Raw genomic sequence first — 129,809 nt, forward strand, 5'->3', positions numbered from 1 at the left:
CCTTGTTCTTGTGTTCACTTTCCTATTAAAAACACTTCCCTCCTGGACCTTATTTAACCCTTTAATATATTTAAATGTTTCTATAATGTCCCCCCTTTTCCTTCTGTCCTACAGACTATACAGATTGAGTTCATGAAGTCTTTCCTGATACGTTTTATGCTTAAGACCTTCCACCATTCTTGTAGCCCGTCTTTGGACCCGTTCAATTTTGTCAATATCTTTTTGTAGGTGAGGTCTCCAGAACTGAACACAGTATTCCAAATGTGGTCTCACCAGCAGTCTATATAGCGGGATCATAATCTCCCTCTTCCTGCTTGTTATACCTCTAGCTATGCAGCCAAGCATCCTACTTGCTTTCCCTACCACCTGACTGCACTGTTCACCCATTTTGAGACTGTCAGAAATCACGACCCCTAAATCCTTTTCTTCTGAAGTATTTGCTAACACAGAACTGCCAATACAATACTCAGATTGAGGATTCCTTTTCCCCAAGTGCATTATTTTACATTTGGAAACATTAAACTGCAGTTTCCATTGCTTTGACCATTTATCTAGTAAAGCTAAATCATTTACCATATTACAGACCCCTCCAGGAATATCAACCCTATTGCACACTTTAGAGTCATTGGCAAATAGGCAAACCTTCCCTACCAAACTTTCCCCTATGTCACTCACAAACATATTAAAAAGAATAGGACCCAGAACAGACCCTTGTGGCACACCGCTTGTAACCTGACTCTGCTCAGAATGCTCGCCATTAACAATAACTCTCTGATGTCTACGCTTCAGCCAGCTGCAAATCCATTGAACTATCCAGGGATTAAGTCCAATCTTCACTAATTTATCTATCAGCTCTTTATGTGGAACCGTATCAAAGGCTTTGCTGAAGTCCAGGTAGGCAATATCCACGGCACCACCTTCATCCAACACCTTTGTGACATAGTCAAAGAACTCAATGAGATTAGTCTGACATGATTTGCCTTCAGTAAAGCCATGCTGATTTGGGTCCAATAAGTTATTGTTTTTTAGGTGCTGATTTATCCTCTTTTTGAGTAGAGTCTCCATCATTTTAACTACCACTGATGTCAAGCTAACTGGCCTGTAGTTACCAGCTTCTTCTCTACTGCCCTTCTTGTGGATAGGCACAACACTGGCCATTCTCCAATCCTCAGGAACATCTCCTGTTAACAGGGATTGGTTAAACAAATCAGTCAGGTGGGTAGCAATGACAGATCTGAGTTCTTTAAGAACTCTGGGGTGGATGCCATCTGGACCCATTGCCTTAGACCATATTCTTCCCCCTTTACAGTGGGGGAAACTGGGGAGGGTCCCTTCTGAGTCGCTTTGCCCCTCCCAAACACCTGCTGCCTTTTCTCTGAGGCCTTTCCCAGCCCGGACCGTTCCAGGAGGTCCCTCTGGGAGGGCTGGGTCCATCAGAATGCGCCACCACCAAGAAGCCCCCTCTGGCCGGTGGTCTCAGGGCTGGAATGGCCAGTCCAGTCTGCAGGAGGACTGGACAGAGCAGCAAACTCCACCCCCCATGGTGGAGGGGCCTTTCAAGGTAGGCCTGGCTAGGAGGAGGCTCCGACTGGCCTTCGTTGGAAGCCCCCCCCCCCCAGCCAGAGGGGTCCAGTTCCGGGTGTGACAAAGACCATCTCGTTCGTCCAGAACAGAGTCTGCCTGGAGGGAGTTCCCAGGAGGAAATTTTAAGTGGGCAATTCCTCAACTTGTAAAAATTATTTTTATTTTTCAAATTTATAAGCCGCCCGGCTTCTGATGGGCTCGGGGCAGCGTACAACAAGAAGATAATACAGAATTTTTTAAAACCCCAAAATCGCGCACAATAAAAACAAGGAGAAAGTTTAAGACCCAAAGTGAAGCTAACGTACAGCCTTCTGTTGTTCAGGCTACTGTTGTCGCTCAACGGCCCCCAGGTGTGTTTTCAAAGCCTTTCAAGAGGCCAGGTGGGAAGGGGCGGTATGAACCTCTGGGGGAAGGTTGGTTCCAGAGGAGCGGGGCCGCCACAGAGAAGGCCCTTCCCAGGCATTGCTCGGCCGACGGGAGCCAGACAGAGGGGGCTTCTTGCGATGTGACTGGCGAGGCAGAGGATGGTGCTGTAGATCGTCTGGTCCTCGGCCATGCAGGCCACCTGGGATTGAGGAAAAAAGGTCCCGAGAGTCAGGACAATGAAGGAGCCGGACGGAAGCTCCCTCCTGGAGCGGTGGGGGCCCTCCTGCTGGGAGAGGGGGCTGGACTAGAGGACCTTTGAGCTCCCTTCCTGCTTCCTTCCACCCAACGTCAGAGGGGCTCCTGTTATCACCTTCCCCAGTACGGGTGGGGGGAGCCGGCCGGCTGCTTCGGCTGGGCCCGAGAGATAGGCCAGGCCAAGCGCAGCAGGGCACGCCCACGGCCCGAGGGCTGGCCAGAGAGATAGGCCTGCCTGCCCCACCTCCCAAGCCCAGGAGGGGCTGAGGGCCAGCAGGGCCAGTGGAGGGGCCAGGCTCCGGGGGAGCAGAGGGAGAATTGGGGCTGGGGGCTACCTTGGGGTCAGCCAGGGAGGGAAGCTCTGGAACCCTTGCTGGAATCCACCCCGCAGAATCCCCCTTCTGAGGCCGACCAGGGAAGGCCGCTCGGAGTGCAGACTGGGGGCCACCTAATTGGGGGGAGACCCTCAGGGCCCTCTGGCATCCGAGCCTGGACCCCTTCTGGCCTCTCCCACTGCCTGGGTCACCCCAACCTGCTCCCCATTTCCTCTCCCTCCCACAGGATCCACAGTTTGATTGATTGATTGATTGATTGATTGATTGATTGGTTGGTTGATTGATTGATTGGTTTCCGTGCCGCCCTTCTCCGCAGACTCAGGGCAGCTCAAACAAACTAAATATAAGAATACTGTACAATATATAAGAAATCTAAATTAAAATTAGATCTAAAACCCCAACGCATTAAAAACCATCATCCACGTTCATCCCGTATACAGCAATGCAGATGCTACCCACCACAACAACCCTGCGGAGTCGTCTGAGCTCAGCCGAAGGGCTAGACCTTTGCCCTCCCTCTTGTAGGGGGGAGTCCCAGGGGCTTGGCTGCCCTCCGACCTGGACCTCTCTGTCTGGGGAGGGGCACAGCTTCAAGACACACCATCACATTCCTCACCAATATGGACAGGCACAATTGGGCACAGCTGACCAAGGCAACTCTTTAGTCAGTTGTTGTTAAGTGGATCACTGCAGGTAGTGTAGTCGTTCAGCAAACATGGCTCCCCCCCTCCCCCCCATGGACTTTGCAGGTGAGAAGGTGGCAGACCCTGCGACCCTCACCAACAGGACTCACTTGCCCAAGGGGCCTCAGGCCTGGGGAGGGGGCAACAGTCGCAAGAATGAGAAACGACCGTGTCACTTTTCTCAGGGATGGAACAGGTCACTAAGCAAAGTGTTGTAAGTCGAGGATGACCTGCCTGTCCGTCAGGTGCCTTCTCCAGCTGTGCCCCCTCCCATGCCTCAACAGGAGAATTGGGGAGGGGTCTCTCTGCCGCTGAGGGGGCTGCTGGCTGATGCCCATGTGCCCTCCACTCTGAGGGTTATGGTGGGCTCCCCGCGGGTCAAAAGGGGGCAGTGGCCCCCCCACCTGTGGGCCCCCCGGAACTCCTGAGGAGCTGAGGGGGAGGGAGGAGGGAGGGGTCTCCATTTGGGCAGGGGGGGTTACAAAAAGCAGCCCTCTGTAGCCCCCCTGCCCTGGTTGAGGGAAGAACGCTGCCCTGCCGACCTCTCTCTGCTTTTGCCCCCCCACCCCCGTAAGGCCAGCCGCCTGCCCCGACGGTCTCCGAGGAGCGGTGCTGGACCCCCGGCGGGCTGAGAAGCCAAGTGACCCGGTTGAGGGAGGGCAACCTGCAACGGGGCTTTGACCCAGCCTTGGTGGTGGTGGGCCTGCTGACCGAGCCGGCCCGGAAGAGGCGCCACAGCCCCCAGGGCCTCTCCAGACCCCCGCCTAACCACTGAAGGCTATGCGAGCAGAGGCAGTGGCTGGGCTCCAAGTTGGTGGGGGGCAGGACGGCCCCCTCCTCTTTGGGGTTGTCTGCCCCCCCCCCCGACGGCTCTGAAGGTGGCCCAGAAACCCCTCCACCTCCTCCCACCTCCACCTGCCCAGGTGCCTCTCCAACAGAGCGGGGCTGCTGACGGGACGCGTGATTGCGCGCAGCTCCGCGGCTCTGGAAAGCGAGTGCGGGATGGAGCGCAATTATGCCTCCTCCATCGGTGCAGGTAGCAAAATCGCGCACAGCGCAAAGGTGCAGGAAGAAAAAATGCGCTCGATCCCGCACTCGCCTTCCAGACCCTGAGAGCTGCGCGCAATTACGCACCCCTGCAGCAGCGCTGCTCTGCGTCTCCGGGCAATGGGAGCGCCCCGGCAGCCGTCGGGGCAGGTGCCCCCCCCCCATCCGAGCGAGCGCCGGGGGCGGGTGACGGGCGGCGGGGGCGGGCGAGTCCCGGGCGGGTAGGCGGGGCGGGCGGGGCGGGCAGGGGATAAAAGCGGCGTCGGCGGTGCGGGCTCAGCTCCCTCAGTCCTCCTCGCCAGCCGTCTCTCTCCTGCGCGCCCGCCTCCGCCTCAAGCAGCCAGCATGGTGCACTGGACAGCCGAAGAGAAGCAGCTCATCACCTCCCTCTGGGCCAAGGTGGACGTGGCCGAAGTCGGCGGGGCCACCTTGGGCAAGTAAGCGGAGGCTCTGGGGCGGGCGGAGGGGGAGCGGGCAGCGTCTCCGGGGTCCCCCCGTGCGCATCTCCCGCGTGGCTCCCTCTCCCTCTCTCTCTCCCCCCCGTGCAGGCTGCTGGTGGTCTACCCCTGGACCCAGCGCTTCTTCGCCCACTTCGGGAACCTCTCGGGCGCCAGCGCCATCTGCGCCAATCCGCAGGTCAAGGCCCACGGCAAGAAGGTGCTGACCTCCTTCGCAGAGGCCATCAAGCACCTGGACAGCGTCAAGGAGACCTTCGCCAAGCTCAGCGAGCTCCACTGCGACAAGCTCCACGTGGACCCCGAGAACTTCAAGGTGAGCCCCGCCGCCCCTTCCCCCTTGCCCCCCTGTCCCTCCCTCTCTCCCTCCGGGGCCGGTAGCCTTCTAATTAAATTGAATTAATTGAATGCATTGCATTGCATTTACATTACATTTACATTACATTACATTATATTGTGTTACATGAGACACCCAGACAAACTCCTTGTGTGTCCAGTCACACTTGGCCCATAAAGAATTCTACCTTCTATTGCATTGCATTGCATTGCATTGCATTGCCTGTCTCCATGCTTCCCAGGAGAGGGACAGGTGTCCAGACCCAGGACTGTCCTGGCTCAGATGGACGCTTGACCCTCCTCCGGGGCCTTTTGGAGCAGCCCCCCCCCTTTTTCTCCTTCTGTGCTTGGTGGAGGAAGTCCTTTCTAGTGGGCTGCACTTGGGGGGGGTTGTCATGGGGGGGTGGAGGGATGCCAGCCAAAGCTCCCCTCGGAGCAGCCTTCAGTACCCCCCTCTCCCCTCCCCCCTTCTCTTCCAGCTCCTGGGCAACATCCTGATCATCGTGCTGGCCGGCCACCATGGGAAAGAGTTCACCCCCGCCACCCACGCCGCCTTCCAGAAGCTGACTGGTGTGGTGGCCCACTCTTTGTCCCGCCAGTACCACTAGGCCTCCCGGTGGGCGTAGCCACCGCCTGCCCCCCATCGCCACGCCTGGAGCCCCTCTGAGCCCACCGGTGACGCAATAAAAGTCCTATCCAGAAACAAGCAGCGTGGGCTGTTTTTGTGTCTTCCCAGAAGGGAGGGAGGGGGGCTTGTGGGGGGGTGTCACCCCAGAACCCCCACCCGACACCCTGATGAAGCGCAGCAGAGGGGCCGAGGGAATGGGGACAGCAAAAGGGCATTGAGACTTCTATACCACTTCCATAGTGCTTGACAGAGGGTCACCATATATTGCTCCCAACACTCTTGGACCTCATTCTTGCTCATGAATGGGACCATAATTTGTTTGGGGCTGCAGAAAAAGAGGCCCTGCCGCCATCCTTCCTTTGCTGGGGGTGGGGAGGCCGTCTGTAGAGCCCCTCTTCCATCTCCTCCAAGGGACCGGGACTTCTCTTCAGCCCAGAAATGGGTGGGGGGTTGTGGGGGGGGGCATTGGGGAAACCCACTTTCACACAGAAACCTCTCTGGGCCCCTCAAACAACTTTCGCAAAGAGGGGGAGTTGGGAGAGAGCACAGGATATTGACATCTATGACAGTTACAGGGTCCTGGGGCCAGACGGTCACTTCTTGCAACCTTCTGGCCAGAAAACTCAATGTGGACTATCAGCTAACTTAACTCCTGTACTGCTTCACTGTGACACACAGAATTATTCAATGGAGCGAAACTCACTTAGGGTCAGAATAAAGGGGGAAGGGACCTCGGAGGCCTTCTGGTCAAGCAGGAGAATCTATACAATTTCAGACAAGTTCATAATGAAGAACCCACGACTTCTGGTGGCAAGCTGTTCCCCTGGTTAACTGTCCTCCCAATACTCACCCAATGGTGACTTTCAGGAAAAGCTCTGGAGATGCTGGCAGGAGAGAGAAGGGAGAGGTTGGGGGGAGGGACGGGGGGGGAGGTCAGGCTCTTTAGGGCCCCCCCCACCTTGCCCCATGTCCAGTGGGGAACTGAGCAGGCGGGGGGCACTGCTCAAAGCCCACCAGCTCCCTCCTCAGTCCCTCATTGGGGGGGGCTCCCCACGGCTGAACCCAGGCAGAGCAGTCCTGCATTCCATTGTGTGTGTGTGTGTGTGTGTGCGTGAAACAACAGCAACAATAACCACCCTGTACAGACCTTCCTAACAACCGCATAAACACCACACAGAAAATGCCCCCAACCTCCGGGGGGGGGGCAGAGAAGATCCTTCCAGGGCTCCCCCCTCATTGGGCCCCAAGGCCTCTGGGAAGAGCCAGGTCTTTATTTTGGGGAGGGGGCCTGAGAGTTCCAAAGAAGCCCCCCCCCATCTGTCTGCCAGGGTCCAGCAGGGGGCCGCGTTGGAGGGAAGGTCCTCGAGAGGGGCTGGAAGGTGATGCCAGGCAGCAGGAGGGGCCTCCAGAGAGAGGTTTGTTTATTAGAGTTGGAAGGGGCCTTGTGGGTCATCTAGTCCAACCCCTTGCTGGTGACACTAGTGCAATAGCAGCCCAGTCTCTTCTGTTAGGTCCCAAGTGTCGGAATGTTCACCACCTCCGCGGGCTTCCACCGATCGATCGCTCTGACCGTCCGAAAAGTCCCTCCCCGTTTCCAGGTTGAACCTCTCCTGGGTCACCTTCCACACAGCTGGGAGGCAGGTACATGAGAAACAAGCCCACCTGAACCCCTAAGTCCAACTTCATCAAGAGAGACTCGCAACCCGCAATCTCTGGAGCAATGAGTCCACGTAGGCAAAGGCTCTCCCTGGCTATAATAGCCACTCCTCCCCCCCTTCCCTGGGGTCGAGGTTGATGCCATATCTGAAACCCGGCTGGGCAAATTTCAAAGAGAGGAACTCCTCCCTCTGGGCCCAGCCAGGTTTCAGTAATACATGCCAGGTCGGCCTCCTCATCCAGGATCAAATCCCGGATGAGGAGAGCTTTATTTACCACTGACCTGGAATTGAGCAGCAGCAACCTGAGCCCAGGGCCAGAGTTACACTCATCACCAGTACCCAAGATTGAGCTCAGGGGCTGCCCCAAAGAAGAGGGAGTCAAGCTATTCTCAAAAGCACCTGAGGGTAGAACAAGAAGCAATGGGTGGAAACTAAACAAGGAGAGAAGCAACTTAGAACTAAGGAGAAATTTCTTGACAGTTAGAACAATTAACCCGTGGGACAGAAGTTGCCTCCAGAAGTTGTGAATGCTCCAACACTGGAAGTTTTTAAGCAGGTGTTGGATCACCACCTGTCTGGAGTAGTGTAGGGTTTCCTGCCTAAGCAGGGGGTTGGACTAGAAGACCTCCAAGGTCCCTCCCAATTCTTCTTGGGCCAGAGCCCTGTCTTTCCCTCCACCATTTATTTATTTGGATTATTTATTTCGTTGGGTTTCTATGCCGCCTTCTCCGCAGACTCAGGGCGGCTTCCAACATTGCTCCAGACCAGGGGGCACCAGCCGAGCTCCTCCCTTGTTGATGGGCAGGGGGAGGCCCGCCCCCTGGGATGCCCCCCCCCCATTTGGGGGTCTGTTCGAGGCCTGTGGTTGAGAGGGGCTGCCTGGCTCGTCCTGCCCCCCCTGTGCAGAGGGGCCCGCTGGGACTGCGTGCACAGCCATCCCCCAGGGAGGCCCTGCTGCCAAGGCCGAGGCGAGGGCCCCCAGAATGCAGGCGGGGGGGACGCTTGAGGGGGTCCCTGCCGCCTCCGCAGAACCCCCCTTCCCAGCCGGCTCCTCCTTCTCCATTGATTGATTTATTCCCTTATCGGAATCATTGATGAACGATGGCCATGAATGATGAATGATAGGGAGAGTGGGTGCATTTTAGGAGGGGTTTTAATTCATGTTTTTTATGACATTTTAAAGAATTGTTGCTGTTTCTTGGAAGCCCCCCCCCCCCCGACTCCTTCTGAAGTTGGGCAGCATATAAGCACAACAGATGATAGATAGATAGATAGAAAGATAAGATAGATAGATAGATAGATAGATAGATAGATAGATAGATAGATAGATAGATAGATAGATAGATAGATAGATAGATAGATAGATAGATAGAAAGATAAGATAGATAGATAGATAGATAGATAGATAGATAGATAGATAGATAGATAGATAGATAGATAGATAGATAGATAGATAGATAGATAGATAGATAGATAGATAGATAGATAGATAGAAAGATAAGATAGATAGATAGATAGATAGATAGATAGATAGATAGATAGATAGATAGATAGATAGATAGATAGATAGATAGATAGATAGATAGATAGATAGATAGATAGATAGATAGATAGATATAGATAGATAGATAGATAAGTACTGTAAGTAAGTCAATATGTTGAAGAGTACTAGGCTTGAGCTTTGGGGGTGCCCCACTGCATTCTTCCCTCCATGGAGGCAGAGGACCGTCAAGGGCTACTCAGTGAATATGTTTTGTCAGCCAATTACAAATCCATCTAGTGGTGATGCTGCCTAGTTCACACATTTTTCTACCTTATCAAGAAGTGAGATGCAGTCTACTCTGTCAAGGCCTTACTGAAATCCAAGTATACGATGCCCACTGCATTTCGCTGGTCCACAAAGAATGTTCTTTATTGTCCCGTCTTGAAAGAGGGAGGCAATGACCCCGTTGGCTGGAAGGCTTCTGTCTGTACCAGAGACCCCCGAACTGAGCAGCAATCTCCGAGGGAGAGAGAGTGGAACTAAGGGGGACTGGAACCAGGGGGCATCTCCGTGGATGTTTCAAGATTGTCTTCTGTCCCCCCCAGCTCTTGAGGACTCAGGCCTTCCTTTAGGGTTGCATCAGGCTGGCCAGGCAGCTCCTGCAGGCCCTGAGACTGACCTAATGGAGCCTGTGAGGGTGGAGACTCTGCGGCCGGGGGTTCTGCACCCTGCAAGGGAGCGCCCTCAGCCTGGCTGCTCTCTAGGTTGAAATCCACTTGGGTCTCCTTCGAGACCTTCTCCGGAGGGAGGCTTCCCTCTTCCGCGGCCCCTCTCTGGGGCCTGGCCTGCAGCTGCCGAGGAACCCAGGGGTCCGGCAGAGGCGTTCTGTTCTCCATTCTGGGGGGGAGGGCAGCCTGGTTTGGAGCTGGACACTGTGCAGCAAAAGGGTTTGTGTGCTGTTGTTCCATCGCACTCCAGATGGGCTCCTCGATCTCCTTGTACATGCGCTGCAAGACGTTGTAGCCTCCAGGGAAACTCTCAATGTTTCTCAGGATCTGGTCACAATGTCTGTCCATTTCCTGCTTGACTTCCGGCTTTCGGATGTACCGGATTATTTCCCGCACGGTCTTCGGATCGCTCAGCAGGTGGCCAATGCTCGCGTTTTCCTTGGCAAGTTGGAGCAAGGAGGAGCTACTTTCGATAGTCTTTCTCAGCATCCTTTCCTCCAGTTCATCCTGAACCTCCGAACTGGACAGGACCGCCCGGATGTCCACAAACAACTGGCGGAAGGACTGCAGGTCATCCAACAGGTCCGCGTCAAGGCTCGTGACGGGCGTGATGGTGCCCGCCAGTGGTGGGATCTTCTTGTAGGTGACCATCATCTTAGTTAAGCCACTGAGGCTCAACAGCCGGCCAAACTGCGGTGTCTCTTGAGCAAATGCCCTCAGCTCCGGGTTCTCCGACAGGAACTGGGCCATCTCCTTGGTGTTGGTGAGGATGCCCTGCACAAAGGGATCTTCCAGGACCTCAGTGACCGCCGTGTCGTTGAACTCCTCCTCTTCCTCATCCCTCGACTGCATCGCCCTCAGGATGACCATGCTGGAGACTCCCAGGACGAAGGCGGCCGTGAGAGGGTTGCACTCCTGGGCCAGCAGCCTCTGGATGGTGGAGCTCTGCACCACCTGGAACATGAGCTCCGGGTGATGCTGGAAGTGCAGAGGCAGCTCGCTGAAAATGTCCAGCAGGGTCAGCAGGTCCCTCCGGAGGTTCTTCAGCAACGGTTGCCAGTTAATCCCCGCAGGAGAAACCGAGGCACCAGCAGCAGTGGCAGCAGCTGCAACGGGGGCACTGCAGCCTGGGGCCGCGGACTCTGTTTGCAGGGCAAGGCTGTGCTTCCTCATCACCACGTGCACCGTGTCCCCACTTTGGATGCCGTGCTGGAGAAACGTGTCCTGGTCTTTCAGTATCTTCCCCGCAAACACCAGGAGCACCTGGTCCTGGCTGACCGAGAGGCAGCGCCCGGCCTCGTTCTTCAGCTCCGCCACGGTGCCCTTCTCGCCTACCAGGCAGTCCTGTGTTTTCCCAGAGCTTCTCAAAGTCACCCGGATGAGTCCGGCTTCACTGGCGCTCTCCACAGGGCTGGCACTGGGGTCATTGCTCATGGCTGGGGTGCCACCGCCGGTCCATTCCTAGCCGCAGGGCCGGCAAGGCCAGGGGGTCCTGCGGAGGCTCCCAGGTGCTCTGCTCGGCCTTCCGAGAGCCCCCAGCCCCTTCAGCAGGCATGCCTTCCCCTGGCCTCGCTCCCAGCCCAGGCGCCAGCACTTTCCTTTCCCCCAGGAATGCCCCCCTGGCTCCCCCAAATCCTCTGTGGCATCATGGCCGTGACATCACAGTCCTGAAATGACTTGCCCCGCCCACAGGCCCTGTCAGAGCCCCTGCCTCTGCCCCAAAGGACAGCCACCCCTGCAGGCTCATTTGGGGAAGCGATGGAGGAGATGACCCCAGAGGACAACAAAGAAAGTGCCCCCTTGTTCAATGAAAAGAAGGACCAGGGGAGATGTGATAGCAGTCTTCCAGCTCCCCAAAGAAGAGGGAGTCAAGCTATTCTCCAAAGCCCCTGAGGGCAGAACAAGAAGCAATGGGTGGAAACTAAACAAGGAGAGAAGCAACTTTGAACTAAGGAGAAAATTCCTGACACTTAGAACAATTAATCTGTGGAATGACTTGACTCCAGAAGTTGTGAATGCCCCAGCACTAGAAGTTTTTAGGAAGATGTTGGATAACCATTTGCCTGAAGTGGTGTAAGGTTCCTGCCCTCCTGCCTTGAATGACTCAGGGGAAGAGGAGGGGCCTTTTCTGGATGCTAGAGTGCAAAGAGCATCTGAAAGACTCGAATGGTTGGCTAAGAGAAGAGTCACTCATGAGTAGTAATGCTGAGCAATGGGTCACACCTAGTTGCAGAGAACAACAGATTATTCTGGCTTTTAGTTTCGTGATCACTGTCTCTTGCGTTTGAAAGGACAGTTTTGGCTTTAAGAAAAATTCTGCTTTTCAAGATTTATCCTGTGCAGTTTTGCTTTTGATTAATTCCAGCTGGATAATTATTGTCTGTGTTATTTCTTTTCTGGGACTCTCGCTCCTTTTCAGCAAGGACATTTATAGACTTTTGCTTTCTCCGAAAGACTGTTATTGGTCAATATGCTCTCTGGACATAGTAAATTCCTCTATTATTTAATCCCGGTGGTCTGCATTTGATTCCTGGGGGGTTTGGCGCTGGAACATAACAAGTTCTCCCCACTACCAGCGGACCAAGGAAGGAAAAGTTGATGACCATGGAGTCCAGAAGGCAAAGTGGACAAAGGCTAACAGGTGGGACAGACTCTGGCCAGGAGGCTTTCTTCAGACAGAACAAGGCGATGGCGGTAGGATCATGGCTGACTCCAGCTGGGGAAACCCAGGGAGATTCCAACTCCCGCAGCCTCCCACACATGAAGAGGGGGAGGAAGTGGACTCCGTTACAGCCCCCGTCTTTACAACCAGAGGAAACGGCCATTCCAGGAGCCCAGACTGGAAGCAAACAAGGCAGGAAAAAGCCGCAGATCTGGAAGTGGCCCAAGATCTCCTGGCTAGTTGTAACATCTTCACGTCCCCAGAACCCAGGATGAAATACATGCCAGGATATTGATGGCCCCCGTGCTGGTGGGAGGGCTGTCCAGTCCTCTCTCAATCCTCTCTGAAGAGCCTTGAAGCCTCGGGGAGGTGCCAGAGGGCTGGAGGAGGGCTACTCTGCTCCCCCTTCTAAGGAAAGAGGGTCTTCTGTCTGAGCAGGGGGTCGGACTTGAAGACCTCCAAGGGACCTTGGAGTCTTAGTGGACAATATGAGCCAGCCGTGTGCAGCAGCAGCCGAAAAAGCCCATGCAATCCTAAGCTGCATTAAAAGGGGGATGCAATCAAGATCAAAGGGGTACTAATACCACTCTATAAAGCCTTAGTTACACTACACCTAGAATAAGGCACCTCGTTTTGGTCATCACACTATAAAAAGGATGTTGAGACTCTAGAAAAAGTGCAGAGAAGAGCCACAAAGATGATTAAGGGATAAATGGAGGTTAAAACATATGAAGAACAGTTGCAGGAACTGGGCCTGGCTAGTTTGATGGAAAGAAGGACCAGGGGAGACAGGAGAGCAGTCTTCCAGTATCTCAGGGGCTGCCACAAAGAAGAGGGAGTCCAGCTATTCTCCAAAGCCCCTGAGGGTAGAACAAAAAGCAATGGGTGGAAACTAAACAAAGAGAGAAGCAGCTTAGAACTAAGGAGAGATTTCCTGACAGGACAATCAACCCAGGGTAGAGAAGCTCTCTTCGGAGGTGGTGGGAGCTTCATCCCTGGAAGAGACGGGACTGCCCTCTGTCAGAAATTGAGCCGGGCTGCCCGCTTAAGCAGGGGGCTGGACTAGATGACCTACAAGGTCCCTTCCAACGCGGTTATTCTGAAAGGAAAAAGAGGGTTGTGGAAATTGCCAGCTTCTGTCATGACTCAGGATTCCGATTCTGAATTATTGGTTTATTGAGATAATACAACATGCAAGGAAAAATAAAGGATCAAATTAAGATGAAATCGCCATGAAAGCGTCACAACAGAGCCCCAGGGACTGAGCCTCAAGGGGGGTGGGGGGTTTAAGGAAGCTGAGCCCCTCGCTGCTGCTTCTGGTCCGGCTGCCATGAGGAGGGTCCCAGGGGGCTTGTTTCCCTGCAGGGAAGGTCATCAGGGACAGAGACGGTGACCTCGGCCCTGGGGACACCCCCCCAGTTGGGTCGTGAATGTGTCTGCAAGGGAAACACCAGGCTCCAAGAGCACTAAGGATCCCCCCTCCTCCTCTTCCTCTTCCTCCCCCTCCCCCCTTCTGGGACTGAGGATGAGGAAAAGTCTAGAAGGAAGCCACCAAGCTCGGGGGGGGGTGGGCTGAGTTGGACCCTGAGCTGCAGGTGTCCTCCTTTGCTGCCACTTTCATAGCTCTGGCCCCATGCGCAGTGCTCCCTCCCATGTGCTCTCGTGCCCGGCTTTTATCGACCCCTGGATCCCTGGCACTGTTTTCACATCTTAAAAGTCTCATTTATTTGTTGGCCTGTTTATTTGTTCAATTGCTACATCTGCCCATCTCAGTCAACGACTGTGAGTAGCTTACAATTCACACAAACACACAAATAGTATTTTACAACAATAAAAATGATAAAAACATCCAAAACTAAAGAAAACAAACACACAATTCCATACACTAGATACAAATAATATTAGGTCGCTTGATAGTGATAGTCAACAACATGGTTGACAAAATATGTCTTTTATATAACAAATAAGTATGTGTACGTAGTGAAAAAAATAATTGATGATAAGGAAATAACTTTCTATGTGCATATATCGAACGCCCCTGAAACTGAACGCTCGATATGTTCTTTAAGTTTATAAGCTGATTTGTCTGTCTGCTGTCTTTCATTTTTCTTCTTCTTCTCTGTATGTTTTCTTTGTTTAGATTGTTTTTTATATGTAGAAACTTAATAAAGATTAGGGTGTTTTTTTAAAAAAACAACCTAACAACATCCAGATGTGCATCTTGTACACGGCAGCATGATACCAGTTAGCAGGGCAGCCAAAATTTGTACCATCCATGTCTCATTTTATTAAGCATTTTATCAACATGTGGATAAATTCAACTACTTCTTTCATTTTTCCACTGTTCAAATACATCTTGTGATTGCTCAGTTTTCCTTATCCAATGCAACTATTTGGGGTTTAATATTAATATTCAGACGCACGTTCCTAACGATACTATTCAGTCTAATAGGAAAATTTCAGCCTCGCTTTTTCCCAAAACCTCCCGACACCACAGCAGCCTCCCTTTCAATTCCACCAGAACCATTTGTTTCCATTCCACTAATTGACAGGTCACAATCGTTCCCACCTAAACCCCAGCAACCGTTGCCCTCACTTTTATTCTCCATTCTCTTTGCTCGCTTTTCAGTTTCCCGCATTTGAGCCACGGTGGCGCAGTGGTTGGAGTGCAGCATTTATTTATTTTATTTATTTATTGGATTTGTATGCCGCCCCTCTCCGCAGACTCGGGGCGGCTAACAGCAATAATAAGACAGCGTATAACAATAATCCAATACTAAAAGCAATTAAAACCCATTATAATAAAAAAGCAATCATACATACAGACATACCATGCATAAAAGTTTTAAAGGCCCAGGGGAAAAGGTATATCAATTCCCCCATGCCTGGCAGCAGAGGTGGGTTTTAAGAAGCTTACGAAAGGCAAGGAGGGTGGGGGCAATTCTAATCTCTGGGGGGAGTTGGTTCCAGAGGGCTGGGGCCGCCACAGAGAAGGCTCTTCCCCTGGGTCTCGCCAAGCGACATTGTTTGGTTGGCGGGACCCGGAGAAGATCCACTCTGTGGGACCTAACTGGTCGCTGGGATTCGTGCAGCAGAAGGTGGTCCCTGAGATAATCTGGTCTGGTGCCATGAAGGGCTTTATAGGTCATAACCAGCACTTTGAACTGTGACCGGAAACTGATTGGCAACCAATGCAGACTGCGGAGTGTTGGTGTGACATGGGCATTTTTGGGGAAGCCCATGATCGCTCTCGCAGCTGTATTCTGCACGATCTGAAGTTTCTGAACACTTTTCAAAGGTAGCCCCATGTAGAGAGCATTACAGTAGTCGAACCTCGAGGTGATGAGGGCATGAGTGACTGTGAGCAGTGAGTCCCAGTCCAGATAGGGCCGCAACTGGTGCACCAGGTGAACCTGGGCAAACACCCCCCTCGTCACAGCTGAAAGATGGTTCTCTAATGTGAGCTGTGGATCGAGGAGGACACCCAAGTTGCAAACCCTCTCTGAGCATTGCAGGGTGACTATGCCCACTGCCAGGAGTTCGATGCTCACTGGCTCAAGGGGGACTCAGCCTCCCGTCCTTACCTGAGGTCAGCACGATGACCCAGATTGTTGGGGGCAAGGGGTTGAGCTTGTGAAGTGCTTAGAGAGAGAGCTGTAAAGTGCTATGGTGAAGGGGCTTCTATCAAACTCCTGGCAGTGGGCAGAGTCAGCCTGCAATGCCGCCTCCTAACCCCTGCACCACCGGAGCTCCTGGCTGCTGTGGAAGCCAAGCATTTCCTTGCAAGCCAATTGAAAAGGTTGAAGGGGAAGGGGCTGGCCAGAGACCAGAAGAGGGGGGGTCCATTCTTTGGAACCTGCAGTTTTCCCCTCCTCCCCCCTCCCCAATGGGCAACTGGTGAGGCTTAGAGACAAACGTGTTGGGCAGGAAACGGATAAAAGGTTGGAGCTGAGCCCACCTGTCGAAATGGTGTTCGCCCCCACAAAATACCAAAACCACACTGCTCCCAGGAGGACCCACTTCCTGTCTTTTTCTTTCGACCACCCCGAGATCCCTGGCATCGAGTGTTTCCTGACCGGATGCCCCTCCTGGTGCCCACTTGGGGTTCACAGCAGACGGTTTCTCACCATCTCTCCAGAGGCAGAAATATCTGCTGCTACTTAGGATCAAGCTCACAGTCTCCTGACCCATGAGGCAGAAGCTCCACCACTAAGCCATGCACAGCGCATTGCAACGCAAAGACATTAAACAAAATTTTGGTAGAACCTCAAGCAAAATATCAGCCATGGCAAACAAGCAAAACATAAACCACAGTCATCAGGATGCTATACCAGAAAGAGGAGAGAGAATAAAATGGAACGGAGTGGAGTGGAGAACGGAACAGAACGGAACAGAATGGAACAGAACGGAACAGAATGGAACAGAATGGAACAGAATGGAACAGAACCCCTTGAGATATTGGAAGACTGCTATCATGTCAAGAGCGAAATTCTCTGTGTGTTTTCTCTGCTCACTTTGTGCTGATTCATTGTGACTGTTGTACTAAGGATGGTGTGTTCGATGATAGTTTACGTATTTGTAAGCTGAACAAATAAGACTAGTAATATTGTTAATGTATGGGAGGATATTGTCTGATTTGACTATGTATGACTGGACTGTTTAAATTGGCTGCTATATTTTCTAAAGTAAATACTATTTTATACAATATAATGTATCTGTTTTTGATATGACTGAACCATTAACTCCTATCTCCTGGATATCTGCTAGAACTCCGTGTTTCCTTTGCACCTGTGCATCCTTGATAACTCAGGGGTCACTCTGCACACTCCTTGACAGAGAGAGAGAGAGAGAGACAGAGAGAAAGGGAGAGGAAGGGATGGATACAGAGAGAGAGAGAAAGAAAGACAGGAGGGAGGGAGGGAGAGACAGAGATTGAGATTTGTGGATGCACCCTGATTATTTCCTGCATTGTCTGTCTCTGTGGCTGCAGATGCTGCTGGACAGAGCTGGGGGGGGGCTGTGAGGGAGAGGAGAGGACCACCCTGCCTGGGGGGAGGGGGGCTGGAGGCCGTCCCTCCTTGGCTTTACAGCAAGCAGATTCCCAGTGGAATGCTGCTCTTCAAGCGCCCAAACCCTGGTGGGGGAAGGAGGCGGCAGTGCCTCTGGTGGCCCAGGGATCCACTTGGGGAGGCTGAAGGGAGCGGCTGTGGCCTAGAGGTGGAGCTCTTGCCTCACCATCAGGAGGTTGCAAGTTCGATCCTAGGTAGTGGCAGATGCAGGTTCTCCTGCTTGGGCAGGGGGTTGGACTGGACGACCTGCAAGGCCCCTTCCAACTCTGTCCACCTGGATCTGCCAGGAGAGCTCTGCCCAGGGTTTCCCCGGGAGGAAAGGAGCACCAAAGGCACAGTTTATATCCACCATGCTGACTTTAGTGTGTCAGATGACCCTACAAGAGGCAAAGGTAAATCTGTAGCTAGGATGCACGAGAGTTTGTTAGCTTTTCAATGGCCAAACTGATATCTCCTTCTGTGTCCATGAGAGCCTGCAGGTTCAGGTCCTGGTTGGGGAAGCCCATCGCCCTGAGCTGCTCCAGCTGGACCTGGTAAAGGGCCTCCGGAGCTTGCTGTTCCATGTCCTCCTCCTCCTCCTCCCCCTCCTCCTTCTCTTCATCGTCCGCTTTGGACGCGTTGCTCTCCAGCTCTAGGCTTTCCTCGATGGAGATGAAGCTCTCCGCTTCCGAAGACGGGCTCTCTCCTTCCTCGGAGTCCTCCATGCTCTCCAGGTCAACGTCGGGGTCGGTCAAGGCTTGCAGGAAGTCGGGGACTTCCCTGGTGAGGATCAGCAGGCTCATCTGCAACTGGAGGAGCGCCTGGACCGCCCGGGGGTTGGTCAGCAGCAGGGCAGAGGCTGATTTGGCCAATTTGGACGGGAGCTGCTGCGGCCACTCCTGAGACGGAGGAGGACCCCCGTTCCTCACCGGGGAACTGCAGTGACCAAGGAACACCTGAGTGGGGCCGTTGGGCTTTGTGAGGGCGTTGGAGATGTTCTGCATGAATTCCAGGTTGTCCGTGAGCTGATGAACCATGTTTTGGATACTTTCCGTCTTGCTAGGTCCTGGCCGGACTCCGGGGCCCAACGCTAGCAGGATGTAACCTTGCTCAGCGCCGTTACCAGGGTTGCTGATGTCGCCGTTACATATGTTGTCACCACCGCTGCTATTCGGTTGGGGGGCCCAGGGGTTCGGCAGGGGTTCCCTGTTCTCTGTCCGGGAGAGGGGGCTGATCCCCCCAGGGGACGGTTTGGCGTCCGAGAGGGGAAACGAACTGCCCTGGAACTGGGCCTGCACCGCGTTCAGCATCGGGACCTCAATGTCGTTGTAGAGCTGTTGCAAGGCGCTGTAACCCCCCGGGGTGCTCTCTAGGTTGCTCAGGGCTCGGTCGTGGTTCCTGATGATCTCATCCATGACAGCTGGGCTGGTGGCCACGTCAATCATCTCCCGCAGGAATTCGGAGTTGTTGAGGATGTGGTTGATCTCGGGGTTCTGTTCGGCCAGCTGCTGCATCTGAGGCACAGACATGATCATCTGCCGGAGCTGTTCAGTGTCCCCAAAGAGGTTCTGCACGAAAGGGTGCTGCATCACTTCGATGATGAGCTCCTGCCGCGTCGCGTCCTGCTCCTGGGCCTCGCTGACAAAGTCCGTGACGTCTTGGGCGTTCAGGTCTAACACGTTCATGCCGGTGACCCCAATGAGGAAGCCCAGGAGGAGCGGGTTGCTGTTCAAGGCGGAGGCGTCCAGGTTCAGAGTGACCATCTGCAGCAGAAGGTTCTCCATGGTCTGGGCCACAATTTCATGGCAGGAGGCCATCAGGTCTTCGGGCTGGCTGCTCCAATCCGAAAGGTCCAGGCTGTGTTCCAACAAGGAGCTCTCGCGAGCAGCTGGCATTGATGGGAAGGCGTTGGGCACGGCTGGAGTGTCCCCTGGGCTGCCTGAGGGCTTCCGCTGGGACTTGATGAAGAGGTGGACTTTGGAGCCATCACCAATCTTGCGCTGCACAAGCGTGTCCTGGTCATTGAGAATCTCACCCGCAAAGATGAGGGACAGCTGCTCGGGAGGGGTTTTGAAGCGGTCAGCTATCAGTTTCTTGAAGTCCTGGACACGGGTGCTGTCGGCCACCTCAAATTGCTCCTTGCGCTTGAGGGTCTTGACCGTGACTCTGACGACCCGGCCTCTGTGGTTTGCAGCGGCCCCGGGGGCTCTTTTGCTCTCGGACATGGCCGCTCAGAGGCTGCGGCCGCGGTCGGGGTGGTGACACGGGGCCTTTCGAGGAGGAGGAGAGCCGAGGCTGAGGGAGAAAGAGGAGGGAAGCGGGAACTCTGTTTCCAGGGAAGCAGCGGTGCTTGTGAGGAGGTGGGAAGGGGCCAGTGGTCTCCTGCCCCCTTGTGTCTCAGCACCAGCCAAGGCCAGAGCACACATACCAGCGAGATGTTGCCCTTCTCTTCCGTGGCTCACAACCTGGCAGGGCCCTTCATTTTCCTTTCTTCCCCTCTGCTGCTGCCCGGGACATTTCTTCTCCCTGGACTCGGCTGGACTGTGATCTCAGTGCTGACCTCACAGAGATCTGTGACACATGCGGGTGGACCACCACATCTCCAGGGGCCTTTCTGCCCTCCCCATGAAGTTTGGACCCCCTCACCCTCCACCTCCGCTAAGGGCGGAGTCCAGGCCCTGCTCCTTGGGCCCTTTGCCACTCTGGTCCTGCACCCGACCACACCACACACACACACACACGGATATCACAGGAGTCATGGGCGGCCTTGGCTGTCTCTCCAATCACCTCTAGCCAACCAAGGACAATACTTCTAGCAGGGTTGAAACCAGGGGGTCTTTCTGGTGGTCTTGGAGCTTGGCTGTCTTCTTGCAGAGGTTTCATGACCCAAACTAGGGAACAACATCAGTGCTCATGCTCTCCTGCAAACGTTTCACGACCCACTTAGGTAACAGAACCACAGCACTTAGACTTCTATCCCGCTTCCTGGTGCTTTCCAGGCCTCTCTAAGCGGTTTGCAGAGACTCAGCCTATTTGCCTCCCACAATCGGGGTCCTCATTTGACCCACCATGGAAGGACAGAAGGCTGAGACAACCTTGAGCCGGTGGTGAGATTTGAACTCTGAACTACAGCTGGCAGTCAGCAGAAGTAGCCTGCAGTACCACACTCCAACCACTGCGCCACCTTCAGCGCTAGAAGGGAGGGAGGAGGGTTTGCTCCCTGTTTCTGCTCTGCTCTCCAGCACTGGCGAAAATGTTCCCTCATTCGGTCCTGAACCATCTGCAAGAACCATCGGCAGCACCAAGGACCCGGCCATTCAACCCTGAGCTCCAAGCATTCCCTCCTGACGACACACTGATGGTGCCCAGCCTGAATGGCCGGCCTTGGCCTTTTCCCCCTGCCCTCTGGGCAAAAGAGAACGCAGTGCCCACTGCCTCACCCACGTGACCTTGTGTGTCTCCCCTCAATCTCCTCTACAGGCCAAACATCTGCAGGCCTCCTGGGTCTCTTCCAGATGTTTTACCTCCTGGAGTTGACTTGAGGAACCCAGAAGGCCCTGGACAAAGCAACCAGTCCTGCCCAGACTCTCCCAGAGCGCGTGGAGAATGTGCCCCCTTGAAGAGGGAGGGAGGGAGGGATTTGCTCGTCCCATTTCAATGCCAACGGGGGCCCACCACCATGCATTTCTTCCACAGTGTTTTTTTCTTCCAGGAGGGAACCATTTGGGGCCCCTAGGAGGTTATCCTTGCAAATTCCTCCCCACATTCTCCTCTTTGGGCTCAAGGGAGGGACCCGAGGAAGAGGAGGAAAGAGGGGGAGGAGGAGAAAGAGGAGGAGGAGGAGAAAGAGGAGGAGGAGGAGGAGAAGAAGAAGAAGAAAGGAGGAGGAGGAGGGAGGAGGAGGAAGAGGAGGAAAGAGGAGGAGGAGGAGGAGGAGAAGAAGAAGAAGAAGAAGAAAGAAGGAGGAGGGGGGAGGAGGAAAGAGGAGGAGGAAGAGGAGGAGGAGGAGGAGAAAGAAGGAGGAGGAGGAGGAGGAAGGAGGAGGAGGAGCTATCAGGAAGGTTCTGCCAATCAAGGCCTGGTCCTCCTCTCCCCAAAGCAGCCCTTAAGTCCTTCAGCCAGAGTTGCTACAGAGTAGCCTTTCAGGGTCAGACTTTGTCCTGATGGGAATGACCAGGCGAGAAAAGTCTGTTTGTCTTTTCAGTTCTGGTTTATAGCGTGGAGCGGATGTGGAAGAACAACGGACGGGAATGTTGCCCCCGGCGCAGAGGAGGAGTTCTCCTGGCTTCCCTCTGACTTCCTGCAACTGCCTCTCTTGGTGCCGTGTGGGAACGGCGGCTCTCCAACCGGAGCGCTGGGCCGCCAATCTGACCCTGGAGTTGGTGAAGTCCCTCCCTTCCTGGGAGAAGGCGAGAGAGGAGACATGGGGCCCCTACTCCAAAGTAGCCGGTTCTTCTTCCAGGGGAGATCCAGTGGTGGAGGCTCCGGTCGCAGCGGTGTGTCCCAGCCCCTTCAGGCGCAGCATGAACCAGGGTATGAGCACGGGGGCTTCGTCCATCAGCATCTGCAGGCCCTGCTCCATCTGCACCCAGGCCTGGATGGCCTTGGGGTTGGACAAGGCGGCCACCATCTCCGGCCGCTGCATCTGCCGATAGAAGTGTTGCAGCTGCTGCTGGACGCGGTCCTGGCGGGCGGCCTGCATCCCTTCGGAGGCCAGCAGCGCGTTCTGCATGAGGGAGAGCATCACGCGCTGGGTGTAAGCATGGCAGAGGTTTACAATCAGCGCCTGGATACCCCCCACGTTGCCCAGCCCTGCCCCAGGGTTGACCCCCAGGCTGGGCAGGGAAGGGCTGAGCGGATCGGGAAGGCTGCCAAAGAGGCTGCTTTCGTCGTTGCTTGAGTTGTTGGTGCAAAACCTCCCGTAGGTGTTGGAGAGCGGGAAAGAGTCGGACCCCTGGGAGGCTGCCCCCTCACCATGCTCGGTGCAAGGGCTCCTGGCCAGGGTGACATAAGGGCTGGAGGTGGCCAGGGGGTCCTGGCCCACATTCATCCCTGGCTCCTGAGCCTCCCCGTTGAGCTGCCGCAAGGGGTTGTCTCCACCGGGAGTGTTGCTCTGAATGCTAACCAGGAGCGGCTCTGGATTCTTCAGGTCCTGCTCCGCTTCGGGGCTCTTGGCGAGGTCCATAATTTCCCTCATCTTGTCCAAGATCACCCGCATGATGCCCATGTTGTTCAGAATGTGACAGATGGCAGGGAACTGTTGAGCCAGCTGCTGGACCTCCGGGTTGGCCAAGATCAGCTGCCGCACCTTCTGAAGAACCATCTCTGAGGTCGGCATCTGGTGCCACTCGGGGGCCCCCCAAGAATCCTGGGAGATCACGTTCAAGGCGGGCAGGGACAGACTGGAGCCGGTCGGTGCCAGGGCGCAGCTCGACATCAACTGAGTGGAGTCTTCCGGGTCTGTCCTCAGAGGCCGGATGACCAGGTGGACCGTCATCCCATCACCGATCCCGCACTGCCAGAGGGTGCGCTGGTCCTGCAAGATCCTCCCAAAGAACACCAGAACCAACTGGCGTGTCTCACACTTGAAGTGCCGCGAAAGTTCCTCCTTGAATTGCCGGATGGTCGTTTCCCGAGGCAGCGCGAACTGGACGCTGCCCTTGGGAGATTTCGTGGTGACACAGATGAAGCCGGGGTTGGAGGCCAGGCCGAGGCAGATGTGGGGGGCGCCTTCTTGGTGCATGTCCAGGGTCCCTGTAGTGCACGGAGGAGGAGGAAGAGGAGGAGGAGGGGCCTGCATAGAGGAGAAACACGGCCGGGGTCTCTGGCCTTGCTGAACCAAAGGATTGCGAGGGTCTCAAGTCTCCAAGGTGGATGGACTTTCTCTGACGGGAGGTGAACCGGCACCCTGAAAGCAACGCATGGGTGGGTGGGTGTCAGCGCCCCCTCCCAGACCTCCGTTTCTCCCCCTCCTCTTACCTTCCTTCCTTCTTGCTAAGCCAAGGAGCTGCTCCCTCCATTATCCCAGCCTGGGGGAGGGGGGTTCTCACTGTGACATCACCCGGTGTCACCCCATGGCCAGGCCGGTCCAAAGAGCCCCCAGGAGCCACTCGGGGGCCCTGAGCCCTCTTGTCCTCCCCAGGGTTGGAGGGCACGGAGAGGGCAGGGGGAGAGTCAATTCTAGAGGTTGAGGAGGAGGGGGTCCTTCATCTCTCCAGAAGCCATCTGCCATCCCATAATAGGCTGGGTGATAGAGGGAGGAGCCTTGGAAAGAGGCTTGGACTGCAGCATTGCAGGCTGACTCTGACCTGCCCACAGTCAGGAGTTCGATACTGACCGGCTTCAAGGATGACCCAGCCTCCCAGTCTTCTGAGGTCAGTAAAAGGACAAAAAATGATTGTTGGGGCCAAGAGGTCCACTCTGCACACACTCCCAGGAGGAAAAGAGACTCGGTGGTGCAATGGTTGGAGTGCAGGAGCACCAGGTTCCCTCCTCCCCTCCTTCCGAGGGGGCTCAAATGGGGACCCCGAGCGAGCGAGCGCTGGGGGAAAGAGGCTGACCCTCTGCAAACCCCTTAGAGGGGGCTGGGGAAGCACCAGCAGAAGCGAAGCCTTTTCAAGGAAAACCATCCAGAAAGTCCCTTGGGAAAAGACCCCCCCACCTCCGGGAGTCCCGGGACAATGACTCTTGGACTTAATGCAAGAGGCGGGAGCATGGAAGGGGGTCAGGGGCTCACACGCAACCCCCCTCTCCCCCCTCCCCCCCGTGGAAGGCGCAGCCCCAGATTTCTCCTCTCAGAAAAGAATTTATTTGGTTTGGTTTGGTTTGGTGTGTTTGGTGTGGTTGGGTTGGGTTGGGTTGGGTTGGGTTGGTTGGGTTGGGTTGGGTTGGTTGGGTTGGGTTGGGTTTAATTTAATAATTTAGTTGTTTGGCTTAGTTTAATTTAATTTTAATGTAATTAATTTAATTTTAATGTAATTAATTTAATTTTAATGTAATTAATTTGATTTTAATGCCATCCTTCTCCTTTTCTATTTTATCAATTTAACTTTATGTCTATTAGAATATGTAAACAAAGTTCTTCTTTTCAATTAGAATATTAGTTTGATTTAAAGATTTAAGATTTTATCCTTTTTTCTGTATTAAAAATTGACTTCAAGAAAAGGGGTAATTGTAACCCCTAATATGTGTTTAAATGTTTGTAAGTTTGTATGTCTTTTTTATTGAAAATTAATAAAGTTTATTTAAAAAAAGACTCAGGGCAACTTACAACATGCTAGCAATAGCACTTTTTCACAGAGCCAGCATATTTGCCCCCCACCATCCGGGTCCTCATTTGACCCCCCTCGGAAGAATGGAAGGCTGAGTCAACCTTGAGCTGGTGGTGAGATTTGAACTGCTGACCTACAGATCTACAGTCAGCTTCAGTGGCCTGCAGTACAGCACTCTACCAGCTGCGCCACCCCAGCTCATTAATTTAATATTTTATTTAATTTATTAATTTAATTTTAATAATTTTAATTTTAATAATTTTAAATTTAATTTAATTTAATTTAATTTAATTTAATTTAATTTAATTTAATTTAATTTAATTTAATTTAATTTAATTTAATTTAATTTAATTTAATTTAATTTAATTTAATTTAATTTAATTTAATTTAATTTAATTTAATTTAATTTAATTTAATTTAATTTAATTTAATTTAATTTAATTTAATTTAATTTAATTTAATGCCACCCAACTCTTTGCGGACCAGACGCCTTGAATGTTGTGAGAGGTTTTGACCATTTGGCGAAGAAGTGAATTCAGTCCGGGCCCAAGTTCCCCAGGCAACAGGAGACGTGGTGAAAGATTTAAAGCTTTTAATCAGAAACCATGAAGTCCATTCCTTTATGTCGCATGCGCCCAGACGCTGCCCCCAAAGGGACCCATCCACCCCGCCCAGGGCTCAGCCCCGGCACTTCAGAGCTTGTACGTCTGCTGCTTCGAAGGAGGCTGTTGTGCCGAGCAGCCCCGCAGATGGACCCCGATTGGGGGGCTGCAGAAGAAGTCGTCCACCGCCAGGCTCTGCCAGATCTCAGGGGCGGAGAAGTCCTCCTTGTCCTCCGGGCCGTGCGGGGCCACAATGTCGCAGAGAGACGTGATGGAATACGATCTGCGCAGGGGCCGCTCGGATCGGCCGTGTCTCTCGGTTGCCGTCGGTTCGTCCGTCACCAAGGCCTGAAGCCTCTGCTGGATGTCCATCAGCCCCCGCATCTCCTTAGGGCTCCAGCTTGCCAGGAGGACATCTGTGCTTTGGAGCTGCTGCAATAGGGCCAGAATCTGCTCCCGGGAGCTTCTGGAGGTGGCCACGTACCTCTGGGCAGCTTTGCCCACCACGTCTGAGCTGAGGCCCGGACCGGTGGGGTTCCTGGAGGGCCCGCCGGCCATGCTCTGCACGAGGTGCTTGATGATCTGGTGGAACAGGGTCTTCACCGCCGCCGAGGCCAGGTGGCCCGTCTCGCCTCGCAGGTTGCCACTTTCCCCTCTGCTGTGGTCATTGCCACCAGCCGTGCCAACGTTCTGGCCACTAGACCTCGGGGGCCACGGTTTGGGGGAAGGCAGCTGCTGCTGTCTGGCCCGTCCAGACTTCTCGCTCTGGTCAAAGGAAGGCTGGTGGCCTCCCAGGGCTCCCGACCAGACGGTGGGGGCCGATCTCTTAGGGAGGGCCTTCTGCACCAGGCCCTGCACCTTGGTCAGCACCTCCTGCAAGGCCGTGTTGCCGTCCCCGCTGGGGACGCTGCCCGGACAAGGCTGAGCGTGCGGTGGGGATTTGATGATCTCCCGCACAGCCGCTGGGTTCCTGGCCAACTCCAGCAGCAACCGCATGCCTTCCGGGGAGCTGAAGACGTGGCTGATCTCGGGGGCCTTCTGGATCACCTGCCGTATCTGGGGGCTTTTGGTGGCCAGCTTCTTCATCAGGTCAGGGCTAGAGAGTTTGCTCTGGATGAAGGGGTTCTCCAGAAGCTGCAGCATCAGATCGGGGTTGGACATCAACTGGTTCTGGAAGTCCGTGAAATTGGCCGTGTTCAGGCCCAGGCTGGCCGTCAGTTCCCGCAAACCGTCACTGGCGAATGAATCATTCCTGGGGGCTTTGGGGTCGGGGCCCAGGTCAGCCGGAAGGGTGGGCCCCTGCTGGGTCGGACCCCTTTGTTGGGACCGGACAACGACGTAGACAGCAGCGTTGTTGTCCAGGTGGATCCCGTGCTGGGCTAGGGACTTGTGGTCTTTCAGGATCCTCCCGGTGTAGACCAGCACGATTTGGGAAGGAGAAGAGGACAAGTGCCGGGCGACGTGCTCCTTGAATTCCCTGACCAGCATGTCCTTGTGGACCAGAAACTCTTCCTTCTGCCAGGGCGTCTTCACAATTATCCGGACCACCTGAGGCTCCTTGGTGGACCTGAAGTCGACGCCCGGGATGACCTGGCTTTCCACCATCATGCCCCCAAGTTTTTCTCCTCTTTCTTCTGGGAAAAGAATGAAGGCCAAGCAAGCGGGGACCAGCGATCTCCCTCGGCTGTGGCCGGTCCGAGTCAGAGGGCGCCGCTCATCCCAGCCCAAAGCGCCCCTGCCCGGCTTCCTCACTCTGCCCACACGCAAGCTATGGGTCTCCTCTTCTACCTGCGGCTCCCACCCACCCACAGGAGCACCACGCCAACCTTCTGAGGTGGAACCTGCCGTCTGTGATGTCATTGTGGAAGCCACTGGCTGGACCTCAGCCCGGCCTTCTCGGCCAGTGAGGGCGGACCTGGTGCCACAGGTGGCGTGTGCAGCCATATCTGCCATTGCCCTCGCTCGGCTCCAGCACCCACGTGCGCGGATTTTTCGCTAGCTCTTGGAAGGTATTTTTGGCTTCCAAGGCACTGGAGCCTGGAGAGGAGGAAAAAGGGGCCTTCCGGGCCCACCAGACGTTGGGAAACGGGCTGTTTCTGGCCTCCAGGGGGACAGGGGAGGCCAATTTTGCCCTTCCCAGGCACTGAATGATGGGTGTGGGCACTCCCGCAAGCGCAATAGTGTGTGCCATCACTGTCCCAGGCAGTCCAGGGGGGAGTTCTGGGGGCAGGGAGCCCTCCCCCGGGGCCAACCCATGCAAGCCACAGGTGGCAAAGCCCCTTCCCCTCACAAGACAAGACAACAGCTGCACGTCCTGCGATCTTCTTCCCACAAGTGGCGCTGGGCAGGAAATTGAGTGGAGTGGTCACAGGCTCAATGTGGTCCCCTCCACTGTCAGCAGCCCGCCCGCCCCCCCTTCAAAGTTCACACACACCCTCCCCCAATTAATCGTGTCCTCTTGCTGGCTTTGGAGTGACATCTGATGGTGCAGCAGCCAAGCATAAGAACCTAAGAACCTAAGAAGAGCCCTGCTGAATGGGGCCAAAGCCCCTCAAGTCCAGCATTCTGTGTCCCACAGTGGTCCCCCAAATGTCAAGGGGGATCTTGAGCAGAAAGAGAAGGCAAGACCCTCCCTTTCCTTTGACCCCCAACAAATGGGACTCAAGGGAACCCTGCCTGCCTCCACCAACACAGAGGTGGCACATGGACCTCCGTTTCAATCACAATCTATGATACACTTGGCCTCCATGAATCTGTCTCATCCTGCCTTGAAGCTATCAAGTCTGACAGCTGTCACGACCTCTTCTGGAAGGGAATTCCATCAACCAAGGACCCTCTGGGTGAAGAAATATTCCCCTTGATTTGTCCTCGCTTTCTCACCTGTGAGCTTTAGCCCCCTCGTCCTAGTGTTGTGTGATGGAGAAAAGGGTTTTTCTCCATCCACCTTTTCCATCCCATGCAGGATTTTATACCCTTCGATCAAGTCCCCCCTTCAACGCTTCCGCCTTTCAAGGCTGAAGAGACTGAGGCCTTGCAACCTGGTTTCCTAAGGGAGGGGCTCTAAGGCCCCCCCTGGAATGCTGCACCCCGTTTTATTCCCCACAAAAGACGTGGGAGGCTTTGGGGGAAAGTGCAGAGACCAACGAGGCCCTGGGGACGAAAGCATGGGAAGAACGGCGACAGGAATTGGGCATGGCCAGTCCAGGACTCGTGGGGGGGGCAGGATAGCAGCGTTCCAGTCGGGGGGGGGCATTCTAACTTACCTTGCTTCCTCCTATACCACGTGGCCAGGCAGTGGCAAAAAAAAAGTAAGCTGGAAACAAGTTGGCAACAGCCGGCACATTGCCCGAAACGGCAGGTGCAGATTCCACCTCAGAAGGGGGGGGAAAACCACATTTTTTTTAAAAAAAATCTTTTTTAAAAATGCAATTTTTTAAAAAAAGATGGTGGCGCCCACAAACCACCACCAAACAAACTGGTTCTGTGACGTCATTATGGCATCACCATTGAATTGCTACCAGTTTGAGCAAACTGGTTCGAGCAAAGTGATTTTAATAGGAAAGTGAACACCAGAAGAAGGGGCCACCATCTGAGGTCAGTTGGGAGAAAGATCAGAAGCCACGGGAGAAAATATGATTTGACTGAAAGAGGAGTAGATGCTTGGAACAAACTCCCAGCAGACGTGGTTGGTCAATCCACAGGAACTGAATTGAAACATGTCTGGGATAAACATAGATCCACCCTAAGATAAAATACAGGAAATGGTGTCAGGGCAGACGAGATGGACCCTGGGGTCTTTTTCTGCCTATGTCTCTCTCTATGCCCCCCAACTCCCAAAGGACTCTGGGCAATTTACAACAAGGACAAATATAAAACAGTTTGAAAGAACAATTTAAAACCTCTTATAAAAAAAACATTTGCACCAGGGCCCCAGGGCAGCCGGCAGAGCCAGGCCTTCAAGGCTTTCCGGAAGGTCACGGGAGTGGGGGCAGTATGGGGCCACACCACAGAGAAGGCCCTCCCCTGCAGTCCCGCCAACCGACATTGCTTAGCCGATGGGACCCGGAGGAGGCTGACCCTATGGGCCCTTATCGGTCACTGGGAGCTCTGGGGCAGAAGGCGGTCCCGAAGATGGTCCCCTTATCCGAGACTCTGCCCACGATTCAGCCATCCCAGCCTTGACCATCCAGCCCTCCCTCCACCCTGCTTCTTCCCACCCTCCAAGCACGGGCTGGGTCTGGGCTGGGTCTGCAGCCGGCCAAGTGTTCCTGAGCAGACAGACACCCACCCACCCATGCAGAGGGGACGGAGGGAGGGAAGGGGGGGCATATTCTTCGTTGGAAGGAATCTTTGAGCAAAGAGCTCCCACAGGAGCCACGAATCAGGCCACGGAAGGACATGGGGACACATGGGGGGAATGGGGGCCCAAGTTGGCTCTTCTGTGACATGTGGACTTCAATTCCCAGGATTCCTCAGCTAAGCAACATTAGCTCAGGAATTCTGGGAGTTGAAGTTCACAAACCACAGAAGAGGCGACTTTGCCCATCCTTGGCCTGGGGCAAAACAAGGAAGTCTCCGGCGTTCTCCGGGTGGGCCCCAATTCACCTAGCTCCCTCTTGTGGTTCTGGGGAGAAGTGTCCCCCCTCTCAGCCTTCGGGAGTGGGGTTTTGTGCTCACATCAGTCCAGCAGCCCCCCCCTCCATGCATGACATTGCAAGACGAAACCTCTGTTGGCTGAGCAACCCAGAGCAGGAGCCCTTCACCGAAGTGCACAGCCCCCTCCCCAAATGCTTTCAAGAGATTCACAGGGGGGTGGGAAGCCATGCAATGCTGGGAGGAGGCCAGAAAAAATGCCCCAAAGACACAATCCTTCTGTGTCCAATCCCACTTGGCCAATAAAGAAGTCTGTTCTGTTCTGTTCTGCTCTGTTCTATTGACCCAGCCCATCCAAAACTCTTTCAGGGGGGGGACACTTTCAAGGCAGCCGAAGGAGCCCCTGTGGTGGAAGAGTCAGCCAGAAGAGACCCGGAGAGCCCACAAGCGGCCCAAGGGAAGGGCAACTGACCGCTCTGCTGCCCATCCCAGCAGCTGCCTGTAACCTTCCTCCTGACTCAAGAGGCCCCACGCCAGGCAAGGAGGGGAGGGAGGGGGGCAGCTTTATTTTATTTTATTTTATTTATTTATTTTTCAAATTTATAGGCCACCCTTCTCCTGGTGGACTCAGGGTGGCGTGCAACAATAAAATGACTACAAAAAACTTAAAAATACATAAAATAAAAATGAATACAAAATGTAAAGCAGACATACAACCATCACTCATTCATTCTACTGGCCGGAGCAGAGTGGGGTCACCCAATGGCACAACTCTGTGTTCAAAGCCTTTCGGAAGGCCAGGAGGGGGGGCAGTGTGACTCTCTGGGGGGAGCTGGTTCCAGAGGGCCAGAGCCGCAACAGAGAAGGCCCTTCCCTGCGGTCCTGCCAATTGCCATAGTTTGGCTGACAGGATCTGGAGGAGGCCGACTCAGGGCGAGCTAATCGGTTGCTGGGGCATGTGGGGCAGGAGATGACCCCGTGAATAACCTGGTCCTGACCCCTGTAGGGCTTTAGAGGTGAGAGCCAGCGCCTTGAATTGCATCTCGGAGACGGATCGGAAGCAAATGCAGCTCGCTGGGCTAATATGGGTGTGTCTGGGTATCGCATGATCGCAGGCTGGACTAAACTTTAATAGATTGACCGAGGAACAAGGCACTCCCGCCACTCCACCCCAGGGGAGAAGAGACAGAAGAGTGACCCCATCTCAAGACGTCTTGCTTCCTCTGACCTGGGGGTCCCTCTTCTCCCCCCCCCCCGAAGGAGGCAGCTCTCGTCCTGCCGCCCCCCCCCCCCCACTCAAGAGTCCCCCACCGGAGTTTGTTCGGGGCTCAGGAGCAGGTCCTGCCCAACTGCGAGAGCACATGGACGACCCTCTCCCGGATGGGCTTCGTTCGGACTCCGTAGACAATTGGGTTGAGCATGGGCGGCACGATCACGTAGAGGTCGGCCAGCAGGATGTGGATCCAGCTGGGGATGTTGTGGCCGAAGCGGTGGGTGAGGAAGGAGAAGAAGGCCGGCACGTAGAAGAGCAGGATGACCGAGATGTGGGAGCCGCAGGTGCGCAGAGCTTTGCGCCGGGCCTCCTTGCAGGGCAGCTGGAAGACCGCCCGGAGGATCAGCGCATAGGAGGCCGCGATCAGCACCACGTCGACGCCGGAGGACAGGAGGGTGGTTGTGAAGCCGTACCAGATGTTGACGGTGATGTCCCCGCAAGCCAGGCGGGCGATGCCCATGTGCTCGCAATAGGTGTGCGGCATTGTGCTGTGGCCACAGTAGGGCAGCCTCTTCAGCAGGAAGATGGGGGGGAACATGATGGCCAGCCCCCTGACCACGGCGGCAACGGCCACCTTCCCTATGGCGGAAGGCGTGAGGATGGTCAGGTAGCGCAGGGGGTCGCAAACAGCCACGTAGCGGTCAAAGGCCATGGCCAGGAGAATGGTGGACTCCGCGATGAAGCTGAAGTGGGTGAAGAACATCTGGGCAATGCAGGCGTCGAAGGAAATCTTCCTGGACCCGAACCAAAAGATGGCCAGCATCTCTGGCACGGTGGAGGTGGACAGCATGAGGTCAGAGACGGCCAGCATGGCCAGGAAGAGGTACATGGGCTGGCGGAGGCTGCGCTCTGTGGCGATGAGGAAGAGGAGGAAGGCGTTTCCCGCCAGAGCCACCACATACATCAGGCAGAAGGGGACAGAGATCCAGATGTGAGAGGCCTCCATGCCCGGGATTCCAGTCAGGACGAAGGTGATGGGGTCAAAGCTGCTGTCGTTAAGGACGGCCATGCGGGGGGGGGCAGCTTTGTCCAGTGGGATCCTGGGTCCTGCACAGGGGAGACAAAGCGAGAATCTGAGCGTCCACCCTCTTGAGTGGCCCTTGGGGCTCCCTGGTCAGGCTTCTTTCTTTTCTTCTGGATCAGTGGTTCTCAACCTTTCTAAGGCCCTGACCCCTTAGTACAGTTCCTCATGTTGTGGTGACCCGAACCATAAGTCTAGTGCCAATTCTCCCAATACAGTTTGAAGCTGATTGGCAGGAAGGTCAGAGGGACACCCCCACTGTCAACGCCTGATTGGTCAGATTGTAAAAATATGTCCCAAGATGCCAGAATAGAATCTTTAGTTCCTAATACCAGGGGAAATTTGTCTTTTCCCAGGGTCTCAGGGGACCCCCATGAAATAGTCATTCGACCCTCAAAGGGGCCCCGACCCCCAGGTTGAGAACCACTGTGGTAGATGTTTCCTCAACCTAACGACAGCGAACAGCCCTCCTTGTTAGTACTATATACATAACTGGTTTGGCAACATATATATCAACAAACTAACAATGTATGCTTAAATGTATTGAAGCACTACGAGCTTTAAGAGTTATTGTTGGAGATGGCCACCAGAGGGAGCTAGAAGTGTGACTCTCTCTCTCTGACTCTCTCTGGTTCTCTTTGCTCTTTCTCTGTGACTGCTGTAGTCATAGCTGTGTCTTCAAATGATGGTTTATGCATTTGTAAGCTTGTATTGTATGTGTATTGACTGATTTAACTAGGACTAGGACTGGTCAACTAAGAGATTTGCCAAAGTAAATAATATTTCATACACTTAATGTATCTGGATTGTACGGCTGAAGCATTGCTCGTATCTCTGGGTTATCGCTGGATATCGGCTAAAAGGCCACGTTTCCTTTGTCTATGTGTCTCTTTGACAACTCTGCCCACTCGTCAACACTCCTGACCAGCACTGATGGTGAGAAAGCAAGTGAGCACCAAGGCCAACTCAGGTCAACCCTGAGCTACAAACATTCTCCTTGATTGGCATCTCAAGAAGTTCTGACCAAGAGGGCCACCAGGCAGGACTGGTGAGAAGGACAGGAGGGGGAGGGGGAGAGGGAGGGGAGGAAAGGCAGGGAGGGAGGGTGACTTCCTCATCTGGCCCTGAGCAGAATAATCTCCAAGTTCTCCACCTGCTGCCTTTCGAATTTTAGCCTGAGTTTCCCCTCCCGCTGGTTCCCTTTCTCAAAGTTGTGAAACAGAGCTCTCCTCCTGGACTCTGGGGGGCCCCACGTACTGAGCCTCGGTGGTGCAGTGGTTAGAGTACAGCACTGCAGGCTGCTTCTGCTGATCACCGGCTGCCACCTGTTCAGCAGTTCAAATCCCACCACTGGCTCCAGGTTGACTCAACCTTCTGTTCTTCCCAAGTGGGTCAAATGAGGATTCAGATTGTTGGGGGCAAATAGGCGGAGTCTGTCAACCGCTTAGAGAGGGCTGCAAAAGCAGGTAGATGAGTCCAAGTGCTGAACCTACTCCTTTGGCTCCAGATTGCAGCTGGACTCATCAAGGAGGGGTCTTTCCCTCCCTGCCAACCCAGCCTGAGTCGCCCCCCTCGATTGCCCTGCTCTCGCCTACTGGTGCACAGGTCCTGCTCCCCCCTTCCTGGCTGACTCCCCCCTCCTTCAGGGCCCACCGGAACCCCCACCCCTTGCTGGCCTGGTCTCCCGCTGAGTCCCACCCTCCCTCTTTCTCCTTCGCTTTTGCTGCGGCTTCCTTGCCCCCTGTTGTCAGGACAGGGTAGAAAGGGCCGCTGCTCGAGGGGCTGTTGTCCCTCTGACCCTCGCCAGGCGGGAGGCCGCCTCGACCTGCCGCTGGGATCGGGCAGCGCGTCCAGGGAGGGAAACCCCTCGTGTCCGCAGGAAAGGCCGCGCGGGCAGGAATCTCACTCGGGCAGCTTCGGAAATGATTAACCGGGACAGGAGGGGATCGCCCGGGGCAGTTCCAGGCCCGCTTGGGAAAGGCGTCAGGGGACACAGGCGCCCTCCTCCCACCCCCACTCAATTAAGAGGCCCTGCCAAGGTCAGCCGACTCCACCCGCCCCCGCCCTTGAGCGGGTCAGGGGGACAAGAGGGCCACAGGCTGACGGACCCCCACACACACATACACACACACCGCCTGCGGGAGACTAGCGCGGCATCCCCGCCGGAAGACAGAAGGTCCTTCGAGGGCAGCCAGAAGCCCCTGCCAGCCAAGCCCCCCCACCCGCCCGCCCCCGCGCCCTCCGTCTGGGCCAGGAGCCCCTCGCAGCCAGCTGACCAGCCCTCCACCCAGCGCGCAGCCGGCGCGGATCTCTGCTCAGCCAAAGGATCGTGCGCGGACTCGTGCGCGGCCCGTCTCTGACGGGCCGACGGGGGTCTCGGAGCGCCCCCTCGGAGGCTGCGGCGCTACGCCAGCCGGCGCAAGGGAGCCCCTCCCCGGGCGCGCTCCGGTCGAGGCTCAGTGGCCGAGAGAGGCTACCTGTCCGACGCCGGGCTGCCGGCGGGCAGGCGGGGGCGGCGGGCAGGCGGGGGCGGCGGGCGGGGTCCCCGGCGCGGTGGGCTCACCGGTGGGGCGGAGGCGGCTGCGTGCCGCGCTGGCGCTCCTCGGGAAGGCTGCGGCCGCCTCGGGAGGGGAGCCGCTCTTATTGTCCGCCGCCTCCCCACCTGGGAACGCGGCCCACGTCCGCCCAGAGCCCCCCGGGGGCCGTTAACCATTAACCGGGCTGCGCGGCTTCCCGGCTGGCTGGCAGACGAAGTGGTAGTAGTAGCTATGCTAAACTCTGGGCTCCGCTTATGTATCTGCAGAGCAGCTAAGAAGAGGTTCAGAAGGAAGAAGAGCCTGGGGAGCCTCTCTCTCTCTCTCTCCCCCTCCCTTTCCTTTCTTCTTTCTTTCTTCAAACATGTATAGGAGGGTAGGAGAGAGAGCAGAGAGCCCGTCTGAAGATGCTCAAGGCAACTGCAAGAAGGAGAAGAGCTTGGAGGCCCAGGGGGCAAAGAGCCTCAGAAGTGGGCAGAAGAGGCCAAAAACAGACCCAAGGAAGCGGTGACCTGGGCAGGGCTGCAAGAGGGGGCTCCCGGGGCCCTTCGCTCCACTCTAAGTGCAGGTGAACATTACACAACTCAACAGTGGCGCTTGATGGTGAGACAGGCAGCATATCAAAGGATTGATAAATTTGGGGTGTTCCAAGCAATAAACCCTAAGACGGTGGGACCCTTGGTGACCTCTGAACTTGGCGGTTTTCCTGCAAGCATTTCATTACCCAACATTGATGATGTTCCCTAGTTGTGCCATGAGACGTCTTCAAGGAACCCACCCAGCTCAGGGAACACCAACTACAGCCCCAGGCGTCAATAAGCTTAGAGACAATCTGGGAAAGGTCCCCTGGAAGGAACTTCTAAAGGGCAAAACCACACAGGGAGCCTGGGAGGCCCTCAAAAACACAGCCATAGATGCCCAAAACAACTGCAAAAAACAGCCCCGGAACTGAACTCAACGTAAATAAAAACATGGTGAAGGACCTTGTGGGAGCTCAAAAGAACGGGCAGACACCATCGCAGAGCCACTACTCCTTATCTACCCAAAATCCTGGAACACAGGAGACCTACCGGAAGACTGGAAGCGAGCTGACGTAGTCCCCATCCAGAAAAAAGGAAAAAAGACTGACCCAGGAAACTACAGACCTATCAGTCTGACTTCTATACCTGGAAAAATACTGGATAAAGTAATAAAAAAAACCTTTGCCACTACCTAGAAACAAACAAGATAATAACCAACAGCCAACTTGGGTTTGTCAGAAACAAATCATGCCAAACCAATCCCATATTATTTTTCAACACCATAACCAGATCAATGGACCAACGCAATGCTGGAGACCTCATATACTTGGACTTCAGTGAAGCTTTTGATAAAGTAGATCACAATCTCCGAATCCACAAATTAGGAAAAAATGGGGTAGATTATAACACAAGTAGATGGATAAACAGTTGGCTGACGAACCGCACCCTTCTCCATCTTTTCCTCCATCTCTTCCCCCTTCTCCTCCTTCTTCTCCTCTTTGTTCTCGTCCTCGTCCTCTTCCTTCTCCTCCTCCTTCTCCCCTTCTCCTGCTTTTCCTTTTCTTCCTCCTTCTCCTCGTTCTCGTCCTCCTCCTCTTCCTTCTTCTCTTCCTCCTTCTTCTCCTCCTTCTCTTCCTCCTTCTCCTCCTCCTCTTCCTTGTCCTTCTCTTCCTCCTTCTCCTCGTCCTTCTCTTCCTCCTTCTCTTCCTTCTCCTCCTCCTCGTCCTCCTTCTCCTACTCCTTCTCCTCTTACTTCTCCTCCTTCTCCTCCTTATCTTCCTCCTTCTCCTCTTCCTCCTTCTTCTCTTCCTCACATTGATTATGTTTTATAGTTGGGTCATGAAATGCCTGCAAGAAAAACCACCCATCCCAGAGAGCACCAAGGACCCCACAGTCCTCCTCCTCTTCCTCCTCCTCTTCCTCCTCCTCGCACTGTTTATGTTCCATAGTTGGGTCATGGGATGCCTGCCAGAAAAACCACCCACCTGAGAGAGATCCCTGACAGGGAGAGGGGGGGGAGGAGGCGAGAGACAGACCCCCTCAGTTCAACCCTGAGCTGCAAATATTCTCTCTCTAGAAGGGGGAGGGGCTGCCTGCACCAAATTGGAGAAGCTGAGACCTCAACCAGGATGCTGAGGACCAGGTGAGGATGGGGGGGGGTTATTTTCCACCCGTCTCACATCTGTCTCTGAGTGGCCGGTGAAGTTAGAAGCCTCGCAGATGCTCCATGTTTCAATCGAAGCATCTTCAATGGGGCCTGGGAGACCATCTGTCCACTCCGGAAGTCAAGAGAGGCAGGATCAGGCCTTCCAGATGTTGAGCAAGGTCATAAGCAGCCCTGGGGACAGGCCTGTGCTCATGGAGGGGCAGAAAGGAGGTCACAGGAGGAGCATCAAAGGCGCCACCAGACGTCCTGACCGCCTCACTTGGCTTTCTGTGAAGGCTTCACGGTGCAGCCACCAAAGGCCCAGCGGGTTCAGCTACAGAACCAAAACGGAAGCTTTGGCCACTTGAAAAGCGCCTGAGATGTTCCCTTGTTTTATTATTATTTATTAGAGTTGGAAGGGACCTTGTAGGTCATCTAGTCCAACCCCGTGCTCAGGCAGGAGTCCCTACACCACTTCGGACAAATGGCCGTCCAGTCTCCCCTTGAAAGTCTCAAGTGTTGGAGCTCCCACAACCTCCGCAGGCAACGTCTGCTCCACCGGTTGATTCCTGCAACCGCTCTCCGTATGTTACCACCCTGGCTGCTCCCTTCTGCACTTTCTCCAGAGTTGCAATGTCTTTTTTTGTAGTGTGGTGACCAATACTGGACGCAGGACTCCAGGTGCTGTCTTACTAAGGCTTTACGGAGTGGTATTAGCCCTCCCTTGTCTTGGAGTGTCTTCCTCTGTTGATGCAACTCAGGATTGTATTGGCCTTTTTGGCTGCTGCTGGACATTGCTGGCTCCTATTTAGTTGGCTGTCCACCAAGACTCCCAGATCCCTCTCGCAGTCGCTGCTATTGAGTGGGGTCTCACCCAGTTTATATGTGTGGCTTTGGTTTTTCTTACCTATTTGATGGACAAATGGATAAGAACACCTCCCATGTTGGAAGTGAAACTCAGTCACTCAAACTGCAAATAAGTTTGATAATAATAGTAACACAGGCACCACAGGACGTCATCGATCGGGAGTGGTTGTCAGCTCATCTTTGTCTGTTGACACCTGCACTTAAAAAAGGCAAAACCCCAAGAACAGACGATCCTGCTCCAAAACGGGACCACAAGGGGTTGTCGTGTCTTCACCGGGGGGATAAATCCAGCCACCAGAGAGACGGGGCAAGAGAGATTCTTCCAGGAATATGGAAGCATCTGGGACGTTGATTTGACCTCTGCAGTGAAAGAGTCACAATCGAACATGTTTGCTAGGTGTTAAGGAGTACGGTAAGTGTGCAGAGGAATTTCTGAGTGGTCAAAGACGCACATACACTCAGCACAGCACACCAAGACAACTAGATACAAGAACCGTTTTTTCACTCTGCTAAACAAATAATTCAACACTGTCAAAGTTTTTTACTAAATCTGCACTTCTATTTCTACTAATTTTTTCTCATTGTTCCTATCACCCATCTCCTCCCACTTAGGACTCTATGACTGTTACTTGTTGCTTGTATCCTCAAGATTTTTATTAATATTGATTGTTTCTTCATTGCTTATTTGACCCCTATGACAATCATTAAGTGTTGGACCTTATGATTCTTGACAAATGTATATTTTCTTTTATGTCCACTGAGAGCATCTGCACCAAAGACAAATTCCTTGTGTGTCCAATCACACTTGGCCAATAAAATTCTATTCTATTCTATTCTATACACAGAGGAAATGTGGAGGTTTTACAGATACCCAGCTGATAGCCCAGAGATACTAATCATAATTCAGCAATACCATCCAGATACATTCAGCATATAAAATATTATTACTTTGACAAATACCTTAGTCAAGAACAATCCTAGTCAAACACAATTACATCAGCCAATACCTCTCAGTATATATACACAATACTATAAGCCTTAGTTGTTCCGCTTACAAATACAGTACATTTAACCAGCATTTGAACACACGGTTCTACATACAGCAGAGAATAGCCAAAAAGAGTCAGAGTCACACTGCTGGCGCCCTCTTGTGGCCATTTGTAACACTAGCTCTTAAAGCACTAGTGTTCTATTACATGTAAGCATACATTGCTGGTTTGTTCTGTATATTGCCAAACCCAACTAGTTATGTGCATAGTGCCAGCAATGCTAGGGGCTGCTCTAGAGGTGGAAGTGGTCAGGGGCCTTATTCTGATCGTTTTAGCAGCCACCATCCACAGAACGACAGAGGAAAAGCACCACCTAGTATTGGATCAAGTAATGTTCCAATATTTGAGGGTCTGCCACAGAGAGGAGGGGGCTCAGGCTATTTCCCAAAGCACCAGAGAGCCAGACAAGGAAGGGAGCTGACCCAGGAGAGATTCAACCTGGAAATAAGGAGGTGAGAGCAATCAACCAGTGGAACAGAAGTTGCCTTCTGAGCCGCCCCGAGTCTTCGGAGAGGGGCGGCATAAAAATCTAATAAATTATTATTATTATTATTATTATTATTATTATTATTATTATTATTATTATTATTATTATTATTGCCTGCAGAGGTGGTGAAGGCTCCGATCCTTGAGATTAGGCTGCCATTTGTCCGAAGTGGTGTAGAGACTCCTGCTTGAGTGGAGGGCTGGACTAGATGACCTACAGGGTCCCTTCCAACTCTAATAATAATCTAAACCTGTAAGATCAGAAAATGGTCTCATTGTAGAAACTTTGTCTTCTCGAGTCAGCTGGCAGGAAGCATCTCAGAGACTTCACCAGACAAACGGGAAGAAACACTTACAGATACACACGGGCCTGAACAAAGGGGCGGTTGAGAGTTTACCTCTTAGAATAGAATAGAATTTTATTGGCCATGTGATTGGACACACAAGGAATTTGTCTTGGTGCAGATGCTCTCAGCGTACATAAAATAAAATATACATTTGTCAAGAATCACGTGGTACAACACTTAATGGTTGTCATAGGGGTCATAGAGGGATTTAAAGAAGGCCATTTAAAAACTCTCGGCAAGGAAATCAGTGCCGCCTGGCTGTGCCGTGTGGGCATGCGCAGTGCCAAAAATTCAGAGAAATCCCTCCCCCCAAAAAAGCCAAAAACAAGTTGGGGGGGCATGCACATTGCAGGGAACTCAGAAAAAAAATCAGCAAAAAATCCCTCCAAAATCTCCCGGAAAATTCCCCCAAAAAGATGGCAGCGTCCACTGAGCGGCACCAACAGAACTGGGTCCTTCACCAGCGGTTTTCTGCCGGTTCTGTAGGCCCAGTGCAAACCGGGAGGAACCCACCTCTGATGGGACCCCACCTGAAGACCTGCAGAAGAGAACAGGGCACAAAGAGCTGCAGACAGAGGCTCCGAGAAGAGGAGAGAAGAATGGCTTTATCTTTGGGCCTTCGCGGATGAAGAACTGGGGAAAACACCTGGAGCTTGGAAGTTACATATGCCGACAGCAGCAGGAACAGTGCTGCACCTACAGGGAAGGGCGGCCAAGAAACCAAATAGGTAAATACATACATACATATATACATGCATACGTACGTACATACATACTCCCTGCACAAGAATGGAAGGCGACCCAGTAGATCCACAAGGACTGAATGTAAACCTGCCTGGGATAAACATCGATCCATCTTAAGATAAAACACAGGAAATAGTAGAAGGGCAGACGAGATGGACCATGAGGTCTTTTTCTGCCGTCAGTCTTCTAGGTTTCTGTGTTTCTATTCCCACAATGGATGAAGGGTTGCAGAAGCTGATGAAGCTCCGAGTCTTCGGAGAGGGGTGGCATACAAATCTAATATATTATTATTATTATTATTATTATTATTATTATTATTATTATTATTATTAAGGCAGCAGAGACGGCTAAACTTTGACTAAAGGAAATGACACAATTACCTTTGTTTCTACTTCAAAAATGCTTTTGGATTTGGGGCAGGATGAAAAATGAAACGTTGATTATGGGTTTGGCTAATTAAATGGTTCGTTGCTGTAGAAAGTTATCTTGTGGTTTATGATGGTTGTACTTTATGATCATGGTTTATCACTTGCTGTTTCTATTCCTCTTCCACTGGGTTTCCAAAGCCTGAGAAGGTTCCACAGTGGGAGGATGGTGTCCTCTTCTCTCTCCCACAATTTCCTTTCTTTTCCAATTCATTTTTTTAAAAAATAGTTTTTATTAAATTTCTCTTTTTAAAAAAATACATATATCAAAAACAAAAAGACAATACAAAAATACAAAAACTACAAAAGTAACAACAAACAAAATCAGAATAATAGGTAAACTTATACTTTAAGAGAAGGAAAAATAAACTATTCTCTATTACATTTATCAATATCTGTATAATAAAATTTATATAAAGTATTTTCATTTTCTGGCTTGAATATTCGGTGTCCTTTTGTTTATCTTGGTTATTATAATCTTATCTATAAATCAACTATTTTCTTACCGCCTTATGTTGAATCTGTAATAAGTATTTAATATCCTAAAAATACTTACATTATATTATATACATTATATTACATAGATAAAAACTGACTATTATAAAATTTGGAATTGTTTTTATGAATGGCTTTCCTTTTCAATTCGATGGAACCAAAGCAAGGCTAGCGTGCCTGTGTTTAGCCAGCAGAAGACGCCGGGATCCACAGGGGGCCTGGCAAGGGGGCTCCTGGTCCCTCCAGGGGCCCAACTGCTCCTCCAGCCGTCTGGGGCTCCTCCTGCCCTCCCAGGGCCACCATCAGGGCCGGCAGGGCCGCTGGGAGAACTCTTCCGCTTCTCCCAGAAGGGAAGAACTCAGAAGCCCCAAGGAAGCCAAGGAGGAGGAGGAGGAGGGCAGAGCTTGGATTGCAGGCAAGGGTTCCACTTGGTCGGTCCAAGAAGGCCATAAAGTCCTCTTCTTTCGTGGAAGGCCACCGCTTGTGCTGCTCAAAGGGGCCCTGGAGATGCCGGACCCCCACACTGAAGGACCCCCACCAGCTGCCTGGGCCTGGTGAGTGTTCAACCCCCCAGAAGCAGAAATTCGAGCATCCTGTTTGCTGGCATGGTTGGTTTCCTGCTTCAGTTCCTAAAATAGGTAGCCAGCGTTTGTCTGTTTTTCAGGGGACAGGGATAATTTTATTTATTTATTAGAGTTGGAAGGGGCCTTGTAGGTCATCTGGTCCAACCTCCCACTCAAGGAGGAGACCCTACCCCATTTCAGACAAATTTCCATCCAATCTCCCCTTGAAAGTCCCCAGTGTTGGAGCTCTCACCACCTCTGCAGGCAACATCTCTTCCATCGGTCGATTGTTCTCACTGTCAGGAAGTTCTTCATAATGTCCAGGTTGAATCTCTCCTTGGTCAGCTTCCACCCGTTGTTCCTGGTCTGGCCTTCTGGTGCTTTGGACAATAGCCTGGCCCCCTCCTCTCTGGGGCAGCCCCTCAAGTATTGGAACACGGCAATCGTGTCTCCCCTGGTCCTTCTCTTTGCTAGACTGTCTGTGCTCATGCAACAATGGTTGGTTGGCAGAATTGGGTACGTAGGGTTGAATGAAAAGAAGGACTCAGGGAGACAGGATAGCACTGTTCCAATATCTGAGGGGCTGCCATAGAGAGGAGGGGGTCCACATTCTCCAAAGCAGAAGAAGGCAGGGCAAGAAGCAACGGGGGGAAATTCTAACCAAGCCGAGAAGAACGGGGCGGGGGGGGGGAGATATCATGTAAACATTTAAATACATGAAAGGGTTAAATAAGGTTCAGGAGGGAAGAGTTTTTAGTAGGAAAGTGAACCCAAAAACAAGGGGGCACAATCTGAGGTCACTTGGGGGAAAGATCAGAAGCAATGTGAGAAAATATTATTTTACTGAAAGAGGAATAGATGCTTGGAACAAACCTCCCGCAAATGTGGTTGGTCAATCCATAGTCACTGAATTGAAACCTGCCTGGGATAAATACAGATCCATCCTAAGATAAAATACAAAAAATAGTATAAGGGCAGACTAGATGGACCAGGAGGTCTTTTTCTGCCGTCCATCTTCTAGGTTTCTAGGTTTCAACCTGGAATTGAGGAGAAACTTCCAAACAGTGGGAATAATCAGCCAGTGCAACAGCTTGTAGCTTCCCATCACTGGAGGGTTGGAAGAAGATGTTGGACAGCCATGTGTCCGGGGCTGCCTGGGGCTCCCTGGTTGAGCAGAGGGGGGGCTGGGAGACCTCTAAAGGTCCCTCCCAACTCCTTTGTTCTACTACTCACTTGTAAAGTTGCCCCTTTGATCCCCACACTTCCCAAAGTGCACGGCTGCCACCCGGAGTCCAGAATTGCCCCCTTCTTTCAAAGCGCTTCCAAGCTTCTGCTGACAGGACCAGTCCAGTGTTCAATTTAATTTAATTTACAACTACCATGGCCAAATCATATGAATGTTTTGTATGCATGTGGTTATGATTGGTTAATTTATTGGGGTTTTTTTAATGAGGGTTTTATAATTTTTTTAAAATTTTAAATTTGACTTCTTATTGTTTTGTATTTATATTGCTGTTGTAAGCCACCCTGAGTCCTTCAGGATTGGACGGCATAGAAGTCAAATTAATTTAATAATTTAATTTAATTTAATTTAATTTAATTTAATTTAATTTAATTTAATTTAATTTAATTTAATTTATTTTAATTTAATTTAATTTAATTTAATTTAATTTAATTTAATTTAATTTTTAATTTATTTTATTAAATTTATAAGCCACCCAGCTCTGCTTGGACTCTGGGTGGGGAGTCTGAGAGTGAGGAGAGTCCTGGGTGGTGGTCTCTGGGCTTGGTTGCGTTCTTGTAGACGTTGGATGTTCTCAGTGATGGATGACAACGGAGGACGTTAACTGGTGTGGGCGATGAGACGTCTGAACGAGAACAGCCGGGCTCAGAGAGAAGCTTCCTTTCAGCCCTGACCGACAAAGGGTTCTTGGCTTCCTGCAGCTCTGAGCCTCCTCATCTAACAGCTCACTTTAATTTTAAATTTTTTTAATTTTGTCCAATACACAATAATACACAATGAGGGTAGCAGAGGACACCTACAATGGGAAAAAAGAAAAGGAATTTAGAGAAGGGATAGAAGAGAGAGTGTAGGATGAGATAAATCAATGAGAGAATAGAAGAAAGATACAGGGATAGAAGAGAAGATATATGGGGTATAGGAGAGACAGTAGAACAGGGGACAGAAGGCACTCTAGGGCACTTATGCACGCCCCCTTACTCACCTCTTAGGAACCTGGAGAGGTCAACCGTGGACAGTCTAAGGGTAAAGTGTTGGGGGTTAGGGGTTGACACTACGGAGTCCATTAGTGAGTTCCACGCTTCGACAACTCGATTGCAAAAGTCCTATTTTTTACAGTCAAGTTTGGAACAGTTAATATTAAGCTTGAATCTGTTGTGTGCTCGTGTGTTGTTGTGGTTGAAGCTGAAGTAATCGTTGACAGGCAGGACGTTGCAGCATATGATCTTGTGGGCAATACTTACATCTTGTTTAAGGTGTCTTAGTTCTAAGCTTTCTAGGCCCAGGATTGAAAGTCTAGTCTCGTAGGGTATTCTGTTTCGAGTGAAGGGCTCTTCTGGTGAAGTATCTCTGGACGTTTTTGAGGGTGTTAATGTCCGAGATGTGGTGTGGGTTCCAGACAGATGAGCTGTATTCTAGGATGGGTCTGGCGAAAGTTTTGTAAGCTCTTTCTCAACTAAAAGCCACAGGCAACCAGGCACCACGTAAATGCTACACATAGCTCAGTACATGCGTCCTGGAGAGAGAGAGAGAAAGAGAGAGACAGAGAGAGAGACAGAGAGAGAGAGAGACAGAGAGAGAGGTCCCCCGAGGATGGGCCCCAGTGCGAACCTTGAAACCTTGGAAGACTGAAGCTCCTTTGGTCCCAGTGACCGACTTCATCCTCTGTCTCTTTCTGTTTTAATTGACAGGTGCCATGGTCTTCAGTGAAGCTGAAGTGGCCAAAGTGACGGGTGTGTTTCACATGATCTGGACGATGGGCAACCTGACCTCCTCCTGGTCTTTGATCTTTGTGCTGCAAGGCATCCCAGGGCTGGAGGCCTACCACCAGTGGTTCTCCGTGGCCGTCTGCACCAGCTACGTGGTCATCATTGCTGGGAATTCTATCATTTTACTAATCATAGTATCTGAACCGGCCCTACACAGGCCCATGTACTTCTTCCTCTGCATGCTGTCCACGATTGACTTGGCAGCCACGACCTCCACGTTGCCCAAGATGCTTTCCATCTTCTGGTTCCAGGCGAGTGAGATCCACATGGACACCTGCTTGGCCCAGATGTTCTTCGTCCATGCTTTGTGCATGATGGAGTCAGCGGTGCTCCTGGCCATGGCCGTGGATCGCTACGTGGCCGTCTGCTTCCCTCTCAGGTACAACTCTCTCTTCACCGGCTCCCTTGCGGCCAAGATGGGGGTGGCAGCTGTGGTCCGGGGGACACTGCTGATGTGCCCGTGTCCCATCCTAATCCAGAGGCTGTCCTTCTGTCGCACCAACGTCATCCACCACACCTACTGTGAGCACATGGCGGTGGTGAAGCTGGCCTGCGGAGACACCAGGGTCAACAGCATCTATGGGCTCAGCGTGGCCTTGGTGGTCATCGGGGGAGACCTTCTATGCATTGGCCTCTCCTACGTCTTCATCGTCCGCACGGTGCTGCGCCTCTCCTCCAGCGAGGCCAGGGCGAAAGCGTTCGGCACCTGTGGGTCCCACCTCTGTGTCATCGCACTCTCCTACAGCCCAGCACTCTTCTCCTTTTTCACCCACCGCTTCGGCCACCACGTGGCTGCCCACGTCCACATCCTGCTGGCCAACTTCTACCTCCTCGTCCCTCCGATGCTGAACCCCATTGTGTATGGAGTGAGGACCAAGGAGATTCGGGGACAGGTCCTCAGAGTCTTCCTCCCCAACAGGGCCCTGGTCAAATCCAGATCGGTCTGAATCGGATCCCCAGATCGGCCCTCCTCCCTCTTTGCCGCAGCTAGACATGGGGATCCGTTGGGGATCCAGTGCTTGTAGGCCGCCCTGATGCCTCAGCTATAAGGTGGACTCGTGGCTCTTAACTAGAGGTTCACTAAAACAGTGTTTCCCAACCATGGCAACTTGAAGATATTTGGACTTCAACGCCCAGAATGCCCCAGCCAGTGGACGCTGGCTAGGGAATTCTGGGAGTTGAAGTCCAAATATCTTAAAATATCCAAATATCTAAAGCATGCAGGTAATAGTTGGCAAAACTGCTTTGGCTACTAAGGTGCCAAAATGTATAATAACCAGATTTAGAACTTAAATTTTCTCCATTAACCTTGATCGCTTATGCCAGGAACTAAAATAATAATATAATAATTTATTAGATTTGTATGCCACCCCCCTCCGAGGACTCTTGCGAGTAAGAGAGGAATAGAAGTGGAGGAAGAAAGGGTCAGGTGTCCAGGGCGGGTCCCTTGGTTTGTGCTCCAATCCTGCTTGGGATGAGCTCAGACGGAGCTGGGCGGATCCAGCGCAGGAGAACCAAGGGGGCCTCTGGGCCACGTCTGGGTCCTAATGCTTCCCGTGGAGACGGTCACGGAGAAAACGTCCACCAGTCGCCACCAAAAGTGATGAGAAAGTTAAGCTTTAACTGCTGTGCAGCAACTCACAATTGACCCAGCCATTCTTATGGAAAAGATGAGATAAGAAAGCGGACAAACTGTTGGAGACCCCAACCCATGGCCATAACTGTCATCTTCAGAAGATGCTCCTCTCTTCCACAATTCTTGGACCATCCCTGGCCTGCGTGGGGCAAGTGGACGCACGTGTCCGCGTAGGAAACGGTGAATAATAAAGCTTGTGTAGGTTGGCAGAGATTCTATGCGTGTTTTGTGTCCCCTGAAACCTCATCACAGCTTCTGATCCCGAATTCTTCTGCCTCCACTGAAAGTGAGTCACTCGAAAGGAAGGAATGACGGACGGGAGGAGCGCCTGCCAGTCTCCCTTCCTTTGGGGCGGGTGTTCCACACAGGTGGGCTGCTAAGGGGGAACGGTGACGCGTGCTCACCCCCATGGCTCTGAGTGGTAGCAGAGTCCAGCTCCATTTTGCTTCTGCACCTGTGCAGGTAGCAAAGTCGCACGCGGAGACACAGGTACACCTGTGTTTTGGCACATTCTTTTGGCTTCTGCGTTTGCAGAAAAAATGCACCAAAACACATGCGCACCTGTTTCTCCGTGCATGATTTTGCTACCTGCACAGGTGCAGTAGCAAAATCGCCCTGGACTCTGCTGCCCCTCAGAGCCCCGGGGTCAAGCAAGCGTCACCGTCCCACCTTAGCAGCCCAGCTCTGGTGCTCCACCATTTTACTGGAAGAGTTTGCCATGTTATGTTTGGTAACATCTGCACGTTCTTGATAGCACCTCATGGAAGACTGGGTGTTGTCCTGTAACTCCCCAGCCCAGCTCTGGATTCCTTTTACCCAGTGCAATTTGAAGCAATGTATTTATTTAGCACATGGCAATGATAGGTCAGCCAGGATAGACTCCCGGGTTACTCCAGGGTGGTTGCTTGGCTGCCTGGTATCCGTTCAGTTCTGGCTTCTGCTCTATCCACTGGGCATCACGGGGGATGAACTCAGAACAGCTAAGGGCATTCAATAGCCTCCTCAACTGGGGCTTTTGCCTCCCTCAACTTGGTTAAGGAGTGTGCAGAGTGACCTCCGAGTTGTCAAAGACACACACACACAGAGGAAACGTGGAGGCCAGGCCTAGCAGGTATCCAGCTGAGATACGAGTAATGGTTCAGTAATATGGAGTCTACGGAGAGGGGCGGCATACAAATCTGATAAATAAAATAAAATACAATTCAGATGCATTAAGTGTATAAAATATTATTTATTTTAGCAAATATCTTAGTTGTGAACAGTCCTAGTCATAAACAGTCAATACACATACAAAAACTATAAGCCTTACTTGTTCAGCTTACAAATACATAAACCAGCATTTAACACACATAGTTCTTACTACAGCAGTCACAGAGAACATAACATAAATAGCAGAGAGAGAGAGGGAGGGAGAGAGAGAGAGAGAGAGAGAGAGAACTATGCCACTGGCTCCCTTTCGTGGTCATCTGTAACATTAACTCTTAAAGCAATAGTGTTTTCAACACTTGTAAGCATACATTGTTGGTTTGTTTTATGTATTGCCAAATCCAACTAGTTATGTATGTACATAGTACTAACCAACTTGGGGAAGGTTCAGCACTGGCTGGATTCACTGTACTGCACGAAACACTATTATTTTCCCACCAAAATGGTACTTGTTTTTCTACTTGCTGTAACATGCCAGGTTGGCTGAAGCAGAGTCAAGTACTTGGGGCTCATCCCGTCCTGCGGTGCTGGGACTTGAACCCCTGGAGCACAGATTCTCCTCCAGTATGTTCAAGCCACGACTCCACCACGTCTCATTTGAATCAATAATCAAACGTTCGGCTGTGGGGTTTTGTGTTTATCCTCCCCACAGAAAAATCAGGCCCAGCAATCAAAATGTAAACAGTAAAGGATTCCAGATTTCTCTGCCCTAAAATAGATCAAAGTGTTGACTGCATCCCTGAGATCAGAAGACGTGCAGCACATCTGGGCACGGGAGTCTAGTGAAGAGGGGGGACAGGGGGGGACAGGGCAGCAGTCTTCAGATACCCGAGGGGCTGCCATAGAAAGGAGGGGGCCAGGCTATTGTCCAAAGCCCCAGGGGGACAGACCAGGAGCAGCGGATGGAAGCTGACCAAGGAGAGATTCAACCTGGAAACAAGGAGGAACTTTCTAGCGGTGAGAGCCATCAACCGGTTGGTCAGCCTTCCTGCGGAGGGTATGAAGGCCCCAACACTCGACGCATTCAAGAGGAGATTGGGTGGACATTTGTCCGGAGTGGCACAGGGTCTCCTGCACCACCAGGGGGCTGGACTAGCAGACCTACAAGTCCCTTCCAACTTTAGTAAAGTAAACAAAAAATAAATAATAAATAAAAGAATAATACAGATGACCAGAAGACTACCTCCATGCCATGTCCCCCCATATTTCTCTCTCACACACACACACATACACACACACACACTAAAGCACAGGGACTCAACCCCAACCCACCCTTCCTATGCAAAGAAAAGGGGAACAGCTAAGTTTTAATTGTTTATGGACAGTCAGTAAGATGGACACAGAGTGGCCCCCTGAGGGAAGGTCATCCCAAGGGCAGGGGACGCACAGGAAAATGGCAGGGCTTCTCCCACCTTTAGGGCCACTTTACAGTCATTCAAAGTTACAACTGACACTCTGAAACTATCTATGTCCAAGGAAGGAGGGAGGGAGGGAAGGAAGGAAGGAAGGAAGGAGAGAGGGAGATGCTTCAGCAACAACTTAGTGAGGCCAAGAGTAGATAGTCCAGATGAACTGGACTATGAACGGCAGCACTTCTGTTAGTACTATGTACACAGCAGTTGGGTTGGCAATATATAAACAAACTAACAAGGTATGCTTAAATGTATTGAAACACTATAACTTTAAGAGTTAGTGTTGGAGATGGCCACAAGAGGGAGCCAGAAGCATGATTCTCTCTGTGTTATTTCTGTTTGGTATTGCTGATTCATTGTGACTGCTGTAGTAAGAACTATGTGTTCAATGATAGTTTATGTATTTGTAAGCTGTACATGTAAGCTGTAACAAGTATTGTTAATGTATTGAAAGCTATTAACTGATTTGACCATGTATGACTGGACTGTTTAACTTGACTACAATATTTGTCAAAGTAAACACTATTTTATACACTTTAATGTATCTGGTTTATATGACTGAACCATTTATTCATAACTCCTGACTCTCTGCTGGATCTCTGCAGGAACTCCATGTTTTTCCTTTGCGCATGTACAGGGCATCCTTGATAACCCAGGGGTGGCTCTGCACACTCCTCAACAACTTCCTTCCCCTGGGAGGCTGCACGAGGTGCCTGAGCTGAGGTCCAGGGCTGGGAGAGCCAAGGCCCAACCCTCCGTCCCCATGGATCCCCTCCCCGTCTTGGCTGAAGACTCCCAGGGGCCTCATCCCAGCCACCACCTCCCTTATAAGCCCTCAGCAGCAACTCAGGTTGCCACCGTCACCCGGCATCGATCGATCTCCTCCAAAGAAGAAGGGATGGACTTTCCCCTCCTGGCCTCCCACGCAGCACCTGCACACGGCCTGGCTTGGAGGAGAGACAAGACTCCCTTGAAGAAGACTCGCCTTGGTGCTCTGAAGTAGACAACGTCCCACCAGGTAAAGAAATCAGGGAGAGGCCGTGCTGCTTCGGGGACAATCTCCTGCCCGAAGGAGGAATTAGGGGAGGTCAACAGCAGGATGTTCCAGAACTGCAGAGTTACATAGAAACATAGAAGACTGAGGGCAGAAAAAGACCTCATGGTCCATCTAGTCTGCCCTTCTACTATTTCCTGTATTTTATCTTAGGATGGATCTATGGTTATCCCAGGCAGTTTTATATTCAGTGACTGTGGATTTACCAAGTATCTACAACTCTTTCGGTCAAATAATATTTTTTCACGTGGCTTCTGATCTTTTCCCCAAATGACCTCAGATTGTGTCCCCTTGTTCTTGGGTTCACTTTCCTATTAAAAACACTTCCCCCCTGGACCTTATTTAACCCTTTAACATATTTAAATGTTTCGATCATGTCCCCCTCTTTCCCTTCTGTCCTCCAGACTGTACAGATGGAGTCCATGAAGTCTTTCCTGATAGGTTTTATGCTTAAGACCTCCCACCCTTTTTGCAGCCCGTCTTTGGACCTGTTCAATTTGATCCATCTCTTTTTGTACGCGAGGTCTCCAGAACTGGACACAGTATTATTCCAGATGGGGTCACTGGTTTCCTCTGCAAAGAAGGACCATCTCAAGAAGGTGCTGTGACCATTGAGCCTTTTTCACAGAGGCCGATTTCCTTCCATCCCGAAGGGCGAACACGATGCAGATTGGAGGCTCGAAGCTCTCGAGCTCAGGTAGGTGAAGGAGGGCAGCGCTTGGGCCACCACAGAGGAGGAAGGAAGGGCGTCAGGAGGTCCATGAAGGGCACCGGAAGGCGCTCGCTGTGACTCGCCATGGCACCCTCTTCCCTCGCCAACGGCAGCAGGGCAGCGTTTGCCCTGGGTGGCTTTCCTGGCCTGGAGACGGCTTACGGCTGGATTGGCGTCACCGTCTTCTGCGTCTACTTGGTTGCTGTGCTGGGCAATGGCTCCGTCCTCTACGTCATCTGGGCAGAGCCCAGCTTGCACCGGCCCATGTACCAGTTCTTGGCCATGCTGGCTGCCACCGACTTGGGCCTCTGCGCCACCACCATGCCCACCGTGCTGGGCGTCCTCTGGTTCCGCCTGAGGCGGATTGGCCGCCAAGCCTGCATCGCTCAAGCCTTCCTCCTCCACTCCTTTTCCCTCATGGAGTCAGCGGTGCTGTTGGCCATGGCCATGGACCGCTTGGTGGCCATCCGCTGCCCCCTGAGGTACTCCGAGCTGCTGACCCCCCCGAGAGTTGTGCAGATGGGAGTCGCCCTCCTTCTCAGGAGCACCCTGGCCTTGCTGCCTGCCTTCTACTTCCTCGCCACATTCCCCTACCGCCCGGAGGCTGCCTTGTCCCACTCCTTCTGTCTGCACCAGGACCTGATCCGCTGGGCTTGCAGCGACACCACCTTCAACCACTGGTATCTGCTGGTCCTGATCTTCCTCAGCCTGGGCTCAGACCTCCTCTTCATCCTCCTGTCCTACAGCCTGATCCTGAAGTCCGTCCTGGGCATGGTGTCCAGCGGCCGGAGCCCCCTCAAGGCCCTGGGCACCTGTGTCTCCCACCTCTGTGCTGTCCTGGTCTTCTGTGTCCCTGCGCTCGGACTGTCCATCATCCACCGGTTTGGACAGCACGCGCCCCCCTTGGCCTACGTCCTCATGGGCAACGTCTACGTGCTCTTCCCACCGTTCATGAACCCCATAATATATAGCATGAAAACCCAGGAGATCTCTGGACGGCTCAGGAACCTCTGGAAGAGGTAGACTATGGGCAGTTACCTATTATTGCCATGACACGGGAAACCAATCTTGCTAATAAAACATTTCATTATTCTGTATTATTTAACATATAAAAATTATTTTATTCTCCATGTATTTCTATCAGCAGGTCAAACTAACCATGATTGGATTAAGAAGCTACGTGCTGGATTGAGACAGCTCCCCCCTCTTGATTAGTTTAAGGAAATAACATTGCCCCCACAATCCAGGTCCTTGTGTTTAGTATGATTGTCGGATGAATGGAAATGGTAGCTGTTTAAATTAGAATTTTTAAAAGAATTGTTTTAAATGTATTATTAGTTGGATTGATTATTATTGTTTTTCTGTTTTTGTATATGCTGTGAGCCGCCCCGAGTCCCCAGAGAGGGGCGGCATTCAAATCCAATTAATAATAATAAATAAATAAATTGTTTAAGTTTATGTTGACTTTAGGTAATTGAAGTCCTTCTGTTTGTCTAGTTAATTAAGATGCCTTCCTGGTTGTTTTAGCTCATCTGCTTAAAGGATTATGTCTCATGCCCTGCGTTAGATATTAAACCATTTACATTGTTAACTAGATTAAGTAAAGAAATTAATGTTTTATAGTTGTCTACAAAAGAATTTTGTTATAAAAATTAGGCTGTTAGCCCAAAAGAATCAGAGCTTCGTCCACCAGAAGCTGCTCCCTCGGAGAGACCAATAAAGGGCAAAGCATTCCAGAAACCATGACTCTGCGCCTGTGATTTCTACATCTCAACAGTAGCCAAGGGAAGACGTGGGACCCCAATTGACCCACCCACCCTCAGTGGGATGGAAGGCTGAGTCAACCTTGAGCCGCTGAGGATATTTGAACCGCTCACTTGCATATCTATCTACAGTCAGCTTTAGTGGCCTGCAGTGCAGCACTCGACCCACTGCTCAATTTTTTCGTTGCTTGTCATATTTACATAGATGCACCATCAATTCACCTATGGGGAGGACATCAATTTTGAAAAGATAGCGAGTATTCTGAGCAGAGTCAGGTTACAAGCGGTGTGCCACAAGGGTCTGTTCTGGGTCCTATTCTTTTTAATATGTTTGTGAGTGACATAGGGGAAGGTTTGGTAGGGAAGGTTTGCCTATTTGCCAATGACTCTAAAGTGTGCAATAGGGTTGATATTCCTGGAGGGGTCTGTAATATGGTAAATGATTTAGCTTTACTAGATAAATGGTCAAAGCAATGGAAACTGCAGTTTAATGTTTCCAAATGTAAAATAATGCACTTGGGGAAAAGGAATCCTCAATCTGAGTATTGCATTGGCAGTTCTGTGTTAGCAAAAACTTCAGAAGGGAAGGATTATGGGGTAATGGTTTCTGACAGTCTCAAAATGGGTGAGCAGTGTGGTTGGACAGTAGGAAAAGCAAGTAGGATGCTTGGCTGCATAGCTAGAGGTTTCACAAGCAGGAAGAGGGAGATTGTGATCCCCTTATATAGAACGCTGGTGAGACCCCATTTGGAATAATATTGTGTCCAGTTCTGGAGACCTCACCTACAAAAAGAGATTGATCAAATTGAAGGGGTCCAAAGACGGGCGACAAGAATGGTGGAAGGTCTTAAGCATAAAACTAATGAGGAAAGACTTCATGAACTCAATCTGTAGAGTCTGGAGGACAGAAGGAAAAGGATGGACATGATCGAAACATTTCAATATGTTCAAGGTTTAAATAAGGTCCAGGAGGGAAGTGTTTTTAATAGGGAAGTGAACCCAAGAACAAGGGGACACAATCTGAAGTTAGTTGGGGGGGAAATCAAAAGCAACATCAGAAAATATTATTTTACTGAAAGAGTAGTAGATCCTTGGAACAAATTTCCAGCAGACGTGGTTGGTCAATCCACAGGAACTGAATTTAAACATGCCTGGGATAAACATAGATCCATCCTAAGATAAAAATACAGGAAATAGTATAAGGGCAGACTAGATGGACCAGGAGGTCTTTTTCTGCCGTCAATCTTCTATGTTTCTATGTTTCTATAGCAATGTACTAAAGTTGTAATCAAATTCTCTGAACTGAGTTTAATCTTCTTCTAGAAACATAGAAGATTGATGGCAGAAAAAGACCTCCTGGTCCATCTAGTCTGCCCTTACACTATTTCCTGTATTTTATCTTACAATGGATATATGTTTATCCCAGGCATGTTTACATTCAGTTCCTGTGGATTAACCAACCACGCCTGCTGGAAGTTTGTTCCAAGCATCTATGACTCTTTCAGTAAAATAATATTTTCTCATGTTGCTTCTGATCTTTCCCCCAACTCACCTCAGATTCTGCCACCTTGTTCTTGGGTTCACTTTCCTATTAAAAACACTTCCCTCCTGTCCCTTATTTAACCCTTTCACGTATTTAAATGTTTCGATCATGTCCCCCCTTTCCCTTCTGTCCTCCAGACTAGACAGATGGAGTCCATGAAGTCTTTCCTAATAAGTTTGATGCTTAAGACCTCCCACCATTTTTGTAGCCCGTCTTTGGACCTGTTTAATTTTATCAATATCTTTTTGTAGTTGAGATTTCCAGAACTGGACACAGTATTATTCCAAATGGGGTCTCACCAGCGCTCTATACAATGACAAACACAAGGTCCTTTTTCTTACATTCAAATTTTATTTGCAAATTAATTTATTTATTTATTTGTTTGTTTGTTTGTTTGTTTGTTTGTTTGTTTCTTTATTTGATTCTACCTCTCTGCCCCCAACCCCCTGGGGCTCAGGGCAGCTACTTTTCTCATGTATGGTGTCCACTGAAAATTGCATTTTATTTCGTTGTATGAGGCGCAATGACAATAAAGTAAACTTAAACATGGAACCAAGCTGGTGCCTGAGAGACACTCTATCCCCGTGCCCACAACTCCTTCTGCTGCCAATGGGCCATGTGGGTCTGCCGAGGCTCCGTCTTCAGGGCCAGCAATGCTACAGGGAGAGATCTCCAGCCTCCCCGTCCCCCTGGTCTCTGGGGATCTGCTTAGATGGTCTCCTGTGGAGATCCAAGAGGTTTCCTTCAGCTCGTGGTCTGCTGCTGTGCCATCCGGGAACCCCAGAGCGTCTCCGAGAGGGCTAGGCTTAAAACCCAAAGAACCAGAACAGCAGAGAAGGAGGCTGAGCTTGGATGCCAGGCAAGGATCTCGCTTGGGCTGGTCAAGCCGGCACAGACTCCATCCTCACAGAAGGTGCCACACTGGTGTCACACAAAGGCTGCCCTGGACGGATGGACAACCAGCCCCTAGTCCAGAAGGCTCTTTCTGCTTGGTGAGTTTTTCAAGCTCAACGGCCTTCGGATGCAACAATTCACACATCACGTTTGCTCGGATGGTTGTTTGCTAGGGGTGGATGGTCCAGTTCCAAAATCCATAGGCAACATTTTTAATCCCTGAGAAATGCTTGGTGCTCCCTGAACTTACTTGCAAATATCTCATTCTCCAACTAGGTCACATTCTCAGTGCTGCCAAGGTTGGCGTTTGCTTCTTCTTCACATACAGCAGCTGCTCTGTCGATGTTTCCTACTTCCTAGTTCCTTGGATACTGTTTTCCGCTTAATTGTTTGTCTGGTGTTTATTTCTGCTTCTCTGAGTATTGGTTGCTAGAGAGGACATGTCTTTGGCTTAGAATTGTTATTGTCTCTTTTGAATGGCGTTGTGTACATGTGGTTTATCTGTATGTGTCCTTTGATGGCTGCTTTGTCTGAATGACAGCCTTCAAGGAATTCCCCAGCGCTTCTGGCCTGCCATGATTACAGTTGAAGCTGCAATTGAGTCTCTCACTGTGTTGCCACATTAAGGACTTTTGTGTGTGTCTTCTGACTGTTATTTGGAATTCATCTTTCTGTTCTGCTAGTTTTTTCCCTCTCTGTTCTCCATAGAGACTGCTGTACTCCTTACACTGTACGTTGTAGAAGTCTTCTCTTTTTTCTTCAAGGACTACTGGGTCTTTAATAAATGTATTGGTTTATTTAAAATATGCTGCTCAAAAAAATAAAGGGAACACTCAAATAACACATCCAAGACCCGAATGAATGAAATATTCTCAATGAATATTTCATTTGCACAATTATTCCATTTGCATAGCAGCAGGTGAAATTGACTGTCAATCAGTGTTGCTTCCTAAGTGGACAGTTTGATTACACAGATGTTTGATTTACTTGAAGTTATATTCTGTTTTTTAAGTGTTCCTTTTATTTTATTTTTTGAGCAGTGTCTTGCAGTTGGTTTGCATGCTACGGTGATGCCCTGAACCTATTCTTGGATATTTTGTCCCTATGGCAGTGTGACCCTCATGCTGGCTGTGCTGCAGTGTGGTGAGTGGTTCGGCCCTTGTCTTTCATGTCTGCAATCAAAGAAACAAACAAGCTCAGAGAGCATCAAGGACTCCACAACTGAATCCTGAGATTCACCGATTCTCTTCTCTTTCAATTGTTTTGTAAAATTGCACCTGGAATTCTCTCCGCTTCTTCCCGCTACTGTGAGACCAGAGCTGCCCACTTCTTTTGAAGTCCTTCCTAGCTTCTGCTGGAGAGAAGGGCCTGGTGCAGAGACAGCCCCATAGAATAACATAGAGCAAGACCCACGGAAGGACCTTGACAGACTTGAACAATGGGCACTAACAAAATAATATTCAGTATTGAAAAAAGTCAGGTTCCACATTAATGCAAAAAAAAAAAATCACACAGGTACAGTATTTGTGGTACCTTGCTCAACAGTAGCAACAGTGAGAGGGACCTTGGAGTCCTGGTGGACAACCATTGAAATAGGATCCAGCCGTGTGCAGCAGCTGCCAAAAAACCCAACCCAGTTCCAGGCTGCATCAACAGAGGAACGGAATCAAGATCACCTGAAGTGTTAATACCACTTTACAAGGCCTTGGTAAGGCCACACCTGGAATACTGCATTCAGTTTTGGTTGCCACAATGCAAAAAGGATGTTGAGACTCTAGAAAGAGTGTAGAGAAGAGCAACAAAGATGATTAGGGGACTGGAGGCTAAAATCTATGAAGAATGGTTGCAGGAACTGGACACGGCTAGTTTAAGGAAAAGAAGGACCAGGGGAGACAGGATAGCAGCCTTCCAGTATCTCAGGGGTTGCCACAAAGAAGAGGGAGTCAAGCTATTCTCCAAAGCACAACAAGAAGCAGTGGATGGAAACTAACCAAGCAGAGAAGCAACTTAGAACTAAGGAGAAAATTCCTGACAATCAGAACAATTAATCCGTGGAACAGAAGTGGCCTCCAGAAGTTGTGAATGCCCAACACTGGATGTTTTTAAGCAGATGTTGGAGAACCATCTGTCTGAAGTGGTGTGTAGGGTTTCCTGCCTAAGCAGGGGGTTGGACTAGAAGACCTCCAAGGTCCCTTCCAACTCTGTTGTTGTTGTTGTTGTTGTTGTTATTATTACCTATACAGTGTTGCAGGAGGTTTCCTGCAGCTCCCAGAACTTTTCCATCTCTCTTTTTCTGCTTTGATTGCCAGGTGCCATGGTCTTCAGTGAAGCTGGCGTCCAAAGTAGTTGGTGCAACTCTGATGATCTGAATGATGGGCAATTTGACCTTCTCTTGTCCTTCTTTCTTTGTGTTGCAAGGCGTCCCAGGGCTGGAGGTCTATCACCTGTGGTTCTCAGCCATCGTCTGCGCTTGCTATGGGGCGATTATTGCTGGGAACGGCCTCATTCTGCTGGTGGTTGTGCTAAAACAAACCCTCCACAAGCCCATGTTCTACCTCCTCTGCATGCTGTCTACCACCGAATTAGTCACATCGACTTCCACGCTGCCCAAGATGCTTTCCATCTTCTGGTTTCGAGCGAGGGAGATCCAGGTTGACAGCTGCCTGGCCCAGATGTTCTTCATCCATGGTTCAGGCATTGTCCGGTCAGCAGTGCTCCTGGCCATGGCCGTGGATCGCTACGTGGCCGTCTGCTTCCCTCTCAGGTACAGCTCTCTCTTCACCGGCTCCCTTGCGGCCAAGATGGGGGTGGCGGCTGTGGTCCGGGGGACACTGCTGATGTGCCCGTGTCCCATCCTGATCCGGAGGCTGTCCTTCTGTCGCACCAACGTCATCCACCACACCTACTGTGAGCACATGGCGGTGGTGAAGCTGGCCTGCGGAGACACCAGGGTCAACAGCATCTATGGGCTCAGCGTGGCCTTGCTGGTCATCGGGGGAGACCTTCTATGCATTGGCCTCTCCTACGTCTTCATCGTCCGCGCGGTGCTGCGCCTCTCCTCCAGCGAGGCCAGGGCGAAAGCGTTCGGCACCTGTGGGTCCCACCTCTGTGTCATCGCGCTCTCCTACAGCCCGGCACTCTTCTCCTTTCTCACCCACCGCTTCGGCCACCACGTGGCTGCCCACGTCCACATCCTGCTGGCCAACCTCTACCTCCTCGTCCCTCCGATGCTGAACCCCATTGTGTACGGAGTGAGGACCAAGGAGATTCGGGAACAGGCCCTCAGAGTCTTCCTCCCCAACAGGGCCCTGGTCAAATCCAGATCGGTCTGAATCGGATCCCCAGATCGGCCCTCCTCCCTCTTCTCCTCTTAGCCACAGCTAGACATGGGGATCCGTTGGGGATCCAGTGCCTGTAGGTTGGTGATCAGCTGCATGGTAGACTTTCCTAGAGGTCCAGCGGTGGATGGAGGAACTGCTTTAGCTACCAGAGATGTCCAAATGTAGAATCACCAGATTTGGAACTTAACTTCCTCCAGTCTCTTAGCTTGTTTGTGCCAGGAGTGATTGAAAGATTTCAGTAGAATTGTGCAGAGTGGACAGAGGGATTTGTGCTCACGTGCTGCTTGTGTTGAGGAATTAGACAAACACAACAAGAGCCGGTCTGGGGTCTAGCGCCCAGAGGTCACAATTGCTGCAGAGAAAAAGACCGTCAAGGTCAGAGCAGGAGCAGAGAATTGCCAGCGGTAAGAAGGTCAACAGTCCTCTGCCATATAGCAAGTCACAACTGACCAGCAACATGTCAAGAGGTGAGAAGGGATCTATGGGGGATGCGTCTGTGAAAGGAACCAATCCATGCAGGCCACTGTCATTCGCAGGGCGTCCCTCTCTTCCCCCGATCCCTTAAATCCCCTGCAGCCCAATGTTGCTTATTGACTGGTGTTGACTTCAGTGTTGGGGACCCCAGTGCCTCAGGCTTTGGACCCTGGACATCTAGGGAAACCCCACACACACGCGGTGTTCACTTTGTGACTTTCTCTACGGACTGATCTGGACTCAGCTATTGAAACTCTTTCCGGTATTTTTTCACTGTTGAGAGCCCCCCCGAGTCCTCCAGGAGTGGGCTGCATACAAGTCATATATTATTATTATTATTGTTGTTGTTGTTGTTGTTGTTGTTGTTGTTATTATTATATTTGTATGCCGCCTCTCTCCAAGGACTCAGAGCGGCTCACAACAGCTACAAAATACAATATGATACAAATCCAATATTAAAACTATTAAATAAATAAATAAATAAATAAATAAATAAATAAACAGTGTCCTTGCAGTCGGGGGTGCTGGAAAAAGCTCATCTGAGTGGAATACACACATACAATAAAAACCCATGGGAGTGGCGGGGTTGTGTGTACATTTGCTCACAAGATGCTGAAGCCGTTGTGAGTAACAAGGCCTGTGTGGGTTAGCGGAGACTTGGCCGTGTGCTCCCTCACCACAGCTCCCAATTCTGAACTCTTGAATCCCCACTGAAAGGGGGGGGGGTGATTACAAATGGGGAAATTTAAATTAAACCTTTATTACAGTCAAAGACCATCATAAGAATCTGTTTCAGATTCTTAGAATCCAAACATTTTAGTATCTCTTTGATCCTAGTAGCAGATTCTTGGGTGATGGATGCAGCCCTTGACCTTCAGCAGTTCCTTGACCACCCAGTTATAATGGGGGAGTTTGTAGCCGGTGACCCGCTTTCTGAAATGTCTTCCACAACGGCCGAGGCTCCCAGGGTCTTCACTGGAAAAGGCCCCACAAATATTCATGGTGCTATTCAGTCTGGTGTCTCCCTTGAGAATTGTTCTTATAGCAGGAGTGGACACAAGAAATGTTTAACCGCGTTTTGCATGACATGGTTTGCTAAATTTCAATTCCACACGTCACGAGTTCCTGACCTTCTATGACTTGTCACAAAGGTTTCAAAAATGCAAAAGGCCTGAAAAACAGGCAACCTACAAAACATGGAGTAGCAGCCGACCTCAAGCAGAGCTGACCCGTCCGTCAAATGGCCCCTCAGCCTCAAGGGAGTTTGTAGCTAGAGAGGGCTGGAGGAGACGCTGGGCAGCCCTGGGCCTGGTCAGTCCTCATCAGAAAAGGTCTTCTCCCATTTTGGCCTCCAGCCTTCCTCCCCCACCCCAACCCACTCCACCTTGTCCCAGTTCTACTATCTGTTGTATCTGCTGTGGTTCCTTTCCTTGACTCCTTTGCAAAGGGTGGAAACCGATCAAGGAGATCCTACCTGGAACTGAATGACCAGCAGAATGGCCTTTATTTATCTTTTCTTGTATATCCAATATTAGATTTGTTTACTGTTGTATTGTTTTTATTATTGTTGTGAGCCGCCCCGAGTCTTTGGAGAGGGGCGGCATACAAATCTAATAAATTGAATTGAATTGGCTCCAGACGTCTGAGATTGCAGAGCCTTTTTTGTCCAGAAAAGCACGGGGTCTCCTGTTTCTGCAGGGGGTTGGACTAGAAGCCCCCCAACTGCTATTCGTAGCCCTCCCACTCCTTCTTCCAAAGACCCTTCCCACTCCCCTTGCACAGGAAGCACAGGGGCACAGCACCCGCTGCAGCTTTTCCCCACGAAGCCACCAAGTTCGGTACAGCCACGTTAACACCTGCGCTCTCCAGACACAATTCAAGGGGTTGGCTATCCCCTATAAAGCCCTCCGTGGCTCAGGGCCAGGCTACCCATGGGACCTTCTCCTGCCCCCCCCCCACCTCCCAGAGACCAATAAATAAGAGAATTGGCTCCCTCCAGGTCCCGTGGACTAAGCAATGCAGGTTGGTGGGGCTGCAGGGGAGGGCCTTCTCTGTCGCTGCCCCGGCTCTATGGAACCAACTACCCCCCCCCCAAAATGTCCGTACTCCTCCCACTCTACTGGACTTCCGCATGGCTGCAAAGACCTGGCTTTGCTGGGAGTCCTGAGGGGCCACAAATTTGACATCTGTCACGGCAGAATCGTGTTGAATGGTCAGTATGTGTGTTGACTGGGCATTTGAGTTGTGGGTTTTTTTAACTGGGGTTTTATAGTTTTGGAATAAAATGAAAATGGCTCCATGGTGGAGCCCCCCCGCCCTGCGCCCCTTTCAAAGCGGATCCCAGGGGTGAGGGATGCGCCTCCCGCCACAAGCGAAAGCACAGCATTCAAACCACACCAGCTTTTTATTGATACAAAGAAAGTACAAGAGTCTCTTCAGAACTTCTGGAACTGTTTTTTGGTGCCAGCCGCCTTGGTCACCTTCAGGACGTTGAACCGGACGGTCTTGCTGAGGGGGCGACACTCTCCCACCGTCACAATGTCCCCAATCTGCACATCCCTGGGAGGGGGAGGGGGGAGGAAGAGTTTTAGAGCAAGGGGCGGAAACGGGCTGGTCAGCAGCCGAGACCTCACGCTGCCCCACCTGGAAGCGGCTGCCTGCAGGTCGAACGCAGCTCGTGGTGCTGAAGAGGCTGAGGTGGGCTTAAAGGTGTCGTCATAGAAACACAGAAGATTGACAGCAGAAAAAGACCTCATGGTCCATCTAGTCTGCCCTGATACTATTTCCTGTATTTTATCTTAGGATGGATCTATGTTTATCCCAGGCAGGTTTAAAATTCAGCTACTGTGGATTTACCAACCACGTCTGCTGGAAGTTTCTTCCAAGGATCTACTACTCTTTCAGTAAAATAATATTTTCTCATGTTGCTTTTGATCTTTCTTCCAACTATCTTCAGATTATGTCCCCTTGTTCTTGTGTTCACTTTCCTATTAAAAACACTTCCCTCCTGGACCTTATTTAACCCTTTAACATATTTAAATGTTTCGATCATGTCCCCACTTTTCCTTCTGTCCTCCAGACTCTACAGATGGAGTTCATGAAGTCTTTCCTGATACGTTTTATGCTTAAGACCTTCCACCATTCTTGTAGCCCGTCTTTGGACCCCTTCAATCAGTTTAGACCCATTGCACTGTCATGAAAGCACTAAGCCCCGCCTCCCTTGCATTCTGCTGACCGTTGAGGTTGTCCACTAGTCACGTCCGACTCTTAAGTGATTCTCTGCACATCCCGATCTTGCACTGCTGCTCTGAGTTGTTCTATGCTCGGCTTTGGTGGTATCCAGCCCAATAATGGTGCCACAAAGAGTGAACTCAAAGGCGGACTGGCAACTGCAGCACCAGAACGCTCAATGACCAGCACATGGTGGGCGGTCAAGGCCAGTCCCTTTTGGCCTTTTAGACAGGGCTGGCCAGACCTTTGGGGGCCGTGAGAAGGCAAAGCAGAGCGAGCTCTTTGGTTCAGCAAACGCCAGACTGGCACTTTCAGCAATGCCCCGGTCACTCGAGGGCTCTGCAGACCATCGTGAGATTAGACATCATCACCAAAGAGCTGGCTGTAGGCCAGGGCTGCCCACTCGCCTGCGAACCTCAACTGCCAGAATCCCCCACATGCCACAAAAGCGTAGCCCACCAACCTCCCTGGCAGGGGGCCACGCGGCCTGGGCTCCAAGTTTCAGAACGTATTTCAAAGCGCAACAATTTCTGACCTTCTGAAGAAACCCAGGAGGGAAAGGCGTGTGCGAGTTATATGAGAGAAGGAGCCACCCTGGGCCATGCGAAGTGGAGCCCACCAAGGCTACCAGCCCCCTCCCCCTGCCAGCCCCCCGGGAGCCTCACCGGAAGCAGGGAGACAGGTGCACCGACATGTTCTTGTGCCGCTTCTCGAAGCGGTTGTACTTGCGGATGTAGTGCAGGTAATCCCTGCGGATGACGATGGTGCGCTGCATCTTCATCTTGGTGACCACTCCTGGGTGTGGGGGTAGGGAAAGAAAGGAAAGTCCGGTGAAGGTCCCCAGCCCCACAGAGGTCCCTCCGGAGCTTCAGGGGGGGGGACAGGAAGGGGCCCCCCCGGGAGGCTGCACAGGGCATCAGTCGTGCCAAAGGGCAGTGTCGACAGCACCCACTCGGAGGCTCCGCAGACCATCGTGAGAAAAGCATCCCTTGCCACAGCAACCTCACCGGGGGGGGGGGGGGGGCAAACCCTCCCAAAGGGACCTTCTGTTTTTCCCTTTGAAAATGTTTTGCTCCTTGTCCAAGAAGCTTCTTCAGTTCTGGCGGGGAATGGAAGGATTCGTATTCTTTGCAATCATCTGGCCGTTAGCTCTGCGATAATAACATTTAGACTTATATGCCGCTTCGTGGTGCTTTTACAGCCCTCTTTAAGCAGTGTACAGAGTCAACCACTTGCCCCCAACACCTGGGTCCTCATTTGACCCACGTCGGAAGGAGGGAAGGCTCAGTCAACCTGGAGCCTGGTGAGGTTCAATCTGCCAAACTGAAGGCAGCCGGGGATGCACAGAAGCAGCCCTGCACTCCAGCCACAGCACCAGCAAGACTATGTAAATCGATGAGGCTGCTCGGGGGTCTGAAGGGCCTCAGGGGCTTCCTCAGAGACCCTCAGAAAGAGGGCAAGGGGCCAGGTAACGACTGCGAGGAATATAATAAATCCTTCCATCCGAGGGGGTGGGGAAGCTCGCTTAAGTCTCCACAAGGCCTCCCACCATCCCAGGGGAAGGAAAGGGGGGAAGGTCGGGGGGGTCTTTGAAGGGCAGAATTTGGTGCCCCTTCCGCCTACCAGAGAGGATGCGGCCCCGGATGGAGACGTTGCCGGTGAAGGGACACTTCTTGTCGATGTAGGAGCCCTCGATGGCCTGGAAGGAGAAAGGGAGGAGACCAGCGTTGTTGCAATAGCCACCTCTGTATGGAGTTTGGGAAAAGGTCTTGTATCTGTTTAAATCAGTGGCTCTCAACCTTCCTAATGCTGTGGCCCCTTAATACAATTCCTCATGTTGTGGCGACCCCCAACCATAAGTCTAGCGCCAATTCTCCCAACAGAGCTTGAAGCTGATTGGCAGGAAGGTCAGAGACACCCCCACTGTCAATGCCTAATTGGTCGGATTGTTCCAAGGTGCCAGAATAGACGCTTTAGTTCCTAACACCAGGGGACATTTCTCTCTCTCTCCCCCCCTCTTGTGAAATTGTCATTCGACACTCCAAGTGGTCCTGATCCCCCCCCCCCCCCCCCCTTTGTGACCACTGGTTTAATTGGTGGCCTTTTCTAGCTAAATCCCTCCCACCTGTCATTACTGTATTTAAGTTTAGTTTGCTGTCTTTGCACTTCACTGTTTTTTTCTTTCCTCTCTCCCTTTTCTTGTATGATTGTTTTTAAATTAAGGGCTTTAACTGTTCTGTTTTTAATCATTGGATTTGTGTTGTGTATTGTTGTGAGCCGCTCGGAGTCTTTTGAGAGGGGTGGCATACAAATCTAAATATTATTATTATTATTATTATTATTATTAAGAACAATAATAATTTGTCTTTGGTGCAGATGCTCTCAGTGGGCATAAAATAAAAAGAGACATTTGTCAAGAATCAGGAGGGGCCACGCTGAAGGATTGTCATAAGTCACTTTTGCACAGTCACTTTCCTGTTGATCCAGAAAAGTAATGTGGTATTTTAATTTAATTTAATCTGACTTCTATGCCGCCCAATGGGAGTCCTCCCGTGGGGTTTTGCCTGCTTCTTTTCGACTTTTACATGGAGAGTCTGGATCCCCAAGAAGCATGGACGCGCGCCCTGTCCTCCCCCCCCCCCGGGCACCTCCTTGGGGGTCTTGAAGCCCAGGCCGATGTTCTTGTAGTAGCGGGGCAGCTTCTCCTTGCCGGCGTCGCCCAGCAGCACCCGCTTCTTGTTCTGGAAGATGGTGGGCTGCTTCTGGTAGGCCCGCTCCGTCTGCAGGGAAGCACAGCGCGATCAGCCCGCCGCCACCCAGGCCCCGCCGCCGCCGCCCCAAGCCGCCGCCCCAAGCCCCCGCCGGGATCCGCCGCCCAGGCCCCGGCCTCGCTCCCGGCCCCGGGGAGACCCACCTGCGTGTCCGCCATCTTGGCCGCGCGGAACGAAAAGAGACCGCCGCGCGCGGCACGCCGGGAGGTTTATCTGCGCTGGAGGAAGTGACGCGCACGCCACGCCTCTTCTGCCCACCGCTGGCGACCATTCGCCTGGAGACGGGAGAGGGCGTGTCTCCAAGATCTTCGGGGTAAGAGGGAAGGAGAGCCGCCTTAAGCTGGGAAGGGCACGTGGACTTCAACTCCCAGAATGCCTCTGCTAGTTTTGCAGGGAGAGAGGGAGAGAACGGTTGACCCCGAGGTGGCGCAGGCGGGTGGGGAGAAAGTACCAGGAGGAGGAAGAAGAAGGGGGCACACCGGGATTGTCACGCCGGGGTGAGAGACGCAATTCCCGAAGGCCTCGGCCTGCAGCCCCCGAAGTCGCAGCCGTAGTCCGCTCAATATACGCCCAATTCAGGGGGAGGAGGAAGAGGCGGGCTTTCCTCTGACCATGAGGGCCTCCCATTGGTCTCCTGAAGGGCCGGAAAGGGGCCAAGATGGCTACTCTCCTGAGGCTGCTGTGGCGCTGAGGAGCCTCCCTCGAGGCCCGGCCCGGAGTCCAGCCATCGCCTCGCCTGCCTGGCGGAAGAGCCGCTCCGACCGCCCTTTGGCCTGGCTCGGAGCGGGAGGGAGCGTCTCCACAGAACCGCTCAGTGGCTGCGTTCCCTCCTTGGGAGGGGGATGTAAATTGAAGTGATAAATAAAGTAATCCCCCCCCCCGAAACGCTCGTCCCAGAAGCGCCTTCAGCTCTGACTGGATTGGGGGGGGGGACTTCGTTCTGTTTCAGGCAGCCGGACCTTTGAGCGAGAGCAGTGGAGGCCACGTGGAGATGTCTCTGCCCTCCCGTTCCTCATTCTTCTGTCGGAGCTGAGGAAGCTTCTTGGATGAGAAGTGAAATAATGAATAAATACCTTGCTCAAAAAAAATAAAGGGAACCCTCAAAGAACCCATCCTCCATCTGAATAAAGGGGGAGATTCTCACTGAATCCTTTGTTGTGTACAAAGTTGAACGTGTGCAACAGCAGGTGAAATCGACTGTCACTCAGTGTTGCTTCCTAAGTGGACAGAAGTTAGATTTTCTTGGGGTTGTATTGTGTTGTTTAAGGGTTCCCTTTAATTTTTTGAGCAGTGTACTTTATTGCCAGTCTGCATTGGTTGCCTATCAGTTTCCGGTCACAATTCAAAGTGTTGGTTATGACCTATAAAGCCCTTCATGGCACCGGACCAGAATATCTCAGGGACCGCCTTCTGCTGCACGAATCCCAGCGACCAGTTAGGTCCCACAGAGTGGGTCTTCTTCGGGTCCCGTCGACTAAACAATGCCGTCTGGCGGGACCCAGGGGAAGAGCCTTCTCTGTGGGGGCCCCGACCCTCTGGAACCAGCTCCCCCCTGAGATTAGGATTGCCCCCACCCTCCCTGCCTTTCGTAAACTCCTTAAGACCCACCTCTGCCGTCAGGCATGGGGGAACTAAAACACCTCCCCCTTGCCCATGTTGTTTTGCCATTTGATTGATTGACTGTGTGCCTGTTTTTTATATATATTGGGACTGTTTTATGAATTTATTAATTTTAATTTGTAATTAGATTGGTGGGCATTGGATTTGTTATTATGTACTGTTTTTTATTATTGTTGTGAGCCGCCCCGAGTTTGCGGAGAGGGGCGGCATATAAATCCAATAAATCTAATCTAATCATTGCATGTATATAGACTGTGTACTCATACAACAAAATTCACATGAGGCCTAAAGACCTTACAGATTCCCCACCCTGAGCCACACACGTCTACGCAACAGGCCAAGTAATGGTGTCACAACAGCTCACTCATGGTGACCCTTTAGAGACATAGAAGATGGACGGCAGAACAAGACCTCCTGGTCCATCTCGTCTGCCCTTATACTATTTGTTGTATTTTATCTTAAGTTGGGTCTATGTTTATCCCAGACACGTTTCAATTCAGTGACTGTGGATTTACCATCCACATCTGGAAATTTGTTCCAAGCATCTACAACTCAGATAATTCCTCACGTTGCTTCTGATCTTTCCACCAACTAACCTCAGATTGTGTCCCCTTGTTCTTGTGTTCACTTTCCCATTAAATACACTTCCCTCCTGAACCCTCCTTAACCCTTTTAACGTATTTAAATGTTTCAATCGTGTCCCCCCTTTCCCTTCTGTCCTCCAGACTAGACAGATGGAGTTCATGAAGTCTTTCCTGAGAAGTTTGATGCTTAAGACCTCCCAGTTCATTGTTCATTTAGTTCATTGTTAAGTGCCAGTATAGGTCTGGGATAAAAACTATTTTTAAAGAAATATATTTTTAAAAAAAACAACCAAAAAGTCCAGTTGCCTACTGAAAAAGCACCTTTGGGACAACCATCACTTGGGTCACTGAGGATCTCTACAGGCTTTAAATCCACAGGTCTTTTAAAAGAAAGTTGACAAAATTATACAAAATGTTTTATAGATGGCACTTTCCACCAACAAGATTTAGCAAAGATGTTTAAAAACATGTCCATCAAATGCTGGAAATGTCATCAGACAGCTGGCACATATTTCTTTCTGGACAAAAATACATACACGGTTAGGGAAAAAGCTGCATATAAATTATAAGCCAGAAATGTTTTGTTAAGTATAATACCAGGAAAGCATGATAAGGGCAATTCGTATGTAATACTACAAGTTCTGACAGCTGGGCCGTTTCTGTTTTATGTATGGTCTCTATGAGATGTGTGATTGTTTTTTATATTAAAGGTTTTAAATTGTTTTAATGTATTGGGTTTGTACTGTTTCTTGTTGTGAGCTGCTCCGAGTCTCCGGAGTGGGGCGGCATACAAATCTAATAGATAAATAAATAATAAATAAATATTTATGCATAGTATTGGAAAAATGAAACTCAGAGAAAAGATTATGTAATTTAAAAAATATTAGATTGTCCAGAAATGGGTAGACTGACACTAAAGTGGCGCAGCAGGTAGAGGGCTGTACTGCAGGCCACTAAGCTGACTGTAGATCTGGAGGTCAGCGGTTCAAATCTCACCACCGGCTCAAGGTTGACTCAGCCTTCCATCCTTCCGAGGTGGGTCAAATGAGGACCCAGATTGTGGGGGCAAGAGGCTGGCTCTGTTAAAAAGTGCTATTGCTAACATGTTGTAAGCCGCCCTGAGTCTAAGGAGAAGGGCGGCATAAAAATTGAATTAATTAAAGAAAGAAAGAAAGAAAAAGAAGATACAAAGTATTTTCAAACATGGGACTTATTTTACAAGGGGTTGGAGGATAATGGAGGCAGAAATTAAGAGTGGAGAAAGTATTATTATGTAAACAAATTGACCCAGACAATGCCCTGTTCACAAAGCAGGTTGGGCAGCCCAGCCTTAGCAGTGTTGGTTTATTTATTTCTTAAACGTGCCTGCCTCCCATCTCACGGTCAAACGACTCTGGGTGGCTCTCACCAATATAAAAACAATCCAAAAGGAGCCTTAAAAGATGAAAAGCCTTCAACATTAAGAATTAAAATAAGAACATTAAGCAGGAAGTAGATAAGAAGGGACCGGTGCATAAAGAGGATGGGGATGAAGCCCCCTGCTAAGCCCCTCACCATCTTCAGCGTGGATATTTTTCTCGTCCTTTTCATTTCAAAAGCAATGATGGGTCGGTGGGGGTTGCTGTGTTTGTGAAGTTCATGCTAAGCAAACAAAATATATTTAATTCTTATTTTTAACTCTATATATTCAGGCGTTCATTCATTCATTTATTTATTTATTTTTGATTGCTTGATTGATTATATTTCTATGCCGCCCAACTCCTGAAGGACCTTGAGCGGCTTACAAGATATAAAATACATTTTGAAAGATCATATAAGATTAAGAAAAAACAGTTTAAAAATCACATACATACATATCATTCAAGGCCGGACCTTGTAAAATTGTGAGACCAACGGCCTCAAGCCTGCCGGGAAAGCCAGCATCTTCAATGCTTTCCAGAAGGCCAGTAGAGTGGTGGGCCGTCCGGATCTTGGGGTAGTTGGTTCCAGAGAGCAGAGGCAGCCACAGAGAAGGCCCTTCCCTGTGGGCTCATCAGCTGGGTTGTGTGTGTGTGTGTGTGTGTCTATTTGTACATCACCCAGAGTTTGTCTAGGAGTGAAATGGGTGGTCTTTAAAATGGATCTATAAATGCATGTTTAAATGGTTTGTGGAGTCCTAATGTTACACTATCGAATGGGCTTGATTTGACTTCTATAACCACCCATCTCAAGAAGCACCTCAACAGCAGGGTGCAAGGTCCTGGCGAGGCCCTTCAGGACAGGCCCTTCCTCCTCAGGACAATGGCGACCACCTGGTCCCTGATCTCCTTGGTCTTCACTCCGTAGACGATGGGGTTCAGCATGGGGGGGAAGAGCAGGTAGAAGTTGGCCAGGAGAATGTGGACGTGGGGCGGCACACGGTGGCTAAACCTGTGGGTCAGGATGGTGAAGAGAGCCGGGGTGTAGGACACCAGGATGACCACAACGTGGGCTGCGCAGGTGCTGAAGGCCTTGTGCCGGGCGTCCCGGGAGGGCAGGGCCAGCACCGCCCTGGCGATCCTGCAGTAGGAGAAGGTGATGAAGAGCAGGTCGCCCCCGACCACCAGCAGCGCCACCAGGAGCCCGTAGACCACGTTGGCAAGGATGCTGGAGCATGCCAGCTTCACCACCGCCATGTGCTCGCAGTAGGTGTGGGCGATGACGTGGGTCCGGCAGTAGGAGAGGCGGCCGGCCAGGATGGCGATGGGGGCGATGAAGACCGTGCCCCTCAGGAACACCACGATGCCGATCTTGGCCAGCAGTGGGCCGGTGAGGATGGCGTCGTACCTCAGGGGGTTGCAGATGGCCACGAAGCGGTCAAAGGCCATGGCCACCAGCACGCTGGACTCCATGACCGAGAAGGCGTGGATGAAGAACATCTGGACCAGGCAGGCCGCGGAAGCGATCTCCCCCGCCCGGAACCAGACGATGCAAAGCATCTTGGGCAGGGTGGAGGTGGAGAGCACCAGGTCGACGGTGGCCAGCATGCAGAGGAAGAGGTACATGGGCCTGTGGAGCCTCTGCTCGGTGGCCACCACGTACAGCATCGCACCGTTCCCCAGCACGGTCACCAGGTACATGGAGGAGAGCGGGATGGAGATCCAGGGGTAGAAGGCTTCCAGGCCGGGAATCCCTAGCAGGACGAAGGAGGAGGGGGGTCCGTGGCTCCCGTTAAGGGCAAACATCACTCCTGGGAGGCATGGCGCACGCGGGGTCCACAGGCGGCTCCGTCATCTGCTGCAGGGACCGGGGAGAAGCACAAAGCCGGAGAGGGTGAACTTTGCTGCCCCCACCTGCCACATCAGACAGAGGAAGAACAGCATGGGGGCACTTGGATTCATCTACCGCTTCCCAGAGCTTTTCCAGCCCCCTCTAAGCGGTGGACAGAATCAGCACCTCTGCTGAAGAACTTGATTCCTTCTGTGACCAGGTTCTTAAGTGGAAACGTTCTTACGTAGAGCAGTTTTTCCCATAGGAATGAATGTAAAAGCAAATAATGCATGCAAACCCTTTGGAAAGAGATAAAAGCTCGGAATTTGGGTGGGAAGAGGAAGAGGACGGTCGCTGCCGACGGAAGAAGGTGAGGGGAGGGGAATTTTAAAAAATCCAAAACTTTAAGGCTTAAAAAAAAACCGAGATCTCTGAGGCGGCAAGGACGAGCACGTGCCTCCCCTACACTCGGCACGAGGCTGCCTCCCCTACACTGGCTGCTGCTGGTGCTGCTCCCTGCTTCCTCTTCCTTCCCATGCTGAAGGGCTGCCCTCTCCTCTCGCTCACTCGCTTTGTAGCCGGCTCCTTTCCTTCGCTGTGGTGACTCCTCGGCTGCCCAGAGCAAAGGGAGCGTTTCTTTTCTGTGGGCGCTGGCAGAGGTTTATCCCCTGTCCAAGCGCCCAGAGAAAGGAAAATGCTTCGTTCGCTCTGGACTGCCAAAGTCTCCTTAAGCGCCACTGAAAGGCTCCTCTGGCAGCCCAGAAAAGCCCAAGATGGCCGGGATTAAAGGGGGAAGGGCAGGAAACTGGCCGGGCCTTCGTGCCGCTCTCAACTTTCCTGGGAAATTTTTCCGGGCTCAGGTTCTTAAGTAGAAAATGGTTCTTGAGAAGAGGCAAAAATATCTTGAACACCCGGTTCTTGTCTAGAAATATTCTTAAGTAGAGGTGTTTTTAAGTAGAAGGACCACTGTATTTGGTCCGAACAATCTGGTTCCTTTGACCCACCGGGGAAGGCTAAGTCGACCTGGAGCCGGTGGTGAGATTTGAACTGCTGAACTACAGTTAGCAGAGAGAGAGAAAAAGAAAGAAAGAAAGAAAGAAAGAAAGAAAGGAGGGGAATGAAGGAAGGGAGAGAAAGAGATAGAGAAAGGAAGGAAGGAAGGAAGGAAGGAAGGAAGGAAGGAAACTAGATAGAGAGAGAGATGACAGATGATAGATAGATAGATGATAGATAGATAGATGATAGATAGATAGATAGATAGATAGATAGATAGAGACAGATGATAGATAGATAGATGATAGATAGATAGATAGATAGATAGATAGATAGATAGATAGATAGATAGATAGATAGATAGATAGATAGATAGATAGATAGAGACAGATGATGGATAGATAGCAATAGCATTTAAGACTTAGACTTATCTACCGCTTCACCAGAAGTGGGGAAAGAGGCCATTTCTGGCTTCCAGGGGGCCTCCGTGGGGCAGGGGAAGCTGTTTCCACCCTCCCCAGGCATTGAATTATGAATGTGGGCACTCACACATGCACAATAACCTGAACACAGGCTCTTTCGGCCCCCGAGGGAAAAAAAGGTTTGCCCTCATTGGTGTAGGGTCTCCTGCCTTGGTCAGGGGGCTGGACTAGAAGCCCTCTAAGGTCCCTTCCAACTATTATGAGCCGGGGTGGCGCAGTGGTTAGAGTTCAGCGCTGCAGGCTCCTTCAGCCAACTGCTAGCTGTAGTTCAGCAGTTCAAATCTCCCCACCGGCTCCAGGTTGTCCCAGCCTTCCCTCCTCCCGAGGGGGTCAAAGGAAGAGACCCAGAGTGTTGGGGGGCAAGAGGCAGATTCTGCCAACGGCTTGGAGGGGCCTTGAAAAGCACCAGGAAGGGGGAAAGAAGTCTAAGTGCTCTTGCTATTGAACACCCAGGAAAAGCCCCAGGATAAAAAACATTGAACCGGTGGTGGACAATAGCTGGCTCTATGTTTCCCTCCAAGGGCCGACCGGAGCGGCTTTAAAGCTGGACGCTTGAGGACATCTAGAAGTGACAGTTCAAGGGGGAGAGGAAAACCAGCCTTGTGGGGTGGGCTTGAGGGGGTTACTGGACTCCATATTGTCCTCCCCTAACTCCCAACACTTGACCGTTAGACTGTCCACGGTTGACCTCTCCCGATTCCTAAGAGGTCAGTAAGGGGTGTGCATAAGCGCAGTAGAGTGCCTCCTGTCCCCTGTCCTATAGTCTCTCCTATATCTCCTATATCTCCTCTTCTGTCCCTATGTCTTTTTCTGCTATTTTCTTATACATACATTTGATTCCTATATTTTCTATTCTATTCTTTCTCTAATATATTTCACTTCAAGTATATCCTCTATAACCTTCATTGTGTATTGTTGTGTATTGGACAAAATAAATAAATAAATAAAAATAAAGAAAGAAACTCACCAGCCCGCCCCCCCCCCCAGAAGCCTGGCCGGTCTATAGTTCTGCCCCCAGCACCCACGCCAGCTGCTCTGGGCCAGGCAAAGACCCCCTCTCACTCACCCCAGTCGGTGAGCAGCCGGTCGGTCGTGGCAGCCAGCCCTTCCCCAAGAAGGAGCTGCTCCTCTGGGCTCCTCTCAAGGCTTGTTAGGGCGAGAAGCTGGGGAGGCGGCATTTATTTATCTGTGCTGCCAACCCCTTTGGTGATGGACCCTGCGCAGAGGGAGAGCGTCCAGGATGCAGGCACCTCCTTGGAGGCTCCCCGCCTTCTCTCCCCTTCCCTTGGGCACCCGAGTCTCCAGGGGGGGAGGGCTGCTGTGTGCCCCCTCCCTCTCTGCCTGGTCTGGGAAGGGTCACCTGCAGGCAGCCCAGGGCCTTTGGGATGCTCAGGGGTCCGTGGTCTGGCACTCCCTCCGACTCCAAGGGCAGAGCTAAATGGACCCCATTGAAAACACAACAACCCTCTCTCTCTCTCTCTCATACACACACACACACACACACACGCCCACCCTAGACCAGCTAAAAGGGGAATCGCCCCAACAGAATACAGTGCAGGCAAATAATGATAATGACGATAACAATAATAATAACAACAACAACAAGAGCAGCAGTATAACAACAACAGAGCTGGAAGGGGCCTTGGAGGTCTTCTAGTCCAACCCACTGCTTAGGCAGGAGACCCTACACTACTTCAGACAGATAGTGATCCAACATCTTCTTTAAAACATCCAGTGTTGGAACATTCACAATTTCTGGAGGCAACTTCTGTTCCACTGATCAACCGTTCTGACTGTCAGGAAATTTCTCCTTAGTTCTATGTTGCTTCTGTCCTTGTTTAGTTTCCACCAGTTGCTTCTTGTTCTACCCTCAGGTGCTTTGGAGAATAGGTTGAGTCTTTCTTTGAGGCAACCCCTGAGATACTGGAAGGCTGCTATCCTGGCCCTTCCTTCCTTCCTTCCTTCCTTCCTTCCTTCCTTCCTTCCTTCCTTCCTTCCTTCCTTTTTCTTGTGCTTTGGAGAATAGCCTGACTTTCTCTCCTTTGTGGCAACCCCTGAGATATTGGAAGACGGCTCACATGTCTCCCCTGGTCCTTCTTTCCTTTAAACTAGCCATGTCCCGTTCCTGCAACCATTCTTCATATGTTTCAGCCTCCATTTATCCCCTCGTCCTCTTTGTGGCTCTTCTCTGCACTTTTTCTAGAGTCTCACCTCCTTTCTGTATCATGGCGACCAAAACTGGACACAGGATTCCAAGACGAACCGAGGAGGAGGAGGACATCAACTCAAAACAATAGACTTGGAGGTCTCCTACTCTGTCAGCAGACCCTCTCCCATTCCAGGCAGTAGCAATGGCATTTCTGTACTGGTCCACGGTGCTTTCCCAGCCCCCTCTAAGGGGTTTACAGTCAGCCTCCTGCCGCCAACAATCCGGGCCCTCACTTGACCCCCCTGGGAAGGACGGAAGGAGGCCAACTTGACGTCGCTCATGTCCAGGGTTTGGGTGAGGGTGCCTGGCCTCTCCTCGCCTCAAAGAGACACCATTTCCTTATCTATTTGCTATTACTAAACATCCAAAATAAACTAATAGCTGGGCCTCCTTAGCTGCAGAGGTGGGGAATCCTGAGGGGGGCTCTGTGGGGCAGCCTTCCCTGCTTGAGGGGGGGTGGATTAAAGCCTCCAGGCAGGGGAGCCCTCTACCTGCAGGTGGAGGAGGTCTTACATACCATCCCTCCCAAGAGCTTCTGCCCCTTGTACGTGGGACCACCGGGGACCCTCCTGCAGGTTCTCTGCCCCTCTTTTCTCCAAGACTCCCCTTCCAGGGGGGCTCAGCTGGCAACCCACCCCCAGCCTCTTTAGTTATTTTATTTTTATTTATTTATATTTGTCAATCAAGTATTGGATAGTAGTTTACATAACATAGAAAGCAATGGTTTTTTTAAAAGACAATAGCCGAGTAGGACAGGGCTGGAAGGCCCACTGGTGCACTTATGCTGGCCCCTTACGACCCCTAAGGAAAGGGGAGAGGTCGGCTGTAGACCATCTGAGGTTGAAGATTTTGGGGAAGAAACCACAGAATCTGGTAGTGAATTCCAGGTGTTGATCCCTCTGTGGCTGAAGTCGTACTTTCTGCAGTCGAGTTTGGAGCAGTTTACATTGAGTTTGAATCTGTGATGTGCTCATATACTGCTGTGGTTGAAGGTGAAGTAGTCACTAACAGGAAGGACATTTTGGTAGGTGATTTTGTGAACTAGGGTTAGATCAGTTGGGAGGCCACGTAGTTGTAAACTGTCTGATTTCAGTATTTCAAGTCTGGTGGAAGAAGGTATGTTGTTGCGGGAGGAGGAGGACTCTTCTCGTGAAATATTCCTGGACTCTCTCGAGGGCCTTAGTGTCCTTCCCTGGACCTGCTTTCCACTTCCCAAGAAAGCCCCAAGCGGAGCAAAGCCAACGGGAGCCCAGCCGCCCTTCCTGTCCACATTATTTCCCTTTATTTATAGCAAAAAAAACCCCTGTTCTTCCTTTCTACCTTACATGGACTTCAGCCGATCCGCCCTGGGCTTTAAAAATAGCAGCACCAGCAGATCTGTCTTTGCTGACTGCAGGACAAACTCTCTCCGGCCACTGCCTAAGGGCCTGTCCAGGGGAGGGAGGGAGGGGAGGGGCCCCACGGGTCAGCCTCTAACTGAGGGTCCAAGGGCAGCTGGCAGGGGGTGGGGGGTCCCAAGAGTGGAGGGAAAGAGTTGAGATAGCAGCCAGAAACTCCCCCCCTTCCACAGATAATGCCAGTGGGCTGGGAAGGACAGTCCAGTGTGTGTTGCTGTGGTTGAAGGTGAAGTGGTCACTAACAGGAAGGACATTTTGGTATATGATTATATGAACTACATTTAGATCAGATCGGAGGCCACATAGTTGTAAATTGTCTAATCACAGTATTTCAAGTCCAGGGGAGTCAGGTGTTTTGTTGCGAGTGGGGGAGTGGAGGACTCGTCTTGTGAAATATTTCTGGACTCTCTCCATTGTATTAATGTAGGAGATGCAGTGTGGCTTCCAGACAAGGGAGCTGCATTCCAGAATTGGTCTAACAAATGTTTTGTAAGCTCTGGTTAGAAGTTCAGTGTTTTTGCAGAAGAAGCTACACAAGGTTAGATTGACCACTCTTAATGCTTTTTTGGCAGTGTAGTTGCAGTGGGCTCTGGCCCTTCGGTCGTTGGATGTGAGTCCTCCAAGGACTTTGACATCACTTTGGGTGGAAAGGGGACCTCTCCCTGCCCTCTCTCCATCACCCTCTTTCCAAGGACGTCCCAGCACTTGTGTGTCACAAACACGAAATGACTCCCTGGCTGGGTTTCCCCTGGGAAGCTGCCTCTTTCTCGTCAGCCGGCCTGGCGTCCCTCCAGGGGGATCGAGCCGGCCAGCCCACCACCATGGCAGAGGGGCGGGTGGGAGTGGAAGCTGGAGGAATGTCCCTCTCTTCAAAGGTGCCCAGGAGGTCGGGGATGGGCCATCCTTCACGTACACAGAGAGAGAGAGAGACTGTGGGGACGAGGGGTGAACCTTAACCTGGGGGGGGCAACTGTTAGGAAAAGTTAGTGTCAGTTTGACTACAGTTCGTAACCCGCAGGGCTCTGTCCATAAATTGGGACTTGGACGAAGGCCAAGCTCTGGACTCTGATTTATTTCTCGGACGCTAATTGGGATGCTGACACCAAGACTTGGGCCATTTGCGGCCACGGAAGGACTCTGAGCCCATGGCCTCTCTATCGCCACCCCCGGATCTGCCTGCTGTCCCCCTGCATCCTGCTGCCCATGGGTCGGGGGGGGCAGGGAGGGTTGAGGGGCCGAGCTGGGCCTCCCCTGCATTTGTCCCCCCCTCCGGGGGCTGAGGAGCGGAGGTTGGCAGCTGGGTGACAGCTGCCAGAGCCCGGACGGTTCCCCAGCCTCCCTTCCCAGAAAACCCTCGTCCAGTGAATCTAGGTCAGACGTCGGGGGTTAAACAAACCGTGGGGGCTTAGCTGGATGGAGAAGCTACGGGAGCTGCTGCGTTTGGTTCCCAGGAATGGGAAGGGCCCCCTCCCCCCCTGCCAGGCCCTGGGCCAAACTGGGATGGTCCCCCAACTCCCCTCCCTCCCCCAGGAGGAAGCAGCAGGACCACCCAGAGGGTCTCTTTCTTGCCCTTTGGCCCTTTGTGGAAGAAGGTTCCAGCCCCCCAGTGGCTGACCGGGCTTCCCTTCGACTGATTTGAGGACACAGCAGGAGAGCTCAGGCATTAGCTGGGAGCCTCCCTTGGTAAATAACCCCCAGTTTGCCATTTTTCTAGCCTCCAGCCGTGTCTGCGGAGTAGGGTTTGTTTATTTATTGTTGTTTCTGTCCTCGGCTACTTCAGCTTCAATCACAACAACATATGAGCACACAACAGATACAAACTCAAAGTAAACTCAAGTGCAGGAAATACGACTTTAATAACTGAGTAGTTGATGCCTGGAACTCCCTACCTGACTCTGTAGTATCATCACCAAACCCCCAAAACGTCACCCTTAAGACTATCTATGGTTGACCACTCCCGATTCCTCAGAGGTCAGTAAGGGGCGTGTATAAGTGCACCAGCATGCCTTCCGTCCCCTGTCCAATTGTTCTCTTTTATCATTACCCAACTCATGTATATGTATATACTCATATAGTATATTCCTCTTCCTGTTGTAAGCTGCTCTGAGTCTGCGGAGAAGGGTGGCAGAGAACTCTAAGTAATAAATAAGTAATAAATAAATCTATTTATTTTATTTTATTGATTGATTGATTGATTGATTGTATTTATATGCTGCTCATTCCAAAGTGGAGTTAGAGTGGCTAACAAATGCAATAAATACAATAATATTAAAATACAGTCACAAGTGCAAAATAACATCAGTAATAACAATAAATAATATCTTTAAAAGAACCGTACACACATGGCAGTCAATCTAATTCCTGTGTATACTACCAATACGTACTTGACAAAATAAGATTTTATTTCTGAAAGAGCAGTAGATGCTTGGAACAAACTTCCAGCAGAGTGGTTGGTCAGTCTACAGTCACTGAATGTAAACATGCCTGGGATAAACATATACTGTATCCACCCTAAGATAAAATACAGGAAATAGTATAAGGGCAGACGAGATGGACCAGGAGGTCTTCTTCTGCCGTCAATCTTCTAGGTTTCTAAGCTAAATAAAAATAAATAAAAAAATAAAAGATAAATAAGTCAGAGTCCCTCCCTGGACTGAAGCCCTCAAGCATCAGCTGAGCTCCGCCTGGAAAAGTCCCAGAGGAATTCTCTTGGGAAACGGTCGCTGCCCCCCTGGGAGGTTTCTTCCTCGTGAGGCTGGGGGAGAGTCCCAGATCGGATCCCTGAAGTGCTGGACATGCGCCTCCTTCCTTGGGCCCGGCCTTTCTGGGGTGGGGCCTTCCCAGCAGTGACCGATGGGTCCCCAGGGGGCCTGAGCCTGAGAAGGAGGCTCCATCCCAGCATCCTTGCCTGGTTCACGACTGCCCCAAAGCCCCCTCGGCTCCTCCAGAGACGCAGCGGTGAAGGGTCTTCCTTGCGGGGGGGGAGATCTTGGCAGGGAAGCCGAGGGGCTTGTGAAGCTGGACTGGGGGGCACGAGGGTGGGGGCCTTCAGGGAGGATGTGCGTGAAGGCCACCGGAGAAGGAAAGAAGGGAGAACTTGAGGGAAGAACTTAATTGACCAAGCGTGCACCAGGAGAGACGGGGAAATGATCTCGCCAGGTAAGCAGCACATAGTGCACAAAAGTTTCAGTTTTGCAAGTTTGCTGTGGGGGGAGCTGTGTGTGTGTGTGTGTGAGAGAGAGAGAGAGAGAAAGAAAGTGAGGGAGATTGATGTTGACACCAGTGAAACTCTAGAGAAAGTGCAGAAGAGAGCAGGGACTAGAAACCAAAACATACGAGGAGAGGTTGCAGGAACTGGGCACGGATAGTCTAGCGAAGGGGGGTCACTTTTCCAATCCTTGAGGGGCTGCCCCAGGGAGGTGGGGGGGTCAGGCTGTGTTTCCAAAGCACCAGAAGGCCACACAAGGAACAATGGATGGAAGCTGACCCAGGAGAGATTCAACCTGGAAGTAAGGAGGAACTTTCTGGCGGTGGGAGCCATCAACCAAGGGAACAGAAGTCGCCTGTGGAAATTGTGAGGGCACCAACACTTGCCACCTTCAAGGAGAGACTGGACTCCCATCTGTCTCAAATGGTGTGGGGACTCTGCTTTAGCAGGGGGTTGGACTAGATGACCTACAAGGTCCCTTCCAACTCAAATAGATGATAGATAGATAAATGGATGGATGGATGGATGGATGGATAGATAGATAGATAGATAGATAGATAGATAGATAGATAGATAGATAGATAGATAGATAGATAGATAGATAGAAGGATGTAGGGAGGGAGGGAGGGATGGTTGGCTGATGGATAGATAGATAGATAAATGAGAGATGGAGAGAGAGAGAGAGAGAGAGAGATGGAGATGGAGAATACAGAATCTACAGAGTTGAAAGGGACCTTGGGGATCTTCTACTCAGGCAGGTGACCCTCCACCATTTCAAACAAATGGCTGTCCAATCTCTTCTTGAAAGCCTCTAGGGATGGAGCCCCCACAACCTCTGGAGACAAGCAGTTCTACTGGTTAATTGTTCTAACTGTGAGGAAGTCTCTCCTTAGCAGTAGCTGAAGGAGCCTGGAGTGCTGCACTCTAACCACTGTGCCACTCCAGAGAGATGATAGATAGATACGCAGAAGAGAGTAACGTGGGTTGCATGGTTTATGAGGAAGGACAGGGCCACGATTCCCTTCACAAGGCACACCTGGGGATGGAGTTTAAGGGAGAAGCGGTTGGGAGAGAACAAATGCTGAATTCCTCTAGTATTAACATACAGTAGTCACAAAGACCCAACATTAATAGCAGAGAGTAGCTGAGGGAGGGAATCACGCTTCTGGCTCCCTCTTGTGGCCATCCGTCACACCAGCTCTTAAAGCAATAGTGTTCCAATACATGTAAGCATACATTTTTGGTTTATGTTATATATTGTCAAACCCAACTAGTTACGTACATAGTACTAGCAGTGAGCAAGAAGCCCCCTGTCTCCTTGAGATGACCAACTCTGCCTTCTTTCCTGTCCGCAGACTTGAGCACTGGGCCTCCGGACGCCGCCCTGGCAACGCCCTTCACGAACGACAGCCTGGGCAGCCTCTCCCCCTTCATCTTGAGGGGCCTGCCTGGCCTGGAAGCTGCCCAATTCTGGCTGGCCTTCCCCCTGTGTGCCATGTACGTGGTGGCCCTGGTGGGCAACTCCATCGTGGTGCTGGTCATTAAAGCCGAGCCGGCCCTCCACACGCCCATGTACTACTTCCTGGGCATGCTGGCAGGGGTGGACTTGGCCCTAGCCTGCTGCACGATGCCCAGGGTCCTTTCTCTCTTTTGGCTGGACGCCAAGGAGATCGCCTACAGGACCTGCCTTCTACAGATGTTCTTCATCCACTCCCTCTCGGGCATGGAGTCCACCATCCTCTTGGCGATGGCTGTGGATCGCTACGTGGCCATCTGCCGCCCGCTCCAGTACTCCACCATCCTCACCAACTCTGTGACGGTCAAAGTGGGCATCGTGGCTTTGGCGAGAGGGGTGGTCTTCTTCCTTCCGCTGCCCCTGCTCCTCAACCGCCTGTCCTTATGTGGCCCCAGGAACCTCCGGCATTCCTACTGCCTCCACCAAGATATGATGAATCTTGCGTGCGTCAAACAGAACATGAGCGTGAACATCGTCTACGGTCTGATCGCCATCAGCCTGGTGATGGGCCTGGACTTCCTGCTCATCCTTGTCTCCTACCTGTTGATCCTGAGGGCTGTCCTGGGGCTGAGCTCCTGGGAGCAGCGCCTCCGGGCCTCGGGCACCTGCCTGGCCCACCTCTGCATGGTCCTGGCTTTCTACGTGCCCCTGATCAGCCTCTCGGTCATCCACCGGTGCAAGACAAACGTGCCTCCCCTGCTCCAGGCCCTCTTGAGCAACACCTACCTCCTGGTCCCACCCGTGCTCAACCCCATCGTCTACGGGGCTCGGACCAAAGACATCCGCAAATGCGCCTTGAAGTACATGAGGCTCAGCAGGAACAGGGGGCCCCACTGAAGCCCGGCGGGTGTGGAGAAGGAGGGGGCACGTGGGGACAGACCACACCTGGGGTCCGTGGGGTCTAGTATTGGGTTCCCAGTAGTGCTACGGGCCAGGGTGCAGCTCCGGCAGGGAAAATGGGGCTCTGCGTGAAGCTCCATGTCCCTGGTGCTCGTGTGCGCCCGGGAGGAATTTTGCCTCTGCACATGCGCAGGAAGTAAACATCTTGTGAGGAAACATGTGGCGCAAGGAGGATTTTGGCAATTTTCTGCTTCTGCACATGCGCGGAAGCCAAAAGAATCACCGGAATCTCTCTCGCAACCATGTTCCCTCTCAGGACTTTGGTTCCTGCGCATGCACAGAGGCAAAATCTTGCTCGGACACATGTGGGTGCGCACTGGGGTTGTGGGGCTCTGCGGGAAGCACATCGGCAGTGGGCGTAGGTGGAATCCGCCCCCAACGGGGTCTCCCAGGTCCCCTGCCCTCTTCCACCGCCTTCCTGTGCTGGGGACCCACATCCCGATTCTCTACCTGCCTGTGGAGGTGGAATCCCGCCTGCCGCCCTGATCCCTGGACTGTGCAAACTGACCCCTTTCACGATCACCCCCCCACACCACCTTCTGTGCCCTGGCTGACCCATGGACTCCACGCCCCCTTCCAGGATGCCCGCGTGTCCCTGTCCCCCATCATCAGAGGAGGCCTCACTGCCCCAGAAGAACCTCTGCAGGGCAGCAACGGACAATTCACCCACCTCTCTCCAAAGGGAGATTCTCAAGAAGGGGGAGGAGGGTGGTGGTGATGGGGAGGTGCTTCAGAATGTATGAAAGGTCCACTGAGAGGTCCACTGGCCCCTCGGGAACCTTCCGCCTCTTGCTTTGAGGTCCATGCGTCATGAAAACAATGTCGTCTGGCGGGACCCAGGGGAAGATCCTTCTCTCTGGCGGCCCCAGCCCTCTGGAATCAACCCCCCCCCCCAGAGATTAGGACTGCCCCAGTCCTGCCTTGCCTTTCGCAAACTCCTGAAAACACATCTACGTCACCAGGCATGGGGAAATTGACATACCCCTGGCCCTTATGATTTATGTATGGTTTGTCTGGATTGTATGGCTGTTTTATAAGGGGTTTTTGAAATTGTTTCTTTAAAAATTAGATTTGTAGATGTATTGCTTGTTGTGAGCCGCTCCAAGTCCTCGGAGAGGGGCAGCATAAAAAGCTAATAAATTATTATTGTTGTTGTTGTTGTTGTTGTTGTGATATGATGATGATGATGATGATGATGATGATGATGATGATGATGATGATGATGGTGGTGATGATGGTGATGATGGATTGAGATACACTGGTGAAGGAAAGACGCTGGTCAAAAAGGGGCCTCCCTGAGGGTGCGGCAGGGGTCCGCCTGGAAGAGTGACCCCCTCGGCCTCCTCTCCATTTCCCCCTGGACTGCACCAGGCCTGGACGGCTGCAGGAACCCCAGGACGTCCTACACGGAGGCTCCCCTGGACAAAGGGGAGGCCCCACGGAAGTGGCTTTAGGTTCAGCTGAGAAGAAACGGCCTCTGCAACTCGGCTCTGCTGTCCTGCACTTGAGCCCCACTCCCCACCGCCGGGTCAGAAGGGTCTCTCCCCTGCCTAGGCACGGTTGGGGGCTGAGGGGCCCCACTGCCCCCAGGAAGAGAGAGAGAGAGAGGAATATTCTGCCTGTTGTGTTCATTTAAAGAAATAACAGAAAATCGCTGATTGGTTAAGACGCGGCTAAGTTTAGGTTGCCGCCAAAAACAAACGGTTGTCAGTAAAAAAGCCTGCGCATAAGCAAAGGTATAAATAGGGCAACGGATTAGCCGTTGCCCTTGTTGGGAGTTGCTATTGAGAGGAACAGTTGGTTGTTATACTCTGTTAATAAATAATGCGTTGAACCAACAGAAGTCTCCGGTGCAGTGATTTCACAGTGGCGACGAGGAGGTCGAACTCCCGCTAAAGCAACCATGAGCTCAGTCATGGCTCCACCACCGCCTTTTTTCAATCAGGACACAGAATCCTGGACATCTTACATGTCCAAATTTTGGATCTTCTTACAAGCGAGCGTCCCATGCACAGGAATCAAAGCCTTGCGAGGGGATGCGCATGAACGGGAGACTTCAGAGATTTCTTGCTTCTGTGCATGCGTGAAAGCAAGTCTTCGGAGAGGGGCGGCATGCAAATCTAAATAATAATAATAATAATTATTATTATTATTATTATTATAATTATTATTATTATTATAACGATGGCTGAAATCTCTCTCTCCCTTGCATGTCCCAGCACGAGGTTTTCCCTCCTCCACATGCGCAGAAGCAAGAAATATCTCTGTGAGGCCCCCACACGCCCGCAGAAGAAGCAAAGCTACATGCACCGCGCACTGGGAGCGGCAGAATCGGGAACCCGCCCCCTGCACAGAGCAGTCCTCCCCCCCCATTTATTTATTTGTGAAATTCCTTAGCCCCCCCCCCTCCATCTCCCTAGACAGGAACTCTGGGCAGCTCCCGATAGAGAAGAGAAACGGGATGGAAGGGTTTGAAGAGAGGGGGCTTTAGGTTTTAGGCTCAAAGGGTTGAATAGAGTTTTAGTTTCTTAATCGTTTCGCTTTATCTTTGACTTCTACTGTGCCGTGTTTATGTCTCCGGAGAAGGGTGACCTAGAAATCGAAATATATACACAATGGTGCCGCTACTTAAGAACTTTTCTAGATAAAAACCAGGTGTTCAAGATTTTTAAAATCTCTTCTTAAGAACCATTTTCTACTTAAGAACCTGAGCCCAGAAAAATCTCCCAGGAAATTTGAGAGCGGCACGAAGGCCCGGCCAGGTTCCTGCCCTTCCCCCTTTAATCCCGGGCTTTTCTGGGCTGCCAGAGGAGCCTTTCGGTGGCTCTTAAGGAGGCTTTGGCAGTCCAGAGGGAACGGAGCATTTTCCTTTCTCTGGGCGCTTGGAGAGGGAATAAACCTCTGCCAGCGCCCAGAGAAAAGAAACACTCCCTTCGCTCCTCCTCTTCTTCCTCCTCCTCCTCCTCCTCCCACCCAAATTCTGAGCTTTTATTTCTTTCCTAATGGGTTTGCAGGCATTATTTGCTTTTACATTGATTCCTATGGGAAAAATGGCTTCTACTTACAAACTTTTCTACTTAAGAACCTGGTCACAGAACGAATTAAGTTCTTAAGTAGAGGTCCCACTGTGTGTGCGTGTGTGTGTGTGTGTGTGTGTGTGTGTGTGTTTTCTTATGTCGGATCATCCTGGTATATAGAAGGAACGTCACAGCTCCTTTTTGCCTCTAGGCCCAACTCAGGACCATTTCAAGGCAGTTAATTTATTCATAGCCGACAAATATATTTTGCCCTAGCAAAAGGCCGAAAGCACCAGCCTGAAGATGGCGAGTGGGACCTCATTGAAACGTTGCCAGGAACCTCTGAAACTTACACGGGAAGACACCCGAATGTGCCCCTAGACCTTCACACAGGGAAGGGCGACCAAAATCTTTACTACCACACGGTGTCTGTGGCTTATGCGTTTTCTTTCAACATCTTTCAGTGCAAATTGGGGGCGCTGGGGTGGGGCTCCATTTTCCCTACCCCACTGAGTGTCCCCCCCTGTCCAGGCATTAGCCCACCCCTGCCTACGTACCTGCACCCGTGGAAATCGATGAAAACATGTACGAATGTATGCATGTACACATGTATGTAGGTATGTATGTATGTATATATATATACTGCTCAAAAAAACAGCATGTGAAATTGACGGTCACTCAGTGTTGCTTCCTAAGTGGACAGTTTGATTTCACAGAAGTTGGACTGACTGGGAGTTGTGTTGTGTGGTTTAAGAGTTCCCATTATTTTTTGAGCAGTGTATATATAAATGCACAAAATCTAATAATATAAACACAATGCTAAAAATATCAAGCTAGCTTTTTTAAAAATATGGAATAGGAACTGTGGGCTGGCTGACTGAAGCCCCCAGGCAGGAGCAAGGGTTGGTGGGGGGAGCGTCCACCTCCAGCGGCTGAGCTCTGCTCCTCCGTTCCTCCTTCCTTTGCTTTGCAGTTCCGTTTTGGGGAGGGAGTGGCCAGGCCTGGGAGAAAGCCCAGGTTCCGAACTTGGAGCAAGGAAATCCCCCCATTGTTCCCGAGGAGGAAGCGAGCGGAGTAAAGCACGTGGTGCGCTATTCTTAGGTTCTGCCCCACAAAGCTCGGAGTGGGGTTGCTCACGTTCTTCATGGCTCCGAGAGGAACTCCCAGCCCATCATCCACAGGCAGGAAACTGGCTCTCTAACCGGAGGCAGCGCCTGAAGGTCCCATGATTTAGCAAGAGACGTTCTCCAGAGGAACCGAGGGACAATTGGTGGGGGAAGAAGCAAGGCAACATTTCTATTCAGCCGATTGCGTGGACATAATCAAGACCTCCAAGAGGATGACCCAGGCAGAGCGAGAGAGAGAGAGAGAGCAGCCTCTGCTTCGTTTGGTGCGATCGGCTATACCAGGTGTGACCAACCTCAGCACCTGGGCCCCTCCCGCCTCCTTCCACCTCCTGGGCTTCCCAGGGCTGGAGAAGGTCCAGTGCCTGCTCTCCGCTCCCTTCGCCTTCATCTATGCCACGGCTCTCCTGGGCAATGCCACCCTGCTCTGGGTCATCTGGACAGAGTCCAGCCTGCACCAGCCCATGTACCTCTTCCTCTCCATCCTGGCCCTGACCGACATGGCCATGCCCACCTGCACCCTGCCCAGGATGCTGGGCCTCTTCTGGGCCAACACCCAGGAGACCCCCCTCATGGCCTGCCTGGCACAGATGTTCATGGTGCACGCCATCTCTATGGTGGAATCCGGGACACTGACCACCATGGCCTACGACTGGTACATGGTCATCTGCGACCCACTCAACTACACCACCCTGCTGACCCCAAGGACGGTGGTCAAGTTCGGGGCGGCCATTGTCCTCCGGGCCTTTGTGGTCCTCCTGCCCCTTTGCTTTTGCTGAGGCTGAGCTTTTGTCACTCCCATATATCTCCCACACGTACTGCGAGCACATGGTGCGCCCGTGACACTGGCGTGTGGGGACACCGCTCCCAACAGCCTCGACGGGCTGGCAGTCTCCATGCTCATCATCAGTGGGGACCTGGCCTTCATCTTCACCTCCTACAGGCTGATCCTGCGGACGGTCTTCCGGCTGCCTTCCTTGGAGGCCGAGCACAAGGCCCTCAGCACCTGTGGGGCCCACGTGGGGGTCATCTTCACCTGCTACACCCCTGGGCTCTTCTCCTTCCTCTCCTACCGCTTCGGGCACAACATCCCCCACAGTGTCCACATCTTCCTGGCCAACTTCTACCTGCTGGTCCCTTCCATGCTCAACCCCATGGTTTATGGTGCCAAGACCAAGGAGATCCGTGGGTGGGTGCAGATGGCGATGGGCCTGCAAAGTAGGACGTTCTAGGTCCGAGGCAGAATCCAAGCCGACCCATATTAGCGCTGTGTGGGATTAACAATCTTTGTGGCGTTTCGATCTTTCTGTTCAACGTGGATGCAAATAAATTCATTTTGAAGGAATCGTTGTGGGTAGAATGGTCATCTACTGTTCTCTACTCAGACAATCTCTTAATAGGCAGTGGTTTGATGAGGCCACTGTAGGAGATGACCAGCCTGAGCCTGAGGGAAGGAAGGGTCAAGAGGGTCATAGGTTTGGAGTCCTTTCAAGCCCACAGAGATCCAGACCACCTAGAATTTCATTGACTTTTATCTACTGTCTCTTTGCTTTGACCGTTAGTAGTCCAGGTTCTTGTAGAAAGTACGACCATGCATTAAACATGTATTCATTTCTTCTTATAAAAGAAGTTTATTTAAAATGTATTTAAAATGTTTTATACTTATTGCTAGGTTAGCTAAAATGTTTAAAAATATGTCTAGCAAATGTTGGAAATTTGACCCCTATGACAATCATTAAGTGTTGTTGTTCCTCATGATTCTTGACAAATGCATCTGGTTGTCACTATTTCTCTTCTAGGCTGGGAAGACCTCCCCCCTCTGGTTGTCCCCAATCTCCCCTCTTTGGACCTGGCCTCCGTCCCGTTTTGTTTTGTTTTGTTTTAGTAGTAGTTTGTATAAACATAAGTAATAAAAGTAACAATAAAAGGGAACAATAGGACAGTCGGAGAGGGACGGTAGGCCCAGTGGTGCGCTTATGCACGCCCAGGGGTGGGCTACTGCCCAGATGGGGGGGAAACGCAGTGGGGTAGTGAAAATGGAGCTCCCCCCCAGAGCCCCCAATTTGCACTGAATGATGTTGAAAGACAATGCATGAGCCCCACCCACAGTGTGGTAGCAAAACTTTTGGTAGCCCTTCCTTGTGCACGCCCCTTACAAACCCCTTAAAATGGGGAGAGGTCGAGAGGAGACCATCTAAGGTTAAAGATTTTGGGGGAGAAGCCTCAGACTCAGGTGGTGCATTCCAGGCGTGGGTCCCTTTGTGGCTGAATGTTGATCCAACCCAAGCAGAAGGGGACCGCCCGGTGCGTGTCCTCTTTTGTGCGTCTATAACCACCGTTTACTTCCTGGCCCCTCCCTCCATGCTCTATAATGCCAAGACCCAGGAGAGCCGCATGTGTAGATGGTGCTGATGGCTATGGGCTTGAGAAGCAACCAATGGTAGGCTGAGGCAGAGTTGACAGGTGGCACAATCAACCAGTGGAACAGCTGGCCTCCAGAAGTTGTGGGTGCCCCATCGCTGGAGGATTTTTTAAGGCAGAGGCTGGACGTCCCAGATCACACACACCCAGACTGTACATCCAAGACCCTCAGCCTGCCCTCTTGCATCAGGGCTTGAAATAAAATTGATCTGAGCAAAGTTATCTTCACAATAGCCGCCTTGAATTCTTGGAGGAGGGCGGCCTAGAAATTGAATGAATGAACAAACAAACAAATAAACAAACAAACCGTCTTACCCAATGAGGAACATTGTCTGTTCTAGCACCAAGCCCCCCAGGAATCAGACCATGCAGACCAGCGGGGGTAAAGGATTTACTCTGTACAAGGAATTATTTACAAATAAAGTCTGTTCAAATGAAACTAAAGTCTCTAACTGGCTTTACCGAGAGTCTTATCATCTGGCTAGAGTCCCAGAGAGAGATAAGCATGGTAATAATCACCCAGCTGTAACTATAGTCAGAAGCAGAGATGTACAGGAGTAATCTTGAAGTCTGGAGAAGTTCTTCTGAAAGCCAGGAATGTGTCATTTTAAACACAAGCCAAATCACCACGAAACTAGAAGCCAGAATGACACGTGTTGCATGGCATGACTCATTTTTAAATACTCATTAGTCAGCAGGACTACTACCTCCTCCCACCAAGCCAGTCATGCCTGCTAGCTACCCTGCGTACTCTGGCATCAAGCAGAGGCTCCTCCTCGTTTCCTGAATCATCTCAGGAAGTGCAGAAGGCCCTGGTGGTTGTTCGGAGTATGACATCACTTCTTCTTCACTGCCAGGAATGTAAGACACCTGTACTGCCCCTCCACTGTCTACAGAAGCTTGGTAGACTTGGAGCTTTGTAGCAAGACTTATTCCACGTCGGTTCCAAACAAACCATGTGAACATGCAAACATGCAGCTTGTGAGTAGACGGTTCCTTTACAAGGTTGCCTTTTGGGACAGTTTCTGGTGATAGAAGAGGTGGAGAGCTCTCTCTCGGATCTGCTTGGTCTGCACCCCATAAATAATGGGGTTCATCATTGGCGGGAAGAGCAGGTAGAAGTTAGCCAGGAGAATGTGGATGTAGGCGGGAACCTGGTGACCGAACCTGTGTATGACGGAGGAGAGAACCACGGGCAGGTAGAAGACCAGGATGGCGCAGACGTGAGACAGGCAGGTGCCAAGGGCCTTGTGTTGCTCCTCCTTGGTAGCCAAGCTCAAGACAGCCCGGAGGATCCTGGCGTAGGACAGCACGATGAAGCCCAAGTCAAAGCCAACAATCAGGAGAGCCACGAAGATCCCGTAGAGATTGTTGAAGCGGGTGTCGGAACAGGCCAGTCGCACCACCGCCATGTGCTCACAGTAGCAGTGGGCAATAGTGACGGAGCGGCAGTAGGAGAGTCTCCGGAGCAGAAAGGGCAGGGGCAGCATCAGGCCCACTGCTCTCACCAAAGCCACCAGCCCCGCCTTGGCCACCAGCGAGTGGGTCAGGATGCTGTGGTACCTCAGAGGGTGGCAAACGGCTACGTAGCGGTCGAAGGACATGGCCAAGAGCACCGCAGACTCCATGATGGCGAAGGAGTGGAGGAAGAACATCTGCACCAGGCAGCCAACCAGGCCAATCTCCCCGGCGTTGAACCAGAAGATGCTCAAGGTTTTGGGCACGGTGCTGAGGGACAACACCAGGTCAATGGAGGACAGCATGGAGAGGAAGAGGAACATGGGCTGGTGGAGGCTCCGGTCCGTCTTGATGATGTAGAGGAGGCCGCCGTTGCCCAGGAGGGAGGTGAGGAACATGGCGCAGAAGGGGATGGAGATCCAGGAGTGAGCGTGTTCCAGACCAGGGATGCCAGACAGGAAGAAAACCAGGGGTTCCCAGGGGGTGTGGTTGCCTGCCGACCGATTGTGCGACCCCCGGGGCAGTTGCTTCATTCCAAGGTCTTCCTCGGTGGGGCTTTCATGCACAGACACCACACAGCTGGCGGTGGGAGGAGCTCCCGCTGGGGGCGGAGATCTCCTCCCCTCCTGGAATGCTGCCAGCAAAACAGACGGTCAACCCGACATTCATCATTTCCTCTGCCGTTCTGCCTCTGACTGTTCTGTCTGCATTTGTTCATAATCTACGACACAGAAATGAGAAGAATTTGGGATTTCAAGCCCCCATTTAGGCAGCCAAGCTTTCTCCACGTAGGAAGTTAAAACTCCAGGACTTTTTGAAACACACACAAACAAAAATACACACACACCCAAAAAAAAAAATCTCAAGCAAACAAACAGAATGCTTTACTTTTACTCTTTTCTGGCCAAACCATTTGGCCAGTTGGAGGAGGAGCTAATAAGAACACAATCCCTAAATTGGAGAAAGAGATTTATTTTACCTGTGCAAATGGGCTTTTCTGATCACCAATGTCTGGTGATGGATAAGAAGAAAGGAGGAGGAGGAGGAGGAGGAGGAGGAGAACAACAACAACAACAACAACAACAACGCTTGGAAATATGAATCACCCAGTAATTCAGGCAATTATTAAGGCGAAAGTTCTGCCTTTTTATAGGGCACAGAAAGAAACATAAGCACATCTTTGGTATGTGTGATGTGTCTGAAAGCAAATAATCACACAATGGAAATAGTGGATTCTACATAACATTTCACAAGTGAGCCACATATTTTAATTATATTGTATTGTGAGAGAAGCATGAGCAGTGAAGGAAAACATTGGTAGCCCAGAGCTTTCCCAGAGAAAGAGTCAGATGAAGAGACTGGGCAGTTCGGAAGGAAGGATTGAGGGAGGGAGGGAGGGAGGGAGGGAAGGGAAGGGAAGGAAGGAAGGAAGGAAGGAAGGAGAGGTTCACATTAGCCACAACGTACGTTCTCTATCTCTCTCTCTCTCTCTCTCTCTCTCTCTCTCTCTCTCTCTCTCTCTCTCTCTCTCTCTCTCTCTCTCTCTCTCTCTCTCTCTCTCTCTCTCTCTGAGGGTCTATCTGGCAGGTTAGAAATTTATAGCTTCAGTCTGGCAAGATTCTGTCTAGAGATGATGGTGGTGGTGGTGGTGGTGGTGGTGACTCAGTGGTCAGAGTGCATTATTGCAGACTAATTCTGCTGACTGCTGGCTGCAGTTTAAATCTCCCCGGGCTCAAGGTTGCCTTCCGTCCTTCCCAGGGGGGTCAAGTGAGGCCCCAGATGGTTGGGGGGCAACAGGCTGATTCTGCCAACCGCTCAGAGAGGGCGGGGAAAGCACCGTGAAGCGGGGGGATAAGTCCAGGCGCTCTTACTCTTGCCCCCCATTCAGCTGAGTCCCACTTTTGGTGATTCTCTCGGCCGGGACTCTTCCAGCCTCGCTCTGCGTTGTGGCTGGTGTCGGCTTGGATGGGCCCCAGGCCCTTGTTCTTCCTTCTGTCGCTCCCTCTTGCAAACCTGATTAAGATCTGTCTGCCAGGCAGCAGCAAGTGAAGGGTTGAAGGTGGCTGGATTTCTCTTCCTCGTCTCTGGGCTTCACAGCTGGGCTCAACCGGACTCATAAATGTCAGGCTGGCCACCGACTCAAAACCCCTGGAAGACATGTGGTGGCTTCTGCAGTTCTGCTCCTCCTCTGGCTGCTGGCCCTGAGTTCTAAACTGCCCCACTTGGAGACAGCCTGGTGTTCTGCCCTTTGGGGTAATGGCTAATTTCTCTTCAAAATCACAGGAACAACGTGAGCACCAGTGAGGGTGGGAGACGGGGGGTTGCTTCCCTCCCTCCCTCCCTCCCTCCCTCCCCGGCGATGGGAGTCTCCTGGGTGATGTCTCCTGGGCGAGTCCGTCCCCTGTCCTATTGCTCTCCTATATCTCCTATATCTTCTGTTCTATTCCTATATCTCTTCTTCTATTCTTTCATTGATATGTCTATTCCTATATCTTCTCTTCTCTTCTTTCTTAGATTGATTGACAGTCAATTTCACAGGCTGTTGTGCAAATGGAATAGTTGTACAGAACGAAGTATTCAATGAGATTATTCCATTCATTCAGATCTAGGATGTGTTCTTTGAGTGTCCCCTTTGTTTTTTTGAGCAGTGTATATTCACACAGTCACTGCACAGCAAGACAACTAGAGACAAGGACAGTTTTTTTCCCGAACACCATCACTCTGCTAAACAAATCATTCCCTCAACTATTTACTAAGCCTGCACTGCTATTACCACTAGTTTTTTCTCATGGTTCCCATCCCCCATCTCCTCCCACTCAGGACTGTGTGACTGTCACTTGTTGCTTGTATCCTTAAGATTTTTATTAATATGGATTGTTCCCTGATTGCTTATTTGACCCCTATGACAATCATTAAGTGATAATCATTAAATCATTAACTATTCTATTCTACTCTACTCTGTTCTCTATTCTATTCTATTCTATTCTACTACTCTGTTCTCTACTCTCTTCTCTAATTCTATTCCACTCTCCTCTACTGTATTCTACGGAGAGGGGTGGCATACAAATCCAATAAATTATTATTATTATTATTATTATTATTATTATTATTATTATTATTCTCTGCTATAAAAGCCGCCTCCCCTCCCAGATCAGGTACCTGCAAACGATGCCCAAGCGCTCTCTTTGACTGAGCTGGAAGGTCAGCCCCACTCGCAGCCCCCGTGCTGAGGCAGTAGAGGACTTGGTCATCCGAATACGGCCACTGAGGCCAACTCAAGAACTGGAGGAAGTTCTCTTTAAATAAGAGCTTCTCTTCCCCACGCAAACACACAAACACACGCACGCACACTCCAGCAGAGGCTGAGGAGCCCACCTCCTGCCACAGCGGAAGCCCGTTTGCTCTCCTGGAGCGGCCAAGGGAGCTCCCCGGGGCTGCCAGCAGATCTCCCTGTGGTCTCCCATCCCTTAGCTCCTCCAGAGGAAACACCACCTACCCAGAGGGAGCAGGCGGGAGATGTTGCTCATGTCTGAGAGTTGGGGAATATTCCCAGGCCTGCAAAAGGTTTTCTCCACGTTCCAACTTTGTCCTGGGCCACGGGAGACTTCGTAGTAGCATCCAGGGTCGGTATCTCCAGGCTGGAAAGAGTTTCTTACTTCCGTGGTTGGAAAACAGACTTCGCACCTGACGTATCTTCCATGTTTGGACTCCCGTAATGGAAGGGCTTGGCTGCAGAGGTGGTCAACGCTCCAGCACTGGAGACCTCCAAGAAAAGACTGGGTTGCTATTGGGACTAGCGTCATGTGGGGTCTCCAGCACCAGCAGGGGGTTGGACTAGACCAGAGGTCCCCAACCGCCGGTCCGCGGACCGGGACCGGGCCGTTGGGGTTTTCCAGCCGGTCCGCGGCGCCGCTGCCCTCCCGGCAGAGGACATTATGCAGGACAGGGTGGGGCGTCGGGCAGGGCGGGGAGAATCAGGAGGCTCCTTTGGCGGCTGGGGGCTGCCTGGCTTTGTGATTTTGGCTGGGGGGGAGTTAGGAAGGTCCTACTTCTCCCCCCCCCCAGCCAAAAACTCAAAGCCTATCTGCTGGATACGGGCGATGAGCGGGACGAGCGGCGCCGAAGCCGGTGGCTGTGGCAGCTGCTGCAAGAGGCTTCCGCGCCGCTCTGTCCCACTCATCGCCCGTATCCAGCAGATAGGCTTTGAGTTTTTGGCTGGGGGGGGAGGAGAAGTAGGACCTTCCTAAGTCCCCCCCCAGCCAAAAACTCAAAGCCTATCTGCTGGATACGGGCGATGAGTGGGACAGAGCGGCGCGGAAGCCTCTTGCAGCAGCTGCCACAGCCACCGGCTTCGGCGCCGCTCATCCCGCTCATTCCCCGTGTCTGGCAGAAGCTGCTTCCCGAGTGCTCTTGGCTGGCGGGATTCAAAGTGCTGGGGTGGGGGGTGTCCTGACAGCCCCCCCACCCCAGTGCTTCGCCTCCCGCTGGGACACCCCCCCACCCCAGCACTTTGAATCCCGCCGGCCAAGAGCACTCGGGCAGCAGCTTCTGCCAGACACGGACAATTAGCGGGACGAGCGGCGCCGAAGCCGGTGGCTGTGGCAGCTGCTGCAAGAGGCTTCCGCGCCGCTCGTCCCACCCATTGCCCGTATCCAGCAGAAGCTGCTGCCCGAGTGCTCTTGGCCGGTGGGATTCAAAGTGCTGGGGTGGGGGTGTCCCAGCAGGAGGCGAAGCACTGGGGTGGGGGGGCTGTCGGGACACCCCCCACCCCAGCACTTTGAATCCCGCTGGCCAAGAGCACTCAGGCAGCAGCTTCTGCTGGATACGGGCGATGGGTGGGACGAGCGGCGCGGAAGCCGGTGGCTGTAGCAGCTGCTGCAAGAGGCTTCCGCGCCGCTCTGTCCCACTCATCGCCCGTATCCAGCAGATAGGCTTTGAATTTTTGGCTGGGGGGTGGAGAAGTAGGACCTTCCTAACTCCCCCCCCCCCAGCCAAAATCACAAAGCCAGGCAGCCCCCAGCCGCCAAAGGAGCCTCCTGATTCTCCCCGTCCTGTGGAGAAGTGTGGAGGGCTGCGTCACTAAGCTCCACCCCTCCATAACCCCACCCCCATATGACCAAAGCCCCGCCCCCCCGGGCCGTGGAAAATTGGTCTAGCTTAAAGCCGGTCCCTGGTGCAAAAAAGGTTGGGGACCTCTGGACTAGACGACCTGCAGGGTCCCTTCCCACTCTAATAATAAAGTAATGAATAAATAAAGTACTAAGAGAAGAGAATCTTTGTAGCTCAGGATTGAACTGTGGGGTCTTTGGTGCCCTCTCAGCTGGGGGGGGGCTTCTTGCAGATGTCCCATCACTCACCTAGTTTGGTAATAAAACATCTGCAAGAAAACCACCCAAGCTCTGAGACCATCAAGGACCCCAAAGTTTTCCTCCTCCTCCTCCTCCCCCTTTCTCCTCCTCCCCCACCTTCTCCGTTCTCCTTCTCCTCCTCTCCTTTCTCCTTCTTTCTCCTCTTCCTCCTCCTCCTTTCTCTTTCTCTTTCTCCTTTCTCCTCTTCCTCCTCCTTCCTCCTCCCAAGGTGCACATGAGTGATTCAGGAACCTCTTCTTGATGCTAGGGTATGCAGAGTTGCCAGAAGGCACGAGTGGCTAAGCAAGAGGAGGTCTCTGCGTGAATAGATCTCTAGAACAATTGGCCACGCCCTTAGGCTATTTAGAGTTGAGCCACGTGATGCTTTGGTGTGGAAGTCAACTTCCGTTACATTCCAAATGTCCTCTCAGGCTTCTCTCTTGGGATATTGTTATTTCAATGATGAATTACAAACTGGGGAGTTGGGCTCATTATCTCCGGGCTTCCTGCCAACTCAGCATGAGTCACTTAATGAGAGCGGTGTGATCAAATAAAAATATCTGTGAGTTTTGGCTTCTGTTTCGGACTCTAATTATCAGTTGGCATCAAACAGACGTATTTCTTGCTTTGTTGCTTGATCTCTAAATCCAAACCTCCCTAAATCCTAAAATATTAGAATTACATGCTTAAATCTTGTAAAATTGGTGTGGGGGGGCTATTTCTTGGGGGGGGGCTCATCTCTGGCGGAGCCTCCCACCACCTGCACTACTGGTACCGAACCGGGAGCAAACCACCACCGATAAACACGCATACGTTTATTTAAGAACAAGGTATTCATCGTGAAATTGCACATTATTTTCAAATGATTCCCCAGTGACATATTTATTATTTTGCTGGTGGGTGGCTTTCACTGATAGATTACATATAAAAACCCAGACCTAAAAACTGGGGTGGAAATCAGAAATTCTCTAAAGCTTCCTAAACTTTGGCTTCTTTAATTCATACCTAACTCCAGCATTGTTTTATGGCAACAGGGTTCATACATTGGGATGTCACAGAAAGATGATGGATTGATTCTTCCGTTTCTATACATTTCTTTGACTTGTGAGCAATTTGTGATGCATTTTTCATTTTTCTGCTTTTTTATTTCTTGTTAACATGAATAGCTATATATCTTTTGTGAATTTTTACATTTCTTTTTGGGGGGGTTATTATTTTTATTATTGTTGGTATTGTTTAAATAAATCAGTGCTGTCTTTTCTTTAACTTGTGTTAAAAACCTCATTCACATTGAGTTGTTTTTTCAAAGAAACCTGTAATGTCATAATGCCCCGGCATTGTCTATGTGCTGATCCAAGCAATTTTGGAGTGGACAGATGGAAATTTGGTACATTTTCTAAGTGCCAGCCAAGAGCTTTTGGTGTGAGAGCCTGTGCGCTGACAACCACCAAGAAGGAAGGAAGGAAGGAAGGAAGGAAGGAAGGAAGGAAGGAAGGAGGGAGTGAGGGAGGGAGGGAGGGAGGGAGGAGGAAGGAAGAGATGGAGAGAGAGAGATGGATACATAGATATGCATCCTAAGAAGTCTGTAAGGGTCGTGCATAACCACTGTGCCTACCATCCCTGTCCTACTGCCCTGTTGTCCTCTTTTATCATTACTTTTTACTTATGTTTATACAAACTACTACGATCCTATAAATGTTTGACAAATATATAAATAAATAAACAAACAAACAAACAAACAAATAAATAATAAAATAAAATAAATAGGGTTTGGAGAGGTATACAAAGAGTAATGGGTTTATTTATTGAATACTTGACAGTTCTTCCTTCTCTTGTACCTTAACATGATCCTTAATAAATAGTTTTACCCATAAACACGTTAATCATTTCAGTCATTCTCTAGAACTGAACTTTTCTAGCAAGTAAAGAAAATTGAGCTACTTGCCTAATCTGTTCTCATGCGGGACCTTAAAATACAGTGCAAAGCCTTCAAATGTCCCTGTGCTCCTCAACCAATCCTGCTGTCTCTTATTTGTCCTTTTTGTGGCTATTCAAATTATGGGACTTAAGCCACTGAAAAAGAGTTTGGTTTCTATTCAGCAGCTTATTTCAATCTGAAGCATGATCTACGGCTGTCTCTTTATACATCCCCTCCCTTGACTGACAGCTCTGGAGATGGGCAGGAGAGACACGTGGATATAACAGGGGGGGGGGGCTTGGCAAAACCCCTGATTTCAGCCTGGCCGCAATGGAAAGGAAAACGGAGCCGGCTTTGTTCATGCAAACAATTCCTTCAAGCGAAGCGTCCGGCTGGCCTCCCCCAGCTGGCAACTGCCCAGAAGAGCTTCCATCCTCCCGGGAGGAGCTGGGGGGGGGCCGCCGTGTCTGTCCAGGGGGGGGGAGCCTTCAAAGGGCCGCAGAGGGCCGAGGGGGGGGAGTGCGAGACAGACACTGCTTCCTTCCTTCCCCTTAGAGAGCCCGAAGTGGTTCCTCTCATTTGGACGGAGGCCGAAAACAAGGTCATTCACCCTTTCCCCTTCGGATCTCCTGGAACAGGGACTGTTTTTGTGGCAGAGTGGCCCCTTGGAGGCCGGCAAGTCCTCCTGCTGCCCCTGAAGTGGGACACACACACACCTGGGAGCCTGGGAGGTTGTTGGTTCCCTGCAACTGTTGATGGCCGGTCCCTCCTGAGCGCCTGCTGGACCGAGGCGGAGGTGGCCGCCCCGAGAAAGTCCAGCGAGAGAGCCAATTAATTGGAGCCCCGGGCGTTTCCTCCCCTCTGGCACCAAAGAAACTTTGGACACTTTTAATGGGTCTCCAGGGCTCCGTGTGCGCCTGAGCCGGAGGATGGAAGAAGAGCTCCGAGTTCAAAGGAGGCGGCACTAATTGGCCCCCAAAGTGGACCGTCCCTCGCCTGCCGCCTCCTGCCAAGTTGAAACGGAGATAGAACAGGATTCTTCATTGGCCGAGTGTGATTGGACACACTAGGAATTTGTCTTTGGTGCAGATGCTCTCAGTACAACATAAAAAAATATGTACATTTGTCAAGAATCATGTGGTACAACACTTAGTGATTGTCATAGGGGTCAAATAAGCAACGAGGAAACAATCAATATTAATAAAAAAATCTCAAGCAACAAGTGACAGTCACCCAGTCATAAGTGGGAGGAGTTGGGTGATAGGAACGGTGAGAAAAAAGTAGTGGTAATAGTAGTGCAGCCTTAGTAAATAGTTTGGCACTGTTGGCTCACTTAGCCAGACTCCATCCAAAGACCCAACGCTCGATTGGTGAATAAATGAGTGTAAATAGAATGAAAGTGAATGGTTGTTTTTTCTTTAAATGGGGGTTAGATATAGAAACCTAGAAGATTGACGGCAGAAAAAGACCTCCTGGTCCATCTCGTCTGCCCTTCTACTATTTCCTGTATTTTATCTTAGGGTGGATCTGTGTTTATCCCAGGCAGGTTTACATTCAGTGACTGTGGATTCACCAACCACGTCTGCTGGGAGTTTGTTCCAAGCATCTACTACTTTTTCAGTAAAGTAATATTTTCTCACATATTTTCTAAACTTTCCCCCAACTAACCTCAGATTGTGCCAATATTGTGCCAATCTATAATTTAGATTGCTTTGACTTCTGGATTTCTTTTATATTTTTGTACTGTTCCTGTTGTAAGCTGCGCTGCGGAGAAGGGCGGCATGGACATCTAAGTAATAAAATAACCATAATAAATAAATAAATATGTGGTTTGTGGATAAATAAAGGTGACGTTTTCCTGGAAGGAAGGGCCACGCTCCTTACCAGCTTACTTCTCTCAGAGCTGTGAGGCTGAATCAGGCCCTCAGCCCATCACCTGGTTCAGCCTTATGGGTCCCCCCAAGGGCATTGGATCGGTGTGTCGGGTCTGCCATCTTCAGCTTGGTGCTTTGCTGGCATCCTGCCATTGAAGGCTAAGAGGGAGGGAGGAATAAATGGGCAATGGACATGTATGGGATAGAGGGAGATTGTAGAAAGACAGCTATAATAATTTAATTTAATTTAATTTAATAATTTAATTTAATTTAATAATTTAATAATTTAATAATTTAATAATTTAATTTAATTTAATTTAATTTAATTTAATTTAATTTAATTTAATTTAATTTAATTTAATTTAATTTAATTTAATTTAATTTAATTTAATTTAATTTAATTTAATTTAATTTAATTTAATTTGCCACAGGATTGGCTGAAGAAAGCAGGAGGGCTGGGGACCAGTTTGTGCCAGCAGCCAAGGCCCTGGGCCCTGAGAGGGAATGTGGGTTGCCCCAAACATTTCAGCATTCTCAAAAGACCCAGGCAGGCTCCTATTGGCTGAAGGTGGCCTGGTCAGGGAGGGAGGGCTCGGAGGGGGGGGGGGGACCCTTCGTATCTTTTGAGGGTGGGAAATCCAGCTCTAGCCTGACTCTACTGCAGGGGTCTCCGCCTTCCTGATGCTGCAACCCCTTAATGCAGTTCCTTGTGTTGTGGTGACCATAAGTCTAGCACCAATTCTCCCAATAGAGCTTGATTGGCAGGAAGGTCAGAGGGATGCCCCCACTGTCAACGCCTGATTGGTCGGATTGTGAAAATAGGTTCCAAGGTGGCCAGAATAGGAGCTTTGGTTCCTCACACCAGGGGAAGTTTGTCTTTCACCCCCAGGGTCTTAGGAGATCTCTGTGAAATGGCCACTCGACCCGTTGTTGTTGTGAGCCGCCCCGAGTCTTTGGAGAAGGGCGGCATACAAGTTTAATAAATTATTATTATTATTATTATTATTATTATTATTATTATTATTATTATTATTATAAATTATTATTATAAAGGGGTCCCAACCCCCAGGTGGAGAACCCCTGTCCTAGGCCATTCCAGATGTACGGACACCAGGATGCATGCACTCAGTCAAGTACTAACGCAAGCTTTGTGCCTATGGCTTGTGCCCGGGAGCTGCACCCTGCAAGACCCTGCGAGGCCCCCAAAAGAGGCAAGAGAAGCAGGAACAGGTGGAAGCTTTTCAAGGAGAGAAACAACCTGGAATTAGGGAGAATTGATAATAATCCGGATTCTTCAGATTTACTTTGTTAAAAAACTACTCCCGGTAAATGAAGGCATTAGCCCTAAGATTCATTATGAAGACTTGCAAACCATATTTTTTTTTTTAAATGGAGGGAGTAAATGACTGACCCGAAGCCATGGGACTTAAACAGGAGGCCAATTGTTTTCAATGGAAGAATTCCACCTTTTGCTCTGCAGCCTCAATAAATGAAGCTGCACTGCCACCTAGTGGGCTTTGTCTGAATCTCAACCACCGGTAAAATTCTGCCAGGTGAGATTTTCACCTGCTAAGGTCGTGATTCAGGTCATCCTCGACTTACAACGGTTCACTTAGTGACAGTTCAAGTTACAACATTACTGAAAAAAGGGACCTCTGAACATTTTTCACACTTATGACCGTCGCAACTGCCCCATAACCAAAGTTTGGGTGCTTGGCAAGTGACTCAGACTTGTGACGCTTGCGGTGTCACGTGACCCCTTTTGCGACCGTCTCACAGGCAGCATCAACGGGCGGAAACAGAGTCACATCACAGCCGTGTCACTAATTCAATGACTCAGTTAACAGCCGTGGCAAGAAAGGTTGTAAAAGGAGGCGGGACTCAGTTCACAAATTTCTCACTTGGCAAGATGGATTTTGGGTTCATTTGTGGTCATAAGTCATTGTTTTTATCATTATTTATTCGGCCTCTATGCCGCCCACTCCCCAAGGACTCAGGGTGGCTGACAACAGTAATAAAATGCAATATAAATAGGTACAAAGTGATAAAAAGAAGTGGAATATTTAAATAAGTGGAATATTTATCCCTGACCTTGTGTTCCTGCAATACACACACACCCTGTGTTGGGATGGAATGGGATGGAGTTGGAAGGGGCCTTGGAGGCCTCCTAGTCCAGCCCTCTGCCCCAGCAGGAGGACCTACTCCATTCCAGATAAGGGACTGTCCAGGCCCATGATTTCTGGTGGCAAGGTGTTCCACCGGTTAGAAAAGTTTTCCTTCAGCTTGTCTTACTCTTAACCTGGGTTGATTTTATGTGGAATGGCAGCCCAGTAACTGAATGAAGGGGAGGAAAGGAGACCACACCAGGGACTTTTAGCAAACAAGGTTTGCCAAGGGACTCTATGACCATGACGGAGCCCTGAGTGACAGCTGGCAGTCATTGAGGTCATTAAGCGGGTCCCCAGGCCACCTGGCCTTACAACATTTTTGCTGCAGTTGTTAACCTTTTGTGAGGGAATCACACACCACCTCTGGAGACAACATCTTCAGCCCCACTGAAAAATTCTTACTGTCAAGACATTTCTTCTTAATTTTGGTTGGGTCTAGGTTTGTGTTTGCTTGTGTGTGTGTGTGTGTGTGTGTGTGTGTGTGTGTGTGTGTTTTAAGAGAAAGTCAACTTATTGTCCAAAGCATCAGGACAAGAAGCAACGGGTGGAGACGAATCAGAGAGAGAAGCAACCAAGAACTAAGAAGGAGGAAGGTTAGTGACTACTTCACCTTCAACCGCAACAACACACGAGCACGTAATAGATTCAAACTTGACTGCAGAAAATACGACTTCAGCAATAGAGGGGTCAACGCTTGGAATGCACTACCAGACTCTGTGGTTTCTTCCCCAAACCCCCAAAATCCTCAACCTCAGATTGTCTACAGTCGACCTCTCCCCGTGCATAAATGCACCAGTGTGCCCTCCGTCCCTGTCCTAGTGTCCTATTTTCTTCTTTTATCATCACTTTCTTCTTGGGTTATGCTTATACAAACTACAATCCGATACTTGTTTGACAAATAAATAAAATAAAATTCTCATCAATGAGAACCATTATAACCTGTGGAAGGGCTTGACACAAGAAACTATAAGTGCTCAGACATTGGAAGTGTTGAAGAAGAGATTGGGCAACTATTTGTCTGAGTTGGTATAAGGATTCCTACCTGAGCAGAGGGGGGTCGGACTAGATGACCTCTAAGGTCCCTTCCAACTCTTGTTATTCTTCTTTCTCCACACATGCCCAGGAAAGACAGGGCTGCCCATGTGGGTCCCACCTCGGGAGGCCTCATTACCGCAGACTCCGAGCGAAGGTCAGTGGAGAGGCAGCCGGCCAGCGAGGGAGGCAGCAAAAACTTCCAGGAAACTTTTCTCCCTCCAATTAGGGCCCGAGGGAGAGGCGGCTGGACCAGTCGGCCTCAGGGATAGTGGCAAGGGTTGTGCCAGACCTGGTGCCAGCCAGTCCTGGGCGGCTCTGTGGGAGCGTCCAGCTCATTACGGCTAATTGGCCTCTGGGCTCAAGGCGGCTCTCAGGAGGGGGAAGGAAGGAGGCTGTTTGTCCAGCGGTCAGAGTTTAAACAAGGGGGGGGGATAAAGTTTGTTGCCTTCCTGGAAACTCTTCATGTAGGAGGTCAAGTCAAGGCAGGCCCGATCCTGTGCGCCAGACATGGAGAGCATCCTTCCGTCTCTCTCAGGAAACTAGACCCACCAAGGGTCCGTGGTTTATATGGCTGCAATTGAACCCCAAAGCTCCACGGCTGAGCCAGATGGTTCTTCAGTGGGTTTTGCTCCGTTTTATGACCTTTCTGGTCGCTAAGTGAATCACTGCAGTTCTTGAGCTAATTAGATGGTTGTTAAGTGAATCTGGCTTCCCTCATTGACTTCGCTGGCTGGAACACGGCAACCACCATGAATATGAGCCGGTTGTCTAATAGAAGCATAGAAACCTAGAAGACTGACGGCAGAAAAAGACCTCCTGGTCCATCCAGTCTGCCCTTATGCTATTTCCTGTATTTTATCTCAGGATGGATCTGTGTTTATCCCAGGCAGGTTTACATTCAGTTCCTGTGGATTGACCAACCACGTCTGCTGGACGTTTGTTCCAATACTATTATTCTCCAAAGCCCCTGAGGGTAGAACAAGAAGCAACGGGTGGAAACTAAACAAGGAGAGAAGAACGAAGAGGAAAATTTCTGGCAGTGAGAACAATTAATCAGTGGAACCACCTGCCTCCAGAAGTTGTGCATGTTCCAACACTGGAAGATTTTTAAAAGATGTTAGATAACCAGGGGTGGGCTACTGCCCAGACGGGGGGGGAACACACAGTGGGGTAGCGGAAATGGAGCTCCCCCCCCCCAAAACACCCAATTTGCACTGAAAGATGTTGGGGGGGAAATGCATAAGCCTGCCCACAGTGGGGTAGTAAAAATTTTGGTAGCCCTTCACCGTGGATAACTATCTGTCTGTTTAGGTTGAGATTAGTTGTGAATAACTACTGTTCTGTTGTTGTTTTTAATGATTATTATTATTGTTGTTGATGGTCTTTGACTGTAATAAAAGTCTATTTATACTCAGACACACACAGATACACTAACTTGAATTAAAGTTTACTTTGAGAAATAACGTCTCTTCAGATAAACAGTCCAAAGTCACGCATGTAATAAGTCAGAATAACACTCCAAATATTACCAAGTGCATAGTCTTCCTCACCAGTTCTCTTGGCCATAATCAGTAAACAAAGACCTCCAGCCCAAACACATTGTAGGTCTAATGCAGGACTACAGGGCAGAGAGATGGCAGAGAATTGCAGAGCAAACCTAGCAGTGAGTAGCCAGACAAAGAGAAAACAGAAAGAAAACTCCAGAGAAATGAGCTATAAACTCTAGCTCCCTCTTGTGGCAGTCTGCAACACCTGCAGCCAATCTATTTGTTTATTCATTTGATTTTTATGCCGCCCTTCTCCTTGGACTCAGGACGGTTTACAACCTGTTAGCAATAGCACTTTTTTAAACAGAGCCAGCATATTTGCCCCCACAATCCGGGTCCTCATTTGACCCACCTTAGAAGGATGGAAGGCTGAGTCAACCTGGAGCCAGTGATGAGATTTGAACCGCTGACCTGCAGATCTCCAGTCAGCTTCAGTGGCCTGCAGGACTGCGCTCTACCCACTGCGCCACCCCGGCCCTACATTGCCAACCCAACAGTTATGGACAGAGTCCTAACAGAGACCCCTATTTTAAAAGATGGGGCTACTTGCCCATAAACCCTGTTTTCCTCCTGGCGTCACCCTCTCTCAGGCGGTCTCCCTCAATGTTCAGGCTGGAAAGGTCCTCATGCTCGGCAGGGCCTTCTAGGTGGTGATCATGAGCCCCTCCAAGTGGACCTGGAATGCTACTAAGAACCCATGTTGCCCTACTGCAGGTATCTGGCATTGTCCCACCAGAGACCCAATTGCCAAATACCCAAACTGTGGTCATGTGACCGGGGGTAGGGGGCACCACAATGACCATGAAGTCTCCTTTGGGAGATAGGGGTCACTTCCAATGGCCCTTAAACAGTTGCTGCTCCAAGTAGCATCCAAGCTAAGTCAGGGCCAACGTGCTGCTCAAAGTTCCCATTTATTGCTGGAAGCTGAATCGGAGTTAACCTCCCTCGTCCCTCCACCCACCCAGAAACTTGTCATGTTGCCCGCTCAGGTTTTATTTATTTATTTATTTATTAGATTTGTATGCCGCCACTTTCTGTAGACTCGGGGCGGCTCACAACACAATTGTGCCAGCATGGCCAGTCCTCCTCCCGCTTCCGCCCAGGTGGGTGGGCACAGGATGGCCTTGAACCCCTCAAAGAAAGTAGGCTTTGTGGCTGCATCCGCTCCCCTGCTGACATTCACCCCTCCCAAGGGCCCACCAACATCAGGCCTCCTATAGAGCAGTGTGGGGAGCCGTTAATTTATCACCCTGTCCTGCACCAGCCTCTCTGGTCTTCGAATGTTCCTCTGCATTGAGCAATGTTCACATTTTATCTGAAAAAAATATGAATGAATAGAAGATGCTGTGACCGGCCTGCAGGACCTGACTTTGGAACCACCTTCTACCCTCGCTTGCACAAAAGAGGATGTGTGGAAAGTACTTGCGGTGGCTTTCGTGCCTTTGGAAACTCTGAGGTTTGGGGTGTAAGTACAGGGTCCTAGAACCCTCCAACTGAAAGGGACCTTGAAGTCCACAAGTCTTGAAGCTGCCAAGGCTGGAGAGCCCAGTTCTAGACCGGTCCCTGCTCAAGGCTGGAGTCCTCCTACAATTCTGGACAACTTCCAGCGATGGACCAACCACAACTTCTTGAAACAACTTCTGTTCCATCTCTGTGATACTCACACTCTGTCTACCCATCTCATCTAGCTCCCTCTGAAGTGCCCGTTCTATCTCTATTTATTCTATCTCCATCTATTTATCCCTCTATTAATCCATCTATATCTATCTATGTCCTTCTCTATCACTATCATCCATACCTATCCATCTATCATTTCTATCTCTCTCTCTCTGTCTGTCTATATCTCTATCAATCGATCTATCACCCGTCTCTACTCTTATCATCTATCTATCTCTATATTATGTCTATCATCTATATCTTCTCTCTCTCTCTCTCTCATATGTATCTTATATCTCTTGGTGGCACAGTGCTTAGAGGGCAGCACTGTAGGCTCCTTCAGCTAACTGCCAGCTGTAGTTCAGCAGTTCAAATCTCACCACCAGCTCAAGGTTGACTCAGCCTTCCCTCCTTCCGAGGGGGGGGGTTAAATGAGGACCCCGATTGTTGGGAGCAAGAGGCAGATTCTGTAAACCACTTAGAGGGCAGGAAAAGCACTAGGAAGTGACATGTAAGTCTAAATGGTATTGCTATTTCTTCCACTCTCCCTCCCTCCTTCCTTCCTTCCTTCCTTCCTCCTTCCTTCCTCCTTCCTTCCTCCTTCCTTCCTCCTTCCTTCCTTCCTCCTTCCTTCGTTCCTCCTTCCTTCGTTTCTCCTTCCTTCCTTCCTTCCTCCTTCCTTCCTTCCTTCCTCCTTCCTTCCTTCCTTCCGAGGGGGGGGGTCAAATGAGGACCCAGAGTTTTGGGGAAAGAGGCAGATTCTGTAAACTGCTTAGAGAGGGCTGGAAAAAGCACCACGAAGCAGTATATAAGTGCCAATGCTATTGCTATTTCATTGTGCTAGAACTGGAAGGGGCCTTGGAGGTCCTCTAGTCCAACCCACTCCTCAAGTCAGGAGTCTTTATACAATCCCAGTCAGATGGGTGTCCAGTCCATTTCTGGAAGGCTCCACTGATGGAGCACCACCGCTTCAGGAAGCAACCTTGAGTGATGTTTCACATTCAACTCCTCCTCAGTTCATGATGAACCTGGGCAGGAGCAACGGAGGGGCTGGAGTAGTGGCCTCCCCAGGGCCAGAACCCCACAGGACCGGGGTGGCAACTCCCTGCTGGCACGCTGCACAACCCATGTCCTCTGAGCCAGGTTTGCCACCTGGGGACACCTGGGTTTCTCTCAGGCCACCCTCTGCTGGGGAAAGACCTCTCTCCCCCCCGGGGGGGCTGCCTTGATATGGGCAGGTAGGAGTTCTGACCGCAACCTGGGCAGGAAACCTTTCAGCCGGCCCTTCAAAAGGATTCCCTCTAAGGGAAGAGGGGCCCAGGCAGAGGTGGGCAGCTGGCCTGGCTCCCCCTTCCTGGGACTTCGGTGAGTAGATGGTCAGTGTTCCTGGAGAGATTGAGGATTCGGAGGGGGGGGGCAAACTGACAGGGAGGGTGGGAGGGAGGGAGGCACCCAGTTCTCTAAGATTTCTCCTTTGAGGGCCGTTTCCATCCTGCCCACCAGATCTGGCTTCCCTGGGTCCATTATGTGAACTGGCGCTGTCCCAGAGTTCCCTGAGCAAAGGATCAACCCCTGCCCATACAAAACCCACCCTTTAATTCAAAAAAACCTGGAACACAATGATGAAAGAGATAACAGAGTTGGAAGGGACCTTGGAGGTCTTCTAGTCCAACCCCTTGCTGGTGTAGGAGATCCTCCATCACGCCAGTCCAATAGCAGTCCAATCTCTTCTTGAAGGTCTCCAGTGGTGGGCCGTTCCACTGGTCAACCGCTCTCACTGTCAGAAAGTTCCTCATTTCCAGGTTGAATCTCCCTTTGGTCAGCTTCCATCCATTGTTCCTTGTCTGGCCTTCTGGTGCCTCGGAACACAATGTGACCCCCTCTTCCCTGTGGCAGCCCCTCAAGTATCTGTAGACTGCCCTCATGTCCCCCCTGGACCCCCTCTCTGCTACTCTGTCCATGCCCAGTTCCTGCCACCTCACTTCCTACGTTTGTGTTTCTAGTCCCTTTATCATATTTCAGACAAAAGGCCGTCCAGTTGCTTCTTAAAAGCCTCCAGTGATGGCGCATCCACGACTTTCTTGTGGCAAGCAGTCCCACGGAGTAATTGTCCTCACTGTCAGGAAATGTCTCCTTAGTTCTTAGGTTCCTTCTCTCCTTGATTAGTTCCCACCCGTTGCTTCTTGTCCTGCCTTCTGGGGGGGGGCTTTGGGGAATAGATTGAATCCCCCCTCCCTCCTTCTTCCTGCCATACCCTCAAATATTGGGAGCTTGCTGTCATGTCCCCCCGGTCTTTCTCTTCATTAGAGACCCCCCCCCAATCCCCTCAATTGCTTCTGGTACAGACAATTACTCCGTGGGACTGCTTGCCACAAGAAAGTCGTGGATGCGCCATCACTGGGGGCTTTTAAGAAGCAACTGGACGGCCATTCGTCTGAAATATGATAAAGGGACTAGAAACACAAACATGGGAAGTGAGGTGGCAGGAACTGGACATGGACAGACTAGCCGAGAGGAGGCCCAGGGGGGACATGAGGGCAGTCTACAGGTTCTTGAGGGGCTGCCACAGGGAGGAGGGGGTCACACTGTTTTCCAAAGCAGCAGAGGTCCAGACCAGCAGCTGACCGAGGAAACTGACCAAAGATGATTGGTTTTAAGAACTGGGGGTTTTACAGTATATTTTAATGTTAGATTTCTTATAGGTTTTTGTATTTACCTTTGTTGTGAGCCGCCCTGAGTCTCAGCAGAAGGGCAGCTTAGAAATCTAATAAAGAAATGGATGGACGGAGGGATGGATGGACGGAGGGACGGATGGACGGAGGGATGGACGGAGGGACGGAGGCTCTTCTGCTTTTGTTCCCATTACACTTTCTCAGCCCCTTCTTCTCAGCAGGAGAGAAGCGAACACTCCGCAAAGCCAGAGCTGCAAAGGCTGCGACAATGGTGCCCACGCACATCTGCCCAACATGTGGCAGGACATGTGGTGCCCGTGTAGGCCTCACCAGCCCCCTGTGGACACATCGCGGACATCCCACAACCCGTTAGACGTCAAGGCCTTCCTCAAACACGATGGACAAACGGCATCCCTGCCTTGTTTTCCTGACAGGTAACGGACTTCCCCACGCAAGAGTCCAAGTGTGAAACTGTCTGATGGGGTCATTCGGGCCAAGCCCCCATTTCTGCTCAGAGCAGGGATCCATGCGCAGAGCATCGTCTAGGAACAGCTGCAGTCAGCCCTCACACAACCCAAGAGGTAGTTTCCAATAAATATTCAGTCTTGGAATGCCAATCAAATCCTCCTTGGTGATTCAGACATTTTTCTTTCTTTCTTTCTTTCTTTCTTTCATTCATTCATTCTTTCTCTTTCTTTCATTCATTCATTCATTCATTCATTCATTCATTCATTCATGCTTCTCCGCAGCCTCAGGGCATCTCACAGGAGAGATAGACACAAAATTCGAGAGCAGAACAGGCAGAAATCTAAAGTTAAAAGAGGCTAAAACCCCCAATTCATAAAAGCAACCGTCCACATTCGCCCTTTCAAATTGCACAGCACTTAACGGCCCCTGGACCTGCTGGCAGAGATCAGCACCTAAAGCCTTACAAAAGGCGAGGAGGGTGGGGGCAGTGCAAATCTCCAGGGGAAGTTGATTCCAGAGGGCCGGGGCCACCACAGAGAAGGCTCTTCCCTTGGGTCCCGCCAGAGGGCATTGCCTGGCTGACAATGGAGAAGGAGAAGGAAAAGGCTGACCTGGAGAAGGCTGACTCTGTGGGACCTGACCGGTCACTGGGATTCATGAGGCAGGAGGCGGTCCCATAAGTAATCTGGTCCTAAGCCATGTAAGGCTTTATAGGTCATAACCAAATTGTCCGGAGACCAATCGGCAGCTCACGGAGTGATGGTGAGATGTGGGCAGAGCTTGGGAAGGCCATGATGGCTCGTGCGCCTGCATTCTGCACTATTTGAACACTCTTCAAAGGTAGCCCCATGTAGAGAGTGTTGCAGTAGTCGACCCTCGAGGTGATGAGGGCATGAGTGACCATGAGCAGTGAGTCCCGGTCCAAATAGGGCCGCAACTGGTGCACCCGTGCAAATGTCCCCCTCGCCACAGCTGAGAGGTGGTGTTCTAAACTCAGCTGTGGATCGAGGAGGACGCCCAAGTTGTGGACCCTCTCTGAGGGGGTCAAAAGTCTCCCCCCCCAGGGTAATGGACAGACAGATGGAATTGTCCTTGGGAAGCAAAACCCACAGCCACTCCGTCTTGTCAGGGTTGAACTTGAACTTGTTGACACCCATCCAGACCCCCAACAGCCTCCAGGCATCGGCACATCACTTCCACCGCTTCACTGAGTTCATGATCCTCTTAGGGAACCTGATCAGCGCTAGAAGAGAGTTGGGTTTGTGGAGGACGAGGGATGGAGGGAGAACTCTGGGGTCAACTCAGCTTCTTCTTCTACAGAATCGAGCCACGTCTGACGTCTGAGGTCCATCCACCTGCCAGCCACGGGAGCAGAGATGCACAACAGCCCATCCAACGTGTCCTACGTGGAATTCACCCTCACCCCGTTTCCAGGTCTCCAGGAGTTCCGGCCCCTCCTGGCCATTCCTTTCTCCTGCCTGTTCCTCCTCATCATGACGGCCAACTCCATCGTGATCTACACGGTGAAGGCGGAGGACACCCTCCACTCCCCCATGTGCCTGCTCATCGCCTTGCTCTTGGCGGTCAACCTCGTGGGGACTTTGGCCATCCTGCCCAGGATGCTCCTCAGCCTGGTGCTCCCGTCCAGGCGCATCTCCCTGACCGAATGCCTGGTGCAAATGTTCTTCCTCTACTTCACGACTCTCCTGGACTGCAACGTCCTTCTGACGATGGCTCTGGACCGGTTCCTGGCCATCTGTCGCCCGCTGCGCTATGCAGACCTCATGACCCCCAGACTCCTGAGCCTCCTGGCGCTGCTCTCCCTGCTGAGAAGCCTTGGGACCGTTGGGCCGGTGGTGGGCTTGGCCTCCCGGGTGCGGTTCTGCCGTTCAAACGTCATCAGCCATTTCGCCTGCGAACACATGGCTGTCATGAGGCTGTCCTGCAGCGACATCTCCGTGAACAAGGAGGTAGGGATGTCCATCAGGTGCTTTGACCTCCTCTTTGACCTCAGCCTCCTGCTGGCTTCCTACAGCCGGATTGTCCACACGGCTCTGAAGAAGAGCTCCGGCAACGTCCGTCGCAAGGTCTTCCACACTTGCAGCACCCTCGGGATCGTCATTGTGGTCAGCTACTCCTCTCGCCTCTTCGTCCGTCTTCCGACTCGCCAAATCGGCCTCGCAGGACGTCCACAACCTCATCAGCGCAACCTACCTGCTCTTCCCCTGGACTGTCCACCCTCTGATCTACGGCGTGAGAACCAGAGAGATCAGAGCCAGGCTGCTGAAACTTTTCCAGAAAAACAAACTCTCTGCGCTTCTCAAATCTGGGTGAGTTGCCCGAAATTGCGCAAAAGTGGTTTTTCTCTGATGTGGCGTAAGAAAAATCTGGGCCCCACAATGTAATTAGAAAGGCCCTTTAGCCAAATTGGCATCAGAAAACCGTTTTTGCCACGAGAGGCCTGTCTCTGCAAATACTGCCAGTAGGAATCAAGGATAAATGTTGCGCTTTAAGCAAATCACCCCAGAGATACATGGCACATTTCCCGTGATCCCTTCGGGTCCCCGTATGCATAGTGGTCTGTTTTTGTATTGCTTTTATTTGATGTTGTGTTTGGGCCTGGGCCAGTTGTTGCCCCCACGTGAGAGATGCGTCACCAGTGATTGTGAAAGCTTGGCTGACAGCCAGGAAAACGTGGCAGGCAGTCCATCGGATAGTCTCTCTTCTTTGGATTCAGATGCTGAACAGATAATCAATATGCGTAGCCATAGAGCAATGCAACGTACGGCTCAATTAAGGGATTATCAATGGTGATTATGGTGTCACCTGTGTTTGGGTGTGGTCCACAGAATGAGGGCTGGGTGTGGTTCCCATAATGAGGGCTAGTTACAAAAGGGAACAGAGGCAGAGGCAAACTGTGGGTGTTTATCTGTGTGGTTTGTGGTTCCTGCTTTGAAGCCTCTGCTCTGTGCCTTTATTTATTTATTATTTATTTATTGTTAGAGTTGGAAGGGACCATGCGGGTCATCAAGTCCAACCCCCTGCCTAAGCAGGAACCCTATAGCATCCCAAATGGCAGTTCAATTTCCTCTTGAAAATGTCCATAGTATTGGCGTTCACGTCCGCTGGTAGGTTGTTCCACTGGTTGATCGTTCTGACCGTCAGGAAGTTCTTCCTTATCTCCAGGTTGAATCTCTCCTTGGTCAACTTCCAACCATTGTTCCCTGGAGAATAAAGTGATCCCCTCCTCTCTGTGGCAACCCCTCGTATACCTGTAGACTGCTATCATGTCCACTCTGGCCCTCCTTTTCTCTAGGCTATCCATGCCCAGTTCCAGCAACCTCTCTTCATAAGTCTTGGTTTCTAGACCCCTGATCATTTTGGTTGCTCTTTTCTGCACCCTCTCCAGTGTCTTTTTTGAAATGTGGTGACCAGAACTGAACACAGTACTCCAGGTGTGGTCTGACCAGAGGGTAGTAGAGTGGTATTAGTACTTCCCTGGTCTTGGAGTGTATTCCTCTGTTGATGCAGCTTAGGATTGTGTTGGCTTTTTTGGCTGCTGCTACACATTGTTGGCTCATGTTTAGTTGATTGTCCACCAAGACTCCGAGGTCTCTTTCGCAATCTCTTGGATTTCAGCCCAGCATTGTCAGGCAAGTGGGAGTTGAACACTCTGGAACTATCTGCTGCTCTCGTGCCTCAAGAATTCAGAGAACTCCTGGAACGTTTCTGCTACATGAATTTTGTACTTGTTTGCTTTTTCATAAACTTTGTATCTAGCTGAATTTTTGCCTCAAACTGTGTTTTACTCCTGAAAATAAGGACAGTTTTCTTTAGCCTTTTCGTTTAATACACATTTGCTGATTAGCAATGCGCGTGTGTGTGTCTGACCTTCTTTCCTGGACAGTTAATTATCGCCTGAGCCTGGTCAGGCAGAACATTTGACAATAAAGTTTTTTCCCTTTTATTCCCTTGGGATTTTTCTTACATGTGGTGACAAACCACCCCTGACCCTTCCCAACAGGGACAGTGGACTTTAAAGTATCTACAAAAACATCTCAAAACCTTTTCCATTCAGATGAAACTAAAGCCAGCCATGGTAATTTGCTGAAATGACATTTACGAACTGTCAAGGCTTCAGGTAACGTCCGAACTCAGACTTATTACGCGTGCCTGACAGCCTCCGATTGCAAGCGCTCCAGCGGAGCCACGCCAAGCTGGGAGAACATCTGGGGCTTCTGAAAATTCTCCACCTGACGCGGAGAGTTTTGGTGGCCAAGGATGAAGTCAGAGCTGGAGGGATGCGTGAGAGGCTGCGCTACCTGCGCCACCCAGAAACACCACTCGGACTCAGAGGTGGGCTGCTAAGGTGGAATGGTGGCATGTGCTCTCCCCCTCCACCCCCCGTGGCTCTGAGTGCTAGCGGAGCCCAGCGTAATCACACACAGACAAGCCTGTGTACCTGGCACCAGTGTTCCCTCTAATTTTGGGGGGGGAGGGCGGAAAAGTATAGTGTCTGAGCGGCAGTCCCTTCGGGACTGGGCGGCACAGAAATAATAAATAAATAAACAAACAAAAAACACACCCTGTTTTGCCTCAGAGAATTTCAAAATAAAACACTGCACTGTGTGTCTATGAGTGAGCTCATCATAGGGCAACTCTCTCAATATCAAAATGCCACTTAAATAGTTGAGCTAGTTTCAAACTAGATTTTGATTTTCTTTCTCTCTTCCTTACTCCCATTCTTTTTCTTTCTCTTTTCCTCCCTCTCTTTTTTCTATCTGTTTCTCTCTCTTCCTCTCTCTCTCCTTCCCTCTCACTCTTTCCCTCTCGGCTTCTGGGCAGGTTTGGAAAACTCTGAGTTGATGATGATTTTTAAGCGAGTGATTGCTCACTGCTCAGCTTAGAGGGAACTATGATTGGCACCCGAGTCTGAGAGTGAGGAGTGAGGAGTGGGTGTGGTGTCCGAGGCTGAAAGCCAAGCAGGGCCTGCTGCACCTCCAGTGGTGCCCATGGGTGACTCGGAAGAGGAGTGGCTTCTGGATGCCAGAGTAAGCAGAGTTGCCAAAAGACACGAGTGGCTGAGCAAGAGGAGGTCTCTGTGTGAATAGACCTCTAGGATGCTTGGCCACGCCTTCTGCCTATCTAAGGTCCAGCCCTGTGACATGTCAGTGCAGAAGTTGACTTTCGTTACGTTCCGAATGCCGGCTCAGATTCCGCTCTTGGACTGTTGTTATTTTAAATGATGAATTTAGAACTGAGGAGTTGGGATCAATTATCTCCTGGCTTCCTGCCAACTCACAGTGAGTCACTTAATGAGAGCTGTGCGATCAAAGAAGGTATTGACGAGTTGATTTATGTTCTGGGACTCTAATGGGCAGTGATCCTTAAACAAACTTCAGGGTGTCCAGGGGGAGAAGCATTTTGAAATCCCCTGACATTTCCCTGTAACCTGCGATCTAGTTAAGGCCGCGTCATAGATGACCTCACACCAAACGGCCGAGCCCTGGAGAAATATTGGGAGCCGAGGAGGAAGCAAGTTGTTGCCAGAGTTATGGTCATTTTTGCTTGACTCTGCCAGGCAGCGCGATCCATTTATTTATTTTTTTACATTTTTCCCTGACTTTTAAACATTTTATTAGTTTCTTTCCCACCCACCCCCCCGATTTATTCTGGGTTTTTTTCACTAATTCCTTGATAATTCCGATATTTCCTGAACGCCGATTTCCCTGATAATTCTGATTCCTATTTTCCGGGTTTTGCTGGACACACCCTGAGACTTATTCCTTGACAAACCTCTGCTCCTAAAATATTAGAATTGCGTGCTTAAATCCGTGGGAGGGGCTATTTCGAGAGGTGGGGGTGTTTCTGGGAGAGAACAGTACAGGTTCCCATCACTTGCTTCTTGCCCCACCTGCCCTGGAGAATAGGCTGAGCCCCCTCTGCTCTGCTCTTCTCAAATATCGGGAGGCAGCGAGTCCATCTAGGAAGCCCCCCCCCCCAAAAAGTGAGTTCAAAGTGACCCAGCAGCAACTGTGGGCGAAGGTCTCAAAGTCGGGCCCTTTACTCATCCCACCCAAGGGAGTCTTTATTATTGATGCACTCAAGAAGCCTCCAGGGTCCAGGGTTCTACGCACAGGCAGAGCAGCCGAATACAATAAATAGTCCAAACGGAAGCCACACAATGAGGCCACCGAACATCCCCCGGTTCCGTCCCGGCAGCCCAGCCTGGCAAGCGACAGGGACAGTCGGGATCTTAACGGAGCAGAGGTTTTCCAAGGGTGTGTGACGAGGCAGAGGGGGGGGGATCTGACTGACTCCTTCCCCAAAGCCCCCACCCCACCCCCCATGGGAGAGATGGGAAAGGGCGGAGCAGAAGGCTGAACCTGCCTCCCTGGGGGCGGGACAAGGAGCAGCCCCTCCCACAGCTACGTAAGGGCACTTAAGGGATTCTGGCTACAGCTGTTGGACCCCTCCCCCCCGTCCCGCTTGACCTAACCCCCCAATCCTGCCTTGGCCATCTCCAAGGGAAGGCACGTGCAGGACGGCTGCCCAATTTCCCCCAGGCTGAGCCCCACAGCCTGCCCCGTGACCTAGACCAGAGCTTCCTATCCTAGCTGGGGGGGAGGGAGGCGGGAGGAGGCCCCTTAAGACCCACACATGACGCACTCGTCCCGGTTCTCCAGGGAGCAGACCATGGCCGCCGTGTTCCTCTCCTTCTCCCTCCTCCTCCTTGGAGCTCTTCTCCTTCAGCTTCTCCTTGTTGAGGGTGAACTGGATGGGGTTGGCGGCCGGCTTGGTCCGCAGGTAGTACATCCCCGTCTTCAGGCCCTGCGGGAGGCAAGCGCACACCAGCTCAAGAACCCAAGGGCGGAGGCGACGTCTAGTCCCCCTTGAGGCACAAAAGCCAGCTGGGTGACCGGGCGAATCGCTAGGAAACCAGTTCTAGTCCCGCCTTAGGCATGACCACCGAGAGGCTGACTTTGGGCCAATCACGGGGGGCAGTGAGTTCTAGTCCCCGCCTTAGGCAGGAGAGCTGGCCTGGTGGTGTTACTTTCGTGCAGATAGAATAGAACAGAACAGAATTCTCTATTGGCCAAGCGTGATCGGACACCCAAGGAATTGGCCTTTGGTGCAGACGCTTTGATGACCCAACTAGGGGACAGCATCAGTACAGTTGGTGGAGGTGCCTGTTCAAAGGGAGCCAGGTTTAGCTTCATGGGTCTCCGCAGCCTGCTACAGGAGGTGCCCTGAGAATCTGCACAGAAACACACACACTCTCACACACACACACCCCGCTCACCTGCTTCCAGCCGTAGAAGTGCATGCTGGTCAGCTTGCCGTAGTTGGGCTCCGCAATGTGGATGTTGAGAGACTGGCTCTGGTCGATGAAGGCTCCCCGGTCAGCCGCCATCTTCAGGATGGTCTTCTGCGAGATCTCCCACACCGTCTTGTAGAGCTGCTTCAAGTCCTCGGGGATCTCGGAGATATTCTGGAAGGCAGAAGGGCAGCGGGGGGAGGGCTCTCTCTCTCTCTCTCTCTCTGACCAGGGGGAGCGAGCAGGAAGCCCCCGCAGGCATAGGAGCCCAGGACAGAAGTCTTCTTTTAAAAAACAATAGTTATGAATTAAATGTCTGCACTGCCCATCTCAACTGAGTGACCCTGGGCAGTTTCCCATATCATTGCAACCAACCTGCCTTCCCCTGAGGAGGAAATATCTACAGACCCCTCACATCCTGGACATAAACCGTTTCGACTTCTCCCCTCTGGACCCTGCTATGGGGCATTGGACGCCCAAGCCAGGCGTAGGGGCAGTTTCCTCCCTGTGCCATCACTCTGCTAAAGGCCTAATTTCCACAGCACTGTCTTATGCCCGAGGACATTGACCCATGGTGTAAGGCTGCCTTATTTTTACCCTCTCACCTCTCCCACATCCTTCTCTTATTGATAAAACTACTATGGCTATTAACCGCTTTGTTGCTCTGCATTTACACCGAGAGCTCCTGAGAAATCCCTCCTGTGTCTCCAATGAAGAATTCTGTTCAATGACGTATTCTACCTTACAGGGTGTCTGGGGGGGGGGAAGCATTTTGAAATCCCCTGACATTTCCCTGTAACTCGCAGTCTAGTGCAGGCACACTCGTAGGTGGCGTCACACCAAGCGGCTGAGCCCTGGAGAAATAGTGGGAGCTGAGGAAGGAAGTTGTGGCCACAGTCATGGTCATTTTTGCTTCACTCGGCCAGGCAGCGGGATCTGGGGGGGGGGGGGGGGTTTACATGATTTTTCCCTGACTTTTAAACATTTTAATACAGTTTGGTTTTTTCCTGATTTATTCCATTTCTTTTCACGAATTCCCTGATAATTCCCTAATATTTCCCGAACTGCCGATTTCCCTGATAATTCCCAGATTTCCAGGCTTGCTGGACACTCTGTCTGTCTTAAGATCACATCAATGCATGAATGAAAACAGAACAGATTAAACCTGACAAATAAACACAGAAATATATTAAAAACACAAGGCCCGCATTAAAGGGTCCTTCTTAGAAAGCTCAGATGAGCCCCGGTGCCAAAGCCGACATCTGTAACACACCCACGCCAGACTTCACACAGCTGTCTAGGAAACCCACACGCCTGCATGGGAACAACCACCATGGAGCTGTGCTTCTGCCTTTCTGTCTACTGCACAAAAGCCGTGCGTTGTGCAGCCTACACAACATCCCTGGGTCAGGGGCAGGCAGTTCCACGGGAGAAGGCTGCTGGGCTAGGTTTGAGGGGTCAGGGGGCTGTTTCATCGCACAACAGTGTATAGTCACACAATGATGCGCAACTGGAGGGAAGCTGAGCTGTGCCCCACACGTGGCATCTCTGGGGCGGAGCAGAGAAACAGACAGGGCTCCTGACCAGCGCAGGAGGGGGGGACCCAGGACCACTGGCCGGACGTACCTGGATGGAGCCACTGAAGGCGATGATCTGGTTCTTCATCTCCTCGCTCCACAGGCCTCTCTCGGTCAGGTCCTTCAGCAAGTGGGGGTTCACTATCTGCAGCCCCAAAACACCAGCCCCTGAACAACCGGGTCCAGAAAGGTGGGGAAATCAGGGGCAGCACGCTTCACACGCACACACACACAGCATTGCTTTAGCAGCTCTTAGAACGTCGGGACCAGCTGCGTCCAAGCCCCAATGAGCCCAGGACCCTCCCCACAGCTCTGGGCCTGGGGATGGGCTGGGTGGGTGGGGGGCTTCCTTCCAAGGCCCCCAGGACCGCCCTCACCTGGAACTCCCCCGAGAGAACCCGCCGGGTGTAGATGTTGCTGGTGTAGGGCTCCACGGACTCGTTGTTCCCCAAAATCTGAGCCGTGGAAGCCGTGGGCATCGGGGCCACCAGGAGGCTGTTCCTGACCCCGTACCTGGAAGAGACCGGCAGGAGAAAAGGGGGGGAGGGCTGAGGGGGGGGGCAGCAGACACCGAGGGCAAACCAGGAAAGGGGCAGGGGCACGTTTCCCCCCCCCCCCTGCGCTGGGCACCCACCCTCTCTGCAGGGGGGGGGTCTCCTACTGGGGATGTTACACAGGGTCTTCTAGCTACCCAAGTGCTCAGAAAAGGGGGGGGCATACAAATCTAATAAATTATTATAAATTATTATTACTCACTGTGCGATTTTTGCCTTCAGAGCGCTCCAGTCCCAAAGGCCCGTGGGGGTCACGTCCCACATGTCGTACTGAAGGATCTGTGGGAGGGAGGGAGGGGAGGCAGCCCCCTTTATTCCAGCTCACCTACACGCCCCACAGAGCAGGGCCTGGCAAGGCAGGGAGCCTGCCCCCCAAACGTCCTGGCCCGAGGGGAGCTGAGAGGGGGAGTTCTTTTTTTAAAAAACAGATTTTATTTACATATATAAACAATACACATTTAAAATTTACAAAGAATGAAAAATAAAAAGCGGGCGAGTGTGCGGCAAGTCTGTATAACAGTATTAATTATGTACATTTTCTATTGCCTCTTTTAAATAATAATTGATCATTACTGACTGACTGACAAGGGGAAAAAGACCCATCTACCGCTTCCTTGTGCTTTTCCAGCCCCCTCTAAGCGGTTTACACAATCAGCATATTTGCCCCCAACAATCCAGGTCCCCGTTTGAGCCCCCTGGGAAGGACGGAAGGCGGAGTCCCCCTTGAGCCGGTGGGGAGATTTGAACGGCTGGACTGGTGGCAGCCGGGTATCGGCAGTAGACGGCAGGGCCGCATTCTAACCCCTGCACCACCGAGGCCGGCCTGCCCTCCCTCCCTCCCTCCCTCCCTCCCAGCCATAGCAATAGCACTAAACTTATCTACCGTTTCACAGGCCTTTCCCTGCCCCCTCTAAGTGGTTTACAGGCTCAGCATACTTGCCCCTAACACTTGGGGTCCTCACTCGACCCCCCTGGGAAGGACGGAAGGCCGAGTCCACCTTGCGGCCGTGGGGAGATTTGAATGGCTGAACTACAGCCAGCAGCCAACAGAAGCAGCCTGCAGTCCTGCACTCTAACCACTATGCCACCAAGGCCTCACAGCAGCCCAGGCATGTCCAGCCCCCCCACCCCGCCCCCCGGACACATACAGCCCCCCCCTGGTCTGAAGCCCCCTCCTCCCTCCACTTACCCCCCTGCTGACGGGGCTGCCCTGGTAGGTCTCGTAAGGCCCCTCCTCCCTGGCCAGGTGGCAGCTGGCCTCCAGGGCCGAGTGGTAGATGGTCTCGAAGATCTGCTGGTTGAGCAGCTGGGCCTCGGGGCTCTCGAAGGGGAAGCGCATGAGGATGAAGGCGTCGGCCAGGCCCTGCACCCCAATGCCGATGGGGCGGTGGCGCCGGTTGGAGGTCTCGGCCTGGAGGGAGGGGAGGGAGGGAAGGGCTCAGCCGGCCTCGTCTCGGAGAGCCCCTCCCCCTAAACCTGGCCCTCTAAGGGGAGGCAGGAAGTCGGTCTCCTCCATGGCAGCCCCTGCCCCCCACCGACCCCTCTGCCCCCCCTGACCTCTGGGGGCCCTCCAACCTTTGGGCCTCAACGGCCGTCCCGTCCCCCAAGCAGGGGGAGAAGGTTGCCCCGGGTGTCCACGGAGGCCCTGGTGGTCCCAAAGGGGGCTCTGTTCCCCAAGAGGCCCCTGGGCTTTCTGGTCTTCCTTCGAAGACTTCTCACTCCTCATCCAAGAGGCTTCTCTGTCAGCTCCCGAAGGGGCACAAGCCCTTCCCCACCATGGAAGCTTCCGGGATTCAAAGGGAAACCAGAAAGCCCAGTTGCCTCTTGGGGGAGAAGAAACAACCTTTGGGTCACCCTGGATTGGCCCCTGGTGGTCGCTGTTGTTTTAAAATCGTTTTAATGGGCTGACCTTTAGTTTTAAAAGGATTCAATGTTGTGTTTTGTTCTCTTTTGTTTTGATCATGAGCCGCCCAGGGTCGGTGGAAAGATGGGCAGCTCTGTAAATGAGTCTTTGGGGGAATCTCCCTGCCTGAGGCTTGACGGGCACCTCGCTGAACAATCACTGTGACTGGTGACCAGGGATGGGCTCCTACGGGGACGGTCAGGGACGCAGAACCGGGAGGAAAAAATGGATATTTTCTTTCTTTCTTCCCCTTCTGGGGTCCGGACATGCTTTACCCATCGCAGTAAATGAGGCTGAACGTGCATAATTTTAGAAGAGCTCTGTGCATGCGTGTATGCATGTGTACATTCACATACAGTTTATGTAATGTATATTTTTGTGTGCCTGTGTGTAATATGCACGTACACACATGGCATATATACGCATAGAATTAAAGAGTATGTTTTGGATGTTCAGTCATAGTAAATGGAGGGAGATTGCGTCTCTTTGAGGAGGAGAGGCCGGGCCCCCTCACCCAAACCCTGGACATGAGTGACATCAACTTGGCCACCTTTAAGCCACCCCCTTGGGTCACATGATTGTCAACCCCTCCCACCTGGTCACATGGCCTGCAAGCCACACCCACCAAATCAGCCACGCCCACAGTGGGGTGGGCCTTTTTGCAGCCCTTGGCCCCTCCTGTGCCCCCCCCCAAATACCTCTGGCACCGGGTAGTGGTTGATGTCGATGATCTTGTTCAGGTTCCGGACGATGACCTTGGTGACCTCGGCCAGCCTCTGGAAGTCGTAGCTGTGCTCCGGGGTCACGTACATGTTGAGGGCTACGGAGGCCAGGTTGCAGACGGCCACCTGGGAGGGGCGAGCGGAGGGGGGCTCTCATACGGGCCTCCTCTTCCCCTGGAGGACCCCCCCCCTCTCCCCAACCGGAGCCCGGCCCTCGGGCCCCACCCCCCCACCCCCCCCAGCACCCGGACCCTGAACTTTGGCCCCACAATTCACTTCCCTTCATTCTGATGCTCTGCTCCAGCTGATAGAATAATAATAGTAATAATAATAGTAATAATAGTTATTATTATTATTACTATTATTTATTAGATTTGTAGGCCACCCCTCTCCGAAGCCTTGGAATGGTTGTCTTTGCAATGGATCAGGTGGAACGGCTTTAAATTGTTTGGGTTTTAGTCTTATTGGGTGTTTTAAACTCTGTGTTTTGTGTTTATTTTATTATGTAATCCAAGTAAAATAAAGAAATACAACTGTGGGCCTGAAAGGGCTGTGGGTGCGGCCCCCACTCCGCTGGGTTTCCGAAAAGCCTTGATGTATACAAACAAAATGGCAAAACACACCTACTATAGAAACCGTAACATTAGGTCACTAAACTAGGAAAGTCAACAGAACAGTTGACACTTATGTCCTCTACGTCAAAGACAATTCTACGTACACGACGAAAGAGAACCAGAAATAAGTGTGAATAACCTACAAATAGGAGCTTAAATCAAATCGTCAAATTCAATCATGGTCAAAAGTAAAATGGCATGAACGCAACATTTCAGTATGTACAGTGTTACATGTTTATAATACATACTGTATTTTTCTTTATTATTGTTTTGTACCATTCTCTTTCTTTTCTTATTTTATATATTTAATTTTTTTCAAGGGGAAAAGAAAGCTAGGCTTGGCCAGCAGGCCTGGAGACTGTGAGAACTGACCCCTTCCATCCGGCTGAGACACGGACTGATTGGGATGTCTGGTGTATGAAGGCAGTGGCCACAGGGTTGGGCTTTTACTATGATGGTTGTTGTCAAATGTCTTTTATTATCGTGTAATTTTAACTCATGGAATTTTTTATTATGGAAATGTTTTAATCTAATTATGACACTGTTTTATTCCTACTTGCTGTCAGCCGCCCTAAGTCCTCAGGGAGTGGGCGGCATATAAATGGAATTAAATTAAGTGAAATTACATTAAACTCAATTTAATTAAGTATCAGCCTATCTGGCCTCTCCCTTTCTCTGGGGGAGGCTTCCCCCACTCACAGCCTCTGGCCGGCCCCACCCTGAAGCTCTTGACCAGGGAGTGAATCAGGGGGCTTTGTGGCAGGGGTCTCCTAAGAGCCCCTTCTGGGTTTGGCCTGAAGGGACAGCGGAGGGGAGGAAGGAGAGAAGAGGGAGGAAACGGGGAAGGACAAGGGAAAGGAGGAAGAGGAGGAGGAGGAGGAGGCCCACCTCATCCTGGCTGGTGTACTCCACGATCTCGGTGCAGAGGTTGCTGCACTTGATGGTGCCCAGGTTCTGCTGGTTGCTCTTCCGGTTGCAGGAGTCCTTGTAGAGCATGTAGGGCGTCCCGGTCTCCGTCTGGGACTCGATGATGGCGTACCAGAGCTGCTGGGCCTTCACCACTTTGCGCACCCGGCCTTGCTTCTCGTAGCTGCAGGGGGCAAGGGCAGGGCTTCCAGGACCTCCGCCAACACCTCCCCACCCCGGCCTCAGCCCAAGCACACCAACGGTGTGTTGGTGCGATGTACGTAACGGGTTGGATTTGGCAATATATAAACAAACAATCCATGTGCATTTAAATGAATTGTGAAACTATAGCTTCAAGAGCTAGTGTTGCCGTTGGCCACAAGAGGGAGCCAGCAGCATCTCTCTCTCTCTCTCTCTCTCTCTCTCTCTCTCTCTCTCTCTCTCTCTCTCTCTCTCTCTCTGACAAGCTGAACAAGCAAGGCTCATAGGATTTGTATATGTGTAGGACTCGGACTGTTCTTGACTGAGATATTTGCCAAAGTAAATAAAATGTATACACTTAACGTATCTGGTTTGTCTTACTGGACCATTACTCGTATCTCTGGGCCATCGGCCGGATATCTGCTAGGCACTTTTCCTCTGTGCATCCTTGGTAACTTTGGCGGGACCCAGGGGAAGAGCCTTCTCTGTGGCGGCCCCGGCCCTCTGGAATCAACTCCCCCCGGAGATTAGAACTGCCCCCACCCTCCTTGTCTTTCGCAAACTACTCAAGACCCACCTATATCGCCAGGCATGGGGGAGTTGAGACACCTCCCCCAGGCTTCTATATTTTATGTTTGGGTATGTATGTGCTGTTTGGTTTTTAAATATGGCAGGGTTAATATTTAATATTAGTTTTGTTTCGCTATAACATTGCTTTTATTATTGCTGTGAGCCGCCCCGAGTCTTCGGAGAGGGGCGGCATACAAATCTAATAAATTATTATTAATTATTATTATTAACTGAAGGGCCACTCTGCTTAACAGGGCCCCCTAGCAAGAGGGAAGGGCGTGCGGAGGACCTATGCCAGAGGGGCCGAGTTGGGGGAGACCCCTCCCCTCCTCTCTTCCAGGCCCAATTCAGGCCATTGTGAGAAGCCTCACTCAGCTACTGGCTACCAGTGGACAGCTGGTTTGATGTCCTTCTTGTCTGACGCCTGCTCCACCCCAGCCCAGTAACTCTTAGCTGCTTATCCAGGAAACAGGAGAGATGACACCCCCCCCCTTGGCCCCATGACCCCTGCCCCCCACTCCAGTCAGAAGGGCCCCCGCCCCCAACACAAAGCACCCACCTTCCGCCTGAGTCCACTGGCCGGGCCCCTCAGTCACCTCCAGCAGGGGGATAACTAGCCATCCTGCCCACCTCCATGTAATGCAAACCCTCAGCCCCCAAGAGCCTCCTCCCTAGTGGCCCCCTGCGCCCCCTCCCAACTTGCTGGGTGGAGCCCCTGGGAGACCCTGGAGGGCAGGGGAGGAAGCTCTACGGAGTGTGCAGAGTGACCCCTGAGTGGTCAAGGATGCACATGCACTGAGGGAAACAGGGGGCTCCAGCAGATACCCAGGAGAGAGGAGAAATTGTTCAGTCAAGACATTAAGGTGTATAGAGTGGTGTTTACTTTAGAAATAGAACAGTCAAGTTAAACACTCCGGCCATGCACGTTCACATCAGTCAATATCTCTCAATACAATAATAATGTTTCTGCCTTTGTCTTACATATCAGACATACATTAGAGCTGACAAATGCATCAAACCATCACAGAGCTTACGACATCAGCCACAGTGAATCAGCAGAAAGAGCAGAGAATCGTGCTTTCTGGCTCCCTCTTATGGCCATTTGCAACACTACCTCTTAAAGCTATAGTGTTCAATACAAACAAACATTGTTAGCTAGTTTATACATTGCCAACCCAACTGTTTATATATACAGTAGTACTAACAGCCCTCCAGCCACCCCACCGTCTCTTCTTCCGCACAGAATCCTTTCCAGTGTGGGTTAAATGGCCGTTTGGCATTTTATGGTTGCATTTCTTGAACTGCCCCTTTACAAACACGGTTACGTTTAGTTTCATCAAACACCATCGTGGCTTGCTCAGGAAATCCCTGGTGCTGAACCTGTTCATTTCCTGGTGCAAATGCCTCCCGAAACGTCCTGCAGACCCCCTGCCGGCTCCACTCCGCCCCTCCCAGCCCAGGCGGCCCTCCCTACCTTTCATAGAGCCGCTCAAACTCTTCTCCCCAGACCTCGTCCAGACCGGGACATTCGTTTGGACACATCAGGGACCAGTCCTGTGGAAGGAGGGGCAAAGCTCAACTCCCGTGGGCTGGAGACCCCCACCCAGAAGAAAGAGACTCAGCCCAGGGGGACCTCCTGCTGCGGCCCTCGAGGAAGGCCACGGGTGAGGGGCCCACATCTAAGTGTTCTCCCCGTCAGGGGGGAATGTTTTCCAAACCCTGTCGTTGTAGGGAGGGGGGGTTTCATTGCTTTAATTGCTCCAGATATTTATTTCCAGCCCTAACCAGGGGCTATTAATGTACCCAAGATCTTTCACTGTTACTCTCTGCAAAGAATGTTTTCCAAGCCCTAAGTCTTTGCAGGGTTTTTCCCATTGCTCTACTTGCTCCGAATGTGTCTTTCCAGGTGCTAATGATGTTCCCAGTTCTTACTGGCTTGCAGGCTCTTTCATTGTTACTCTCAGAATAAATAAAAAAATTAAGCCCTAACCAGGGGATAAAGTAATGTGCTGAAGCTGACCAGACTAAGGACGCTGGCCAGATGAATCCCTGGGAAGCAGATTCTTTTCCCCTATTTTCCTCCCCAAAAACTAAAGTGCGTCTTATATTCCGGTGTGTCTTATACTCCGAAAAATACAGTATCTACCGCTTCCCTCTCTAAGCGGTTTACAAAGTCAGCCCCTTGCCCCCAACAATCTGGGTCCTCATTTGACCCACCTGGGAAGGACAGAAGGCTGAGTCAACCTTGAGCCAGTGGTGAGATTTGAACTGTTAAACTACAGCCGGCAGTCAGCAGAAGCAGCTCGCAGTGCTGCACCAAGGCCCATAAAGCAAACCCACCGTTCGCTATGGGGTGTTTTTGCTGAAAGGGTCTCCAGGGAAGTCTGGTGCCTGCGGGACCCTGCAAATGTGGGCAGCGGCTCAGCACCTGGCATGTGGCCACAGGACCCTGACGAACGGCCACCAGAACCCGACTGCTTTGGGGCGGGGCCAATCAACTGGTCTTAGGTCGAGGACTACCTGCAGGCCTTCCTTTTGCAGATTAACCCTAATGCCTTAATCATAACCACCTCAAACCGACGTTCATGAGGGCGCCTGATTCAAGATGAGCCCACGAGAATAAGCCCCACCCTTTCTAGGCCACAAATGGCAGGGTCCAGTTTGGCTCTGTGGCCAGTTTCAAGGGGGGCCACTCCTGCCCAGCCGAGTGTCCGAGGACTCAGCCACGATCCCCGTTACCTGGTTGGTCTCCACCCGCTTCATGAAGAGGTCCGGGATCCAGAGGGCGAAGAAAAGGTCCCGAGCCCTCTGCTCCTCCTTCCCCGTGTTCTTCTTCAAGTCCAGAAACTCAAAGATGTCGAAGTGCCACGGCTCCAGGTAGATGGCAAAGGCCCCGGGTCTCTGGGGAGAAAGGCCAGGACCGCAGGCTAGTGTCCTATCTTGTCAATAAAGCATCTCCTCCTCCTCCTCCTGCCTTAGTTAAGCCTAAAAGTGATACTCTCTGTGCATGTAGGGTGAAAGTTGCTTATTTGGCCCTTCGATTGTTCTAGCTAAGAGCACAAGGTTAAAACCAGAAATCACGGGCGCGATCCCCTCCCGCGCATGTCCGTGACCAGCCCCCCCTGGGAGAAGACCGCCTACCTTATTCCCCCCTTGGTCCACGTAGCGAGCTGTGTTGTTGTAGACCCTCAACATGGGGACCAGCCCGTTGGAGTTGCCGTTGGTCTGGAAAATGAAGAAGGTTGTAGAGGGTGAGACAGGCCCAGGGAGAGGGGCTCCCTCGAAGGCAGGAGCGGGGTGGGGATGTCCCGAGCATCCCGGGGGGGAGGGGGAAGCGACCCGTGGGAACCCGCCCAGGCTGCCCACAGCAAACATACCCCAGCAATGTAGCTGCCAGTGGCCCGGATGCAGCTGACGGCCACCCCGATGCCCCCCGCGGACTTGGAGATGAGTGCGCAGTGCTTCAGGGTGTCGTAGATGCCCTCGATGCTGTCGTCCTTCATGCACAGCAGGAAGCAGCTGGAGGGGAGGGAGAGGCCGGTGTGCAGGCGCCGGGGCAGCCAGGTCCCCTCCCAGCCCAGGCTGAGCCCAGGCTGAGCTTTTGCCCAGCAACACGGCTGCGCTTCCAAACCCAGACCTAGACCAGCCTGTGGGTCGCGAGCCTTTTGGGGGTTGAATGCCCCTTCCACAGGGGTCACCTAAGACCCTCGGAAAACACATAGGCCTACTCCCTCCAGCCCTAAGTCCTTGCAGGCTTGTCTTCATCCCTACTCCCTCTGAATAAGTTCTTTCTTCCAGCCTTTGACCAGGGGATAAAATACTGTGCTGAAGCTGCCCAGACGAAGGACGCTAGTCGGGTAGATTCCTCCCCCCCCCCCCATTTTCATCCCCCAAAACTAAGGTGCGTCTTATACTCTGAAAACTACGGTATTCCCAACGGTCTTAGGAACCGAGACAACCATAATTTTATGGCTGAGAACCTGTACTAAAGGGTCGCAGCATTAGGAAAGTTGAGAGCCACCTGAAGGGAATCTGGGCAGTTTGTTTGTTTGTATGTTCAGACAACCAGAGAGAGGGACAGTGTCTTCCCTCGTGCCATCACTCTGCTGAACCCCCAACTCTCACAACAGATAAAATACAAAAAAGTGCTGGGTTTTTTGGTCTATTATTTATTTATTTATTGGATTGGACTGGACTGGACTGTATGCTGCCCCTCTCCGAGCATCCAGGGTGGCTCACAACATATATAAGACAACATAATATGTATTTATATTAACCCACAGGGCATGGCTGCAGGATTTTTATCCCTTTTATTATTATTATTATTATTATTATTATTATTATTATTATTAGCTTCCACCCTTTATTGGCTGTATGGTTTATTATTATTATTATTATTGTTGTTGTTGTTGTTGTTGTTGTTGTTGTTGTTGTTGTTGTTGTTGTTGTTGTTGTATTCTGTTGTTTTCAAGTACACTGAGAAAGCTTCTGTACCAGAGACAAATTCCTTGTGTACCTAACTTGGCCAAATAAAGTGTTGTGTCTACTTTTGCAATTAAAGTTTTTTCCTAATCAAGCTAAATTTTGATGAATTTCCCAGGGCCACAGATAGACGTTATCTTGACCTGGGCAAAGGGCTGCAGATTCCAAGAGCCCTGGTGGCCCAGCCGTTAGAGTGCAGGATGGAAGGCTGAGTCTGCCCACGGGCACCAGTTCGGTCCCGAGTGGCTCTTGCTTGAGTCAACCTTCCACCCTCCCAAGGTGGGTCAAATGAGGACCCAGATTGTTGGGGGAAAGAGGCTAAAACCCTCGGGGGGTGGGGGGATATAAAGCACTACAAGGCGGTATACAAGTCTAAGCGCTGGTGTAAGAGCTGTTGCAACAGGACCCGAGGCAATCACTGAAAAATCCCTTCCATCTTTCTTCCCTGCTGCCCTCCAGATGCCGGAATCCGGCTACGACCAGCCGGCCCACTTACCTGGAGAGCTGGGGGCGGTTGGTGCCGGCGTTGAAGAGGGTGGGGGAGGCGTGGGTGAACCACTTCTCCGACAGGAGGTTGTACGTCTCGATGGCCGCCTCAATGTCGTCCTTGTGGATCCCCACCGAGACCCTCATCAGCATGTGCTGCGGACGCTCGGCCACTGCAGGGGGGGGGGCGAGAAGGTTGTGGTGGTTACGCATTGGGCCAGGGGGGAGAGAGACCTGCCCCCACACTTACAGGTCAGTCCTTGGTTTACAACTTTATTTATTTATTATTTTATTTATTGGATTTGTATGCCGCCCCTCTCCATAGACTCAGGGCGGCTAACAACAATGATAAAAACAGCATGTGACAATCCAATACTAAAATAACTAAAACAAAACTTATTATAAAACCAAACATACGTATAGACATACCATGCATAAATTGTAGAGGCCTAGTGGGAAAGAATATCTCAGTTCCCCCATGCCTGACGGCAGAGGTGGGTTTTAAGAAGTTTACGAAAGGTGAGGAGGGTGGGGGCAATTCTAATCTCTGGGGGGAGTTGCTCCTTTAGTGACTGTCCAAGGTTACAATGGAGCTCCAGAAGGTACTTATGGTCCTCACACCCTGCAGTCACATTTGTGACTCTCAACAACCAGGGGAGCTGGACTCGCCCGTTTCAGAGGAGGTCCGAAGTTTCAGGAATTACAACTCAGCAGGCCTGTAGAATGACCGGTTCATGCAGGATTTAAACTGAGGAGAGTCAGGCTGGCTAGGAGGGTCCCACGGGGGCCCACTGCTCCCTGGTCAAATGGGCAGGCAGGTCAAATTGGTGGGTGTGAAGCCCACCGTGTTTTCCGAGACCTTCTGGGGAATGGAGTCCAACCATTTCTCTCTGGGTGGTTTCCCAGAAGAGCCCCTGTGATGCCTGGCAGTTCCAAAACGTGCTGCCCACCACCCACCCACCCACCCACCCACCCCCGATTCTTTTGCCGGGTTTTATGGAAAGTTCAATAAAGTTAAGAACCCTTGTACAAAGGACAGAGTCCACCGTACAAACCTTTAGAGTTGGTTTTCAGAAGATAGGAGCGCTCCAGGGTCTGAAAGGTTTTCAAAGAAATCAGGGTCACCAAGGGGCAACGAAATAACGCAACCATTTATCACCAACAACATACTTTAAATCTATTGCCAGCCCCCAAATGTGCTCCCTATAACTGCCCCACATCCCCCCTCCCTGCCCCCCTCACCTCCCAGTGGCCTGGACCCAGCAGAACCCAATACGAGGAGGCTTCGAAGCTCTGCTTAAGACCCCCGGAAGCCCCTGTGCCCTTCCTTGGTCTGGAAAGGCCCTTTCTGGCTACGTGTCTCCAACTGCCCCCACCAAGACCACCACCCAAACCAACCCAGGAGTAAAACTAAGCTTATAAATCCTTGGTTTTTTTTAGCAAGGATGGAAGGCTGCATATGTGGTTACGTGAACTGCCCTGTTGGCTGGTAGACCAACAATGGTGGGTAAGTAACTGGGGCCATCAACCTTGGTTCTACTGTCCTTAATGTGTCAAGAATGACCAGCCCTCTGGCTATGGAAACAAGTTAAAAGAGGAAGGAAGGAAAGGAGAAAGGGGAGGGAAGGAGGGCAGAAGGGAGGAACTCTGGTGTGAGAAGAGAACAATCTCTCCAGAACAGTTGTGAGTTCTCCAACTTTTAGAGGCTTTGAAGGCCAGATAATCGCTGGTTACGGAGGGTTTAACCTTGTTGTTCTGCTCGGGTCAATATGACCCGAAATAAAATTTGAGCCTGTAGATTATTGGTCATGCGGATATCCAATTTGTGATTGACTTTTCCTCACTTGAGGGGTTCTTACTATGAGTGTTTGTTTTGTTTTGGCTACACGCTGATTGTTGCATTTTGTTACACCTGAAACAGTACAAGTGTATAGTGAATGCAAGCACAACAGCAGTGTTAAATAGTTTTCCTGCATGTCCCATAGAGTTGGACTAGGTGGTCTTCATGTTCCCCTCTACAACTCCAGGATTCTTCAGACTGTCCTGTCTCTCGGATGGAAAGTGGGCGTCCGTGAGTTCAAGGCCCCCCTGAAAGCCAGATGGGTGGGGTTAGGCCAGCCCCCCTCTCAGCCCGACCCACCTCACAGGGGTTGTATGTGAGGAGGAAACAGTGTGTGTGTTCACAATGCACAATACCTATTTGTAAATATAGCAGAAGACAGGATACAAGCAAATAAATAGATGGACTCCCACCTTACCTTGAAGCCAAAGTAATTGTAGGAGAAATCCCGGTCATAGATGATTGCAGAATTCAGTCGCTGTGGAAGGGGGGAAAGCCCAGGACATCAGGGTCAGCACTGAGATCACTTGACCCTCAATCAAATGTGCAGCTATCGTGTTCATAAACATGCTAAAATTCAAAGGGTCATGGGGGGGGGGGGGGATCTAATCTGACTTCTGAGTGACACACTGCTCTTGACTATCTGTGAAGGATCCAAAGCAGTTTGACCAGAGCTGGGGGCTGTGAATACCCCCACATTTCACGGCCAAATTGCATTGATTGGATGAGTATGTGTGTTAGGAACCCCCCCACCAATGGCACTCCCACCAACTCTAGACAGGGCAGGCCTGTGTATCTAAACCCCCTCCCTCTTCTGGCAATGAGGATGTTCCCTAGTTGGGTCACGAAACGTCTGCAAGGAAGCCCCCCAGCTCTGGGACATAGAAGCCTAGAAGACTGATGGCAGAAAAAGACCCCCTGGTCCATCTGGTCTGCCCTTATACCATTTCCTGTATTTTATCTTAGGATGGATCTGTGTTTAGGTCCCAGGCACGGTTACATTCAGTCACTGTGGATTGACCAACCATGTCTGCTGGGAGTTT

The 129,809-nt window shown here is 51.3% G+C and overlaps 14 protein-coding genes, 2 non-coding genes and 1 pseudogene across 17 annotated transcripts in view; 7 read left to right on the forward strand and 10 right to left on the reverse strand.

The window, feature by feature from the left end:
* The first annotated feature begins 4,534 nt into the window (after positions 1 to 4,534).
* LOC139166144 (hemoglobin subunit beta) lies at positions 4,535 to 5,767 on the forward strand. Its single transcript, XM_070749350.1, has 3 exons — positions 4,535 to 4,707; positions 4,819 to 5,041; positions 5,541 to 5,767. Exons 1-3 carry the CDS (start codon positions 4,616 to 4,618, stop codon positions 5,667 to 5,669), a joined length of 444 nt encoding a protein of 147 aa, XP_070605451.1. The 5' UTR covers positions 4,535 to 4,615; the 3' UTR covers positions 5,670 to 5,767.
* Positions 5,768 to 17,693: 11,926 nt separating this feature from the next.
* On the reverse strand, positions 17,694 to 19,493 carry LOC139167175 (ubiquilin-1-like). Its single transcript, XM_070751594.1, has one exon. It carries the CDS (start codon positions 19,491 to 19,493, stop codon positions 17,694 to 17,696), a length of 1,800 nt encoding a protein of 599 aa, XP_070607695.1.
* A 2,207-nt stretch (positions 19,494 to 21,700) lies between these two features.
* LOC139167176 (ubiquilin-1-like) lies at positions 21,701 to 23,068 on the reverse strand. Its single transcript, XM_070751595.1, has one exon. The coding sequence runs from the start codon at positions 23,066 to 23,068 to the stop codon at positions 21,701 to 21,703; it is 1,368 nt and encodes a 455-aa protein (XP_070607696.1).
* A 2,110-nt stretch (positions 23,069 to 25,178) lies between these two features.
* LOC139166146 (ubiquilin-1-like) lies at positions 25,179 to 27,115 on the reverse strand. Its single transcript, XM_070749351.1, has one exon. The coding sequence runs from the start codon at positions 27,092 to 27,094 to the stop codon at positions 25,232 to 25,234; it is 1,863 nt and encodes a 620-aa protein (XP_070605452.1). The 5' UTR covers positions 27,095 to 27,115; the 3' UTR covers positions 25,179 to 25,231.
* A 3,182-nt stretch (positions 27,116 to 30,297) lies between these two features.
* LOC139166147 (olfactory receptor 52B2-like) lies at positions 30,298 to 34,709 on the reverse strand. The gene is made up of 2 exons (XM_070749352.1): positions 34,592 to 34,709; positions 30,298 to 32,054 (listed from the first exon to the last, which is right to left on the reverse strand). Exon 2 carries the CDS (start codon positions 32,014 to 32,016, stop codon positions 31,063 to 31,065), a length of 954 nt encoding a protein of 317 aa, XP_070605453.1. The 5' UTR covers positions 32,017 to 32,054; positions 34,592 to 34,709; the 3' UTR covers positions 30,298 to 31,062.
* A 5,426-nt stretch (positions 34,710 to 40,135) lies between these two features.
* On the forward strand, positions 40,136 to 45,660 carry LOC139167070 (olfactory receptor 52P1-like). Its single transcript, XM_070751499.1, has 2 exons — positions 40,136 to 40,205; positions 44,636 to 45,660. Exon 2 carries the CDS (start codon positions 44,641 to 44,643, stop codon positions 45,658 to 45,660), a length of 1,020 nt encoding a protein of 339 aa, XP_070607600.1. The 5' UTR covers positions 40,136 to 40,205; positions 44,636 to 44,640.
* Positions 45,661 to 50,817: 5,157 nt separating this feature from the next.
* LOC139167071 (olfactory receptor 51B6-like) lies at positions 50,818 to 51,756 on the forward strand. The gene has a single exon (XM_070751500.1). It carries the CDS (start codon positions 50,818 to 50,820, stop codon positions 51,754 to 51,756), a length of 939 nt encoding a protein of 312 aa, XP_070607601.1.
* Positions 51,757 to 57,302: 5,546 nt separating this feature from the next.
* Positions 57,303 to 58,265, forward strand: LOC139167072 (olfactory receptor 52P1-like). The gene has a single exon (XM_070751501.1). It carries the CDS (start codon positions 57,303 to 57,305, stop codon positions 58,263 to 58,265), a length of 963 nt encoding a protein of 320 aa, XP_070607602.1.
* Positions 58,266 to 61,133: 2,868 nt separating this feature from the next.
* LOC139166148 (small ribosomal subunit protein uS17) lies at positions 61,134 to 70,157 on the reverse strand. Of its 2 annotated transcripts, none has more exons than XM_070749353.1 (5): positions 69,243 to 70,157; positions 64,628 to 64,714; positions 63,603 to 63,678; positions 62,645 to 62,774; positions 61,134 to 61,307 (listed from the first exon to the last, which is right to left on the reverse strand). In XM_070749353.1, exons 1-5 carry the CDS (start codon positions 70,155 to 70,157, stop codon positions 61,184 to 61,186), a joined length of 1,332 nt encoding a protein of 443 aa, XP_070605454.1. In that variant the 3' UTR covers positions 61,134 to 61,183. The 2 variants fall into 2 exon arrangements, with proteins under 2 accessions (XP_070605454.1, XP_070605456.1); XM_070749355.1 differs by lacking the exon at positions 69,243 to 70,157 and adding an exon at positions 64,894 to 65,322 and having other exon boundaries at positions 64,628 to 64,759.
* On the reverse strand, positions 62,258 to 62,352 carry LOC139167424 (small nucleolar RNA SNORD35). Its single transcript, XR_011559135.1, has one exon. It is a non-coding gene; the product is annotated as a small nucleolar RNA SNORD35 (small nucleolar RNA).
* LOC139167423 (small nucleolar RNA SNORD35) lies at positions 62,887 to 62,973 on the reverse strand. The gene has a single exon (XR_011559134.1). It is a non-coding gene; the product is annotated as a small nucleolar RNA SNORD35 (small nucleolar RNA).
* A 7,969-nt stretch (positions 70,158 to 78,126) lies between the features above and the next one.
* Positions 78,127 to 82,725, forward strand: LOC139166156 (olfactory receptor 51E2-like). Its single transcript, XM_070749369.1, has 2 exons — positions 78,127 to 78,422; positions 79,827 to 82,725. The coding sequence occupies exons 1-2, from the start codon at positions 78,410 to 78,412 to the stop codon at positions 80,822 to 80,824; spliced, it is 1,011 nt and encodes a 336-aa protein (XP_070605470.1). The 5' UTR covers positions 78,127 to 78,409; the 3' UTR covers positions 80,825 to 82,725.
* Positions 82,726 to 85,243: 2,518 nt separating this feature from the next.
* Positions 85,244 to 86,344, forward strand: LOC139167073 (olfactory receptor 52K1-like; annotated as a pseudogene).
* A 2,103-nt stretch (positions 86,345 to 88,447) lies between these two features.
* Positions 88,448 to 89,440, reverse strand: LOC139166157 (olfactory receptor 52K1-like). Its single transcript, XM_070749370.1, has one exon. The coding sequence runs from the start codon at positions 89,438 to 89,440 to the stop codon at positions 88,448 to 88,450; it is 993 nt and encodes a 330-aa protein (XP_070605471.1).
* A 19,529-nt stretch (positions 89,441 to 108,969) lies between these two features.
* Positions 108,970 to 113,853, forward strand: LOC139167074 (olfactory receptor 52K1-like). Its single transcript, XM_070751502.1, is given in 4 exon segments — positions 108,970 to 109,736; positions 109,738 to 109,923; positions 111,774 to 111,949; positions 113,816 to 113,853. Coding segments are annotated over 4 exon segments (1,167 nt in total).
* A 300-nt stretch (positions 113,854 to 114,153) lies between these two features.
* On the reverse strand, positions 114,154 to 129,229 carry LOC139166149 (ribonucleoside-diphosphate reductase large subunit-like). Its single transcript, XM_070749356.1, is given in 16 exon segments — positions 114,154 to 114,315; positions 114,317 to 114,424; positions 114,897 to 115,085; positions 116,538 to 116,633; positions 116,866 to 117,001; positions 117,245 to 117,321; positions 118,232 to 118,453; positions 119,644 to 119,793; positions 121,170 to 121,371; positions 123,433 to 123,512; positions 124,698 to 124,859; positions 125,100 to 125,183; positions 125,336 to 125,477; positions 126,937 to 127,099; positions 127,982 to 128,021; positions 129,185 to 129,229. Coding segments are annotated over 14 exon segments (1,866 nt in total). The 5' UTR covers positions 127,080 to 127,099; positions 127,982 to 128,021; positions 129,185 to 129,229; the 3' UTR covers positions 114,154 to 114,240.
* Positions 127,941 to 129,809, reverse strand: part of LOC139167075 (ribonucleoside-diphosphate reductase large subunit-like) — a 6,094-nt gene continuing 4,225 nt past the window's right edge. Inside the window, exons 4-5 of the mRNA XM_070751503.1 lie at positions 129,185 to 129,244; positions 127,941 to 128,021 (exon numbers count right to left, since the gene is read on the reverse strand). Coding sequence (XP_070607604.1) covers positions 127,941 to 128,021; positions 129,185 to 129,244 — 141 coding nt within the window. The remainder of the gene's footprint in view (positions 128,022 to 129,184; positions 129,245 to 129,809) is intronic.

Source organism: Erythrolamprus reginae, chromosome 4, assembly GCF_031021105.1.
Source record: "Erythrolamprus reginae isolate rEryReg1 chromosome 4, rEryReg1.hap1, whole genome shotgun sequence".
Taxonomy (NCBI): Eukaryota; Metazoa; Chordata; class Lepidosauria; order Squamata; family Dipsadidae; genus Erythrolamprus; species Erythrolamprus reginae.

Coding starts and splice junctions, on each gene's coding strand:
- LOC139166144 (XM_070749350.1), top strand. CDS start 4,616: ATGGTGCACTGGACAGCCGAAGAGAAGCAGCTCATCACCTCCCTCTGG. Junction 4,708..4,818: donor GGCGGGGCCACCTTGGGCAA/GTAAGCGGAGGC, acceptor CCCCCCGTGCAG/GCTGCTGGTGGTCTACCCCT. Junction 5,042..5,540: donor TGGACCCCGAGAACTTCAAG/GTGAGCCCCGCC, acceptor CTTCTCTTCCAG/CTCCTGGGCAACATCCTGAT.
- LOC139167175 (XM_070751594.1), bottom strand. CDS start 19,493: ATGTCCGAGAGCAAAAGAGCCCCCGGGGCCGCTGCAAACCACAGAGGC.
- LOC139167176 (XM_070751595.1), bottom strand. CDS start 23,068: ATGCAGGCCCCTCCTCCTCCTCTTCCTCCTCCTCCGTGCACTACAGGG.
- LOC139166146 (XM_070749351.1), bottom strand. CDS start 27,094: ATGGCAGATATGGCTGCACACGCCACCTGTGGCACCAGGTCCGCCCTC.
- LOC139166147 (XM_070749352.1), bottom strand. CDS start 32,016: ATGGCCGTCCTTAACGACAGCAGCTTTGACCCCATCACCTTCGTCCTG.
- LOC139167070 (XM_070751499.1), top strand. CDS start 44,641: ATGGTCTTCAGTGAAGCTGAAGTGGCCAAAGTGACGGGTGTGTTTCAC.
- LOC139167071 (XM_070751500.1), top strand. CDS start 50,818: ATGGCACCCTCTTCCCTCGCCAACGGCAGCAGGGCAGCGTTTGCCCTG.
- LOC139167072 (XM_070751501.1), top strand. CDS start 57,303: ATGATGGGCAATTTGACCTTCTCTTGTCCTTCTTTCTTTGTGTTGCAA.
- LOC139166148 (XM_070749353.1), bottom strand. CDS start 70,157: ATGTTTGCCCTTAACGGGAGCCACGGACCCCCCTCCTCCTTCGTCCTG. Junction 64,715..69,242: donor AGGAGATCAGGGACCAGGTG/GTCGCCATTGTC, acceptor TTCCAGAACAAG/AAGCGGGTGCTGCTGGGCGA. Junction 63,679..64,627: donor GCTTCAAGACCCCCAAGGAG/GTGCCCGGGGGG, acceptor TTCTCCTTCCAG/GCCATCGAGGGCTCCTACAT.
- LOC139166157 (XM_070749370.1), bottom strand. CDS start 89,440: ATGAAGCAACTGCCCCGGGGGTCGCACAATCGGTCGGCAGGCAACCAC.